The 144,179-nt window shown below is 37.7% G+C and overlaps 2 protein-coding genes across 7 annotated transcripts; both read right to left on the reverse strand.

Annotated features, from left to right (window-relative positions):
- Window positions 1-8,776: 8,776 nt before the first annotated feature.
- Window positions 8,777-94,082, reverse strand: SRFBP1 (serum response factor binding protein 1). Of its 6 annotated transcripts, none has more exons than XR_007127657.1 (11): window positions 93,863-94,082; window positions 81,965-82,053; window positions 80,878-80,950; window positions 42,061-42,132; window positions 26,506-26,587; window positions 24,781-25,489; window positions 22,997-23,034; window positions 15,704-19,365; window positions 10,939-10,998; window positions 8,986-9,055; window positions 8,777-8,905 (listed from the first exon to the last, which is right to left on the reverse strand). XR_007127657.1 is itself a non-coding variant. In XM_047731229.1 (8 exons), exons 1-8 carry the CDS (start codon window positions 93,896-93,898, stop codon window positions 19,181-19,183), a joined length of 1,284 nt encoding a protein of 427 aa, XP_047587185.1. In that variant the 5' UTR covers window positions 93,899-94,082; the 3' UTR covers window positions 15,227-19,180. The 6 variants fall into 6 exon arrangements, 1 of the variants encoding a protein (XP_047587185.1); XR_007127654.1 differs by having other exon boundaries at window positions 8,777-8,908; XR_007127655.1 differs by lacking the exon at window positions 10,939-10,998.
- A 1,852-nt stretch (window positions 94,083-95,934) lies between these two features.
- On the reverse strand, window positions 95,935-96,718 carry LOC125100792 (rRNA-processing protein FCF1 homolog). The gene has a single exon (XM_047731232.1). The coding sequence runs from the start codon at window positions 96,690-96,692 to the stop codon at window positions 96,096-96,098; it is 597 nt and encodes a 198-aa protein (XP_047587188.1). The 5' UTR covers window positions 96,693-96,718; the 3' UTR covers window positions 95,935-96,095.
- Window positions 96,719-144,179: the final 47,461 nt, after the last annotated feature.

Here is a 144,179-nt window from a genome sequence, read left to right on the forward strand (position 1 = left end):
TTTCTCTGTTTGACATAGAGTTTCCCTTATTTGATGTTGAAATGCCCAGTGGATTACAGATGAGATGTAATCATAGGGGCCCCTTTAGGAATTATGGGCACAATTCGGGGCCAAGACCCCTGTTCCTGCTGGGACACCACAGTCTGAACCCAGACAGGACATGGCTGTTTCCTCCTGTGGCCCACACAGAAAGCAGGGAAATGCAGAAAGTTGGAAGACACACCACAGAGGGCAAAAGCATCGCTCACAACCAAGACCAGAGAATGGTTTCCCATGGTTCTGCTCCAATCCATGTTCCAAGTCACTGGGTCCCACAGGGACAGAGACCAAACATGTGCAAGTTCAAGGTGGGGGGATAGGCACACAGGGAGTATGTGTCAGGAGATGCAGGAGCTCCTAGGGAAGGACTCAGGCAGTGCTGGTCACCCTCAGACTGGCGGGTATCTGGTCTGGGGACCAGCAGCCCTGAGGAGAACGTGAGGAAGCAGGGACCTGCATTGGTCCCCTGGAGAGAAGGGTGACAGGCACCTCTGTCTGGGAGAACAATGAGGAGAACCCATCCCAGGCCACAGGTACACCCATCACCTAGCAGTGCTCAGCCTGGGACTTACCCCCAGAAACTCTGGCTCGGTTTTTCACAGATGTATTTTCAGTAGTATTTGGCACAGCAGTGGTGGAGACAGCAGGGAATGGAACAATGTTAATGACCAAGGAGATGGATGGGATCCTCGGTCCCAGTCCTCATGACAGAATGTCCTGTAGCTACTATCTCAGTGTTGTCTGGGGCACATGATCGGGGAGCCCCTCCTGAGACCCCACTTCTGCCATCCTGCTCCCGGGAACATTCAGAATTGTTTGAGGAGGAGGTGGAGAGGATCCAGGATGACAGAGGGCCAAGGAGAAGGAAGTCAGCACTGGGAGGACAGATGGATGTGCCCCGAGCCACCATCCAGGGCCTGAGCTGTGATTCCCTCAGACCTCACCCAAAATAATGGCTCCTAATGTATAGACTAGCTTCTGCAGTTTCACTCCCTCCCTCCCTACCTCATTTATTCACTCCATATCATTCCTTTCCCCCTCTCTCCTTCCCTTCTACCCCTCACTTCCCTCCCTGACTCCATTCCCCTCCCTCCCTGCCTCCCTCTCTTCCTCTCTCCCTCCCCTCTCATCCTCCTACTTCCCTCTCTCTCATCCTCCCTCCTCCCTGCCATCCTCCCTCCCTCCCATCCTCCCTTTCCTCCTCCCACTCTCCCCTCCTCCCTCCCTCTCTCTTTCTCTCACTCCCATCCTCCTCACGCCCTCCCTCATTCAGCAGAGGATCTGGGATCCCTGCTCTGTACTGAGCACTGGGGCTTCATCAGTGAGCACCCCCTCAACCCATGTGGTCACATCCACTGTGGGAGGTGACAGGGGGTAATCCTCAGGGCTTGCAGTGGTGATGGGAACCAGGAATCTGCTCCTGAAAACAGAGGCCCATTTCACAAAGAAAAGAATGGAAAGACACATGCTTAGCATTTCCTCAAGAAAAATCTAGTCCTGAAAAATGATGAAAAGTAAATATATCCTAGACTTCATGCAATGTGAGTTCTAATGGCCCATACACACTGATTCCTAGAAGCAACAAAGAGTAAATCATTCAGTGTTGACTGGGGGTTTGTGACACAACATTTCTGACCAAATGACAGCATTTGAGCCAATATCTCCATGACCTCCGAGTTTACCCAAAGGTCTCTGTGGTCCTCTGACTCTTCCATGGACTTCCCCGGGGAAGCTCAGTCCTGTTGCCTTGTCTCCTGCCTCTTCTGGGACATTTCCATGGACTCCTACCCGCCACCAGGGCCTCCCCTACCAGGACTCCGCATGCCCTGTGGCCTGGTGTCGAGATCCTGTGCTGGGACCCTTGAGCCCAGTGCTTTGTGAAAGGCATGTGTGCTCCCTCTGGAATCACTTGGCATCTCCCATGTAGTGGCCTGCATCTTCCTACACTGGGTCCTCTCTGACGAGTCTGTGAGGCCAGCCTATGCCCATGCCATGGGCATGGAAGCACAAGTCCAGAAGGTCCAGATGACCTGCTCCCAATCCCAGTGTGTGGAGCCTGGGCAAAGAATGGTCCCCAAGCAGAGGACAACTAGAGCCTAGGGAGCCTGAGGGAGGATGTAGCAGAGTGAGCACCATGGGGGCCTGGCGCTCATGCCAACTGGAAGACCACACCCCACCCGCATTTGCTCTGTCCCCAGGGCTGGAGGTCATTGGGGTATCTACCCTCCCATGCTGCAGGCTGGCAGTGACTGGCAGGGGAGGAGGCACCACTGGAGCAGGAGAGAGCCCTCTGCAGAGAGGAGGGGGCAGAGGCTCTCCCAGCAGCAGGTGCACTGGGGTGGACTGAGGGGGCATCAGGAGACAGCAGTGTCAGCAGCTGGGGTCTCCAAACAGACCCTCTCCTCAGGTTCAGCACAAGCTTGTCTGGATGGCCTTTGTTCCCCCAAACACAAAGGCTGACTCACGACCTCCCCTCAAGCTCCTACTCCCAATCCTTTGTATTCAGCTCAAGTGACAAGAAAGGGTCAATAGTTTAGGTGGTATTGGGTGCACAGAGACATGTGATTTTCTGGCCCATACTGTAACACTGCTGGCATTTTGAAGATCTCAGGGCTTTGATTCAAAAACTGAAAATGGAAAGCTTTCTGAAACATGCTCTCAGCAGTACTCTCACTTTCTGCAGCTCTTCAAAGCTGCAGATTGGTTGGGATCATCTTCAGGCTGAGAAGGAAGATGAGGGGGGCGGAGGGGACTGAGGAGGCTCGGCTTAGACAGGAAAGGGCTGAGCCACTCCTTTGGGGGAAAAGTATGTCAACTCCAGGCTCATGGGTACAGACCTTGAGACCACTATGCTACATGAAATAAGCCACTCCCCAAAGGACTGATACTGAAGGACCTCACTTGTGAGGGACAGAGGGCACTGATTCATAGAGGTGGAAGGACCTAGTGGGTACCAGGGCTGGGGAGGGGAAACGGAGGGTTAGGGTTAGGGTGAGTAGAGTTCAGTTTGGGGTGATGACAAAGTTGTTGCAATGGATGGAGGTGGCAGGTCCAGAAGGGTGAATGTACTTATTGCCACTGAACTGACCCTAAAACATGCTTAACAGTGTCAGTTATATGTCTGCTACACCACAATAGGAAAGAAGTGAGTCAGGAGGTCAGGGCCATCGTGAGTCCCAGGAGGGCCCTGGAGCGGGACTCCTGTATCTTAGTTCTTGCTCTCATGCTCTGCCTCTTGTTGGTGACTGAGCTCACAGCAGGCACTCAGTGAATGCCCGCTAAGACACAGTGCAGGCAGATGGGGCACAAGTGCAAACCCACTGGTGGGCACTGAGGAATCCCAATAGGACCTGCATCTAGACGGAGCCAGTGCCCACATTTTACAAACACCAGCACAGAAATAGCCATTTAAAACCAAGGCAGGAACCACATATAACCCAGAGGGTTCCATTCTCCTGGAGGCTGAGCTAGCGGCCACAGCCAAGGCCTCTGGCAGTCAGGGGACTGGGGGTCTGACAGGTGGCTCGGCACACCCTTGACCCTGAAGCCCCATGGGACTGGGAGGGAAGACCCAACCAGGGCCCATTCTAGCTCCACGGCAGCTGCAGGGCCACTCCCAGTCCCACCAAGATGTGTCTGTTTAGAACCAAGGAGGAAAGCTTTTCTCTCGATTGTTCTTTTTAAAGATGCTTGCTAGCATAAACTTAGGTTTATTATGAAGACGAGCTAAGCTTCAGAAAAAACATAGCAGCATGACACAGTTGTCGACAATATGGCCATCTAAGTTCACTGTCAATGAGTTTACGGAGTATCCCGGCTTCAACCACTTACTTGCTGTGTGACCTTCAACATGTCACCTGATCGACAAAGATTAGGGTGACAAAACAGAATGCAATTGTTCTAAACCTTCTTAAGGTTAAAATGGCACAATTAAGTAACATTGAGAAGGGATGGAAAAGAAAAGGCAAGTTTGCTTGCCTTTATATTTTTATAGCTTGGGTCAAAATACATAATTTAAAGTTGATAAATACATCCATATGCCTATTCTTAGATTTATTAATATAAAGATAAACCCTAAACTCATATTTAGCAGTTGAGGAAAGGATACTGAAAGGAAGATGAAATAGATTAATTTAATCATTTTTCCAAACAGACTTATATTTTCTGACATATAAGAATCACTGGCTAAATCAGGCCTTTTGGCAGATAAAGGTTAATGAAATACGGCCATTTTTTAACACATTATCTATGGCTGATTTTATGCTACAACACTGAAGTCTAGCAGCTGCCAGAGCTAAGCTGGAAAACCTAGAATATTTGCTGCCTCTTCTGCTGCAGAAAATGTTTGCAGACACTTGCTCTAAAGCAACAGAGTATCAAGTATAGCATATACAATTACAAGGATAAATATAGCTTCGATTAAAAAATAGAAACATTTCATTTTATAAAAAATCACGGACACATAAAAATTGCCTAAAAAGAATGACAATGTAACTGACAATTGTCTTTTCAAAAGAAACTAAGTCAGAGAACAAATGATATATTTTCACAGTAATGAAAGAAAATAATTAGCAAGATTAGTTACTCTACTAGACTATCCTTGTAGAATGAGATTAAAATAAAGACATTACTCTGACAGATAAAAAATAAGAAAGCACACCACCTAAAAGGTCTTCAATATTTAAAAATACGTACTTAAGAAAACAGGCAAAGAATAGGAGAAATGAGGTCAGAGACCAGGAAAAATTGATGAACAAAGAAATTGGTAAGCATGTGAGGAGATCAACATAAACACTATAAAAACCAATAATGATATTGTCTAATTTGGAGATAAAATTAAAAGAACTAAAATATTTGATACAAAGGCATGCAAGAAAGAAAAGTGAACTAAGAGCCATGAAACCTATGTGTTGGCAGATAGGCTTACTCAAATTAATTTAGATTTTAAGGAAACAATCAGTTTAAAATTTAAAGGATAACTGCCAAAAGAAATTCTAAAATAGCTGAGAAGGAAAATGAGAGAGGGAAAAAAAGTGAAATGCACCTGAAAAAAGAAAGCGAAAATCAGTAGCATAGAAATCATAATGTATCAGAATCCATGGGATATGGTTGAAAGAGAACACAAAGAAAAAACTGTGTGTCTTACTTACTTCGGCACACCATTAACTATCTAATCTAGAAAAAAAGTGTAAAACACAGACATGCAAAATAAGACAGAAGACTTGCGAAACGGAATAAAAGAATCCTCATTTAAGATACAAGTTGGAGGACAGAAGGGGGAGCTCTCATGCCCTACCACTCCTCCTCAATCATAAACTCCAACCTTCAACAGTAGAGAGCTACGTTACCTTCCCCCACAGGAAGAAGCCTACTTTATGCTCCCCAGGAGGAAAGAAGGATCTCTCCTCCACTAGCAACAATTTCAGACAGCAACTAAGTAAGTGGAAAGCCATCACCACACTGAATTCTCACTTCTTTCCAATGGACTTGAGTATAAAACAGCCCCTCTCAATTTTCTCCTTTTCTCTATAAAATAATGTCCCTCTCCTTTGATCTCTGGACTTGCCTATAGCTTGCGATAGCTTAATTGCGTGTCTGGATGTGCAATTCTTCTGTCACTCCCAAATAAACCCATTTCACGGGTAAAATAACTGGCTGTTCTACTTTTGAAGGTTGATGATGAAGTACCCCAAACTTGAAGAGGGAATTTTAAAAACCAAGAGATTATATTGTTTTGCTCTGCAAATAAAATATATCATGAATGAAATACTTTCAATATATATATTTTATATTTCTATATTTTTTATTCATTTATAAATATATTTAATTATATTCTTAATTTATATACATATAAATTGAGTTCAGGGGAAAATCTAAACAAATTTACATAGAAAAAATAGACAAAGTTGTCAAAATGCACCAGCTTGAAATATTTTTTTCAGAGTTATTCTCCACTAAGTCTTCAAAAAACAAAAGAGAGAAATCACACAGACCATTTTCATAAATGTTTAAAAGGTATTTGATAAAATTCACATCCATTCTTGATTTATAAAAATACACCAAATAAGAGGAATAGATCTTAATATCATAAAATGTATCTATCTACATCTACAAGTCAACTTCATACTTAAGATGAAGCACCAGAAGTATTACTATTAATGTCGGGAATTGACAGGAGGTCTACTTTCAGTGCTGTTATTTTATGTTATACTGGAGGTAGTAGCCATTCTAATTAGGTAAGAGAAATGGAGTTATAAGGGGCATCTGGATGGCTCAGTCGGTTAAGCGTCTGCCTTCGGTTCAGGTCATGATCTTAGGGTCCTGGGACCTCTGCTCAGCCTAGAGCCTGCTTCTCCCTCTCCCTCTGCCCCTCCCCCTCTTGTGCTACAGTGTGCGCACTCTCTCTGTCAAATAAATAAATAAAATCTTAAAAAAAATAAAAACAAATGAGAGTTTGATAACTGTGGCTGAGGAAACTGATGATATACAGAAGTTCACAGTCTTCACATACCATAACCAGTTAGAAGGTGCAAAGTACATCATTTCTAACATGAATAAAATCAAATACTATGTTTAGAAAAAAAATTAAAGTCAAAAGACAAATGATAAAACGAAAATTTTTGTAAATCATGATAGGCAAAGGGCTTATTGCCCTACAAATCAGTAACAAAATACTAAGAGTCCCAAATAAATAAGACCAAAAAACAGGTCCCAGAAAAGAAAACTAAAACTGTGCTGACTGCTCTCACTTTAAATTAGTGGCAGTGAACTTTGAGTGGGCTCCTAATGCCGCCCAGGACTCATGTCAGTTTATTCTTTCAATTATTCTCAAACTTTTTGTAGAAAATTAATTCATACCTTCTCCTCTAAAATCAGACATTATCTCCTCTCCCATTCTTATTCTCCCCTGCTACTGCCCAAGTCCAAGCTGTCCTCTCTCTTACTCGGATTACTCTGATAGATTTCTAACTGGGAGCTGCAGCTACTCAATTATAGGAGTCATTAATAAACAAAGGAAACCTGTATATATCCATGACTATTTATTCAAGCTAACATTTATTCAAATATTTACAGCATATGTATTTGAAAGGCAAATATTTACCTGAGAACCTACTATATACAAGTTTGGGACATGGCAGAGAAGGAAACAGAGTCTTTGCGCTCACAAAGCTTATATTCTAGATGGAGAGGCTGACAGCTATATAAATATATATGTATGTCAGGTAGTGAATGTCAAAGAAGAAAAATCAAGCAAGGAGGGAGGAATAACCAGTTGATGTTTTTGAAGGGAGGTCAAAGAAGCTCTCCCTGACAGGATGACATTTGAGCAGAGAGACCTGGGAAACAGGGAAGGAACAATGCAGATATCAATGAGAAGAACATTAATTCAAGCACTAAATAAATTCTATGCATTGATAGTGCAATTGTAGTGCTTACAAAATCTCTAAAAATTTGATTGGGCCTAAAAAACTTCTCCTTGACCACAAGCAGTGCCAATGACTAAAAAAAAAGAAAATTCAGAACAAGTCCACACCTATATCAGACATAAAACAAATTGGTCGTTGTTGGTATATGTGAGGACTACGAACTTTTGTCCATAATAGGGAAAGAGAGGCAAACACTGAATTTTTTTATACCATGCTTAGTTTAAAAATAAACACAAATAACCCTCCTTCCTTCACTCACCCTCTAAGTTTTGGCTGTCTTTACTAAAAAACATCCTTTTAATTTAATCCTGAAAACAACATGGAGAATGACTTTCTTTCAAAACAAGTTTTCCCTTGAAGAGAAACACATGTTCAAAGTACAAACAACATTCCAGAGTCTGACTTAAGGCTACTTAGTTTCTCCATGATGACGTCATACTTAGGCTACTGAACGTGTTCGTGTACATATCATTTCTACTACAATTATTCTAAAACTTAGGCCCATTCACAGAAGCGGATCTATCATTCTATGCAACCCTGTGGGAGAAACAAGGACTTCCCAGGTCACAGATAATTTCTCAGAGTAATCAAAATGGATACTGCAACATAATTTTTGAAAATAAAATTTACTAGCTAATTTTAAAATGTCTATAAGGAAAAGACCTAAGGATAGCCAAGAAAATGTTGAGGAAAAAAACAACTTATGAGTAAACCAGGCTAGTGGGTATCTAAGGAAATTATAAAGCTATAATAAGTTATTTGCTTGTTTGTTTTATTTTTAGGGTTTATTTAAATTCCAGTTGGTTAACATGCAGTGTAATATTAGTTTCATGTTTAGAATTTAGTGATCCATCATTTACGTACAACACCTAGTGCTCATCATGGCAAAAGTCCTCCATAACACCCCTCACCTATTTCTCTCATCCCCCTACCTGCCTCACCTCTTGTAACCACTGGCAGGGTTTCATTCTTTTTTTTGTGGCTCAGTAACATTCTACTGCGTACATACCACATCTTTTTTATCCATTCAGCTATAATATTTAGCGTATTTATCATCAGCTATAATAATTTAGCATGTAATACTAGGTCAGAGAAATAGAGGAGAAGAGAGCCTAGGAACATTGCTGTGATTGTATGGTGACAGTAGAGAAGGGATGACCCAATGACTCAAAAGCAGCATTAGCACCATTATAGGTACCAGAAAAAACAGAACAGTTAGAACATCACCACTTATCATATATGTATTAAAATAATCCCAGCTCAGTAATGGATAACCACCCTAAAACCCAATGACTTAACCAATTACTTACTTGTTGCTCATGGAAAGCCCAACAGGTGGCAGGATCGGGTTGAGGGGATCTGCTCCATGCAAGGACCCTGGCTGGCAGAAACTTCGTCTTCAAAAGCTATGTTGCAAGGGAGTCCAGGTTGCCAACATCCTGCTGGAAAACAAGGGAAGAAATGTGGAGAATTGCCTGGAACATTTTGTGGGGAGGTGAACATCATGTAGTCATTTTACCTAATGTAGGTAGCATTAGTCAGCATTTGCCTAATTGCGAGAGGCTGGGAAATATAAGTTAGCCAGGTACCTGAGGGAAAGAAGAAATAGATGAAGTGAGCACTTGGTCAGTGTCTCTAATACAGTATGTCTTTCTGGTTACCGAGTATCTTACCGCAAGTAGAGCATGCTTCCTCGCTCCCCAAGTGAGACAACCCCAAATTCCATCCAGTTATTGCAACAGCTTCAAGTCCAAGATCTCTGAATGATGACATGGTTCATATATGGATACAGCTCCTTGATATTCAGTGATATTTGCACAAACAACACCAGTTACAGAAATCTCCTTCCTGCCACCTGGCCCAACATATGACAGTCAAGTAAGGATAAATTTGTTTTAAAAACTGCACCTGGGAAAAGGTACATCAGAGGAATGCAGAAGGCATTGGTCTATTGCAGTTATGATAAACTTCTGGCAGGAATTTTGAGGTCCTTTCAACCTGGCAGTAAGAATATATCCTTGATTTCAATTTTGCTATCTGGAACGAACTACTTATTCAATGTTCTTCATAGCTCTAATCTACTCTTTAGCAGGTTTTTTGTCTATAAGCACATTTGAAATAAATGATGGGGACTGACCCTCCTCAGAAACCTCTAAAGTTTTGCAACCCATTTCCTCCCTGAGCAAGTTTGGGAGCCCACAAATACTTCTAATGACAGAGCATCCAAAAGCTGTTAAAGAAGAGGCCTGCCTTTTTTTTTTTTTTTTTTTTTTTGCATTATAAATAAGTGAACTCTATTTTTGAGAGAGAGAGGTATCTATTCAGCTACACATGCTAGTAGCATCTCCCAAAGTTCTTTCCTAAATATAATTCTCAAGGTTGCCTTTTCCCAAACTCTGTCTCCTGTCTTAAAGCTATCATGTTTAGGAGGAAATACCACAATTCTATTCAGATCTGTACTGGAGCCAAAAGACTTAACAGACCTCTGTGCACAATCTCTTATCATTTGGAACTAGAAGCAATGATTTTCTCACCCTTTTTGATTTTTTTTTTTTTTTTACTACTTGCAAGGTAACAAATTCTTGTCACATCCCATCTCTTTTCTTCTATCAACTTGATAAACACAGGTAGTAAAAGTCAACACTCACTACCAACATTACATTTTCTAGCCTTTCCTTGGAACCACAGGCCACGGGTTCACATTCCAAGTAATTACAAATGAACTTTTAAAAATTGTTTCATTGTTGTATTACACAAATCTCGTTTTCTAATACCAGATATTAGTTCTCATCTTGATTGACTGCTGGACCAATGAATGTCATGTACTTTGGATTTATTTTTACAGTAGCATCCTCCTTCCACCACCAATTTCTGAGAGTAACAGTACATGTCTATCAAAAAATAATCCCTAATTTCATTGGTTTAACAATGGTAGGTGTTTGTTTTGATAACTTAGATCCAATTGGTTTAAGTGGAGGAATAAGTAGATGACTATGATTCTGTTACTTAGGTTTCCAGGCTGATCATTGTTGTTACATCTTAAATGGGGGGGGGGGTGTCTTCTAATATCTTGCTGTGAATTGACATCCAGCAGAGATTCAAGAAGAGTGGAGGATACAAGAGGATTTTATAGGCTAGAACTGGAAGTGGTTAACACAATTTTGGCCCATATTCCACTAAGCAATTCTTAAGTCAGAGGACCTCAACCTAACTTCAAGAGATGTTGAGAAATATAGAGATTGGCTGTGTAGTAATTGATTTGATTAGGCATGCCAATCTGTCAGAATAGATAGGGTTAATTTCCAAATAGATTAAAGGCTAAACATAACATAAACCTATAAAGAGTGCTAAAGGAAAAAAAAGAGTACAACTGTTATGTCAAGAACTTCGCAGGATATTGGGGTTTCATGGGACTACGCTGGGCACTCAAATGGAGGACAGAGCAGGGAAAATTTTCACTGATGGTACACACCTGAAAAGACATGTTACTACTTCAGGAGACACAAATACCCATGAGGACTCTTGTTCCTTACTGAAGAAAAAGCCTATCACTGTAGGTCACCAAACACCATCAAGAGAGCACAGGTGAAAACTCATTGTGGCTTGGGAAAGGGTAAATATGAAAAAAACAAAACAGAAATTGGATCCCTGGGGAGGGTAAGGAAGCTATCCTGTGCCCAGACTATGAGCTAGATCTCCTAACTTGGGACGGGGCAAGAAAGTCTTCCAAACAAGATTCACCGAAGATGCAGAGAAGAGTTTAGCTGTCACAAAGAAGAGCAGCAGAATTATGGGATCTATCTGCAGTTCTTTAAGTACAATAACCACAAAAGATTTTGAACATCAAGAACTCAAAGAATTCTTCCCATGAGTCCTTTCTTTGAGGACTCTACCAGAGAATAAAACTCAACCAAACAAAGAAAATGACTGGGAAAGCTTCAGCAATTCAGCTCTAATATATATTTCTTTAAAAAATCTGAGATGAAAACGAAGGTGCAGCAAGGGGGACATGCTCTGTATTCTATATTCTCAAGGTTGACTTTTTCCATCCTTCACCTCGTCTTAAAGCTATCAGGAGGAAATACCACAATTTTATTCAGATCTGTGCTGGAGCCAGAAGTTTTAATGGACCTTTGTGCATGATCTCTTATCATTTGGAAATAGAAGCAATGATTTTCCCATCCTTTTTTTTTTTTTTTTTTTTTTTGGTATTTGCAAGGTAACAAATTCTTGTCACATCCCATCTTTTTTCTTCTATCACCTTGATAGAAGTTCCAATGAAGTAAAAGTAATGCAACCAAATATGGGAGGAGAATAAACTCAATGAAATGAGAGGAGTAGAATAAACTCATTAAATATAATTTAGGTGAGGAGCACCTGGGTGGCTCAGTTGGTTGAGCTGACTCTTGACTTCAGCTCAGGTTGTGATCTCATAGGTTGTGGGATTGAGTCCCATGTTGGGCTCCATGATCAGTTGGGGGGGTTCTGCTTGAAGTTTCTTTTCCTCCACCCCTCACCCCACTTTTGCACATATGCTCTAATAGATGAATAAATCTGTTAAAAAATGTAAGTTAGGTGAAAGAGAATGTCATTAAAAATGGACAATATTGATTGTGATTAAAAGAATTAGGGACAATAGGCATTAAAAATGGTATAAGCATTAGAACAGAAATATTAATCTTCCCACACAACAAATATAATTTGTTGAGACAGCATGGCAAATACAGTTTGAAGAGAAATAGTAAATATAATAAATACAATAATTATAGCATAAGATATTCTGACAGAATTGGAAGCAAACATATTCACTTATCAACAAATGTGCAAGGGTTGAATTTGCCCATTAAATGGAAAGATTTTCAGGTTGGCTCATAAAGACATAACTGATACTCTATTCAAGAAACATCTACAAGAGACTGATTCAGAAGGGCATGAGGGTCAAATGTATTCCAGGCAAATGGGAGCACTAAAAAAGCAGGGAGAGCAACACTGATGCTAGATCAAGTAGAAAGCAAACAATACAGTAGGGAAAGATTTTTCTAACTATGATTTCAAATTCACATGCAAGAATGAAATAAAAGGAAACTAAAAAAAAGGAAGCATCTAACGATATACAATAAGTGACAGAAAAACATGATGAAAAAGTGAATAACAGAAATAAAATCAAAAGACAGCTGACAAATTGATAAATATTTGTAATACACATAACAGATAAAGGTCTAATATATGTAATATATAAATAAATCTTAAAATTATAAGAAAAGGTAAAAAACAACTCACTGAGAGAAAAATGGGCGAGACATGAAAAAATTCACAAAAATAGATATAAAAAAGACAAATATTTTTAATGAGTATTCTACTATACCTGTAATTAGAAAAGTGCATTGTAAAACTACCCCAAGGTAACATTTCTCAACTATCCAATGGAGAGAATTTAAAATGTAGAACACCTTACTCTATTGCAGAGGCTGTGGGATCAGAGGACTCTCTCTTGTATGGCTGGTGTTAAGCTGAACCTTCACAGTGGAAAATTTAGCAGTAACAAAACTACACATGCACTCACCTTCTGACTTAACATTTCTACTCTAGCAACTTACCCCAAAGACCTAACTCCAATAATATGAAAACACATTTTCTTTGCTATATTTTTTGTAACTACAAGATATGGAAAATAACTCGTATGCCCAGACACAGATGAGCTGCTGAATAAAACTGACAGGTCTACCTAGTGAGGTACTAGAAAGTTGTTTTTTTTTTGTGTTTTTTTTTTTTTGTTGTTGTTGTTTTAAATAAGGAAAATCCTTATGGACATATGTGCAGTGGTTCCAGGATATATTTTTAAATGGAAAAATAAAGTTTGGTTTGGTTTGGTTTTGACAGACAGAGTGAGTGAGTGCACAGTAGGAGTGGGGTGCTGAGGGAAAGGGAAACAGAATATTAAGCAGGCTCCATGCTCAATGTGGAGCATGATGCAGGGCTCCGATCCCATGACCCTGAGATCATGACCTGACCTGAAATCAAGAGTCAGACACTCAACCAACTGAGCCATACAGGTGCCGCCCCCCACAAAAAGTTTATAAAATGGCCAGGAATATTAGTTTTTGTATTAAGAGCTGGAAATAATATATATACATGTTTTCACCTATGCAAACAGAAACAAAGAAAGCATATATCAGGGACTAATGAGATGGATTATCTACGGGGTATGGGGGGGTAAATGAGTAAAAAGAAAAACAATTTGAAGCAGGAGTTGCCACCTCTTAAACTATACCATTTTGTGCAGTTCTGATTCATGGAATAATGTACAAGTTTCACACGTGTAAAGAAAAAATATAAATAAAATTACCAGGGATGGAAGAAAAATTAAGTAAAACACATCAGAAATGTGAATTAAAGTGCATTTTAAATGAAGTACTACATGGAAGGAAGGCAGGGAAAATGCACTAACCGAGGTCACTTTTTGTTATTATTACTCTAAAAATTGAGACATAATTCACATACCATAATATTCACTCTTCCAAAGTACAAAATTCAGTGGATTTTTGTATATTTACAAAGTTCTGCCACCAACACCACCATCCAATTTCACAACATTCATCAATCCAAAAAAAAAAAAAAAAAAAAAAAAGCCATCCATACCTATTAGCAGGCACTCATTATTCCTCCCTCCCCTACCTAGACTTTAGCAATCACTAATTTACTAATTGATCTCTATGGATTCACCTATTTTGGGTATTTCATATAAGTTGAACCATATTTTGTGTTTGGCTTCTTTCTTAACCTAATGCTTTCAAAGTTTTTTCATGTCATAATACATACCAATACTCCATTTTTATTGCTAAATAATATTCCATTGTATGTATATACCATTATTGCTTATTCATTCACCAATGCATGGATATTTGGCTTCTTCTTGGATATTATGAATAATGCTACTATGAACATTCACGATCAAGTTTCTGTTGGAACATCTTTAAGGGTCTACAGCTACTAGTGAAAAGGCAGGTCATATGAGACTCTCTATGTGTTGACACTGGTACACTTGATGGTATCCCATGAGTCTTTGAGAATCTGTTGGTTGTTCATTCCCCCCCGCCTAAGATTGGTTAATCTCAATTGAACTATCTTTAGTTTCACCAAATCTTTCTTCTGCCTGCTTCAATCTGCTGTTGATCACTTATGTTGAATTTTCTCTATCATTTAACTTTTCAATTCCTAAATTTTTTTTGTCTCTTCTTTATAATTTCTATTTCATTATTGATATTCTCTATATGGTGAGGCATTATTCTCAGACTTTTAGTTCTTTAAATATTGTTTCCATTAGTTCTTTGCACATATTCTCAAAATGGCTTATTTAATGTCTTCATTGAGTAAATCCAAAGTCTGGAATTCTTTGGGGATGGTTTGCTTTTCTTCCCCTCTGTGTATGAGACATACTTTGCTTCTGGATATGTCTTACAGCATATTCTTGAAAACTGGTCTTCTTTTTAAAAAAAATTTTATTTATTTAACAGACAGATCACAAGTAGGCAGAGAGACAGGCAGCGAGAGAGGAGGAAGCAGGCTCCCCGCTGACTAGAGAGCCTGAAGTGGGGCTCGATCCCAGGAGCCTGGGATCATGACCTGAGCCAAAGGCAGAGGCTTAACCCACTGAGCCATGCAGGCACCCCGAAAACTGGTCATTATAAGTAATATAATTATATATCTAGGGCATATCTAAAAATCAGATACTCCCCCTCCCTAGGGCTTGTTGTTTTTTGTTTTTGTTTAGTGCACTGTTTTGAACTTTGAAGTCTTTATTCTTTATTGTGTGTGGCCATTAAAGTTTCTGCTTCATTAGTTTAGTGCACACTAATAACAAGACAGATTTCCTTAAATGCCTAGAGCACTTCTGTGATTTTGCTGAGAGACTGCGTGCACGCGCATGCACGTGCACGCGCTATGGTACACCTTCAACATAGCCAGGAAGTTGACAATTCCACCTGAGCATTCATTTCCTGCTGGAGCAGAACCTCAAGGTCAGCTGAAGTGACATTTAAGGGCTTTCTCAGCTCTTCCTTGAACATACACACAGCACTATGCAAGCATACATGACTTGCTTAATTCCAATATATATCAGAACTTATTAAAATCCATAAAGATACCAAATTCCCCAGATTTCCTTTTACGCTTTTTGACAAATGTTTGCCTCAACTGTTATTCACTGTCCCAAGCAACTGTGATGCCAAAAAAATTACCTCTGATTGTTTTTGAAAAGTGGTATCAGGAAAAAGGCTTTCACACTGAGCCAGTTCTCAGTCAAGTGGGGTCTTTCAGTGAACTACCACTTTGGTCACATAATGATAATTCTCAGTGAATATATTGTTGAAGAAGATCCAACCCTGTTCTGCTTCTCCTAGTGACTGCCAGGCTGCTGGTTTTCACTGTAATTATGAGCTGTTGGTTTTCAAAACTACCATGGATCTGAGGAGTGAAAGATACAAGTAGGGAAAGTTAAAACGTCACAAAGATCACTGTTCTTATCAAGATTCATTCCCTTTTCTTGAAAAATACTCCCTGGATTGCAGTAAACCTGTGCTTAACTCCATAGTTCCAAAAAAGTTGATTGTGATAATATAGACAGTTTCCTCACTGCTTTTTATGGGGAAAATAATTTCTGTACATCTTCACTCCACCATTTTTGCTGACATCACCCCAGGTAACTTTCCAAACTTAGTTTTGAGACCATATGTCCTCAAGCGAAAGAAAAAAGAATTCTTAAACATATACTGAACTTTGGCTAGTAGACTTGTATGCTGCATCAGTCAGAAACTCTGAAACTAACTTCTGTGGTATTCTAGGGTAAAAAAACAAGTAAACATACTGTGGATAATGGGAACCATCTTTCTCACTGTTAGATGGCAAAAGGACACAAGACACAGCCTGAGTTGGCCTCCACTGGCCAAATTAAGGACAATCTGAGCATCAAAATAAATAATAGATTTCTACTTCTGTAGTGATAGGAATTAGATTTCCCATTCTAGATTAAATAACTAGAACAAAGGATTAAATAAAATATGACTTAGGTTTTCAGACAATGGACAAAAAGCAGTAGAGCACAGTAATACCTGAGAGAGTGAAAACCAGTTGAGTGTTTTAGTTCACTGCATGAAGTTTCCAAACTATGCTACAGAGGGAAGGAATCCCAGGTAACTCCGTGGCTTTCCTGAAGAGACAGAGTTTAGGGTTTGCATAGGCTACTGTGCCTAGAATTTGTGAGGCAAAATGTAAGAGAGGATGAGAGGAACAGAAAGAAAAGCTGGAGATCTGGCGATCTTTGGAAGGATCCCCTTAAGTCTATGGCGTAAGACTGATCTGTGCAATGTGTGTGAGGAATCTACCAAGGCCAGGGGAAAAAATTCACTAGAAAGGAGTTTGTGAAGCAACTGACACTGGGCCAGGGATAGTTTGTATTCTCATCGCACTGGATATAACAGAAAGATTTGCTATTAGAAAAAGCATTAGGCAGAGTGCTTAAAATGGTAATGCCTCTGGATTCAAATGAGCCCTGGGCTAAGCTTTCCCAATCTCAGCATTGCAGACCCTTTGTACTTGATAATTCTTTGTTGTATATAATGTAGAATGTTTAGTAGCACCCCTGGCCTATATCCACTAGATAGGACACACAATGTCTGCAGACATTGCCAAATGTACCCTAAGGGTAAAACTGCCCCAACAGAAAACGGTTGCAGACAAGATCATTAAAATAGCTACTAATATTCCGTATGTTCAAGGAAGTAAAGAAAAACCTCAACATGATAAAAAGACATACGCAATATTACAACAGGAACAACAGCAAAGAGAGAGGGGGAAAAAGAGAATAGTAGGAGAATGAAGATGAGGAGGAGGAAGGTAGAGGTAGGAGGATGAGAGCTGAGGATAAAGCAAATGTGATAAAATGTTATCGACTGGAGAACCTGGGTGAAGGACTTCGTGTGATCAAGAATTTGGCTTTGCCCAAAGAGAGAACTGCCTTTGCCTTTGGTTTCTTGAAGGCATCTATGTAATACCTGATAGAAGTACGTTTGTTTAGGACAGCAGCTGGCTGCACTAAAAAAGACAAACCATGTAACTGAGGATTGGGGATTTGAGGTCATGTGTTAGCAGTCATCTGGAACAATCATTTGAGCAATCCAATGTATGCTGATGCTTACATACTGCAGCCACCACAAAAAATCTGCACACCAAAACTTCAGCGAGCTTCTGAGACTGGCAATACCCACTGCACATCAATGCCAGGATGGTAAGGCGTCCTGAGGACAACGGAGGCTTTGTGTTAGAACCCTCCATGGTCTATGCATCTCTTCTGACAGGTTTTAATTTGTACCCTTTCCCTGTAATAAATAATGACTTCCAAGTAGGTGTCAGTGTGTGTATAAGTAGGTTTCAGTAAGTTCCGGGGGTTTTCTAGCAAACTTGAGAACCTGAGGGTGTTTGGGTAACCCACCCCTGACCAACTCCATCTCCAAACCTGCAGCTGCTGTCAGAAGTGACAGTGGTCTTGTGGGGGCTCTTCTAACTCTGTAGCTGGACCCTAACTCCGTGCAACAGGGTAAGAAGCCTTGGCCAGACTTGGTAGTCTGGAGGACACTGCTCTCAACCTCGCAGTCTGGCTATATCTGGATAGCCATGCAGCCATTTTTCTTTCACTTTTCCTGTAATAATTTTTCATAATTAAAATTTCATTACAATTAATTTTGCATAATTTAAAAGACAAAAGTAGAAAAAAAATTCTGTTTTCAACACAGTAAAAATAATTTCTTCTGTATAATCTCTTGAATTCCATTGCTCTGCTTATCTAAATTCTTAAGCTCTTGAAAATGACAGAAATGACTCTCCACAGCTTATGAATTCCTGCAAACAAGGGGGATTTCCCTGCCATTAACAGTAAGATGGAATTTAGTTATCTTTGTTTAGTTAACCAAGAACACTTAATTTCTTCCAGAGAAGTGAAAGCGAAACATCTGCAAGGATTTTTAAAATCCCGTTTTCCTTTGAAATAACAGTACTCCATAGAGGGTAGTTCCTTCCTCAGTGAGTCATCTCATCACAGCATTCAGTTATCTGGAAATGCTGCTTCAATCATACCTCCTTCAGAGTTTACCCTTTTGAATTCTAATCCATGATTCCACAAAAAAATGTTTCTATAAAAGTACATGGTCAAGTAACTGCATGTTATACATTCTTGATATAAACAAATATTTATATGCAGTGACATTTATAACAAATTACTGGTTGTGTTGCTCCATTTAAACATGCATGTTGCCTAAAAGACCGAGACATAATTCTGAAATCAAAAACTGCCTGGCATCTATTTTAAGATAGACAAAAAGTAGACCATAAATAACTACAAATAAAATTAAAATATTTGTTAATTTATTATCTCTATACCCATAAAAAAGTTACTATCTTAGCTTTGCTAAGAATAACTTTCAGCAAAGGTGATCTCTTTTAAATTACTACAATTTCCTCATATTTTCCATTATTATTTTAATGAGTTAAACCTATGAAATACCCTTCATGTTAAACACAAATGAGGAAGTCTGAGATAGCTATAATCTAAAAATTCTTTCATAGAGGTAACAGCATGGGTATATTAAAACTTGATTTGAAGTAGGCTTATTGAAACATAACTTTAATAATGGGCTGGTTCACAAAATGAGGTACGAGACTAATCAATCATCAAATGTAATTTTTTTCCCCTGAAACACAGCAATTTTAGATTGCTGTTCTTTTCGCCTCCTGCTTGCTTCCCACGAAGGATGAAGAGGCAGCTGTGATTGCTGTTTTGTATTTTGAAATCCTTTTTGTGCACTCCTATTAAACAGATTCTTGAGCTGAGGTTCATTCTGCTGAAAACCTGGTAGGAGAAAGCAAAAACAGTGAGAAAGATCCATATACCTACATAGCATATAAGAGAAACAGACTTCATTTTCTCACATCAGTATTTAAGGAAGGAATTTAGTTTTACTTTAACGGAATACATCACAGTTTAAAAATCTAAGTCCAACAGGGAACACTGTGAAATTGAAATATACATATCAATAGACAATTCTGGGACACGTGCTTTCTACTCTATCATCTTCTCAATCTTTTAAATAGATGTTTGTTGTCTGTCTCCTAATATATGTTGTGCTATCTTATTTACATTTGCAGTAAGAAAAGAAAGAATGTAGACGACATGGAAGGCCAAAAAAGTCCCAAAAGGGCATCTTATATTTTCAAAGGAATATCATCATTAGCTTACGATAACTGTATATGGAGCAGATGTAGCCAGAAAATTCACATGTATTTACTAAGATATTGGATTTGACGACACTGATGGGAGAGATGTATTTTTAAAGGGCTACTAATTAAGTCCACTGCCTTCTATTACTAAACATAAAATTATCATAAATTACCAAATTTATTCAAATAGAAGACAAAATTCTTTTCCAATCACAAAATTATCTACCACATAAGAGGTGGATGTTATAAGATACTTCATGTTATAAGATACTTTACACTACGTTATTTTGAACAATGAAGTAGTGTTTGGGAGAGACACACCAGCCAGAAAACACATGAAACAATACATATTTATAGAATCAGGGGGGAAAAAAGGGGAGACAAAAATATAGATTTTTTTTTTTGAAGTAGTCCCAGGGATGCATACGTTCTCCACTGCAGGTTAGTGACACTCACTGTCAAAAGTCTTTCGACAATCTTCTTAAAAAGCCAATGTCATAATGTTATACAGACAAATGCACATGGTTTGGGATAAAATTTCCAAAATATTATTGTACAAGGAATTCAAAATGTCCTGAATCTTGTATAAATCACATGTGGTCTAAAAACCTCATATAATACTCAGGACGGCTCTAGTAATGAAGAACCAAGAATTTAAATGTTAAATGACTCTGTCACATAAAAGAATGGGATTCAAATAAGGCAGGATTCTAAATTAATATATTTTATATAATTATGGAAAGTAAACTGATATGTGTAAATAAACTGATAAATACTATAAATATATAAGCTAAGCAAAAAACAAAATCCCTTTCATCACTTGGGTCTCCTTACGGGAAAAACGGGAATGCCTGAAGTTTAGTTTTCCGCTGATGAATATAGGTCAGTGAAGCAGATTGCCATGTGTCTGCCAGACCTAGTTTTCTTTTCCTACTAGGTGCACAACCTGAATGCATTGCCCATCCTGACTGCAGTTAGATGAGGCCACGTAACTGAGTTCCAGCTAATGGCATAAGAACAAAAGGCCTGGTTATAAACACCTCAGGCTTGATCCTTTAATCCTCACTCTCTGCTGGTAGGGAGCAAAGCAAACTCCTGGAGGCAAAAGAAGGAAGAAGTACAAGCAGCTGACAGACGGTGAGGAATGAGAAATGAATCAGCAGGATATGGTAGTTACTTGTTAAAGCACGCAGTCTACTACAAAGAATACCAAAGTGGTACTTGGAAGGAGGATACAGCCATAAAAACAGCATACAAATTTGGCAGTGCCTTCACAGTTCAGTGGTAGGTGGTAAGGAAATGGACACTTCAGGCTGCAAAGTGTACATGCCTCTTATGCTAAGGAACTGGGTAAAACTGCGGCCAGTGAGAACTTGGGGAGCAGGCTATGGGCCTGTGGAGTTTGCAGCACCAGAATAAGCAGGTGGAAAGAATAAAAAAAATTAGTATACTGATGGCTCTTTGGCAATGGACTAAAAACAGAGAAAGAACTGGCCAGTGCACAGGCAAAACTGAAGGGAACAGAGTGTCCCGATATTTGGGAACTAAGGTTCAGAAAAGCCTCTGGACTTCAAACAGTAAGAGATAAGACTGAGAAAGATTTTAAGCAGGAAAGGTCTATGGAGATCCAGCCCCTGAGCAGAGTTACAAGTCAAGTATAGTCTTCTCAACCAAACCTGAGAATCTTAATACAGCAGATACTGAATGATGGTGGGGATGGGTAAGAAATACCCTCAAACACAATGAAGGCAAGTTTGAGAACAGCTCTAGGGGAAAATTGTTGGTGTGGTCACTAGCTCATGGATGGACTAAATGGAAACCAAGAAGTCAGAAATCCATTACATTTCTGAGAGACCTGTGTTGTGGAAGAAATCCTGTATCTGGGCTGAAAAACTCTCTCTTGAATATTAAAGACTTCGAACTATCTTTAGGACCATGTGTTTTTACCAGTCACTTGGGGAAACTCCCAAGGAAATTATACCAAATGTCCACTTCAGATGTGCCCATGGAACACAGACCTCCCCAGACCACAGTCTGAAAACACAAAGAACAAGGGATAAAGAAGTTCCTCCAGATTGTTCACACTTTCGTTCACGTAGCAGACATGTTATGTACCTCCCAATTTTCCCTTAACTGAATGGGAGTTTGTATTATGGTTACCTTGTCTCTGATCTGCCACTAAATAAATATTTGGTATGAGCTGGGGACAGGCAGTCTGTCTTAGTGAACAGGTCATCAAATTTTGAGCAGTCACATCTGGGAGACTGGATTTAAGTTTAATTTAATTTAATTAATTTAAGTTTAAGTATCACATCATTGGTGGATGATGCTGGGCTTTGGGCTTGGATGCAGGGACCCGGTGGGACTATGAGCTGGCTTCCTTGGGAAGGAGATAAAAATGTGCTCTGTGTGGGAGGGACAGTGAAATGAGCACCTGGTGAGAGAAAGGATAGTCACTGGCAGAGAGTTATGTGTTTAAGAAATTCAACTTCCTTTTTCCTCCTAACCACACACTTAGATTGCATTCTTAGCTCCCTTGTGGCTAGATGATGTCATACAACTGAATTTTGGCTAATGAAATATGAGTGGGCAGAACTGATTCCTGCCACATTCAGACCTGGCCCATGAAAACCTCCTACAAAATTGTCCATGTACTCTTCCCTTCTGGAGGACTATCTGGAAACTGCAGGAGGAAGGAGCTAAAAGATGAAAGGAGCCTGACTCCTGAATTACTATATGAAACACAGCCCCTTTGTCATCTCACAGTGGACTGTGATGCGCATGAAAACTATATTTTTATTATTTTAAGCCAGCGAGAGTTTGGAATTCTGTACAGAAGTCAGCCTACCCAAATATATGTAATGTCATTTGTTATGAATTAATGTGAAAATCCTTTGATTTTACCCTGAACCTAGAAAGTAACATACTTGTTACTGAATGCTTAATGGCATGATGCTAAGATATAACTTAAAGTTGTATTTAAAATGTAAGGAATGTACTAGTTTAGTTAAAGATAAATAAAAAAGACCCAATATTTCCTGGTAAGTCTTGCTTATGTCTTTCATACTAGTAGTAGACAGGTAAAAACAAATACGCGAGCAATTGAAATTTAAAAATTATACTGATAATCGAAAGCTCTTCTTGTCCCCTTCCTGTGGGTACATATTTCATCCAGGCTATTGAGCAACCAAGACTTTTCATCCTTCTACTCCGGCAAAGCATCAGTCAATTTCTTATCAAGGTCAGGCAGTATTAATACATACCTGGGGTGCTGTTTTTTGGAGCCTGTTCTCTGTAATTTCTAAAAAAAGGAAAAAGATCATTAGAACTTGAAAAAGGTAATTGACCTTAAGAAGATAACGTATAAAACAAACAAACAAACAAAAAACTAGCGATAAAACTCAAAGGACTAATGAACTCCCTCATCCCACCAGCAAGCAATAAAAAAATGATAAAACCCGAGGTTTTAGTTGTATCAAAGTTTGTGAGACCCCAACAATACCGCAGACACATGGGACTTTCCTTCTCACTGCCCTTACAGGGACTTCTGGTCATAAAATATCCTATCTTGGTTACTTGTGTCTACTCTTGAGGACTATCCAGACAAAGAATTTCAAAAGTCTTCTTAAAGGAGGAATGAGTCACATATTACACAAATTCATTTTGTGGGAGATGGAAAGCAAAATGGTGTGTTATTCTCAAGTGAGGAAAAAAAAATGGAGCCTTCTGAAGCATGTTTGGGAGATATAAAATTTTTTTAAATTAATTTTAAGGTTTCAGATATGGTTTGTGTCTTTTCCATACTCTTCTTTTTTTTTTTAAAGACTTTATTTATTTATTTGACAGACAGAGATCACAAGCAGGCAGAGAGGCAGGCAGAGAGAGAGGAGGAAGCAGGCTCCCTGCTGAGCAGAGAGCCCGATGCGGGGCTCGATCCCAGGACCCTGAGATCATGACCCGAGCCGAAGGCAGCGGCTTAACCCACTGAGCCACCCAGGCGCCCCATTTCCATACTCTTCTTTGGAAAATGTATACATCATGTGTTTCTATTCTATCAAAAATTATCCTGACTTACACATAAATAGAAAAAAGTTTTCTGAAGAAGGTAGCTATTACTGAAGAAATTAGCTAACCATGATATTTATCCTAAAATGTGAAAATATTCCCTCCCAGATTAGAGCTACAAATGAAATGAAACCTATTGGTTTTTAACAGAAGAGCTGAGAAAGGTGGTGGTTAGGGACGCCTCATTGGCTCAGTCGGTTGAGCTGCTGCCTTCAGCTCAGGTCATGATCCCAGGGTCCTAGGATCGAGTCCTGTATTGGGCTCCTTGCCCGGTGAGGAGCCTGCTTCTCTTTCCGCCTCTGCCTGCTTGTGCGCGTACTCTCTCTGACAAATAAATAAATAAAATCTTAAAAAAAAAAAAAAAAAAGGTGGTGGTTAACAGCAGGGACAGAGACAGCAACATTACCAGATATAAAGGAGTCTGGAGAAACTTGCGGTTAGAGCAAACTGTATATACTGTTTATATACAGTATATACTGAATATACTGTATATATTGTATATATACTGTATATACTGAATATATGCATTCAGTATTTACTGAAACAGCAATGCACAAGGAAATGACTGATGTTTACAATAATGGCCATCAGTTATCAAGAAAAGGAAAAAAAAAAAAAGAACCACCATTCTTTTCAGAAAGTTCTGTTTAAAGAGTAAGATACGAGATGTTTTCAAAAGGTTTTCACCAAAAGCAAACTCAAAGTTTGAAAAAATTGACAATCAGAGGGATAAACTGAAATTTGCTAGACAAATTATTTAACTACAGGACTGATGTGGCACCGCTATATGTGTATTTGCATATACTATCCGAGTATAAAGTTTGAAAGGACCAAGTCTAAACACAGGATGTGTTGTATAAACTACATGTACATATGGGAGAGATTCTCTTCTGCTATTGCTAGGATGTGCAGATATTTCTTATCTTCAAAAAAAAGTTTAAAAACAAACAATTATTTCAGGATAGAAAAAAACAACTCTTACCTTCTAGAATTTTTAGATCCCGATAAAGAATGGAAAAACACAGACTCAAACTTCCTTGATTCTGTACTTGGCTTGTTTATGTCATTTCTTATACTCTGATGGGTTTCGAGTATATCTTCCTCAGGTACCACTTTTTGCGGAGGCTTTTGTTCCTTAACTGAAGAATGGCGACTACTTTCCTTCTTTCGTGTCCGTCTGACTTTCCCAATGAAGAAGTCATCACCACTGTCACTATCCTCAGACATGGAGGACTGTTTGTAAAACCTTTCCTCTGTGCTATCATCAAAATACTCCTTTTCTTCTTCTTGTAATTCTTCTCCATCACTGTTATCATCAAGGGAGCTACTGGACTCTTTCCCTTTTTTGGTTTTACTTGAGGTTTTCATTTTTGGATCAGCAGGTATCTTCCAGGGCTCAGAAGAAACTATACCAGCCCTTTCAGAAGGCTTTGATGGAGAATTTGGAATGTCTACAGCAGTGGGTCCATGTTCCATCTTGGTTCTTTTTTCTTTTGAATTTATTGGTTTCTTTGCCAATATTTTGGCTTCTTTCTCTTTTTGCTCACTGATAATAGTTCCTTCATGCTGTAACTTACTGGCATCATCATTTGAACACAAAGTGTCCTTGGAATGATTTTCTTCTAAAGCAGTCTCTAATGATTTAACTTCAATAACATTTTGTCTTGCATCTTTAAAGGCTTTGACAGCAGCTACAACAGAAAAGCACATGATTTGTTTCATCACTAAAACAAATAATACAAAACATCACCACTTCAGTACAGTATTTATTAGATTATTTGCAAACACTTAAAAGGATAACTGCAATTAGATTAAATATATATCACAGGTCTGAACTCACAAAAGAATGTTACTGACTTCAAAAACCGAACTTGGAAGAAATGCTCAGAAGTATTCATCTAAAACTCTTAAAATTAACCACCCTTTCAGGCCTTGAAGCTATGAAAAATAGTAAAAATGTCACTTGATGGGCGCCTGGGTGGCTCAGTGGGTTAAAGGCTTTGCCTTCAGCTCAGGTCATGATCCCATGGTCCTGGGATCGAGTCCCACGTTGGGCTCTCTGCTAGGCAGGGAGCCTGCTTCCCCCTCTCTCTCTCCGCCTGCCTCTCTGCCTACTTGTGATCTCTGTCTGTCAAATAAATAAATAAAAGTCTTAAAAAAAAAAAAAGAAAGAAAAATGGACACATCTACAAAAAAAAACCCCTTCACTTGAACACAAATAAATAAAATTAAATGGCAACTTTAATTTCTTTAGCAATAACGTATTGGTATGATTATGGTGCATTAAGCTATGTTTTCAGACATAAAAATATATTGTAATCTGTGACAGTAACATTTAATTCTTTCAACACAGATTATTTGCACACATGAAAATTACGTGACTAAGTGGCAATATCAAAAGCAATACATACATTACATCAATATTTAGCAAATCAATTATATTCAATATTATCATGAATATGTTATATATAATATAAATGTATTCAGATATTAGAACTTAGGAAAGAACACAGATTTAATTAGACTTCAGATAACTTCCATATTTTTAGGCACCTTCCCACATTTAAAAATATTTGAAGGAGGTATTTATAAAAGGTTCTCAAAACAAACATAAAAACTCCCAAAGAAATAAAAGAATAGCCATGTATTCAAAGTCATATACACAAGTGCATTTAAGTACATGGCTTAAAAGTCATTTAATACATACCTTTTAGCACATCTATTTTTTTCTTCAGAAGAGGATGCATTGCTAGTCTGGCAACTGCTCTTTCAGCTGCAGTAGAATCAGGCTGCAAATTGAAACAACAAACATGGGAATAAAAACAAAAGAGTGCTATTAAGTGAATAAAAGAAAATGTATCATAACTTTTAAAAATGAGAGTTAGGAAACATGAGTTTGATACTGTTCTCATTAGATAAGTCACTTGTATAATCTATGATAAAGAAAAAGAAAACTCATAATGCAAAATACAACTGCCCCTGAAATAAATGAATTTGTCATGAAATCAACTGACAAATATTCTTCGGGGACTTAGTATCTTTCCAGAACTCTGGAAGGTGTCCTGTGAGATATATAAAAAATGCAATATAGCTCGTGTTTTCAGACTAAATTAATATGAATCAAAAAACATGAGAGTGCTCAGCTGGGTGATATAATTGGTAACTATTGTAATGTTCGAAATTCCAGTTAATAGAGATGTAAATTATCTGGTGTTAAATATTTGTATTTTGAAAGTCTAGTATCTCTACTGTATTTTCAGAATCTTCTACCACCGCTTGGCTAAGAGCAAACACTTCATAAATATTTGATGATGACTGAATTGGGACTGATTATGTATTTAATATATTTATGAATACAGAAAATTCTTGATTTGGGATAATTTCTTTAAATATCTTCTGTGGGCGGACAACTTCTAAATTTCTAATTGCTACTCTAATTTGAGCTCAAAGCTCGTATATGAACCTCCTATTTGACATACTAAAAACGAATTTTTTTTTTAAGTAGGCTTCATGCCCAGTGTGAGCCCAACAAGGGACTTTAACCCATGACCCAGAGATGGAGAGCTGAGCTGAGATCAAGAGTTGGATGCTTAACCCACTGAGCCACTCACCAGGCACCCCGAGAATGCTCTGATATCCTCTCAAACTTACTTCTTTAGTCTTTCCTTGATTACTATGTATAATTTCACATTTGTTGGTTGCTGAGGACTAAAACTTTTAAGAATTCTTCTATCACATTTCTCCTCTTCATGGCTCACAATCAGTCCTTTAACAAATCTTGTGGATCTAAATGCAAAACTATGTTCAGGACCACTCATTTCTTACCACTTCTACTCTTAGAACTTTTGACCAATTCACTAAACATGTCTCACCCGCAGCACCTATGTATTACATTCAAACTTGGTCACTTGCTCCCCCACTCCTGATTTTCCATAGAGCATCACAATGAGTTTTTAAAAAGGTAGCCAGATCAAAATATGCCATTCTCTGTTCTTCTTTAAGCTTTATTGCTTTCTGATGCTTAGGCTATTTCACGGTAAGCTCTTCTTTTCCTGCTACACTGTACTCCCCAATATACACATGATCGATCATCTCTTATTATTCACATATCTGCTCACATGGTATCTGAACAACACTTCCCGTAACTCTTTATCTACTTATCACTTAACATTGCATGCCAGCACAGATACTTTCCCATCTATGAGGCAGGGGCTCTGTTTTCCTCATTCCTATAGACCTAGGGCTTGGAACAATAAATGGTTAACAATCTGCATTCAATAAATATCCCATAAAACAAATGAATACATGTCGGTGTGTGTCAAAATAGAGCTGTCAGCTTCAAGTGTCTTTATTTTAAATTTCTCTTCACTGTTAATAGCCCACTATAAAACTTTTTTCCCTACTAGTAATACAAAGGTATGAGGACATTAGTAAATGCAAGATGATAGTTGTCTGAAGTTTACTGTGTTTGGAGGGCTTATCTAGGCAATGTTACTCAGAGAATAACTTCTTTAAATTTTATCTGTGGTCTAATTACCTTGTATATTGAAGAATATCCCTCTAAAATTTATGTCCAACTACAAACTCAGAATGTAACCTTACATGGAAACAGGGTCTTTGCAGAGATAATTAAAAAGCAGATATGCTGGATTAGTGTGGCTATCAGTCTAATATGACCGATGTCCTCATCAGGGGGACACTTGGATACAGGCACAGGGAGGGAAGAAGGCTGAGGCAGAGACTGCAGTTATCTTGCCAAAGGCCATGGTTCACCACAAGTTGGAAGAAGCAAGGAAGGGTTCTTCCCTAGAAACTTTTGAGGATCTTAGTCCTATTGTCATCTTGATTTCAGATTTCTAGCCTCCTGAAACATGACAGAATACATTTTGTTGTTTTAAAGCACCTAGGTTTGTGGTACTTTGCTAGAGCTGCCTTAGGGTAACTATAAACTCTGATTTTCTAGGCTCTTAGATATTTTTTTATAAAGGTTTTATTTATTTATTTAACATAGAGAAAGAGATCACAAGTAGGCAGAGAGGCAGGCAGAGAGAGAGAGGGGGAAGCACGCTCCTCACTGAGCAGAGAGACCGATGCAGTGCTCAATCCCAGGACCCTGAGATCATGACCTGAGCCCAAGGAATATATTTGACCCACTAAGCCACCCAGGAACCCCAATTAGGCTCTTAGATATTGCCTCTGTTCAATCTTGTCCAAGAAACGTAGGCCATCTGGAGACTATTCATTATGCACAGGGTTAAGATAAGCCTTTGCTTCTTCAATACCTTGCGGGGTTTCCTGAAGTCCAATACGGGACTTCTTACCTATTTTATCTCCCTTGGAGATACATGAGAGAATATGGGAAGAAAACCTAGTGCTGGTATCCTAAGTCACTTAGTAACAAGATGGGCTGCTGAACGTATAAGTCAAATATGTACGATTTAGTTTTATAGGGTGTATGTTAAAAGCTGTAACAGAATCCCTGATGAGGGACATTACTTTTCGTGCTGGAAAGGCCAACATGATAAGGAAAATCAAGGATCAGGAGCGCCTGGGTGGCTCAGTGGGTTAAACCTCTGCCTTTGGCTCAGGTCATGATCCCAGGGTCCTGTGATCCAGCTGGTATCGGGCTCTCTGCTCAGCGGGGAGCCTGCTCCCCACCCCCCCCACCCCTGCCTGTCTCTCTGCCTACTTGTGACCTTTCTCTCTGTCAAATAAATAAGTAAAATCTTATAAAAAAAAAAAAGAAAGAAAATTGAGAATCACATCAGAATACTAGAGTCTACATGCTTCCAGAGAGAGAAAAAAATTTATTAAAAATAAATAAATAAATAAAATCAGGAATCAAAATTGGAGGTCAAAGATAATTGAATAAAAATTCTGTAGGAAAATGATTCCTAAATTACGGAAGAATAAAAAATACTTCCCGACATGCAAGGTTTAAAAAAGCTTACATCTGTTGAGCCTTTCTCCTTAGAAGGTACTAGCTCCATAAAGTAAAGAAGGATACAAAGGACAAGGAATGTATGGGATATAAGAAATGGGAGATGCAGGCAGAAGGCATTCTCAGGATGATGACAAGGAGATTTAGAATACCTGGTGTATTAAACAACTTTTTTTAAAGATTTTATTTTATTTTATTATTTTTTTAAAGATTTTATTTATTTGACAGAGATCACAGGTAGGCAGAGAGGCAGGCAGGGAGAGAGGAAGGGAAGCAGGCTCCCTGCTGAGCAGAGAGCCTGATACGGGGCTCCATCCAGGACCCTGGGATCATGACCTGAGCTGAAGGCAGAGGCTTTAAGCCACTGAGCCTCCCAGGTGCCCCAAGATTTTATTTATTTGAGAGAGAGAGCACACACGTGCACGAGTGGGGTGGGGGGCAAAGAGAGAGGGAAAAGTGGGCTCTTCCCTGAGCAGAGAGCCCCATGTGGGGCTTGATCCCAGGACCCTGAGATCATGACCTGAGCTGAAGTCAGACCCTTAACCAACTGAGCCATCCAAGCATCCATGGTGTATTAAACATCTTGAGAGATTTCAGTAACTTAAGAGCAGTTTGGTATTACACGAGAGAGAAGACAGGAAACTACCAAGGGAAAATAAACTATAGGAAACAAATATTGTGCAGAAAAGGAAAAATAATCATCACTCACGACATGACTCATAGTCAAAATGACAAAATCACTAAATGCTCATCTAATCTAAATTTGACCCAAGTGCCTTAGGAGGATGGAAGGGATAAGAAAGGTACATATATGACAGAAGGTCTGGAAGAGGAAAGAGATCTAAATTCTTATAAACCATCATAGGAAGTCAATAGCTAATACTTAAAATATACTAATACTGACATATTAATGTGTGCGGTAAATCCCCTGAAAACCAACTGAAGTTCAAAGTCAGGAAGTACTAATGGAGAACTGTCATTTTCACAAAAAAGTCTTGTAGAAATACTTCTCAAAACTGGTGGTTCGCAAACTGGCTAATGGGCCAGTTCTCACCTGCTGCCTGTTTTTTAGAATAAGGTTTCAAGGAAACAGCAAAATTCATCCATTTACATACTGTCTACAGCTCTACTATGTCACACAGCAGAGTTGAGTAGAGGTGACAGAGAATATATGGCCTGTAAAGCCTAAAATACTTTATACAGAATTACTTTACAGAAAAAGTGTGACACCTGCTCTAATAATATGCAAATAGAATCCTTGGTGGGGGTAGACTAAAAAATTAGGAAAAAATACAAAGTAAATTTCTGGCAGGTTCATGATGTTCTAAAGTTAAATTTAAAACAAACACATGGGAAGCTGGAGAGGAGAAGGGAGTTGGGGGAGACTGGAGGGGGAGATGAACCATGAGAGACTTTGGGCTCTGAGAAACAATCAGGGTCTTGGAGGGGAGGGGAGTGGGAGGCTGGGTGAGCCCGGTGGTGGGTATTAAGGAGGGTACATACTGCATGGAGCACTGGGTGTGGTGCACAAACAATGAATTCTGGAACAGTGAAAAGAAATTTTAAAAAACACTCAAAAAAACACAAAAAACAAAAAACAAACAAACAAACAAAAAAACCAGGGGCACCTGGGTGGCTCAGTCAGTTGAGCCTCCAACTCTTGGTTTTGGCTCAGGTCATGGTATGGGGTTATGAGACTGAGTCCCTTGTCAGGCTCTGTGCTTCACATGAAGTCTGCTTGAGATTCCCTCTCCCACTCCCTCTGCCCCTACCCTTCCTCAGATGTGCTCTCTAAATAAATAAATAAAATCTTAAGAAGAAAAAAGAAATAAAACAAAACACTATCACAACAGACTTTTGTTGCCATATCAAAGCAACAAGTTATAGTCTTAAAGCATTAACTGTTTTTCCTAAATGGTGACACAACTTGAGATGTTGGCTTAGTAGAGAAAATTTGATATTCAGTGAAAAAGCAGAATGTTTTAATTGCCAGGACTTACTTATCTCAGTAGACTTAAATGTAAAAACAATGACAACAATACCAATTAGTTCTGAGAAATATACAAGCCCCAAGAGCCTGCCCACCCCCCACCTTACAAGGGAAAAGAAGACCCTCCAGCAGCAGCCATTACTCCGTAACGGCTTCTTTCACTGACTGTATTTCCGAAACCTTGTGGTACTGATAACTCACTTCAGAGATAATCCCCAATATATGAACAACTATACTTGTAAAACAGATAAACTAGAAAACAACTGTTCTAATCACGAGCTGATTTCACATCTTTTGGATAAGAAGTTATGGGAATCCTAAATATTTTGACTGTGTTCATAAAAAATTGTTTGAAAACATAGCTACTATTGTTCCAAACCTCTGCTTTGACAACTTATTTTTTTTAATTTTTTTAAGGATTTTCTTTATTTATTTGAGAGAGAGACAGCATGAGAGGGGAGGTCAGAGGGAGGAGCAGACTCCCCATGGAGCTGGGAGCCTGGTGCAGGACTTGATCCTGGGACTCCAGGATCATTACCTGAGCTGAAGGCAGTCGCCGAACCAACTGAGCCATCCAGGAGCCCCTTCTTCGACAACATATTAAAAGTTCTGATGAACTGTGTATTCTTTTTTCCAGAGCTAATTACATCCCATCATCCTAGATGTAACAAGGTTTAGAAGACCATTGATAATACTTGCATGTTTAGTGCTGACTCTAAGTAAAAACTATTTTGTTAAGAATCATTTTATCATCAAGTTTACTTAGCAATGCCCTGGAAGATATCCCAGAGTAACCGTGACTCAGGGATCTGACTTCAATAAATTCTATTTTTTAAAAAAAGGCCCTAGAATAGGATTTATAATTCTAAAATTATATTACTCTAATAAATGAAGACATCATTATCCTTGGATGTTGTATGCCTTCCCTTATGACTGTGCTTTCATACTGCAACCTTCATGGAGGACTTACTTGAAGAGAATAGCAGGTTAACAAGAAGTTAAGATTGATTTTTAAAAAAAGGATGTTGCGGGGCGCCTGGGTGGCTCAGTGGGTTAAACCCTCTGCCTTCGGCTCAGGTCATGGTCCCAGGATCCTGGGATCGAGCCCCACATCAGGCTCTCTGCTCAGCAGGGAGCCTGCTTCCTCCTCTCTCTCTGCCTGCCTCTCTGCCTACTTGTGATCTCTGTCAAATAAATAAATAAAATCTTACAAAAAAAAAAAAAAAAAGGTTGTTGCATTGCATAACACCAGGGGTGCCATCACAATGGGAGTGTGTGGTATAGAGCTTATGCATCCATATGTAACAGTACCGAGTTCAAAGAACATAAAAGGCCTGAATTTACAAGGTATACAGATATATACAATTAAGCAGTTACTAATCATGTACAATTACTTAATAATTTAATATCAAGAATTATATAAACCCCAGCTTTACTTCTGTAATTAAATGCAATTTGTGTGTGTTTTTTAAAGAAAAAAACAGCAGTAAATGTCATCAGTAAATAAAAATTATATTATTCTGTTCAATGTGTTTTATTGCTAAGAGTACTTCCCCTCCCCCAACAAAGCCCCCCCCCTTTTTTTAAAGATTATTTATTTATTTATTTGAGAGAGAGAACAGAGTGAGCAAGAACAAGAATGGTAGGGAGAGGCAGAGGGAGATGGAGAAGCAATATCATCAAAACCAATAAAATGCTTAGGGATAAATACAACAGAGAGATCTGTACATTGAAAACTGTAATAGTTTAATGACAGAAATCGAAGAGGGCACAAAAATCAAAAAGGTATCTCATGATTATGGATTGGAAAAACTGATATAGTTAAAATATCCATAGTACCCAAAGTTATCTATAAATTCAAAGTTATCCCTATCAAAATCACAATGGCATTTTTCACACATATAAAAAAACATTCCTCACATTTGTATGGAACTACAAAAGACTCCAAATAGCCACACCAATCCTGAGAAGGAACAAAGCTGGAGGCATTACACTTCCTAATTTCAAATGATAGTACAAAGCTATAGTAATAAAAATAGTATGGCACTGACATTAAAACAGACATACAGAGCAATGGAATAGAACTGAGAGCCCAGGAATAAACAAATGCATATACAGTAAACTGCTATTTGATAAGAGGGCCAAGAATCCTCGAAAGGGAAAAGAGAATCTTTTCAATAAATGGTATTGGAAAAACTGGATACTGGTATGTCAAAGAATGAAACTAGATCCATATCTTACACGACTCAGAGAAATCAACTTGAACTGGACTAAAAAACTTAAATGTGAGAGAAAACTCCTAGAACACTTAGGGAAGAAAATTCCCTGACACTGGTCTTGGGAATGTTTTTTTGGATGTGACACTGACAGCACAAGCAACAAAAACAAAAGTAAAGAAGTGAGGCTACATCAAACTACAACTTTATTGCAAAACAAAAGAAACAACAACAAAGTGAAAAGGCAATCTATATCAGAGAAAATAGTTGGAAACCATATCTCAGATAAGGGGCTAATATCCACAATATGGAAGGAACTCATACAAGTCAACAGCAAATAAATAAAACAAAATAAATATAAAATCTCAATGGTGACTCTGTAGAAGAGACTTCCTCTCTTTCTTATCATTAATAAAGTTACCATTTATTATCTACTACAAAAAATATAAAATCTGATTAAAAATGGATGGCGGTCTCGAGCAGATATTTTTCAAAAGAAGAAATGGCCAAAAGATACATGAAAATAAGTGCAACATTACTAATCACAGGGAAATGTAAATCAAAACCACAGTGAGACACTATTTACACTTGTTAAAATGGTTACTCTCAAACAAGAACTAACAAGTGTTGATGTATGTGGAGAAAAGGGAGCCCTGCAGCACTGCTGGTGAGAATGCAGACAAGTACAGACACTAGGGAAAGAAGATGAGGTTCCTCAACAAATTATAACTAGAGCTACCATATGATCTAGCAATCTCACTTCCAGGTATACACCTGAAGCAAATGAAATCACTATCTCAAAGAGATACCATGCTCATTGCAGTATTATTCATGATAGCCAAGACCCAGAAACAACCAAGAGCCCACTGACAGATGAAATGAAAAAAGAAAACATGGTGTATACACATATACTTTTGTGTAAAAGAATATTATTTAGCCACGAGAAAGAAAAAAATCCTTCCATCCTCAACATGGATGAATCTGGTAGGCATTACTACGAGTGAAAGAAACAGAGAGAGAAAGACAAATACTGCTTAGTATGACTTATACGTGGAATCTAAAAAAGCCAAACTCACAGAGGCAAGAGCAGAATGGTGGTTGCCAGAGACTTGAGGTAGTAGTGGAGGAAATACAAAGATTTTGGCCAAAGGGTACAAATTTTCAGTTAAAAGATGAGTAAATTCTAGAGATCTAACATTCAGTCTGGTGATTATAGGCAGCAATACTTCATTAAATACTTGAAAGCATCTAAGACAATACATCTCAAAGGTACTCACCACAAAAAATTGTAATTTTACATATGGTGATAGATGTGATAATTAAGATTATGGTAATTTTTCATAATATATATGTGTATCAATCCATAAAGTTGTATAATAACTTAAACTCACACAATGTTTGTTATATGTCAATTATATTTCAATAAAACTAGAAACAAAAAATACAAAAATTTTTACCAAAATACTTAATATTAATATATCAGCATCATTAGGGCCAAAAAGCAAAGAAATAGCTTCTCAAATTATCATTCATTCAGCTGGCAATCTATTTAACAATAATGTGGTCTTACAGATATGTGACAAACCTACTTTGTAGCATTATGATATTTGCGAATACATGCATGTCCTTATTGCTTCTAATTTTTATAAACTGGAAATTTTGTTAAAAGTTGGCTACTCAACACCATCACCAAAGTCTTAGAGAACAACTATTCTTGTTATACTGAAACATGAAAAATGTCATAGTCTTTTAAGAAAACTTAAACATCAACAGATAATACAGCAAATAAATGCCATAAAACTTGAGTATGTGAGGGCGCACAAAACAATTTTTTTGGCAAAATGAAACTGAACACGGAAAGGATAAGCCCTGTTATTTTTACATCTGCTACAATAAGGCCTTTGAAGGGGGTCAAAAATACATTACCAGAATGTTTGATCTTCAAGAGTTTATTAGAGAAACGGAAAAAAAAAAAAAAAAAAAAAAGCAAGAGCCAGAGACAGTAGGTGAACTGCTTGAAGTCAGGCAGCTAATGGCAAAGCAACACTAATTTGAATGCAGAAACTCCTAGAAATTTAAGCCTCTTGCCTTTGCTAACCAGCAATCTTTGCAAATAGAATGCATTGTACAGATCTTCTTAAGATACATCTAGTCCTTCAAACTTATGTTTGATGCTTAATTGCTAGTTTTTTAAGTTAATTTTTATCTGTTCTTGATGGTCAGTTACTAATTTGCAAATCTGAGTAACTTATGATTTGTGGCCTAGAAAAAATATTCTAATGGGGAAAAGCTGCAAATGGAAAAACTGTTAATGGCATGCTTTACAAATACTAAGGATTTCAGTTTTCATTCTTCAAAAAGACCAAAAAAAAGTACACATGTATTTCTTAAAATGTGTGATTTAATGGAAGTTTTAGTTTAAAATATCATGTTTTATAAACAACAACAATCATTTAAAATAACCCTTATTTCTCCTAAGTAAACAATGTCAAATATAATATTTTCAACTTGCTTGATTTTATTCTTGACAAAGCAATTTGAAATCATTCAATGCCTTTTTTTTACTTCAAATTTTAACAAGAGGTAAAGGGGAATACAGACCAACGATTTTATCTAATAATTAGACTAATAGTCTTATTTCCAGATTACCTTGCCATCTGGGAACAGAAGTGACAAATGACAGACAGGTTTCTGAATTCAGTCTTTCTCAAGCAGTTTTCTTCTAAATTATTTGAGATAACTTTCTCTCATTCTGTGACTCATCTCCAAGGCCCCCTCTCAAATCTCTTTGGAGAGAAATGAAATATAAGCATAAAAGAGAGCCTTGTAAAGTAAGTGGGAGGAGGTCTGAAGCTTTGGCTGTGCTTTGGGTTTCGGCAGCTGTCTGCTATGTCTACAGTTTAAGTCTTTGGGCAGAGGGTAAGAACACACAAGAGTAAGCAGAGCAGAACCTGTAAAGAGACCTTTCAAATTCTTTACTCCTCCTTATTTCACTACTGCCCACCTTCCTGCCTCACTCACTTTTCCCCACTTTGTATTCACTGATGTTTATACTTATATAAACATGCCTCAATAAATGGTCTTACACATAAGGACACACATGGTCTTCACATAAGGACACGAACATCATCTTTTGAGGTTCACAATCTTGCTCTAATTTAAAAGGTTGACAAATGAACAATGAATTCATCCATGACAGAATGTGATAAACTTCACTGGAAAGATGAAAAATGGGGGCACCTGGGTGGCTCAGTGGGTTAAAGCCTCTGCCTTCAGCTCGGGTCACGATCTCAGGGTCCCGCCCGGGACTGAGCCCCAGATCAGGCTCTCTGCTCAGCAGGGAGCCTGCTTCCCCCTTTCTCTCTGCCTGACTCTCTGCCTACTTGTGATCTCTCTCTGTGTGTCAAATAAATATATAAAATCTTAAAAAAAAAAAAAAGAAAGATGAAAAATGTTACAGAGGTTTACAGAAATCTGAATACAGTCATATACCTGAAATTCACAAAAACTGACTAAAGGCTAAGCATTCTCTATGAACATTTTTTACACCTGCATGAAAAAAGTCTTCATAATATTAGAGGGTATGAGGGAACCACAGCTTTCCTTATTTAACATTGACACAACATTTGCCATGGAAAATTCTCAGGAAATTGTGGTTTTCACACACCTCGTTTCTTCCATTTCAAATAAATTAAGTAAAAAAGAGGAAAACATCTCATCTTTTTATGGAAAAATTTTATTTTGGTATACGGGTATTTTTTATGAACACAAGCATTAGGTGTTCAATTCTGAAAAGAATCTTGAGAATGTACATGTGAATACAAACAACTGTCTAAAAATGAAAAAGTTCTCTTACATGCAGTGTTCCTTCCTGTGAAAAGCTGCCTACAACAACCTGACTCAGAGTGAACTGGTAGAGGCAGAAAGCTGGGAGCAGTATTCTTAATATTTATACTTAATTTCAATTCTAGTTTCACCTAAAGATATATGCGTCCTTTTACTAAAAATAAGTAGGCAGGTAATAAGAAACAGTCCATTCAGCTGGATTAGAAGAACTCTGGCTTAGAGTCCACACTGAAGGCAACAGGAGACCTTTTTGCATTGGTTGGGCTCTTATAATCCCTGGGACACCAGGATTCTAAAATGGAGTCTTACAAATTAGGGACCCACTTGAGCCTTTTCTCCTAAACCTTTGTTTTGTAGGCTGAGACCAGGGTTTAGACCTTGGATCTGTTATCTGCTAATGTCTGCCTATAGGTATATTTTTTACCTTTCTGGGCCAGTATGTCCTTTCGTTAAATGGAGTTATCATCTTCCCTGAGAAAGCTAACATATATAAAGCACCTAATTGAGTCAGCAACTGTTAACAGATGTTCACAAATATTAATTTGCTTCCCCTTATCCAGCAGTTGTTTAATATACCTGTCTTATACTCCCTACTAGATTATATATTCCTCTGGAAAATATTGAGTTTCCTATTCCCTGTGTCATCGTCCACACCACCTAGCTGATTGCTTCGTGTGCAACACATGTTTTGAATTGCCAAGTTTCTGAAATCCTGGCCCCAGCTGTCTGGAAACGTCAACATTCTCGTGCTTCCACTCTTTAGCTTTCAACTTTCATCATATACATATTAGCTGCCTACTTAACCTTTCTACCCCTTTTCTGCATTTGAAAAATGAAGACTTTACTATTACTACACACACACACATATGTGCAAATGAATGCTTTCTACATGAGATCACTGTTGTAAGATAAACTGAGATAAGAACGTGTATGGAAGAACTGTGCAAGCTGTAAGATATTACATAAATTAGTTTGCTCTGCTCTGATCTGATCAACAGACAGCTCAAATGTATAGAGCTCTATGTAACAGGCTTCATTCCTGTGAGGTTACCTTTCACTGAGCTCACTTCCTATGACACACTGAAGAGCAATCAATCCTTTCTCCACAACAACACTGTTGCCTGCATCATTTTTTAGAGGTTTAATTTATTAACAGGTTTTCAAACAGAAGAACCTGAATCCAATGGGAGAATATCCCAAATGAAATAAAACACTAACAAAATAGGTGAAATCAAATAGCTTGGGAGGAATCTGAAATGATTTTTTAATCAGGGCAGTTTCCTTTGGCTTTAAATTCCTCCAGGGTTCCATCAAGAACTTGGATGAAACAGAACTGTTTCTCCTTCCTCCCTCTCCAGCTTCCCTTCCGTCCTTGCTTTTGTTTAGAGGAAGGTATAAACAGCAGAAATGTAGCCAGGTTTCACTTGACCCTTGACAGTGAGATCCTAAATTTCCTTTTTTTAAAAAAGATTTTTATTTATTTATTTTCCGAGAGCAAGAGCACACCAGCATGTGAGAAAGCATGAGCATGGGGAGAGGCAGGGAGAGAGGCAGAGGGAGAAGCAGGCTCCCTGCTGAGCAAGGAGCCCAACATGGGGCTGGATCCCAGAACCCTGGGTTCATGACCTGAGCCCAAGGCAGCTGAGTAACTGGATGAGCTACCAAGGTGCTCCAAGATCCTAAACTTTTTATCTGAATTAGTATTAAAAATTTCATCACTACAGGGGCGCTTCAGTGGCTCGAAGCCAGTTAAGTGTTCAACTGGATTTCAGCTCAGATCGCAGGGTTCTGAGATCTAGCCCTCTAGGTTCTGTGCTTAGCAGGGAGTCTGCTTGTCCCTCTTCTCCGCCCCTCACTGCCTCTCAGGCCCTGCTCAGGCACCTGAGCACTGTTTCTCTAAAATAAATTAATTAAAAAAATTTTCATGACTACAAATCCTGTCATATGCAAATGAATTTATTAATATAAAATAACAATGATAAGCTAATATAGATGTTTGTTGCCCATTTTTTTTGGATAAATGACATTCCACACACTGGAAAGTTGAAGGAAGCGTTGTAAATGGAAGAAGATACCCTAAAAAATTGATTTTATAAATATTACACATACACTAATGTTAATCTTCCAAAGTGAAAACAATCTGGCAGAGAAGATGCTTTTTACTTGAACCATAAATTAAACATTAATGAATACTTTTAAAATTTAGCAACCTTTAGGGGCGCCTGGGTGGCTCAGTAGGCTTAGCTGCTGCCTTCGGCTCAGGTCATGATCTCGGGGTCCCGGGATCGAGTCCCGCATCGGGCTCTCTGCTCAGCAGGGAGCCTGTTTCCCTCTCTCTCTCTCTCTGCCTGCCTGTCTATTTGTGATCTCTCTCTCTGTCAAATAAATAAATAAATAAATCTTTAAAAAAAAATTTAGCAACCTTTAGAAAGCTCAAAAAATTTATTCTGGAAAACTGATTTTTTTTTTTTTAATTATTTTATTTATTTATTTTGACAGGCAGAGATCACAAGTAGGTAGAGAGACGGGCAGAGAGAGAGGGGGTAGTAGGTTCCCTGCTGAGCAGAGACCCCCAATGCGGGGCTCGAGCCCAGGACCCTGAGATCATGACCTGAGCTGAAAGCAGAGGCTTTAACCCACTGAGCCACCCAAGCGCCCCTGATTTTTTAACTCTCAAGAGAAAAAAAAAATTCTATAACATTTTTATTCCATTACTACTATTATATTTAACATGTCATTATTTTGTCTGAGATACAGACCAAACCACAGTTTAGTTTCAGTTTAGTTTTTCCTCTCTTTATGAAAAAATCCCATGAAGTAAGAATATTTACTGTAGAATTATTCTAGTACAAAATAAAGAAACTGTTGTAAAATCATGTTCAGGGATTTAGTGTGGCTTTTCTCATCAGGACAATGGCACCAACAAGTTCTCCCTCCTCTCAAGCAAATAAAAACCTTTCATATTCTGGCGTTCTTAAAATGTTTTAAAATCTAACATGTCTCATATCACTTGCAGAAAAGTCAGTGCTAGTCTATAAAAACAAAGAATCAGAGCATTCTTTCCTCAGGGCGGGAATAGGCAAACTGACATCCATAGTTGGATATTCTAACATAAGGCTCTGGATAATCAATAAAATAAATAGGCAGAAAATCAGTAAAGACATAAATCACCTGAACAACACCAAAAACCAAGAGACCTACTTGTCATTTTTAGGACACTGATGCCAAGAGAAAACATACTGTTTTCAAGTGCATATGAAATAGTCACCAATATAAGCCATTCTGGATCACAACACAAATAAAAATCATAAAAAGTCTGCTCATGGATCACAAAGGAAACAGTCATGAAAACATACCTAGAAGATTCCTTAACTGTTCAGAAATTAAACAACATACTTCTAACTACACCATGGTGAAACAGAAAGTTTCAAGGGAAATTTAAAATACTGTGAACTCAAAGAAAATGAGAATACAACCTATCAAATTTAAGGGTGCAGCTAAAGGAGTGCTTACATAAAGCAACTTTGCAACACTAAATGCTTGTTAGAAAAGAAGCAATCTCTAAAATCAGTAACTGAAGTTTCCACATTAAGAAACTAGAAAAAAGAGCAAAGTGGACATAAATGCAGGAAACATGAAATAATATACATTAGAGCAAATGCCAATGAATGCGAAAACAGAGAAGCAACACAGAAATATCCATTAATCCAAAATCCGCTCTTAGCCTGGAACTGTCCTATGTAGACATTAGCAGAGCAGGCAGAAATGAAAAAGGCGAAATAGTAGGAGCAGGAGAACTGGGTAAAAGTCCCAACTGCCATTTGGTACACCTTTACTCAGCTCACTTCATTCTTTCTGAACTATAGTTCCCTCATTTGTAAAAAGAGGGTAAAAATAATCTTTCACAAGTACTAAATACAGAGATTAAATGAAATAGTCATAAAAATTACTTGGAAAAAATAAAAATATTCTTTGCTATGATTATTAAAATTAATGACTTGTTACTAACACACAAATGCCACAATAAGTTCAACATACATTTACGGACCTTGAAGGTGTGCTATCATAAGCAAAGCAAAATTCATAAATTACCATAAAAATATTTTTTTGATGGCAATAATAGAGCTGAAGTGGGGAAAATCATCATATTCTAATAGTAACTGGGTTGTTAAGTTTTTTTCTTCAAGGAAAAAGGTGATAAGAAAAAGTTGGTCAACCATATAAAGCAGTAACTTTTTTTAAAAGAAAGACAATCCATTGCAGACATACCTTTTTGCAGATTTTTTCAAAGCTGATATCATCAGTGAGCGCAGATTTAGTTACTACATCAGGTTTCAATTCCTGTAAAAAAAAGGGGGGGGATTTTAGTTATGAGTTTAATCTTAGTTACCTATTTATTTTTGTGGGGGAGGAGCAGAGGGAGAGGTAAGAGAGAATCTTAAGCAGGTTTCATGCCCAGCATGGAGCCCTAAGAGGGGCTCTATCTCACGACCTTGAGGATCATGACCTCAACCGGAATCAAGAGTAGGATGCTTAACCAACTGAGCCACCCAGGCATCCAGTTATGAGTCTAATTTTAATGCACCATTCAGTATTTAATGCATCATTCATTATTTTAATACTTGCCATGTTTTGCTTTTATGAAATCTGATATTAAATAAGTTCTTAATTTTAGATGAGAACTTCAATCACATAGTATGAAATTATCATACTATGAAAAACCACAGCAAAATGAATTCAAGAGCTAATCCTCCTAGGACAAGTACACTCAGATTCCATGGAAGCCAGCAAATTTCATGCACCATAGAATTTCCAGCTTAGTAACAGTTCTTTAATGGAAATAAGATTAATATTACTCAAAATATTAATTTAAGACTTCTACATTTCAAAGAAATTATTACTTTATTTTAATGACATTTCAGGACATTAGCAATTATATAATTTTATAGAGAAATGTAAAGATTTATAGAGAAATGCATACTTTTATTTTTTTTTTGACAGAGATCACAAGTAGGCAGAGAGGCAGGCAGAGAGAGAGGGAGGAAGCAGGCACCCCGCTAAGCAGAGAGCCTGATGCAGGGCTTGATCCCAGGACCCTGGGATCATGACCTGAGCCGAAGGCAGAAGCTTTAACCCATGGAGCCACCCAGGCACCCCGAGAAATGAATACTTTTAATTAATGATTAAATAATCTAACCTACAAAAGACTTTTTACATTGTGCAAGGAATTAATCCAAATTTATTTTAGAAAATTAAAACCAGAAAAGCAGAGAAAAATAAGTAAAATTTCTAACAGTGTTTACATGGTTGTAATTTCATTATACACCCTTCTATATGCTTCTTTAAGAGAATTAAGTTTGGTAATATAGTTCACTAAAGAATGAGAGCTTTAGATCTCACAAAAATGAAATTTCTCTCTCTCTTTTTTTTTAAAGATTTTATTTATTTATTTGACAGAGAGAAATCACAAGTAGGCAGAGAGGCAGGCAGAGAGAGAGGAGGAAGCAGGCCTCCTGCTGAGCAGAAAGCCCGATGTGGGGCTCGAACCCAGGACCTGGGATCATGACCTGAGCCGAAGGCAGCAGCTTTACCCACTGAGCCACCCAGGCGCCCGAAATTTCTCTTAACAGTTATCAAGTTATGCTACCATGCATGAAAAACTACAATAAACATTTGTGTATTTTTTTTCAAGATACTATTTGGAAGAAAGGTAAATAAAATCAGATAGTTGGTTTTAAAATAACACTGAGTGACAGTAAGTTAGATAAATGTGTGATATGGTAAAAAAAAATACAGAAACAATTCTGTGAAAATTATTTAAATTATATATAGTTTTAAGATTTATTTATTTATTTAGAGAGAGAGAGACAGAGACAGAGAAAAAAGGAGAGAGAGTATGAAGCCGACTCCACACTGAGCATGAAGCTCACCACAGGGCTCGAACTCACAACACTGGGATCACAACCTGAGCCAAAACAAGGGCTGGAGGCTTAACTGACCGTGTCACCAAGGTGACCCCAAATTATATTTTAAACAAAAATAGGATCAGGTCACCTGGGTGGCTCAGTTGGTTGAGCCTCCAACTCTTGGTTTTGGCTCAGTCCCTGATAAGGGGTGATGAGATCAAGCCCTGTCTGGGTCTCCCTCTCAGTGGGGAGTCTGCTCTCTTTCTTTCTACCTCTGTCTCTCTCCCCACTCACATATGTGCAGTCGTACTCTCTCTCTCTCCTTCTCAAATAAACAAATGCATCTTAAAAAAACAACAACAAAAAAACACCAGGACCATAGCATTTTGTAAACTAGTTTTATCATTTAATGGCAGAGCAAATATCTATCCATCTTCTTTTTATTCTCTTACATAGCTGTCCTTATTTATTTAACCAATCTATTATTGGACATTAGTATGTTTTCTGATTTTTTAAATCTTTTTATAAATAAGAATGGAGTAACTATCCTTGTATATGCTGATTTGTATAACTCCTGAAAAATTACCACATGTTCTGTAGTAAAGAGCTATACTATGCTTTTAGAAAATGAACTGAATGAAAAAAAAAAAAAAAAAAGAAATACTGATATTAACGGTCCAATGTCAGAAAGATCAGAAAGCACAGTTTCTGATAATACAGAATATTTTGTATACAGGAATACAACTGGGAAAAAATGTGTATGTAAAACAAATCTATATAAAGAGCATGAAAATAATAGACTATTTTAAGTTTGTGTGTGTGTATGTGTGTGTGGGTAATATCTCTTTAGGAACTAATGAGCTAATTTGAAAGATGGCCTCCCTGTCAGTTTAAAGTCACTAAAACTATTTATAATTAAAAATATCCAAATTTGGGGGCACCTGGGTGGCTCAGTGGGTTAAAGCCTCTGCCTTCGGCTCAGGTCATGATCCCAGGGTCCTGGGATCAAGTCCCGCATTGGGCTCTCTGCTCAGCAGGGAGCCTGCTCCCCCCACCCCCGCCCCACCGCCACCTCTCTGCCTGCCTCTCTGCCTACTTGTGATCTCTGTCTGTCAAATAAATAAATGAAGAAAAAAAAATCTTTAAAATCCATTTTTTTTTGTTGGCTGGCTATAAGTATCTTTTTCTACTCTGTAAGTAAAAAAAAAATAATTCTAAGAGTAAATCAGTTAATTGTTATTGCAAACATGAAATTAATATGTACAGAAGATAATGCTGCTTAAATTTCAACCAATCCTCATACTCCCTCCAGATGAATAAACTCAACAAGGACTATGTGAACCATGCCTTCATCATTATTAGGGGATAGAGGATACAATAAACTTCAAAGTATCTCCAAGATGAGAAACTAACACCAAATTCAACCTAGCACTCACTGCATTACACACTTGCACAGAGAAACAGGGAGTAGAAAATTAAGATACTGGGGAAGTTGATACTAGAAAAAGACCTCCAGATTGGATCTAAAAGCAAAACTTAAGTCTACACTATATATATGAGGTACACAAAAAACACAGCAATTCAAAAAGGCTAAAAATAAAGGAATTCACCAAGATAGGAACAGTAAGAAATAGGAAATAGGAACAGTAAGAAAGCAGGAGTTGAGATCATGTATCAGATGAAGAATAATTAAAGAAAAAAATGAAATGAGACACAGGAGATTTCCAAGATATGGAAAAACGGAAACATATTATTAACAGAAGACTTTTATACAACAGTTCAGCTGAAAATAGGGGGGAAAGCATTAGAAAATCTTAACATAATAAGTTGTTTCTATCTTACAGATTTATTTTGAACATTTTATCTGTCTTATATTTATTTTGAACATTAAAAAATTTATCGTATATTAAGTCAAAGTAGGTATTAGTAAGTTCATCAAGTAAAATGCTAAAAACAACACTCCCTGATCCCAATGAAAAAGCAGGAATTAAAGAAAACCAACGGACAAAAAGGCTTATCTACCCAGAATTTTTAAAACAAAACAACAAAAACTTCAATCAACTCTTGGGAAAGGAAAAATATAAACAGAAATTTCAGGGTTTCTGAAAATTAATAAGGCAACACTGCATTTCACAATCTATGGGACACATTGAAAGTGGTTTCTATTTTTGAGACAAGTATATAAATAAGGAAACAAAAATAAATGAATAGTCAACTAAAAGGAACCTAAATTATCTTTATTCTTCACTTATCAAATGGAAAGGAAGACTCAATTAAATCATGTGATTTGTCCAAGGTCCTATTGTTAGTTGGTGGTAAGACTGACCTAATTAATTAATGATTAATTAATTAATAACTGACCTAATTAATGATCTACTGGATCATAATCTATTTTATTGCCACTTTGATATAATCCAAAAGATTTCCACCATATTTAAAGCACTGATGTAAAAACTGACACAAAAGTTAAACTCTATCTCATGGTTCACAATGTCATGTGCACTGAACATGGTCAGAATCTTCTAGGTCTAAGAACCTTCTAGTTTTAAAGTAGGTAGGAATGATTTATAGAAGCTTTTTTATTATACCTTTCAAAACACAAAAAATAGGTGTTTTTTAACAAGTGTGAGGCGCTAAGCAACCCCAGCACCTAATTCTGGCAACTTACGTGGTCTTTCAGAAATACCATTGGGAAAATGTTATAAAGGTTCAAAATATAGAATACGCTTAACAGGGAAACTGAAATTGATCTGAACTTAATGAGGTTGAGAATATTTAAAGAAACATGAGTGCCACTAAAAAAGGCTGGGCATTTCTTGGGTAAATTACAAGCAAGAGGCACTGTCAAGATATGTGAAGGGTTAGAAAGTTAGTAAGTAAGCCTGACATGTGGTTTACTTACTGTAAGTAAGTAAGTAAGGATGCAAGCAGAAGACATAAAACTCTTGGGCCTGAGATAAAGAGTGGTTTATTACTCAAGTGCCAGAGTACCTGCTCTCTATCTCATCTGTTCTTTCTGAAAACAAAACAAAACAAAACAAACAAACAAACAAAAAAACAAACAAAAAAACAAAAAACAAACAAAAAACAAACAACAAAAAAAAACCAAAACCTCAAAAACCCCAGACACACAGTAGACAATAAACTTAAATTATCCACACAATCAAAACTAAAGGAGCCTTTAAGGAATATAATACCTCTGAAAAATGGCTACTAAGCAGAGAACATATTCTTAGACTGAAGAAGGGAAAAGCATCTGTTTACATTCTTACTTTGGCAGTATAACCAGCAACACAAATTAGGATTATAATAACCTCTACTTTTACAACATAAGTAACTATTATTTGCACATTATGTACTAGGTTGAATGGCTTTCCAAATATGTCCATGTCCCAATTCCCAGAGCCTGTCAGCGTGCTACCTAACAGGGCCAAAGGGATCTTGCAGATTTAACTAAATTAAGGATTTTAAGATGTGTGTATTATCCTAGATTATCCAGATGGTCCTAAAGTAACCAAGAGTCTTCATGGGAGAGCAGCAGAGAATAGGAGTTAGATAAAGAGAACGGGGTGGCAGTGGGGGAGGGAGAAAGGAAATGAGCAAGAGCAGGAGACTGAAACCTGAAGATGCTACCCTGGTGGACTTGAAGATAGAAGGAGGGGCCATGAGCAAAGGAATCCCAGTGGCCTCTAAAAGCTGAAGATGGCAGGAGACTGATTCTCCTCTAGACACTCCAGAAGGTATACAAGCCTGATGACACTCTGATTTTAAGGCTTTTGACTGCTAGAACTCTAAGATACTATATCCTTGTTGCTTTAAGCCATTAAATTTATGATAATTTGTTAGAGCAGCACTAAGAAGCTAACATACTTTCTATCTCCTACCAAACTTCATATTATCATACCGTATTATTTGGACAAGCACTTTGTACCATAAATAATAATGCCCAGAGTCAAATATTTACCTTAAATTATCAAAGTAAGATTTAGATGCAGATGAATGACTTAAACATTCCTTATGACAACACTTATTCTTGGGTATTTTGGAACCAGGTTGTTTATTGCCTTTGTTTTAAATATAAGCACATGACAGCACAGGGGATGCTATCTCCTCTAAGTTTAGTTTGTACAATACTTTTAAATAGTATTTAAGTAGTAAAACTGTATAGCTAGGAATGCTATACCAAACCTAGAATTTTTGTTTAGTGCTAACATAAGTAGACACTGAGAAGCTAATAAATCAAATGTCTTTTTAGACAATGCAAAAATGGCGATAAACAGTATATTATGAAGTTATTCCTCCTTCCCTGTATGTTTACTCATAAGGGATCAGGTACTGCTTTCAGAATAAGACTCTGATGTATTGTCACAAGTGGATCGAAAGCACCTCAAATGTTAGTATTCCCTTCAGGAGGCAAGAGGAAATTTAACCCACAGCCTTTTTGAATCCTTCTAAGAGTCCACTGTGGAGTCCACCTGGGAAGTTCATGCTGAACTTTCAGAATTCACAAACTGTCTCTTACTTCTCTACATTCTAGATTTATGTACATTCTGACTCAGGATATCTAATATACTTTCAAAGGAAGAAGTTTTAAAAAACATTTTCATTTTTCTTGGATTGAGTGAAAAACTAAACAATGGGTTATAATTTGGCTGTACAATTTTAGTCATATTTTAAGAATAAATTACCCTGCAAATGGATTATGAAAGCTAGCTGCTATATCAAGATTCATTAAGGTCCACTAGGGATACTGGGAATGGATTTTTTTTTTTTTTAAACATGAAGTAATTCACAATTTTCAACGAATACTTGGGATGATGGATAGTTCATAGGATTTCCAGCTGTGGAATCCAGGATTTACCTGAATGCATCTATTATTTTTGTTATAAATGAATGGTTCCCTACAAGAGTTCCAAAAGCAAGTAAAATTGGAAGGTTTGTGGATAAAACTCCAAAAAGCCTTAATTTAGGTAAAAAAGAAAACTCTGAAAGACAAATGGTACAGAGAGGCTTGAACCACAAAGAGTTCCAACAATTTCAGTTTTCTGCCTAACGATTCGGAAGTGGAAGTGCACTATTAACCAACCAGCTTGTTGGGGACAGTTTTGTTTCAAGTGCATGGGAAGGAAACAAACCTGAACATGGTCAGGCAGTAAGCTATCTAGTCAAACTGAAATGGCCTAAGGTACAATATAAAACAGTCTCAGAATAATTTGATTATACTAACGTTTGCCTTCCACTTTCTTGATATAGAAATGGAATGAAAAGCCTAGAGTGTAGGTTCTTCAAGGGTAAGAAAGGTGTTTTATTCACCTCGGCCTATTAGACCCCAGTACAAAACATTTACTGAACAGAATTGGATCAGACTAAAGAAATTTAAAATGACTATTTCTTAGTGAGAAAAGAGAAAACCTAAAACAGATCAGTAAAGTCTCTTATCAATAGAAAAGTCAAATTCAGGATTTGCCAACAAATATTTAGCTGCAAATGTGGGCTTTTTCTTTATGAAGAAAAGCTTTGCTTCTTTATGAAGAAAAGCTTTGCTTCTTTATGAAGCAAAGCTGAAGAGAACAAATTCTGGAAAGGATGGCAAGGAGGACTCCTAGGGTATTGCAAGGTGGAGCATTTACTGCTCAAAAGTATTGTACGTTAATATACTTCTTTTTTTAAAAAAAAAAAGGAACCAGAGAAGGTAAAATACTACTACTTAAGGAGTCACTGAAACATACATTTTATGTTGTGAATGGGTAGGAACCACATTAGCTAATAAGTTAGGCAGGTAGCAGCTAAAAGGTAAGACTTTGTTCTCTCTCAGAAAAGATTTTAAGCCAAATGGAAAACTAAGGTCCATTTCTAGACCCCGCAGCAGACATTTTACATAGCAGCTATTTATTCATTCCAAGGTCATTTTACAAATACCTAGTTTTGAAAGGTTATCTGCTCCCCTCATGCACCTGGTTAGGAAAATATCCATTAAAAATGTTGAGAGAAAAGACACTAGTTCAGGGCTTGTGGGATAATCATGCATTATGCAATTTCTAGTGTATGGAGTTAATTCTAAATAAAATGACTAACCAGATAGGAACACTTAGTTTTCTTTTATATAAAAATTCTAAAGCCTTTTTCCAGATAAAAGTAGTTCTCTTAAATCTTAGAAAGGTTTTTCTCTATTTTAAATTGAATATGTCAAATATTCAACAATTTCAAATGTAGAACAATAAACATTCTTCCATGTGGTAATTTGCAAATTTTATACCAAAGTTGTACATTATGGATGTAGGGAAAAAACTACCTAGATACATTTCAATTTAGGAAGAGAAATTTTTTAACATTTTAAAATCCAATAAATATGAGCAAACACATTAAGTGACAACAAAAAAAAGATAAGTAGCAAAAACACAAAGCCATTCGCAACTAGAAAACCATGGATCAAGGATAAACCATAGGAAAACGAAAATACCAGAGTTAAATTACAGATGCAAAATATGGAATACTGCACTAAACAACTCTAAAAAAGATTCATGCTAAATTAGACAAGTAAAACCTGAGCAATTTTATCCAAATGTAGAGAAATCCTATAGTGTTTTCACTTAAAAAAAAAGTTATCACCAATGCAAGGGAAATAGAAAAATATCAGTAATTTACTAATCAAACGCTGACTTAGCTTCTGAAACTGGGCTTAAGTAGTTTCTTTTCCTTTGACTTCCTTACGACTCAAGTCTGAAAATCCTAATCTTGGTATTTTATTCACTTGGGAGTTTACTCATCAGTGAGCAGGGCTGTGTGTTGACTTGTATAAAACACAACTTCTTTCGTTAGAGATTCAATCCAGCTTTACTTTCTAACATCAGTATAATTTATTTTTTATTTAAGCTTTCAAATAATTAGAATTATCCAATCCATCACAAAGATGAAATAAAGCATTAAATTCCTTATAATTTATATGAGAGGAATTAGCACTCCATTCACTAAAACATTAAAATTGCAAGACACTTATGCTATTATGTAATTCTATACCCATGCAGAAAAGGGTTAACTCAGCAGGCCTGGGTTGCTCAAACTCTGTACATAACTGAAAAAGGTGTATCTTTAGAACTGGCCATTGGCCAGCTTCTGGAGATGAGTTCTGAGCCCTTGGAACACAGGATACCAATTTGATCAGAGAGTTGAGCTAATAATGTTGGGCTAATAACCCTCTGGAAGGGTTAAGTCTGAGTCATTGATGAGGGCAGCCATGCAGGTAATTCACATCTACATGACTGGCTTTAGGTTAAAACCCCGGGCACGGAAGGCTCAAGTCAGCTTTCCTGGTTGGAAACACTTTGCAAGTGTTGTCATATATGACTGCTGGGGGTATGTCCATGTGTCTATATTGGAAGAGGAAGCAAGATTCAAGCTTATGCCTGGTATCTTCTGGACTTTCCCCTCACTTGCCATTTCCTATTGCTGATTTTTTTTTTAAGATTTTATTTATTTATTTGACAGAGAGAGAAAGAGATCACAAGTAGGCAGAGAGGCAGGCAGAGGGAAAAGGGGAAGCAGGCTCCCTGCTGAGCAGAGAGCCCAATGCGGGGCTCAATCCCAGGACTCTGAGACCATGACCTGAGCTGAAGGGAGAGGCTTAACCCACTGAGCCACCCAGGTCCCTCTCCTTTTGCTGATTTTTATCTGTATCCTTGAACAATAATAAAATATTACTGTGAGAATATAAGCTTTTTTTGAGTATTGTGAATCCTTCCAGTGAACCAATGAGCCTAAAAGGAAATGTTAACCCAAGAAAGTTTAAGAGATCCATTCAAGGTATCAACAACAAGGCTGGGCCTGGAAACACCACATTGTGCTTTTTGCCATATTCTGTTGTCAGTCGTGATAAATCAGAAATGGTTTTCATTCTTTCCTCATCACAATCAAGTAAAGTTGTTCAAGTTTCCTACATTAAAAGTAGTCATCCACTAATAACAAGACTCATCAGAATATTCCAGTTCCTTTATTCCACATTATGCTGGATACTACTGCTTTGCTTACATTCAAAATGGCAAATTTAACTGGAATGAGGTAATCCCAATTTTGATTATTGGTCTATCTCCCTTTCCTTCTTTTTTCCAGAGGCTTTTGAGACCCGTATCTTCTGACTCATAACTAGATAACCACTGTAGTGTTGTCTCTGAGTCAGTGGGCGAAGTAAGTTTGCAATCAAACTGTTCCAAATCACACTATGGGCAGGGAGACTGAGTCAAGACAAAAAGTAACTTGGAGGCAGTAACCATGTTGATTTTTTTAATTCCAAGAGGCTCTCATTAAGGTAGAGCTTTTAACTTCATAAAATAGAAGACAAAATGTGACTCAAATTGGAGTATGTTTAGGTTATGAGGGGTAAAACCAGATACAAAGAATTAAAGGGTGACAAGAGAAGTCTGAATTCTTAGAGATTTTTTGGGGGGAGTCTACTTGGAAATGAGGCAAGAAATGTATTTCTCTGAAATACAGAATCTGAAATAGCTCGTGAGAGAGCTACTGACATCCAAATCTTCATGCCTTTCCACAGATGGAAATCTCATTATGGTTACCCTTCAGTGACAACAAAACTGTTCTTAAATGTTGTTCTACTGTTTCCTAAATACAGTTCTACCAGATGGAACTTCAATAAGGTATACTCTGCTTTATTGCCAAGGGATTTTTTTTTCCCCAAATAAAATATCTGTCTTCCTCCTTTACCTATTCCTGTGTTCCCTATTGCAACTAATGGCATCTCCAGCCTCTGCTGCTTAGAGGAGACAGCTCAGAGTCATCCGACACTATGGGCCTCTTCGTCATGCTTCTGTTATGTTCTTATCCCCATTTTGCTTTTTCTCCTGTACTGTCTGTTGAATTTGGTTCCTTCCTGTGGACAACCATTACCCTACCCGTAGGTTCAGGATTCCATTATGGATATAATCCCCACAGCAAGGAGGTCAAATAGGAAATATTTCCAGTTTTAAGATAAAGGAACAGACTAAAAAACACACAATTAGACATTAAGTACAAAAAAGGTATCAACCCGACTTGTAAACCTTAGGATGTGACACAAGTAGCTTTATTCTTCTTTGCTTTTTTAATTGCATTCTTCTATATCTTAAAATATATCAACACACTGAACTTATTTTGAAATTCAAATTCTTAAACCTGAAATGAAAAATGAACAACAGTCTCAAACATTGTTAGACAAATGATTAAAAAAAGTAAACTAAAAAATTCACCAGTAACTATGATAAAGATTAATCTTCAATCTGATTAGAAAAATCTAATGGTTCTTTACTATATAACCTCTTAAAAACCTATTTATTTAGATGTGTATATTAATATTTGAAACATGTTACTGAGAGCTTTCCACTGTGCAGAACACCAGGCACTGTGTAAAAAGACAAATATCCCAATAAAAAGTTATTGATGGTACATACCTACGAATAATTATTTTAAATGTAAATAGACTAAATACACCAATGAACAGATAGAGGATGAATGAATGGATAAAAAAAAATAAGACCCCCCTATAAGCTGCATAGGAGACTCACTTCAGACCTATAGATGGAGTGAAGGGATAGCAAAGGATAGTCCATGCAAAGAGAAATGAAAGGAAATCTGGGGTAGCAAAACTTGGATAAAACAGACTTTAAAACACAAGCTAGAGGCTTTAGGATTTTCTACATAGAGTATCATAACAACAATAATCAGTGACAATTTTACTTCTTCCTTTGCAATCTGGATGCCTTTCTTTCCTTTTTCTCGTGTAGTACCATGTTGAATGTTGTTGAAAGTGGTGAGAGTGGGCATCCTTGTCTTGTTCTGATCTTAGAGGGAAAAGTTTTAAATTTTCACCAATGAGTATGATGTTAGTTGTGGATTTATCATATATGGTTCTCATTATGTTGAGGTACATTTCCCTCTTTACCCACCTGATAGTTTTTGTCATAGGTGGATGCTGAATTTTGTCAAATGCTTTTTGGGCATCTCTTGAGCATTTTTATTCTTCATTTTACTTATGTGGTATATCATACTGAATGATTTGCAGATATTGAACCACCCTTTCATCCCTTGAATAAGCCCCACTTGACCATGATGTATAATTCTTTCACTGTACTGTTAAATTCAGTTCCCTAATATATTTTTTTAAGATTTTATTTATTTGACAGACAGAGATCACAACTAGGCAGAGAGATAGGCAGAGAGAGAAGGGGAAGCAGGCTCCCCGCTGAGCAGAGAGCCCGATGTGGGCTCGATCACAGGACCCTGGGATCATGACCTGAGCTGAAGGCAGAGGTTTAACCCACTGAGCCACACAGGTGCCCCTGGTTCCCTAATATTTTGAATCAACTATTTCTTCATCAGGGATATTGGCCTGTATGTTTTTATACAGTGTCTTTGTTTTAGGCAAAAGAGTAAGGTCGGTCCTATAGAATGACTTTGGAAGAGTTCCTTTCTCTTCAATTTTTTAGAGTAGTTTGAGGAGGACAGGAATTAACTCTACTTTAAATGTTTAGAACTCAACTGTGAAGCCATGTGATCCTGGACTTTGTGTGTTGGGAGTTTTTTGATTACTGATTCAATGTCACTATTAGCAATTAGTCTGTTCAGATATTCTATTTCTTCCTCAGTCTTGAAAGATTTTATGTTTCTAGGAATTTATCCATTTCCTATAGGCTGTCAAATTTGTTGGCATAGAAATGTTCACAGTAGTCTTATGATTGTTGCATTTTATACTTCTCTTATACTTCTGATTTTATTTATTTGGGTGTTGTCTTTTTGGTGATGCGTCTTGGTAATGACTTATCTATTTTATTTATCTTTCGAAAGAACCACCTCTTAGTTTCATTAATCTTTTCTACTGTGTCTCCGTTTTGTTTTATTTCCACTATGATCCCTATTATTTCCTCCTTTCTACAAACTCTAGGCTTTGTTTTTTTTCTAGGTACTTTAGGTGTTAAGGTTAGCTTTTCTGAGATTTTCCTTGTTTCCTGAGGTAGGAATGTACTGTTATCAACTTGCCTCTTAAAGCTGCATTCCTTGTATCCTATAGATTTTGGAGCACTGTGTTTCAATTTTCATTTGTTTAAAGGTATTTTTTTGATTTCCTCTTTATTTCTTGCTTTACCCATTGGTTGTTCAATAGCATGTTATCTAGTCTCCACATATATATATATATTTTTTTTTTTTTCTGGTTTTCTTCTCATAGTTATTTATAATTTCAAACCACTATAGTTGAAAAAGATGCCTGGTGTGATTTCATTCTCATAAATTAATTGGGACTTGTTATGTGGCCTAACATACAATCTGTCCTGGAGAATGTTCCATGTGAACTTGAGAAGAATGTGAACTCTATTGTTTTGGATAGAATGTTCTGATTTATCTAGTAAGTCCATCTGCTCTGATGTGTCACTCTAGGCCAATGTTTCCTTATTAATTTTCTGTCTAGATGATCTATTCATTGGTGTAAGTGGTATATTAAAGTCCCCTACTGTTATCATATTATTGTCAATTTTTCCATTTGTGTGAGTTAATATTTGCTTTATAGATTTAGGTGCTCCTATGTTAGGTGCGTACATATTAACAAGTGTTCTATCTTCTTGTTGGGATGACTCCTTTATCACTATGTAATACCCTTTTCTTTTTACTTTTCTTAACTTCTTTTCAGTGTACCAGAATTCATTGTTTATGTACCACACCCATGTTCCATGTAATATCTGCCCTCCATAATACCCACCACCAGGCTCACCTAACCTCCCACCCCCCACCCCTTCAAAATCCTCGGATTGTTTCTCAGAGTCCACAGTCTCTCATGGTTTGTCTCCCCCTCCAATTTCCCCCAACTCAACTTCTCCTATCTCCCCATGTCCTCCGTGTTATTTCTTATGCTCCACAAGTAAGTGAAACCATATGATAATTGACTCTCTCTGCTTGACTTATTTCACTCAGCATACTCTCTTCCAGTCCCATTCATGTTGATACAAAAGTTGGGTATTCATCCTTTCTAATGGAGGCATAATACTCCATAGTGTACATGGACCACATCTTCTTTATCCATTCGTCCGTTGAAGGGCATCTTGGTTCTTTCCACAGTTTGGTGACTGTGGCCATTGCTGCTATGAACACTGGGGTACAGATGGCCCTTCTTTTCACTATATCTGTAACTTTGGGGTAAATTCCCAGTAGTGCAATTGCAGGGTCATAGGGAAGCTCTATTTTTAATCCTTAAAAAATTAATCCTTAAATTTTTAATTTTTAATTAAATTTTTAATTTTTAACCCTTAAAAAATTAAAAATAGAGCTTCCCTATGACCCTGCAATCACCTTGCATTCCCACCAACAGTGTAAGAGGGTTCCCCTTTCTCCACATCCTCTCCAACACACGTTATTTACTGTCTTGTTAATTTTGGCCATTCTAACTGGTGTAAGGTGGTATCTCAATGTGGTTTTGATTTGAATCTTACTGATGGCCAGCGATGATGAACATTTTTTCATGGGTCTGTTAGCCATTTGTATGTCTTCTTTGGAGAACTCTCTGTTCATGTCTTCTGCCCATTTTTCGACATGAGTATCTGTTTTGAGTGTGTTGAGTTTGAAGAGTTCTTTATAGATCCTGGATATCAGCCTTTTGTCTGTACTGTCATTTGCAAATATCTTCTCCTATTCTGCGGCTTGCCTCTTTATTTTGTTGACTGTTTCCTTTCAAGTGGAGAAGCTTTTGATCTTGATGAAGTCCCCAAAATTCATTTTTGCTTTTGTTTCCTTTGCCTTTGGAGACATATCTTGAAAGAAGTTGTTGTGGTCGATATCAAAGAGGTTACTGCCTCTTCTCCTCTAGGATTCTGATGGATTCCTACCTCACGTTGAGGTGTTTTATCCATTTCGAGTTTATCTTTGTGTATGGTATAAGAGAATGGTCGAGTTTCATTCTTCTACATATAGCTGTCCCATTTTCCCAGCACCATTTATTGAAGAAACTGTCCTTTTTTCTACCGTGTATTTTTTCCTGCTTTGTTGAAGTTTATTTGACCATAGAGTTGAGGGTCCATATCTGGGCTCTCTACTCTGTTCCACTAGTCTCTGTGTCTGTTTTTATGCCAGTACAATGCTGTCTTGGTGATCACAGATTTGTAGTAAAGCTCGAAATTAGGCAATGTGACGCTCCCAGTTTTGCTTTTCTTTTTCAACATCTCCTTAGCAATTCGGGGTCTCTTCTGATTCTATATAAATTTTAGGATTGTTTACTCCAGCTCTTTAAAAAATGCCTGTGGAATTTTGGTCAGAATGGCATTGAAAGTATAGATTGCTCCAGGTAGTATAGACATTTTATTTTTATTTTTAGATTTTATTTATTTATTTGACAGAAAGAAAGATCACAAGTAGGCAGAGAGGCCACAAGCAGGCAGAGAGGCAGGCAGAGAGAGAGGGGGAAGCAGGCTCCCCACTGAGCAGAGAGCCCGAAGGGGGGCTCGATCCCAGGACCCTGAGATCATGACCTGAGCTGAAGGCAGAGGCTTTAAACCACTGAGCCACCCAGGCGCCCCGTAGTATAGACATTTTAACGATGTTTATTTTTCCAATCCATGAGCATGGAATGGTCTTCCATCTTTTTGTGTCTTCTTCAGTTTCTTTCATGAGTGTTCTGTAGTTCCTCGAGTACAGATCCTTTAACTCTTTAGTTAGGTTTATTACCAGGTATCTTAAGGTTCTTGGTTCTATAGTAAATGGAATCGATTCTCTAATTTCGCTTTCTGTATTTTCATTGTTAGTTGTAATATCCTTTTTTTTCTTCTTACAGCTATTGTTTTAAAGTCTGATATAAATATTGATACTGAATGAAATCTTTAAGTTGCAGGATACAAAATCAATATAGACTTACCTCAGAAATATTGTGGATTTGGTTCCAGACTACTGAAATAAAATGATTATCTCAATAAAGGGAATCAAATAAATAGTTTAGTTTTCCAGCACATATAAAAGTTATCTTTATACTAAACTGTGATCTACTAAGTGTGCAATAGGATTATATCTAAAATACAATGTACATAGCTTAATTTAGAAAAGCCATTGCTAAAAATTGCTAACCATTATCTAAGCTTTCAGCAAGTTGTATTCACTGAATGCAGATCATCATAACAAATATAATAATGAAAAAGTCTGAAATCTCAAAAGTATTATCAACATGTGGCATAGAGACATGAAGTGAGAAAATGTTACTGGAAAATGGTGCCAATAGGCTTGCTTAACACAGGTTTACCACAAACCTTCAATTTGTAAAAAATGCAGTATCTATGAAATGCAATAAAGAGAAGCACAATAAAACAAGGTATGCCTATATAAAAAATCTGTTCCATTTCTCCATGCTAATAACAACAATCAGAAAGAAAAATTAAGAAAACAATGCCATTTGCAATCGTACCAAAAAGAAGAAAATAACTAAGAATAAATTTAATCAAGGAAGTGAAAGATCTTCTCTGAAAAACTATGACATTGATGAAAAAATGGAAGATGGAACAAATAAAAGGAAAGTTAGAGCATCATCATGGATTGGAAGAATCTGTTAAAATGTCTATGCTACCCAATGCAATCCAAGATTCAACGTAATCCTTATCCAAATACAGATAGCACGTTTTACAGAATTAGAACAAATAATTCTAAAATCTGTATGGAACTACAAAAGACCCCAATAAGCCAAAGCAATCTTGAGTAAAAAAGAAAAGACAGGAGGTATCACACTCCAAGATTTTAAACAATACTAAAGAGCTATAGTAATCAAGATAGTATGGTCTTCGTACAAAAATCAATATGTAGATCAATGGGAAAAAAAAATAGAGCCCAGAAATAAACCCACACTTGGATTTATTCCTGGGTGGCAAGGTTGGTTCAACATCCGCAAATCAATCAATGTGATACAATATATTAATAAAAGAAAGCACAAGAACCATATGATACTCTCAATAGATGCTTAAAAAAGCATGTGACAAAGGACAGCATCCTTTCTTGATCAAAACTCTTTAAAGTGTAGGGACAGAGGGTACATACCTCAGTATCATCAAAGCCATCTATGAAAAACCCACAGTGAATATCATCCTCGGGATGTCTGGGTGGCTCAGTTGGTTAAGCGGCTGCCTTTGGCTCAGCCTGGGATGGAGTACCACATCGGGCTCCTTGCTCGGCAGGGAGCCTGCTTCTCCCTCTGTCTCTGCCTGCCACTCTGACTGCCTCTGCTCACTCGCTCTCTCTCCCTCTCTCTGACAAATAAATAAATCTTAAAAAAAAAAAAAAATCATCCTCAATGGGAAAAAACTGAGAGCTTTCCCCCTAAGGTACCAATAGGTACATAAAAAGATGCTCAAAATCATTAACCATCAGGAAAATGACAATCAAACCACCATGAGATACCATCTCATACCTGTCAGATTGTCTATTATCAAGATAAAAAATGAGTGTGGTAAGGAGGATCTGGAGAAAAGGGAACCCTCGTGCACTCTTGGTGAAAATATAAACTGGTACAGCAACTGTGAAAAACAGTATGGATGCTTCTCAAAAAATTAAAAATAGAACTACCATATGATCCAGCAATTCCACTTCTAGGTATTTACGCTCAGAAAATGAAAACCTAATTTGAAAAGCCACGTGCACCCTATGTTCATCAGAGCATTATTTACAATAACCAAGACCAACAGTGTAGGTGTCCACTGACAGATGAATGGATAAAGGAGATGTGGAGGGACATAAAGAGGCATAAATTTCCAGTCATACAATAAAGAAGTCACAGGGAAGAAAAGTATAACATAGGAAATATAGCCAATAAACTTGTCATAATTTTGTATGCTGAGAGATGGTAACCAGATTTACCATGGTGATTGTGTCATAATATGTACAAATGTTGAATCTCTCTGTTGTATACCTGAAACTAATATAAGGTACATCAAGTATACTTCTATCAAAAAAATTAAAAAAAAAAACAAAAACAAAAACAAAAAGAGTAGAGTTTAATTTTCAAAATAATCCTCCTAATAACACAAAGGAAGATACAATGCAACAGACTGTTAAAAATTCATTAGCTAAGTATATATATTTGAAGATGGAAGTAATAAGCAAGGCAACTTCTATTTAGTGCTGTACTTCTCAATGGTGGGAACAATAAAAAAGATACAAATTACCACGGGACTTTTCTCAAATTGCACATATACCTCCCATCCATTATGATCTATGTCCCCAGGCATGAATCTTCATGCACTTACCCCCGTGCCTCCCCCAACAAAACCACTGTTTTAGAGGTTCATGAAGGCTAGAACAATGATTCACTCTAGTTTTCTAAGAGTATACATGAAGTGGTGGTGACTGCTGCCTAATCAGATAGAGCTAGAGGATCATAAAAATAGGAATCCATATTTACATGCAAGAAATATAATGCTGCCTGTAGTATTCAGACAGAAATAGGGATGAAAGAGAAAGCTGCTCAGTATGAGAGATGCCAAGTGACAAAAAAGCTTTTAATATGCATGAAGAATTAGACTGGGTGTAGGAGACAATAGGAAGCGAATTTAGGTTCTTGAGCAGGAGAGTGATACAATCAAGCAAAGTAGTTTTACTACTAGGAAATTTTACTAGTGTCAGGTTTTTGCTGGCAGCCAGTTAGGCAATTACTAAATGTCTACAAAGAGCACTGTCTCACTTCAGTTCCAAGTTGACTTTCATGTTTAAAATTACATCTTCATATTCTAACAACTAAACTGTGAACATTTTTCTACTATAAATTATTTTCATATCCAATCTTGGTGAAAATAATTACTGATATGAAAATGATTACAATCTCAATGGGCAAATACTGAAAACAACTTACATATTTCAAAGTCTGGATTTCACCTCACAGGAGATTTCAAATAATTCAGCCAAATGAAGCTCCAAAACCATTGTGTCATTATATAGCCCCACCTTTCACAGTAAAAATACCCTCAGAAAACAAGACAAAATTGCTTGTTTAGCCCAACTGATTAAACTGAATTACATTTTTTCATTACTTAAAAAAAAGAAATCTACACTGTTCCTGGCACCTCTATTAACTCTAAGGAGGTAGGCAGAGATAAGGTCCAGCATTTACTTCAACCTGAAGATTCTGAGAAGTTAGTGGGGACAGATTTCTTCATTCTAGAGAATCTCTTTTAAAGAAATGGCTGGCCTTGGGGAGAAAAGTTTACTGTATCTGATGCAGAATCTAAGCAGTTGTTTAAAAGAACTTACTGTGGCGAATTTATAAGGAGTAAATGAAAGGCTTGAAACCACTTAATTTTTATGTTTTTTCAGGATAACAAGTTAAGAACAAAAAAAATTAGTGGAGGTGGCAGGTATAGAGGTATTAGTTTATTACCGAGTACATCAAATAAAAAGAGGACAAATTTTTTTTTTTTAAGATTTTATTTATTTATTTGACAGACAGAGATCACAAGTAGGCAGAGAGGCAGGCAGAGAGAGAGAGAGAGGAGGAAGCAGGCTCCCTGCGGAGCAGAGAGCCCGATGCAGGGCTCGATCCCAGGACGCTGGGATCATGACCTGAGCCGAAGGCAGAGGCTTTAACCCACTGAACCACCCAGGCGCCCCAAAAGAGGACAAAATTACAGCGCGGTCTGAATACTATATTTGCATTTTTATTCCTAAAATATTTCATCTACATATATTTACTAGTTTTCCCTGCCCAACCAGAAACAAAACCTCAAAATTAATGGACAATTACCTAAGTCCATAGCACATTTTTTTCCCCTCACAGTGAATCAACTTGGGAATACATCAAAAAGCCTTAGGGAAATTACACTACGTGACTGAGCCAGTTTTTTCCTGTAATTCTGGAAATATGACTAAGATATAGAGATGTGCTAAGAGGAATATAGGAATGTGCTGAGAGTGGTCTTTAACTAAAAAATATAAAGGAAAATATTCCAAAGTCCCAAGGAAGTCAAAATGTTATTCCTTCAAAGTATTTTCTCTACAATCTTCAAGTTTCTGTAATCTTTTTTAAGGGCATATAAAAAAATCCATATTTGTTTCTTGATCATATCTCCGTGTGTTAACAATTTAAAAAGCCTTTATAATTAATATTAGAGTCACATTACATTCAAATGTGTTTAAAATATAATACCAAATTTTCCAAGAAGTGGAAATTTTTTGAAACCTAATCACTGCTCGTAATTCATGGTCCCAAGGCAATTATTTTGGTGTTTAGTTTAATACTTCTAAATACTAAAATCACACACAAAATCTATAGATAATAAGGCACTCTATCTTTTAGAAAGACCCAACTACTCTAATTACGTCAAATTATGAACAGATCCTACTTTTTTCCCCAAGAAGCAATGGTGATATATTATTTGATCATTGTTTTCGCTTTTCTATTAATAGTGATCATTAAAATTATAATGCAAAAGCACAGTTCTTCATAATACCCAGTTATTCTTGATAAAATTATACACTTAATACTTAAAGGGGTTAAGGTTAGTAAAGAACATGGACCACTGATTCAGATAGATTTGCACTAAATTCTGGTTTTATCGATCAAGGGTATGTGACTTTAAGCAAAGCCATTATCCCTTAAACCCCCAGTTTACACATCAGTAAAACGGAGCTAAAGAGGAACCTTGGAGAGCTCCTATGCAGATTAGGAAGAATAAGAGTAGGCTGCAGCAAAGTGTCTGGCACAGAGGAGGCGCTCAACAACCACTAAGATTATTATTAAGTTGTTTATGAGCAGCAGTGTTCTAAGATACGAGGTTGAATTTCCTTGGGCTAGAAATAATATGTAAGTCTGGGATGTGAAGTTGTTGCATTGTATCCTGCTATCTAACTGGAATACAACTAGAAAATAACAAGGAAATACTCAATTCGCTAAATAACATTAATATTTTTTATTAAACTGGCCACTCTTCCCAGGAAACCTTCCCTGATTACTAGCTAAAACCAATTTCTTTTTAAAACTGTGTGCACCAGCTTCTTTCTCTGATAGTGTCAGATTTTTGCAGAGCAGGAACAACGAAACATATGGCATACGACCTTCCATCGAGACAAGCTTAATAAACGTGCAGGAAAAAATTAAGTCAGTCACTGCTTCCTATCTAGTTATCTTGCCTCCGATCCCTTTTCCCCTCTAAATCAATCTTCCACGGTCCTTCAGATTTACCTTGCCAGAAAACAAATATGATGACTCAAAAACCTTTGACCATCTACATTTTTTCCTAAAAGGCTTTCAACTCTAATTTCATTTACCATTTTGGTCACTATCGTCAGCTGTTTGTGATTCCATTCATACCATAATCCACCCAGGCTATTAATTCACCAAGGAAATATTAGCTGAATGTCTGCTTTTTGCCAATTAATGCACTAGCACTGGGTAATACCGTATTCTCAAAAAAGGTGACATATAAAGAAATAATCACAGTTCAATGTGCTATATACCATAAAAGAAAAGAGAATTGAGCCCTCCTTCCCAATCACACTACGTACTTTCAGACCTGTATGCTTTGTTCTTGGTGTGCTCTCTTTACGGAGACTGCCTTTTCCAAAGCAGAATCATACCTATTCCTAGAGCCGCAATTCAGTATCCCCCATTCACTAAGGTCTTCCTTAAGTCTTATAAGTAATTATACTAACTGATCCCGTCCTGGGTTTCTACCACTATGTGGTTATAATACTGGTATAGTATGTATCCTAAATAGATTCATATGCTTGTTGTTTGTTTCCCACAGAACAGTATGTTCCCCGACAGGAGAAACTGATTTATCTATATACATAGCAGTAGGTTCTAAATTAAAATGTATTTAACTAACCTGAGCATATAATAATTTATAATAGCTGTTCTGGAAATTCCTAATTTTTTTTTCACTTGTAACTTCTTGTTTTTCTTTTCTGGTTGAAAAGTTTATGGATTTTAAGAAGACCACTGATAAACTAGGATGCTATTGTAGATTTTGATGAACAGTAGAATAATTTTTATTGGTTAACTAAACCCAAACCCACAAGTTCTATTTTAATATACTGAGTCTTAACAGAAATTGTTAAGCTTTGTTATCACGAAATAATTCTTTGAGTAGCCTAAACACTAATTCTAGCTACTCCAACATACAGGAAAGAACAGAAAGCATACATGGATTCCATTACAATTAGATTAATTAGGAATCTAACAATGTAGGGTATGTGTTCAAGTTAATAACTGTAAATGTTTCAATGTAATTTGTCTCCATTTAACCAAAATTCAGGTGACATTTGGTTAAATAAAAAAGAAAATCCTACTTTGCAAGACCAGTTATTTACTGTTGTTATTGCTGCTTTTCCCTAGGGCCTGTTCTCTCCCATTGTGGATTTCCAACAAAGTATGTTGTAATATTTGCCTCTTTTCTAAAACACCACATTATTTTGTACTGGAATTATGATAGTGGTACTGGCTGTCCAAATTTCTAAAATTAATAGTTGAAAAGGGCTTTGGGTACTTTCACAGTTAGTAGGAATGTTCTGCCAAGGTTTAAGTTCAAATTTCCAGAATTACAAAACTTAAAAAATTAAATAAAAACAATACAAAAAGAAATACAAAATATTTTTTAAAAGGCCATGTGATACTCTTTTTTTACTTCCTACCCCTCAATCCTGTTTACACATTCACTTCTCTTTGAACTAGGCTGATCTCAACTGAAGCAATTCCAAAGTCAGTTTTTTATTTTAAAATTAGGTGTATGTAATGACTCAGTAAATGCTAATCACATTTTCATCACTTGGGCCAACCAGGACCTCTAACTTATCCTTTGTTTTCACATAGAAGCACACAGGTTCAAAGCAAGGATGGGTACTACTTTCATCTGCCACAAATGCTCTTACTGAAAAGATGAAAGTATTTTAAGGCTACCAGAGACTTGATAAAATATCTTCATATCAACACAGCTTAATAATGCAATACACTTAAGGGCTTCAGGAATATAACTTATTCAGAATGCTGGCTTAAAGCCACAGAAACCACATGCCAGGAAGCAAACTGAAATTCCTATGTGATGATCTGTTTCTAAATGCTGCTTCATGAGTGGGAGGAGAGCAATATATACTGATCTTCTAAAATACTGCTAGGACTTCCTGTTTATCATTTCAAATGTCACAAGTTGAGTACAGAAGGCTATTAAATCTGGGCATCCTACTCTGCTTTAGAAGCAGTAAGAGTTCTGCCTTTAAAAAAACTAAATTAGAAGGCAAATGGTCTAAGAGCAATGGCTAAGGTGAGTGTGAAATGAAGAGCCTATTCATTTTCAGTTGCTGACATTTAACATTAAAAACGATGACTGGTTTTAGACTCTTCTCAGTCAGTCACGGGTCAGTAGTCTACTTATCTGTGGAGATGCAGAGCAACCTCGACATTCTTTTTTTTTTTTTTTTTTTTAAGATTTTATTTATTTATGTGAGAGAAAGAGAGGGAGCACACAAGCAGGAGGAGCAGCAGGCAGAGAGAGAGGGAGAAGCAGGCTTTGCCGATGCGGGGCTCAATCCCAGGTCCCTGGGATCATGACCTGAGCTGAAGGCAGAAGTTTGACTGACTGAGCCACCCAGGTGCCCCACAACCTTGACCTTCTAAATAAGGCCAATAAAAGTAAAAAATAAAATAAAATAAAAATTGCTTAAAATTCACTCAGCTAGCTAGACAACATCCACTATGTACCTGACACATTACTAAGTGCCGGGGACAGAGACTTGAGTAAAACCACCAATTTTCTAAAGAAGGTCTAAATAGTAGGAAGGAATGGCATGAAAAGAGACTGCTATATGACAGAAGAAATTGATACAAGGTAAGGGACTGCTCAGAGGAGGTGGAGAACAAGTCTGGGCTCAGAGTGATGGTATGAGGGAAAGTTTCTAAAAGCAAGTAACTTATAAGGGTTGAAGTAAAGAGTAAGTCTTTGTTCAGGTGATAGATATATATAAAAAGCCTGATCAACAGCAAGGAGGCAGGAAATAGGTTGATATGTCTGGGGTTCAGTAGAGCTGGCACAGAAAGTATGTGGTTGATGGAAGAGAGAAGTGGAGGGGAGGAGCCAGAGTACAGATCACACAGGGCTTTGTATGCCATGCCAGAGGGACTCCTGATCAGATCCATTTTAGAAAGAAACAGCACCTAAACTATACGTGGTTACATATTTAGAAGAGAGAATTAACAGATGTGGCAAACAAGATTTGGGAGTAGCAGGTAGCTAAGGAAGAAGGGAATGCAAAGTGATTCCTAGTTTTCTGGGTTAGGAAACTAGATGAATAGTGTCAAAACCAAAACCAGGAAGAGAAGACCATGTGAAAAAGAGGGTCGTGGTGAGTTACAAAATGTTAGGGCCAATACTCAGACACTGGTATCTTTCAGAATAACTGCTCGTTCACTGTCTCTTCTCTATTGTACCATACAGCCAGCGCCCCAGGTGGTAGACTGGTGATGGACATTAATTCAGGACGGGCTGAGGACTTCAACCAGAACAGGTTCTTCCCTTGAACAGAAGATGCAAGAATTATGGAGTCAAGGCTGCCACTGTAAGGTGACCCTGGTCACATCTAGGGAGTGAAAGCTGTCTGGGGAGCTGGAGAGAAAGAGAGGGAGAAGAGGGGCTGGGGTGGAAACTGAGGAAAAGCAGAGAGGAGCACAAAATGAAGAGAAAAGGAGCAAGAAGGAAACACCTACACAAACCAGCTAAGTTTCTGAGAGCTCTCTACATCCCGACTATCCCCAGGCAAGGTTAAACTGAGTTCTTGCACTTAGACTTAAGAAACCTATAGTCCTCTGCAGCTTAGCTCAGTAAGTCAGGTAAAAATGTTCAGTTTCAGGTGCACATGCAAACACGTAAGTGGAGCTAAATCTAAGAGCGCACATCTTATGGGAAAGATCTGCCTCAGAGAGAGATTACAGTGTCCAGAATAGTGATTAGTAGTTAAACTTGTGAGTGGCCAGAATGGAGAGTATAGTGTGAGAAGCTAAAGAACTAACTGAAGGGGAACACCAGCATACAGGTCAGAGTTAATCCTATTCAAGGATATTGATGAACAGATAGGGAGAAGCTAAACTCAGCCTTGCGAAGGGAATGGCAAATGAGGAGGTCAAGATCACAGTGGCTATACTATTAGGAACAAAGAAGCTATTCCAGTAAGGAAAAGACAGTGAGAGTCAGTTAAAGGAGATGATGGGTGTTCAGGCACAAACTAAACAAGTTTATTAGCTGAGGAACACCCAGATTAAGAAAAAGTCTGAAGCTATCAGTGAGATAAGGCATAAGTAATAAAAGGGGCAAAAGAAAGGAACATGGCAAATCAAGAGGGATTGGCCTTGAATAGAAGGGGAAAGGAAAAACCAGCCCCGTCCCCCACAACTCCCAGTCGACCAGTAAGAATAAAAATATCAGTCTAGGGTTAGTTTCTGAAGAAACAAAGACTTAAACCTTAGAGAGTTTCACCACATCTCACTCTTAAAATACCAAAATACAAGGAAGATCGTATTGAAAACAATTATTAGCATTACTAAATGTTAGATGCTAAAGGGGTAAATGTCTAGAAGGGCCTTACTCTACCAAAAATACAAAATAAATAAGTAACTGGCAATTTAGTAAAGTAAGAATTTAGAAAGTGTAAGTAGTATTATAATAATATATAAAAACTTGTCAACTGTAGCTTTGCAATTAAAAGACAGAATAAACACATTAGCCATTTTGCCAAATATCTGTGTCAAAGGGCATATGACCTTTTATGCCCACCAACAGTGAGTAAGACTGCCTGTCCATGTCATGACGTCCTCTCCAACAAGAGATATTTTTCAGATTCATCTTAGTCTAAGGGCCACTGATTTTTACATTGCTCAGTCTATCCCTTCACCTATTGTATGAGCTATTAATTTAATAATTATTTAATATATAATTAATAATTATTTAATAAATAAATAATTTAATTTAATTTAATAAAGTATCCACCAAAATAGGTATTACCAGTAACTATAGTAGAGAAAAGTGAACAGGGATAGAAAAGAGAAGAGAAAATGTGATGGGACAAGTAGAAATAAAGAAGAAAAATTCAATAGTCATGCAGGTGGTACCACCCTCCTGGGTACCTCGATGACTCCACTCTTCCAGAGAAGGGCATTACTTGTCTCCCTCTTGGTAAAAATACCATGCTGAGTTTCTACTGGGCATCTTTAAAGATAACTTAAAGGTTTCAATTAATTATTTACTACCTGGGGCACCTGGGTGGCTCAGTGGGTTAAAGCCTCTGCCTTCAGCTCAGGTCATGATCCCAGGGTCCTGGGATCGAGCCCCGCATCGGGCTCTCTGCTCAGCGGGAAGCCTGCTTCCCTTCCTCTCTCTCTGCTTGCCTCTCTGCCTACTTGTGATCTCTGTCTGTCAAATAAATAAATAAAAATCTTAAAAAAAAATAATTATTTACTACCTGATTTCTTGAATGCACTAGAGAAAAATAATCTATATAAAGAGTACAGATTTATGAAAGGGACTTGTAAGTCATAGTATGGATTCTTGAGGATCCTACAGCCATAAAAGAACACAATGCACCTATGCTCATGGAATCTGGGAAGTAGACGAGTAAGAGAAATATTACACCTCTTCTGTACTTGGACCACTGTCTGCAGCTTCTAGGTTTTAGAGATGAAGAAAGAAAACGGGACTCTGAAACAAATTGAGCCTTCAGCGTTTGTCAGACACCTTCTCAGTGATAAGAAACAGGATGGGGATGGGGAGGAGGGAAGGCATGCTTAGGTTCAAATGCATAAGAACAAAAACCATTTACGTCCTTTCGGCACAGTTTTGCAAATGAGGCAAGGCCACAGAGGAACTACAACTTTAAACAGCCATCAATCATTATGATCAAAGAAAGGGGTTTACCCATTGAAAATAATACTGCTGGGGGGGAGGAGTCAAGATGGCGGAGAAGTAGCAGGCTGAGACTACTTCAGGTAGTGGGAGATCAGCTAGATAGCTCATCTAAAGATTGCAAACACCTACAAATCCAACGGGAGATTGAAGAGAAGAAGAACAGCAACTCTAGAAACAGAAAATCAACCACTTTCTGAAAGGTAGGACTGGCGGAGAAGTGAATCCAAAGTGACGGGAAGATAGACCGTGGGGGGAGGGGCCGGCTCCCGGCCCGAGCAACGGAGCACAAAATCGGGACTTTTAAAAGTCTGTTCCGCTGAGGGACATCGCTCCAGAGGCTTAACCGGGGTGAAGCCCATGCAGGGTCAGCGTGGCCTCAGGTCCCGCAGGGTCACAGAAGGATCGGGGGTGTCTGAGTGTCACAGAGCTTACAGGTATTAGAACGGGAAAGCCAGCTACAGAGACAGAGCCGAGGAGTGAGCTCTAAGCTCGGGGTTACCTTAAACCATCACAGGCTCGGTCAGCTCCGAGCGCGGCTGGAGGCCAGGGTGACGGGAGTAATTGGGCGCTGTTCTCTGAGGGCGCACTGAGGAGTGGGGCCCCGGGCTCATCCGGCCGGACACAGGGAGGCCGCCATCTTCATTCCCGCCCTACGGACTCTACGGAAAGCCCTGAGGGAACAAAAGCTCCCGAAAGCAAACCCGATCAGATTACTCAACCCGGCCCCGGGTAAGGGTGGTGCAACTCCTCCTGGGGCAAAGACACTTGAGAATCACTACAACAGGCCCCTCCCCCAGAAGATCAACAAGAAACCCAGCCAGGACCAAGTTCACCTACCAAGGAGTACAGTTTCAATACCAAGGAGAGCAGCGGAATTCCAGAGAAGGAGAAAGGAAAGGACGGAACTCATGGCTTTCTCCCCATGATTCTTTAGCCTTGCAGTTAATTTAATTTTTTTTTCCTTTTCTTTTTCAATTTTTTTTTCTTCTTCTGCTAAATTTTTTTAACTTTTACCCTTTTCTTTTTTAACGTTTTTTAACTAGTTTATCTAATATACATATATATATTTTTTCCTTTTTATATTTTTTCTTTATTGGTTTTTTTTTCTAATTGTTTCTTTTCTTTTTTTTTTTCTTTCTGAACCTCTTTTTATCCACTTTCTCCCCCCTCACAATTTGGGATCTCTTCTGATTTGGCTAAAGCATATTTTCCTGGGGTTGTTGCCACCCTTTTAGTATTTTACTTGCTCCTTCATATACTCTTATCTGGACAAAATGACAAGGCGGAAAAATTCACCACAAAAAAAAGAACAAGAGGCAGTACCAAAGGCTCGGGACCTAATCAATTCAGACATTGGTAATATGTCAGATCTAGAGTTCTGAATGATGATTCTCAAGGTTCTAGCCGGGCTCGAAAAAGGCATGGAAGATATTAGAGAAACCCTCTCGGGAGATATAAAACCCTCTCTGGAGAAATAAAAGAACTAAAATCTAACCAAGTTGAAATCAAAAAAGCTATTAATGAGGTGCAATCAAAAATGGAAGCTCTCACTGCTAGGATAAATGAGGCAGAAGAAAGAATTAGCGATATAGAAGACCAAATGACAGAGAATAAAGAAGCTGAGCAAAAGAGGGACAAACAGCTACTGGGCCATGAGGGGAGAATTCGAGAGATAAGTGACACCATAAGACGAAACAACATTAGAATAATTGGGATTCCAGATGAAGAGGAAACAGAGAGGGGAGCAGAAGGTATATTGGAGAGAATTATTGGAGAGAATTTCCCCAATATGGCAAAGGGAGCAAGCATCAAAATCCAGGAGGTTCAGAGAATCCCCCTCAAGATCAATAAGAATAGGTCCACACCCCATCACCTAATAATAAAATTTACAAGTCTTAGTGACAAAGAGAAGATCCTGAAAGCAGCCCGGGAAAAGAAGTCTGTAACATACAATGGTAAAAATATTAGATTGGCAGCAGACTTATCCACAGAGACCTGGCAGGCCAGAATGAGCTGGCATGATATATTCAGAGTACTAAACGAGAAAAACATGCAGCCAAGAATACTATACCCAGCTAGGCTATCATTGAAAATAGAAGGAGAGATTAAAAGCTTCCAGGACAAACAAAAATTGAAAGAATTTGCAAACACCAAACCATCTCTACAGGAAATATTGAAAGGGGTCCTCTAAGCAAAGAGAGACCCTAAAACTAGTAGATCAGAAAGAAACAGAGACAATATACCATAACAGTCACCTTACAGGCAATACAATGGCACTAAATTCATATCTCTCAATACTTACCCTGAATGTTAATGGGCTAAATGCCCCAATCAAAAGACACAGGGTATCAGAATGGATAAAAAAAAAAAAACCCATCTATATGTTGCCTACAAGAAACTCATCTTAAACCCGAAGACACCTCCAGGTTTAAAGTGATGGGGTGGAAAAGAATTTACCATGCTAATGGACATCAGAAGAAAGCAGGAGTGGCAATCCTTATATCAGATCAATTAGATTTTAAGCCAAAGACTATAATAAGAGATGAGGAAGGACACTATATCATACTCAAAGGAACTGTCCAACAAGAAGATGTAACAATTTTAAATATCTATGCCCCTAATGTAGGAGCAGCCAACTATATAAACCAATTAATAACAAAATCAAAGAAACACATCAACAGTAATACAATAATAGTAGGGGACTTTAACACTCCCCTCACTGAAATGGACAGATCATCCAAGCAAAAGATCAACAAGGAAATAAAGGCCTTAAATGACACACTGGACCAGATGGACATCACAGATATATTCAGAACATTTCATCCCAAAGCAACAGAATACACATTCTTCTCTAGTGCACATGGAACATTCTCCAGAGTAGATCACATCCTCGGTCCTAAATCAGATCTCAACCGGTATCAAAAGACTGCATATTTTCAGACCACAATACTCTGAAGCTAGAACTCAATCACAAGAGGAAATTTGGAAAGAACCCAAATACATGGAAGCTAAACAGCATCCTTCTAAAGAATGAATGGGTCAATCAGGAAATTAAAGAAGAATTGAAAAAACTCATGGAAACAAATGATAACAAAAACACAACGGTTCAAAATCTGTGGGACACAACAAAGGCAGTCCTGAGAGGAAAATATATAGCGGTACAAGCCTTTCTCAAGAAACAAGAAAGGTCTCAGGTACACAACCTAACCCTACACCTAAAAGAGCTGGAGAAAGAACAAGAAAGCCTAAACCCAGCAGGAGAAGAGAAATCATAAAGATCAGAGCAGAAATCAATGAAATAGAAACCAAAAAAACAATAGAACAAATCAACGAAACTAGGAGCTGGTTCTTTGAAAGAATTAATAAGATTGATAAACCCCTGGACAGACTTATCAAAAAGAAAAGAGAAAGGACCCAAATAAATAAAATCATGAATAAAAGAGGAGAGATCACTAACACCAAAGAAATACAGACAATTATAAGAACATACTATGAGCAACTCTACGCCAACAAATTTGACAATCAGGAAGAAATGGATGCATTCCTAGAGACATATAAACTACCACAACTGAACCAGGAAGAAATAGAAAGCCTCAACAGACCCATCACCAGTAAGGAGATTGAAACTGTCATCAAAAATCTCCAAACAAACAAAAGCCCAGGGCCAGATGGCTTCCCAGGGGAATTGTACCAAACATTTAAAGAAGAACTAATTCCTATTCTCCTGAAACTGTTCCAAAAAATAGAAATGGAAGGAAAACTTCCAAACTCATTTTATGAGGCCAGCATCACCTTGACCCCAAAACCAGACAAGGATCCCATCAAAAAAGGAACTACAGACCAATATCCTTGATGAACACAGATGCAAAAATTCTCGCCAAAATACTAGCCAATAGGATTCAACAGTAAATTAAAAGGATTATTCACCACGATCAAGTGGGATTTATTCCAGGGCTGCAAGGTTGTTTCAACATCCGCAAATCAATCAATGTGATACAACACATTAATAAAAGAAAGAACAAGAACCATAATATACTCTCCATAGATGCTGAAAAAGCATTTGACAAAGTACAGCATCCCTTCCTGATCAAAACTCTTCAAAGTGTAGGGATAGACGGCACATACCTCAATATTATCAAAGCCATCTATGAAAAACCCACCACAAATATCATTCTCAATGGAGAAAAACTGAAAGCTTTTCCACTAAGGTGAGGAACATAGCAGGGATGTCCATTATCACCACTGCTATTCAACATAGTACTAGAAGTCCTAGCCTCAGCAATCAGACAACAAAAGGAAATTAAAGGCATCCAAATCGGCAGCAAAGAAGTCAAACTATCACTCTTTGCAGATGATATGATACTATATGTGGAAAACCCAAAAGACTCCACTCCAAAACTGCTAGAACTTGTACAGGAATTCAGTCAAGTGTCAGGATATAAAATCAATGCACAGAAATCAGTTGCATTTCTCTACACCAACAACAAGACAGAAGAAAGAGAAATTCAGGAGTCCATCCCATTTACAAGTGCACCCAAAACTATAAGATACCTAGGAATAAACCTAACCAAAGAGACTAAGAATCTATACACAGAAAACTCTAAAGTACTCATGAAAGAAATTGAGGAAGACACAAAGAAATGGAAAAATGTTCCATGCTCCTGGATTGGAAGAATAAATATTGTGAAAATGTCTATGCTACCTAAAGCAATCTACACATTTAATGCAATTCCTATCAAAGTACCATCCATTTTTTTCAAAGAAATGGAACAAATAATCCTAAAATTTATATGGAACCAGAAAAGACCTCGAATAGCCAAAGGAATATTGAAAAAGAAAGCCAAAGTTGGTGGCATCACAATTCCAGACTTCAAGCTCTATTACAAAGCTGTCATCATCAAGACAGCATGGTACTGGCACAAAAACAGACACACAGATCAATGGAACAGAATAGAGAGCCCAGAAATAGACCCTCAACTCTATGGTCAACTAATCTTCGACAAAGCAGGAAAGAATGTCCAATGGAAAAAAGACAGCCTCTTCAATAAATGGTGTTGGGAGAATTGGACAGCCCCATGCAGAAAAATGAAATGGATCATTTCCTTATACCACACATGAAAATAGACTCAAAATGGATGAAGGATCTCAATGTGAGAAAGGAATCCATCAAAATCCTTGAGGAGAACACAGGCAGCAACCTCTTCGACCTCAGCCGCAGCAACATCTTCCTAGGAACTTCGCCAAAGGCAAGGGAAGCAAGGGCAAAAATGAACTATTGGGATTTTATCAAGATCAAAAGCTTTTGCACAGAAAAGGAAACAGTTAACAAAACCAAAAGACAACTGACAGAATGGGCGAAGATATTTGCAAATGACATATCAGATAAAGGGCTAGTGTCCAAAATCTATAAAGAACTTAGCAAACTCAACACCCAAAGAACAAATAATCCAATCAAGAAATGGGCAGAGGACATGAACAGACATTTCTGCAAAGGAGACATCCAGATGGCCAACAGACACATGAAAAAGTGCTCCACATCACTCGGCATCAGGGAAGTACAAATCAAAACCACAATGAGATATCACCTCACACCAGTCAGAATGGCTAAAATGAACAAGTCAGGAAAAGACAGATGCTGGCGAGGATGCGGAGAAAGGGGAACCCTCCTACACTGTTGGTGGGAATGCAAGCTGGTGCAACCACTCTGGAAAACAGCATGGAGGTTCCTCAAAATGTTGAAAATAGAACTACCCTATGACCCAGCAATTGCACTGCTGGGTATTTACCCTAAAGATACAAACGTAGTGATCCGAAGGGGCACGTGCACCCTAATGTTTATAGCAACAATGTCTACAATAGCCAAACTATGGAAAGAACCTAGATGTCCATCAACAGACGAATGGATAAAGAAGATGTGGTATATATACACAATGGAATACTATGCAGCCATCAAAAGAAATGAAATCTTGCCATTTGCGACAACGTGGATGGAACTAGAGGGTAACATGCTTAGCGAAATAAGTCAATCGGAGAAAGACAACTATCATATGATCTCCCTGATATGAGGGAGAGGAGATGCAACATGGGGGGTTAAGGGGGTAGGAGAAGAGTAAATGAAACAAGATGAAATTGGGAGGGAGACAATCCATAAGTGACTCTTAATCTCAGAAAAAAAACTGAGAGTTGATGAGGGGAGGGGGGTTGGGGGGGTGGGATTATGGACATTGGGGAGGGTATGTGCTATGGTGAGTGCTGTGAAGTGTGTAAACCTGGCGATTCACAGACCTGTACCCCTGGGGATTAAAAATATATTATATGTTTATAAAAAATAAAATTAAAAAAAAAAAAAAAAGAAAAAATACTGCTACCTTTGAAAACACTACCACCACCAAAGCCACCTAGTTCGTCACTCCCTTCTTGAAACAGTCTCTTGGTTTCCTAGACATTACACTTTCTTGGCTCTTTTTCTTCTTCTGGCTACACTTTTTCAATCTCTTTGACTTATTCTTCCTCATCTTGCTAAGATCTAAATCTACAGTGTCTTGGGGTGGTCAGGCCTCTTTCCTCGGCTATATGCAGTTAATTCCAACTTTGCACACTTCGTTTTCTGGGTATGAGACTAAGATACTAACAGATCATACAATTAACCCCGTTGTCCCTCACTTCCCCCAGCAACAACCATAAAACTTGGACACAAGAGAAAAAGCCCTACCTGAAGGTAATGGAGAGTAAACGGAAGCAGAAAGACTCTGATAGGGAGTCTAAGCTGACTAAGCCGTATGTAAAGATGGGAAGCTCTACAAATAGGCTACCATCTCTTCAGAGCGGCGGCTAAGTGCAGTCCTCAGGGTTCAAGAGCAGTGGCAGAAATAATTATGGAAGAGTACGGCCAGAAGACACTACTACTGAGAGAGCAGGGGAAAGAAACCCAGAAGGAAAAGAACCACCTAAGAGACTCTTAAACCTGACCTACTCATGTGAAGAACCAATTCAAAGCACGTCCGAGAACTGAGGCTACAGCTGCTGCCTACAAAAGAAAGTTTGCGGATAATGCCTAAACCCAAATGTTAACTGCTAAGACAAACACTCTTTATAGAAAAATAATCAAACCCAGAATCTCTACTACTTAACTTAGGTACTATGTCGAGGGTAATATCCAAAAGGACACAGCATAGGAAGAGACCAGAAACAGAAACGCTGTCATTCTCCACAGGCAAAATGGCTAGTATCAATATCCTCCGTGATGCATACATGTATGTATCTGTAAAAAGTCCCCTTAATGAGTTACCAACTTCTCAGAGAAACAAAAAACATTCTAGTAGAGAAAGAGAATAAAAACCTGTTAAACGGGGGTGCCTTGGTGGCTCAGTGGGTTAAAGCCTCTGCCTTCAGCTCAGGTCTTGATCCCAGGGTCCTGGGATTGAGCCCCACATCGGGCTCTCTGCTCAGCGGGGAGCCTGCTCTCTCCTCTCTCTCTGCCTGCCTCTCTGCCTACTTGTGATCTCTGTCTGTCAAATAAATAAATAAAATCTTTAAACAAAACAAAACCTGTTAAATGATTCAGCCACAGAACATTTATCACTGGATGAAAGACTGCAGGATATTCACAAAGTTTCAAAGTTTATCATCTCACAAATTACTTAATAATTGCAAACAGAAAAAGGTGCCTTTAAAATGGAGAAAGCTGGCAGAAAACATTCAAACCAAATGACTAGAACTCAACATCACTACTAAAGGGGCAAGCATGGATGTGACACACTGTAGTATTATTATTATATTGCACAATTACAATTTTTCTAAGGTTTGAAATATTTTCCAAACAGTTGGAGGGAAACACCAACAAACAAACACAAAAAAGCCAAAAGACACTTATAAATCAGGGTAGAATGAATGCAGTTTTCCTGTATTCCATTCACTTTATCAGGAAGAAATGCCAGGAAAAGTAGGTGAAGGAGTTTAACCTTACTTGTTAATAATATGTTGTTGGGGTGCCTGGGTGGCTCAGTGGGTTAAACCCTCTGCCTTCCGCTCAGGTCATGATCTCAGGGTCCTGGGGTCAAGCCCCGCATCGGGCTCTCTGCTCAGCAGGGAGCCTGCTTCCCCCTCCCTCTCTGCCTGCCTCTCTGCCTACTTGTGATCTCTCTCTGTGTCAAATAAATAAATGAAATCTTTAAAAAAAAAATATGTTGTTAACTGGTCCTCCTGGTGAACCGACTAATGATTTTTATTAGGAGGAAAGTCCTTACCTGAAAAATGCTCTTAGGAAGCTGTCCCTTGTAAGGACGCCTACAGTAAACAAACTTAAAAATCTACAGACTTATGAGGCATGACCCACCGGAGAAAATAATTTAAGCCATCTAACCCTGGGGAACAGAATGGAGAAGTTTCAAAACCTAAATGCTCTTTGCTATGAAAATAACTACACTTCCTCATTTAGAGACCTAATCATTTACTCTTGCCCAGAAAGTGCCTGTCTGATGTAGAAAGGACATGCGGAATCACCCAGATTCCCAGATCTCTCTCCTTCACGTGCATTTCACAGCAGAGCCCTGAAACTATCAGCAAAGCTGGACTGTAGGTAAGATCTCTAAAATGTGTCTGATTTGATTTTTTGTATTGGCGTACAGGCAAAAGATGAAACTGTCAAAAACAATTATGATCTAGGACAAACTTAATACTATTACTTTAGTAGGATTAAGTGAACTGTTAATTTGATACAACTAACCAGCACAGTATCCTTCCAGGAAAAATAAGGCATCTTTTACCCTATGGCATTCATAGGAGAAAACAACCAAAAGTATATGAAATTACAGAGAAATTTCTCAGCAAATTTTTAAAAAGCAAATACAACCAGAAATGTACAAACTGTTAATATATGAAAATATATGATGATAAACATATAATCCAGTGGGTGTATGCAGCCCAGAACTTTTCTAAACATGTCCTGTGAAATAAGAATCTGTGTAATTTACAGAGTTGGGGTGAAATTCAAATGACGGGATATAAATATCATAACCTAAACTGTTTTTCCTATTTGTACTCCACTAATGCCAACTACTTAGAAATAGGTTATGAAGGGGCATGAGAGCAGACAATCCTAACATCTGACGCAAGCTCAAAGTTCACTTTGAGTAGGAGATCTGAGCACATCAAAAGAAAGGAAGATGGAAACAAAATTAGGAAGTTTTAAAATAGAGATGTAAAGGTAGCAGGCAGAGCAAGATCTCATAGAACCCATACACTCTCAGTGCACAGGAAAACCAACATATGGAAGAGTAATAGCCTCGGTGAGGAATAAGTAAGGAATAGTAAGCAGAGAGAGGTAACTGAATATACTTAGTTGCAAGGAATTAAAGAATTTGAAAACATGTTGTAAATCTCTAGGCCTTTGTCCCCTATAGGACAAGTATCCTGTTTATTATTATATTCTCTCATCCAATCTCTAGGACACTAGAATCTAGGTACATTTCAGGAAATTCTTGCCTTACTGAAGCAGCATAATTAAGCAGTTAGTAACATTCACTTCATAATCTATTTGGAAGCCCACCACCCAGTAACTATTTGACCTTGGGCAAGCTGTTTGACTTCTCTAAGAAGTTTCATATTTTGTATTTGTATTTTGTATTTCTATTTTTGTAATTTCGTATTTTGTAAGATTGGGACAAGAATGATACCAACTTCCCAAGATAGTGAATATAAAACACACAATATACTACCTGGCACATAGTAAATGCTTAGTAAAAGCCAGTCATTTTATTTACTATTTAAGAAGGAATTTCTTGAACATTTTGATTGACTTCAGTGTATGTCTCAATTTTACTATCTCCTTCTCTAGCTAAAAGGAATCAGTAAAAGTTGATAAGCTATGTTAATTTCCAAAGAAAAAAGAACTGTTTAGGAAGACAGTATTTACACTAACATCAAAGTAAAAAGCATGAATACTATTAGAAAAGGCAGCAAAGACTTGGTATTCATACATTACAGTCTATAAAATTAGAACCTATGATTTTATAGTATCGTAAAGATCAGGGCATTTTTTTTCTTGGTCAGAAAACACCAATTCCCATTTCTAAAAATATCTCAGGTTTTCTTCTTGAGGAAGTCAGCTTGCAACAAACTACCCTATTATCTTAGAAAACAAGTATAGGACAATATGTCATGAACAACTCTGTAAAAATGTAGTGGTATATGAGCCAAAGAAAAAAATCATCTGGAAAAACAAATAAGTAGAGGTTCTTCTCCAAATTTATTTGAGACTGTAAGTTTTCTGTTTGTGACTATTTCTTTGATACTCCCATGTAGATGAACACTTCATTAAGAAATCACAAATGATCTTTTTAAAAATCTTTTTTAAAAATCCTCTATGCCTTTGATTCTTCTAGAAAAGTAGCTTAATTTCGTAAAAGAATCATGAATGAGAAATAAAATTTCAAATGTAAGAAAAGTGTACAGTCTTTTTCGTATACTTTTTATTCTGGCTTTTACATTTAAATGTAATCCAGTTTTTAAATAGCACTATGAAAGAAGTTGATATAAAAGTATACAATCTACACCACTACTAAAAAGAATTCAAAGTATATATACACATATATATACTATTAATTTTACTATTGCAAGGAATATACAAGTTACAAATTTTAGCTTTCTATGAGGCAATAATCCCATAGTGGTCTTAAATAATCATAGTAAACTAGGAAAACAAACAAACAAACAAGGTCACAACAGTGCAATCTTGTGAACCTATAAACTTTAATTATCATTCAGCCTCTTTCCTGTTGCTGATGAGGTTTAAGAATAAGAGAAAACAACTTTCACATATAGATCAAACAGGACTTTCTTTCGAATTAAATTAAATTCACTATCAAGAGCTATAGAAAGGAAGATTAACAAATATATTTTAACCTCAAACTCTTCATACATTGTATATAGGTTTATTGTATATAATATATCCTTTCTAGGGTAAGAGAAAATCAGCAGTTACACAGTAGTTCAAAGCATATGAATAATTTAAGACTGCAAAAATGACTATTCAGAAGAAATTATAGGGAAAAATTTAGGTAAGGAATGTAATTAAGTAAGGACCTTGGTTAAGAGAAAGTGAAAGAAAAAATGGGATAAATCGTAATTTTCTATCTCAGTGCTACACTCAAAACAGAAATCTCTATAAAGGTTGTATTTCTCAGAGGAATTTCACAGAAAAAAAGGTACATGAAAAAGCCCACATCATGTGTGATCCATACTGACACAAACAATAATGACTCACAAACAAATATTTTGACTGAATGACTAGATAAAAGGGGGATTAAATCTTTGAGAAAGAAAAGATACAGCAAATGGATTCTGCGAATTTTGCAGACCTGTGAACATAAAATAAAAATATGCAACAAAAAAAACTCACACAAAGAATGTCCACCTCTATTTCTACTCAGATTAACTGTGATAACTTTGTCCTATAAAACACTGTATCATCCCTTCCAAAGGAAAAAAATGGTGAGAAGCTTTGATGATCTAACTCAATTAAAATATTGTTAGGGAATTCTCTTGCCCTTTTATCTATCTCAAAACTTGGAAGTTATACCAAAATGTAATAGTTAAACATACATGCAAGATGACCCTGCAATTAAGGTAATTGCTGGTACCAAATGTTGTTTTTAAGTTCTGCAATAAAACAGTCTCCCAGACATTTAATAGTATGTCATTTGGTAAATGAAAGTTTCCACAAAGTAACAGCAGTGAGAAGACCTAAAAATTATGCTAGTGAAGAGTCTGGCTGAAAGAAACAAAAATATGGATCATTTTGGTCCAGCACTAATTTTATTTCAAGTTACTACAGAGCTGAATAAAACTCTGACACCACCACACAAAAATTTATTGAGTTGGCAATAGGAAAGCATGATGTCAGCCACCGATATCACCGTCCACATTACCAAATAGCAAGAACGCTTTCATTCTCGAACTTAACGTAGACTTTTTATGTGTGAAGTTAGAGTAAAAATAAAAATCTCAAGTGTGAGGCATTATTAAACACAGATGAGTTTAGTTTGGCATAGTTTCCATGTAAATTACTCTAGAACTTCAACAAATTCAGTAAAAAAACATGAAAAAAATGCAAGCTTAAACATATTACAATTTTCTAAATGTGCTTCATTCTTCACCAAACAGATCCATAAAATTAAATCTTAGTCAACTGGCAATAATATTCAAATAACTAACACCACACACACACACACACACACACACACACAGCTGAGAGGAGACACAGAAACACACCTATGTATACACACCCACACAAAGCCTACCTTCATAGCATGAATTTCTTCAAGCAGTCGTTGTGCCCGCCTCTGGTTTTTTAACAGTGCATCTTCGGTACCCCTGTAAAAAATACATGAAAATATACAGCCAGGAAAATATGTATTTTCAAGTCCAATCATAATTAAAAGTCTCTTCATTTCTTTTAGAAAAGCATAACGTGTAAATAACAAACACTGTCATCCTGCACTGCCTTGAACAACCCCACTGTCCAATACCAATTCCATCAACAAACCCAAGTTTTTGGCACACAGAAGCATTACCTGGCATTATATTAATGATGATTACTATTGAGACACAGCAGGCCTTCTAATTCCTTAATGGATAGCCAAATAATAGATTTTAATCAACTGCTTAATGGCACACTGCATTTAATGTAACCTCATAAACTATAGTTAAAGGTCAGATGTAATTTTATTACATAAAATTTTGTTCTCTGGAACTAAAGGAATACCTAAAAAGAAATATCTGATTACATCAGAGGGAAAGGTTATTTACGATAGAACAAGAAATTAATCAGGAACAAAATATATGTGAAACTAAGTATGCTGAAAGTGTAGAAGCTACAACATGCTTACTCTAATCCTAGTGATAAGGAAATTACAAAATATTATTAAAAATAGAACATAATGTTTTCATAAACACTTCCACAAGGTAATGAAGATTTCCAATTATTTAGCAATTTAAGGAATAAACTGATACAAAATCTTTGTAACTTATTCAAGGTATTACTAGATTTATTACAGTATATCAACATCTTAAAATAACTTCCAATAACATAAAATACACAAATAAGTCTGAAGGACTTTCATTCTGAAAAGGCCGGAAGGAGAGTTCTGAAAAAAACAGCAGAATTCATTGTGATTTTTAAGCAAATGTGGCCCAAACTATGCAAGGACATGCTGACACAGCACACTGTAACCCACTCAGATCCTCTCTCCATATAAAAAAAAAAGTATTATATGAGTAAGATACTTAATTATTCCTCCTGGTCCCACCCTCAAATTTTGTAAATATTGAATAAAAACAACTTCTGACATTCTATTAGTCACAGGACCATGACTTCAAGTGACTAACTTTTTTGACTTCAGTCTGCCAACACTTCTGACAAGTTTTCGGATAACCAACACCCGGATTCTCTTCACTTCTTTTCTCATCTTCACAACCTTTGAGGAATAAAACCAAAATTAGAAAGGTTCTCTCTTAATTTGAGATGAAAATCACTTTATTTTGAGTCTTAATATTACAGGTTAAGTCTAATAACTTTAACCAAATTTTCAACCATATTCAGTTTGATGAAACCAAACTTCTTCTGTAAGAGAGTAAATCAACATTCTAAAAATGTGTCTGAAGACTTAAGAGAAACAAGCTATGATTTTTTAAAAGGTCACAGCATTCTCAGTGATTAGTATTTTAATAGTGCACTTATATTTTGTGCCTGAACATAATAAACGATTGCGTTCCCTGCGATCAGAGAGCATCACATTCATCTTTGCACCCTTGCAATTTAAAACAGAGCTTTAGCCATAATGGCAGGAATTTACTGAATGTTTATGTTACCAAAAGCAAATGTGTGAAAGTGATAATATTTTACTTATTTATACCGCAACCCTTCCATTTGTTTCTAGTAATAAATTTCAAACCTAACTTTAAAAGAAATGTGAAAAACACCAGGGTGCATGCGTACATGCACCCACACTGACAGATGCTTTAAATCATCCCGTTAGACAACAGTGCTGAACTCTGAGACAAAAAACCCCAGAAAGACTGTCCAAAAAATGGAAATATTCAGATGATGAAGAACTACATGTTACAACAGTACTTAGTACATCAGGATGCTATCATTTTGAGTTTATATTTTGTCTGTTGTTATTACTAGTCAAATATCTTATCCTTCCTCCTAGAATGTTCTTCTTCCCTTTCTCCACTTTAAGGACCATATAAAATTCAGATAAGATATTCCTAAGAAGTCTTCCAATGACTTCTTCAGATGGAGAGAACTCCTCCAACCTTCACGCTCCCACTATACTTTATAGGCAGCATCTATCTTACTGTAGTCTCCCTGACTGCTCACGTAGCGAACTTCTTTTATAGTCTGGGCACTCCTAGAGGACGGGACCTTGTGGTACCGAAATCATTTTTTCTGAGCATTGCTAGAGTATCTGGCACATATGATCCCTCAAATTCTCCTTGCCAAAATAGCAACATCATCCTGTTTCTTCAAGGCTCTTGCATTTGGCTATAACCCTGTCTCTTAGCCTCAGTCTATTTCACCCCCTTATTCAGTGAAGATACTGTCAATCAGTTTACAATTTATCTCCGACCTAACTTTCCCCACCATTCTGGGTGACGTAGATGTCCATGCAATAAAACCTATCCATTATCATACCCTCACTTGTTGACTTCCTGTCTTCATGACCTTATCTATTCAGTCTCAGCACCCACGTCCAAGGTAGTAACACTGTAGTCCCTGTTATCACTCATAAGGGATCCATTTTTATAACCATTAATATAAAGAGTCTATATTGAGATCAAAATGCCTATTTCCTTGTTCAACTTAACACACCACCACCATCTTTGACTTTACTGGGACCAATAGTTCACTGACCCCTATACTTTCTCTCAAATGATTGGTCCTGTTCTTTTCAATTTTCCATTTATTCAGTTTATGTACATGATCAATACTTGCTAATACCTTAAACTGTCCTATCCTTCCTGTTAGCAATTACTCTAGCTAATCCTGGATGAAATAATCATCCTGAGATGTTTTTTTTTTGACCCCCGCCCCAAGATTCGTTTATTTATTTTAGGGAGAAAGTCAGTAGGGGGAAGGGAAGAAGGAGGAGAGAGAGGATCCTCAAGCACACTCTGTGCTAAGCACAGAGCCAGATGAGGGGCTCAATCCCAGGATCCTGACATCATGACCTGAGCTAAAACCAAGAATCAGCCACCCAACCAACTGAGCCACCCAGGACCCCTCATCCTGAGTTCTTTATCACAGCCCCTGCAAGAGCTGGGGAATACTTGAGACATTCTATCTACATTAAATTCATTATAACTAACACGAAATGGGCTCCTATACACTCTTAGGAAACCTATTTTATTTTTTTGTTCAATCCCTTCTACAATGACTATTTTAAACCTGTGCCTGCCTTCTAAAACACCTGACCTTCCTCTATTCTCTTTCCCAATTTTATGGAGAAAATGAACATCAAAGGGGAACCATCATCTTTCCACTACAATGAAGGCAAATTTACTTGTATCACCTACTCTCCTCTATTAACCTATTCTCCTACCCAATACGTGACATTCATCTTCCGGTTGTATTTTGGATCTCATTTTTTCTGCTTTCTTAGAACCCGTACTACACACTACCCCTTTACTCTTGCACTGCCGATCTCTTACATGATTGTTTCTATTGATTTTTAATCGTGCTTGACTCATTTTCAGTAGAGACAAGACAAACAAAACATTCTCACTATGAAGATCACTAGGAGTACCCTCTCTCTACAACTGCTTCAGAGCCAAGCTTTCAGAGAGGCTCAAAGTCCCTAACTCCATTTCTACTTACCACATAATCCTGCTGTATTTCCATTCTCATCAGTCCACCCTAAGCTATTACAAGAGACATCAATGATTTCTAAAAGTCCCTCAAATCCAACAGGAATTTTTCAGGCTTCACTTTATTTGCAATCTCGGCAGCATCTGACACTGTTGACCACTTTCTCCTTCGAAGGGACACTTAGAATTCTCTCCAGGATTCCCTCCATCCTCTCTCGTCACTCGACCTTGCTCTTCTTTGAAGACTCCTCCATCCCAACCAGTTTTAAGTTCAAAGGGCAGTCCTGAGCCAACTCTTCTTTTCACAACTTTTTAGACCTAAATGGTCTTACCTGTGTACACTGTCATTTCCCACCTAAACAAGATGACTCGGTAATTTCTTGCCTTCAGCTAAGACTCTCTTTTAGCTCCAGACCTAAATGTACAACTGTCTACTTGGTATTTCCTGTTCAGCAGGCTTAAAATTATCTACAACACACACTTGAACCCATGTTCTTCATTCCCAAATGGATTGCTTTTTTGTTGTTTTATATTTCAGGGAAAAGAACAATCCTTTTGTTCAATGATAAACCTAGGGCTCATTTTAAGTAGCTTTCTTTTCTAAATCCCTCACAATCAATCTGTTACCAAGTTGTGTCAATTTTATCTCCAATTATATCCCAAACTGTACCACTTTTCCCCATATCTTGACCTTCTCGTTCTCTTGGGTGAGTTACTGGTAATTGGTTTGTCTACATCCATTCCTGCCCCTCTCCAACCAGTTATTCACAACTCAGAATACTTTTTTTCTAAGATTTTATTTATTTGACAGAAAGAGAGAGAAAGAGAGTGAGTGTGCACACACGAACCAGAGGGAGAGAGCGAAGCAGAGTCCCCAGTAGGCACGGAGTCCAATTCAGGACTCAATCCCAGTACTTCAGGATTATGAGCTGCGCCAAAAGCAGACGCTTTTGGTAACTGAACCACAAGGCACCCTAGAATACATTTTTTAATACACAGATCTGATGATAGACCTTTACTTAATTCTCTTTGCTTGCAGTTTGTCTTAGGATGGCCACATGGGCCTACTTTTAATCCTTTATCTCCACCATGCTTCCACCTACCACCAAGTCTTTACACTTGCTGTTCTCTCTGGTAGGAATGCTCTTTACCACTCTTTCAACTCATCCTTCTGATTTTGGATCAACTGCCATTTCTCAGTGAAATCTTTTCTGTCTTCAGACAGTGTTAAAATTCCCCTTTATAAGTACTTAGGAGTACTTCTAGAACTTGTCATGACAATTATTTTAAGTTAAATACTTTATTGTAATCTGAATACAATCTGATATGTCTTCTTCCCAGCAGGTTATAAATTCCATGAAGGTCAAGTGTCTGGTTTTACTAAACATTACATCGTAATACCTAACATAGTGATGGTACAGTATGAGTTTTCAATAAGCATTTGTTAAATAAATGACCAGAAAGATCGTAATACTCACTTGTTCATTCACTTTTTCAAATGTCTAATATATTAACAAAGTGCAGAGTGATCAGGTTTCTTTCCTACCAGATATACTAACCTGTTTGGAATTTATTTTGAAGTTTGGTTTAGAAAAAAAATTCATACTTGCATAATAAAAAGCCATTCAGACTAGATTTTAACTGAAAAAAAAAAACTGTAACATTTTAAAAAATTTATTTATTTGACAGAGAGAGAGCGAGAGCGAGCGAGCACACAAGCAGGGGGAGAAGCAGGATCTCTGCTGAGCAGGGAGCCAGACATAGGGCTCAATCATAGGACACCGAGATCATGACCAGAGCCGAAGGCAGACCTTAACTGACTGAGCCACCCACGTGCCAAAATTGCTACATTTCATATGCAGCAAAATGGGGATTTATAACACATTTTTCTTGAAGGTCACTTATGAGATAAATTAATAGTGAGTTATAAAGTATGCACTAAAATATATTAGCAACTGTTTCTAATTGCTGTAGCCCACAGGTATATAAGATGATGATATGATATTTGTTAACTGCTGTCAACTGAACTGAACTAATAAACTGCAGCCAGCAGAGTTGTTCCTCAGTTACATTCCAATCATGGGAAAGCTAAACTCCAATTTTAAAATTCCAATTTAAGAAGTACTATGTTTGTCATTACTGCATAAGGGAATTCTAAAAGAAAAGGGAATGCTTTATGTATGTAGTTCCATGCCAAAACCAAAAAAAATCCTTTTCAACTTTTTGACTTTTCCAGTATTTGTGTGCAGGCAGTAGGAAAATTTGATTAAGTTTAATATATTAGAAAAATAAGTACATTCATTTTATGTAACAATGGAAATATTTTACTTTTCTCACAACTGCTCACCCCAAGCACTTACCTTTCTTCAAGCATTTAACTTTATTTTTGCAAAACTGACAAACAGGTATCAAGAGCCTCTCAGTTAGGATTCAAAATTCATTTGCACTTAGGAATTAGGAAGTTGGTTGACAGAAAACCCACAAGTCAACAAACAGGCCTAAAACATTCAATACTGTCAGAAGGCCAATGTACTACTTCAGGGCAATGTGCTTTGGTTTCCCAACCAAAAGCAAAGAGAACTACCATTGTTAGAAATGTGAAAAGGGTAGGATACTGTCTGGGAAGGAAGGAAGGAGGGAAAGAGAAAGCAAGGAGAAAACAGAGGTATAATAATGGAATGAAATGTGCTGACAAAGGAACAAAATGAAAAAGTGAAAGGGAAGAGTTTGAAGAAAGAAAATGAAGGACAAATCTCTAGTCATCAGTAAGACTGCCAAACCCAAGCTGAGGGCTTCCAAGTAGTAAATAATGCATTTAATCTGTAAGAGCAGAAGAAAAAGACACACACACACGGACACAGACACACAACACATGTGCTGAAAGTGAGGGGTCACTGAGAACCTACACAAGCAGATGCCCTCTGTAAGGGTAAAATCTCAACCCAGGAATGTAACCTGGATCACTCTTGGGTAGACAGTACAAAAATATGATCATAACTAAATTAAGTGGAAAGCTAATATATCTGTTTGGGAAAAGACCATGTGGGCATCTGGGAAAGGGTCAACATAAACACAGGAATGGGAGTCACAAAGAGCAAAAGCTGGCAGTGTCTGATTCAAGCCTTTTGAGTAAGACGTGTTCCCCAGTTCAGAGATGAGAAATCCAGTTTGTACTGGAGTAACTCAATTATGAGGACAAATGTATCACAGCCTGACAACAAACTATAATAACTAAAACCCCTTTCTATGGTTCTACATTTCAAGTAGTCAAGGTAGATCAGTATTCAGTAAAAGAATATTCTACAATGTGAGCATTACTGTGTTGCATTAGATATATTTAATAAACTAGCTTCCTCATTTTTATAGTCTCTTATAAGCTATGGTTAATATGAATTTGACTTTGAAAGAATGAGCTATGTTTTGGGGGTGACAAGGTTGGCAAGTTTCTGATCTATAAAGCTGAGAGCAAACTATGGTCCAATGACAAAAGTAAATACTACTTTGAACTGACAGTTAACTATCTAAGAGCCAGTCAACTAGACAGCCACTTTTGGTAATTCATTGACTCTAGCATGCATTTACATTAATTTCTAACAAAAACCCATAGTTGTTAGAAAACAATTCTTCCAAGACCTAATATTGTTTTGAGAGAGCTTAGAGTGCTAAAAAAAAATCTGACTGTACCTAAGTTTCTTAGAGTACATTAAAAACTTCTAGTTGCTTATTACTCATCAATACGATTGAATTAAAAAAAAAAAGACAACATTCTGTCTATGAGGCTGTTATAAAACAGGCACTCTTCACATACTGCTGATAGAAATACAAATTGGTATACTCCTCCTGGGAAACTCTGGCAACATCTAACAAAATTCCTACTTCTACGAATCCACCCAGAAGCTACACCTCCAGCAACAGGGAAGGACTATGCATAAAACTGTTCACTGCGGAGTTCCTATAAAACGCTGCATAAGAGATACAATAATGCATATAAATAAAGCACAAGCAATGTGGTATTCTAGAATCAATGCAGGAGATATGCATGTATTATCATGAGTAAACCTTAAAATTGTGTGGTGAAAAGTAACTTTTAAGGAATTTTTTAAAGCTTTCATTTATTTACTTACTTGAGAGAGAGAGAAAGAGAGAGAGCATGCACACATGCAGGAGGAGAAGGGGTGCAGAGGGACAAGGAGACTCCCCACTGAAGGTGGAGCACAATGTGGGGCTCAATTGCGGTACCCTAAGATCATGACCTGAGTCAATGTCTGAAGCTTAATGGACTGAGCCACCCCGATGCCCTGAAAAGTAACTTTTATAATGATACTTGTGGTGTAACACTGCATTAATACAGTAACATATGCACATTTTAAAATATTCAGAATAATACTATGGGCATATATAACATAATAAATGCTGATATATGTTACTAAATTACATATATTTGTAATTTGTGGATGAGAAAATTACACTGAATGAGTAAGAATTACTTCTGAGACAGAGAAGGTGGGTGGAATTAAGCATTACAATATAGCAAAATATTGACACTTGATAAATACAAGAAGTAGATCATAAGGACATTTGTTATATTATTTTTGATATGATTGAACTACATCATAGTTGACAAAATTAATTATTATATAATTACTTATTATTAATTATTGTGGTAGTAATTATAGAGAAGGATTCTAATTTGGCCATTTGGATGATAACTTACTGTTGACTTATTTTTACTTTTGATGAGCAGCAATTTAAAAATGCTAGAATGCGGGGCACCTGGGTGGTTCAGTGGATTAAGCCTCTGCCTTGGGCTCAGGTCATGATCTCAGGGTCCTGGGATCAAGCCCCACACTGGGCTCCCTGCTTGGCGAGAAGCCTGCTTCTCTCTCTCTCTCTCTCTGCCTGCCTCTCTGCCTACTTGTGATCTCTGTCAACTAAATAAATAAAATCTTTTTTAAAAAATGCTAGAATGCTTGGTGATTAACTACCACTGAATCATTATTGAGCATATGCTGCCACCTAGCAAAACTTCCCAGAATAATTTAACAACCAAAGAGAAAATGGTTCTCTTCTTACGGACAGACCCTGATTTATTACTTTGGGGAAAAAAATATTAGAAAGTATTAAACATTCAACTATGAAATAGGAGCTATGTAACTTCAAAAGCACACACAAATATAGTTCTTGACATTCTTATCTTTTACAGTATGTGGAGGCAAATCATTTTGTTCTCCAGCACTTTATTTATTTTTAAGATTTTATTTATTTATTTTACAGAGATCACAAGTAGTCAGAGAGGCAGGCAGAGAGAGAGAGGAGGAAGCAGGCTCCCTGCTGAGCAGAGAGCCCGACGCGGGGCTCGATCCCAGGACCCTGAGATCATGACCTGAGCCGAAGGGAGAGGCTTAACCACTGAGTCACCCAGGTGCCCCTCGCTCGCACTCTAGATTCTACCTTTACTATCTTATAGAAAGTGGAAAGCGAGTGGGCTTCTTCGTAATTTGCTATTAGCAATGTCTGTTTCATATAAAGGTCCTTGGCCCTCCTACAGAATTAAAGTACATGTTTAGACTGGTTCACTCCCCAGTGCTGATCTTGCCTTTCACTGCTGCCCAAAGCAACATGACTGGAGCAAATTCAGCTCTGGTTTAACAAATTCTTTATTTACTAGATGCTAGGGTGCTGTTGTTTCCAATTCTGCGTCCTTTCTCTAGCTCTAACGGAAAGGGAGAAGAAGAAAGTGTACAGTTAGGAGATTTCCCTCCATCATGTGAACATAAAGTGACTCAAGTTGAGCTGTCCATAGTTTCATCTGCCCAATGCTATTTACTCATTATTACCTATAAACAAGATCCCATGCTTGAGACTAGGGAACATGCTATAAGTCAGTTAAATATTCTCACTTCAAAGTCCTTGTAAAGTACTGGTCAAAATAAGAAAATGCAATAAATAATCATAAGGTGAAGTAAAACATGATCTTTTTGTTTTTTTTTTTTTAAAGAAAAATAAAGGCAAAATTAGAAAGGTAAGATTTTATATACTCAAGAATAAATGTTACTTTAAGAACTTAGAATCAGGAAGTCATCTATAAATGTCAGGTTTTCTCCTTGGAAATTTTTCGAGAAGAATAAAAACATTAAAGGTAAAAGATACTGAAAATTAGCATAATGTAATAATAGGTACCTGTGCAGGCAAGCTTTTTATGTTCAAAACAGACATTTTGGGAAATTAAATATGCTATAAAGTAGATGGCCACAGAACTTTAAAAGAAAAAGCCGTAATTAAAAATCAGCACAGATAATGAGTACCAATATTCCAAAGGTAATATCAGAGGTTTATAAATGTCTGAGGATCTGATGAAACCTATGGACTCTTTTCCCCCAAGAGGCACACACACAAACACCAATTTACACATAATATCAGGTAGTTACAGGATCCCAGAATTCCTAAATCCCAGTTAAGGAGAGCTAATTTAAGTTATTAAGGATCATAAAAATGATGGCTGAAGTTTCTCAAGTTTCTCATTGAACACATCAGTATTGAGGATATGATACTGAGCAAAAGTTTACAGACAGGTGGAGGAAAGACGAAATCTCTCACATCCACACACACACACTCTCAGCAACTCTTTGAAGTGCTAAAAAGAAGTAAAAGGTGTTACAGAAGCTTATAGAAGGGGTAAAATGAAAGCCAAACCCAGTTTCCCTGAGAAAATAACAAGGAGATAAAATAAAAGGAGAAATATGAAATGGACTGAAAGAAAAGGGGTTTCTGGGTAGAAGGAAGAACTTGTGCAAAGGAGGTCTAACAGTCCTATGCTACCTAGTGGAGAAGGCCAGTGAGGCTCAAAAGGGGGGAGGGAGGGCGGGAAGCAGTAGTATACTGTAAGGGGGAGACGAGACTGGCCTTGTTTAGACTGATCTTTACCAAAAGCAACAGGAAACCATCAAAAAGGCTGTAAGCAAGGGAGTCGTGAGATTAGATTTCTCTTTTGAAGACAGAACTCCAGTTGCACAGTGGACACCACGCTGGAGAGATAGAGGAGTCAGGACAGTAGTTGGAAGACTAGCGCCGTAGTGCTGGTGAGCAGCATAACCTGGACTAGGATGGGACAATAATGAAAAAGTAATGGATCCATTAAAATAGTGAATGTGAACTTTTTTGCAGATACATTTCTTCCTTGGAGAAGTTGTTAATTCATTTCTTTTACCAATGTTCTAAGAGGCAGTTTCTCTTAATTACTATTTTACAGTAATGACATTTGCCACTTGTCATATTTGCTCTACATTTTTTTCTAACTGGTTGTCTTTTTTAAATTTGGGGACGTTTCGCCGTTTTTATGTAGACAAATCTGTATTTGTTTTTCCCTTTGTAGATATTTTTCTCCCATTATAACACCTTCCATCATTTCCACTTTTGCTGTCCTTTCCCCCCCACCTTCATATGAGAACGTGTAAGATTTACTTTAACATGGGATATATACACTTCCTAATTTGATAAGCTCATCTAGTCGCCAGAAAACATTATCATAGAGCACATACATTGGTAGAGAGATACGTAAAAACAGAGAAAGAGGTAGACAAATGTTTCAAGAGTAGAAAGTGGGGCACCTGGGTGGCTCAGTGGTTAAGATTCTGCCTTCAGCTCTAGTCATGATCTCAGGGTCCTTGGATCAAGGCCTGCATCAGGCTGAGCAGAGAGCCTGCCCCCCCCCCTTGTGATTTCTCTGTCAAATAAATAAATAAATAAAATCTTTAAAAACAAAAGAGTAGAAAGTGGTAGCACAAAGTACAGACAACCCACCCAGACTGAGGTGAATTTGTGAGGAATTCCTAAAGATCAAATTTTAACTGCTTTAAAAAGAGGACTGAGAATTAGTGGAAAAAGAAAACACTTTAAGTGACGAGGCCTAAATGATTTTCATTAGTACTCTCATGGCAATTTCAAAATTGAATGGGACGCTCACTAGTATTTCAAAGAATGCCCAAGGAGTCACTCCAAAGAAGCTGTATTTTACGTCCTAGGCAAACTAATGAGAAAAAGCCCACCAAATGTTTTCTGGAAGTAGCACCCACTTAATCTGTGTTTACGCACGTATGTTAAACAACTTCAGAATTTCCCCATTCTCTATATTCTGTACTCCACTTTCAAGTGAAATTCAGACTAATTAACTTGGCACTGAGGCAGTAACATCATTTAGTTTCATTTTCTACTGAATCCCAGAAGTTCTCATCAATGGAGAGTTATCTAGCCCTATACCACCCAAGGGGTTTCTTCCTACCGTCTCTTCCTGCCTTATACCAGTCCCTGTCTGGAATGCTTTCTATTCCTCCGCTGAATCACTGACTGCAATTAAGTGTAAGATCCTTAAAGACAGAACGATCACTTCATTTTGCCTTCTTTGGCAACCTTTCTTCATTCCTTGTTTTTCCCGGCGTGATGCTGTACCATCGGTGGGTTTGCCTACCCTTTCCCATCCCAGCCTAGGTTGCTTGGAAACAGAAAGTAGGTCTACATACAACTGTACAACATGAACACTATGTCTTGGCCATGGCAAACACTTGAAAAGCCACTGAATAAAGAAGATAAAGAACTTCCTTTGCAGTAGCTGCGAGGTCCTCATTTGATTCTTGCTTTTTCAGCTTACTTTAAGTCTTCAGGTGTCTGATGACTTCCGTAAATAGAACCACAAAGTGGAAAGGGGACAGAGGCAGAAATGGTACCCGAGTGACACCGACCTTTTGTTAGCAGGGATAAGGGGAAACACCTGATTTCAGACTGAATTTAAGAAAGAAGGAGAGAAGAGGAATTAGGGAGGGAAAGTATAAACAACTCTTCCTAAAAACTTTGCGTCCATGGAAGAAAGAAATGGGAGAGTAGCTGGAGTAAGAAACGCGGGCGTACATCCTTAGAAGCGACATGATCGCACTGAAGACGAGCAGTCCCTTAGCAAAGAGCTCTCAAGCCCTCCGCTTCACCTCCCGCAACCAACGAAAGGCAGGAAATGCGTAGAGGGTGGATTAGCGGTCTGGCACTGTGCAAACGCTTCCCATATTCCAATTAACTTAAATCTCACAACAACCTTGCAAAGAAGCTACTCTCAGGAGCTTCGTTCTACAGACGAGGGCACTGAATATTAAATTACATGATCTTCCCAACATCCCACACATAAAAATTCCTGCGGCCCGAGGACCAGAAACAGGTGTTTTGCTGCAGCCGCCTGGGAACCGTGAGGCCAAGTTACTGTGGCCAGGCTCCGAGTTCCGAGAAAGCGGCCAGGGCCCACCCTGAAGCTGCCCCTGCCGCACTCGCACCCTGGTCCTCAGGACACCACGGGCTTGTCAGAAAGACCCAGAGAAGCCATTGTGGCGGTCCTGAAGGGCAGCCCCACAGGTCCCCCCGGGCCTCGGCTCCTACCTCGTTATTGAGATTGAGAGTCCCCGGCTGAGCCATGGTACGTCTGAGAAGACCCCGCGGCAGCCGGCACGTGAACCGGGAAATCGTGGCTCCGTCACCACGCCCCTCTACGGCAGCCTTTGCGGCCCAAAACTCGTCCGCGGCGCGTTCGGGCCGACGCTTGAGCAACAGGGAGATCGAGAACGGAAGTGAGTGAGAACAACTTCCGGAGGGGCGTGTTACGGGCTGGAACCGCGCGTTCCTGCGGAAACCGGGCGCGGGCGGGTGGCTCGGCGGGCGCCCCGTAGCTGTTGCCAAGATTAGAAGTTCTTTAAGATGCTGATTTTATTATATTCGTTTGTAGACGTGGCCCGGCTCTGTAAGGATCGTGTTTTTGTGTGCCAGTGGGGAGGTGAAAGCCCTTTTACGAAAGTAGAGTGACCAGATTTTGCTCTGAATTTTTAATCTAGCGTTTGTGAAGATTCCTGTGCTTGTAACAAGCAGTCCTTGTTGGATACAGCTTTTTCTCTCCAGGCTCCCGTTGTAGCTGAAGCACGAACATATTTTTTTCTGCACAACGTAATAAGGTTTAAATTTAGGTAATCAATGTTTAAATTTAAAGAAAAACCAAGGGGGCATCTGGGTGGCTCAGTGGGGGTAAGCCTCTGCCTTTTGCTCAGGTCATGATCTAAGAGTCCTGGGATCCAGTCCAGCGTGAGGCCTTCTGCTGGTCAGGGTGCCTGCTCCCCTCTCTGCCTACTTGTGATCCCTGTCAAATAAATAAATAAAATCTTAAAAAGATAAGGGAAAACAAAGATGAAAAAGTAGAACCTTTAAAGCAAAAACGTTTAAAGCACATTTGCAACTGCCTATGGGAATAGCTGTTTTGAAGTATTAGCCTGTAGGCAGAGGAGACATTCGGGAGTAAATCTGCATTAGGTAATCTTTTAATTAATAGTTAACACCAGGTAGTGTTGATCGTTAAAATGGATCAAAGTCTGGGGCAGAAGCTCTGCATGAATTATCTCCAAAATAGTCACAGAAAAGTAAGGACATAGGAACTATTCTTATTTTACAGATGGGGAAACTGACTTGCCAGGAGCCAGGTGTCTCACCAGTAATTGTCCACTGCCACAGGACTGCGGGATGGGTGACACAAATCTGCAGAGCCCAGTGCAAAGTGAAATTGCAAGATCCCTCACTCAAAAAGTAGGAAAGAGTTTTTTGTTTTGTTTTGTTTTGTTTTGTTTCTTCCATGGTGTCCCTTGACATGCCACATGTTTTTATTTGGTATTTAATGTGTTCTCTCAAGCACAGGGATATGGGTGGGTCTACTGCAGACCTTTACAGGTGCTGGGGACCTGCACCCCAGGACTCAGTGTGGATGCGTGTTTTGGAACAAGATGTCAGCAGTTGCTGGGCAAAGACAAGAAAATAAGAAGGCAGAGTACTCAAGTGGAGGATGTAGGAGGCAGGGCCAAAGATGACCCGAGACTGAACCCTTGAAATAAGTTTCATTGTCTCTCTGGACTTCACATTACAAAATTCAGATTCACAGATAAAATGAATAATTTCAGGACCTATGAAAGAACATTTAAGCTAGGCCTCATTATGAGTCTCTATCAGTCATACCCATTTTCATAAGTCATGATTCTGTAGTCAAATTACTTAAAATCATACCTGCATTTGGGTTGGTATTCTTATAGTCTAATGTGTGATTTGGGCACAAATGCCTTGATAGTTGACTTCCTATTTGAATAATGTTGCACAAAAGTAGTTTTGCCACTAACAAGCCATACACTGAATTGTAATTGTCTTCTTATTCATTTACCTCTCCTTCTTAAAGCTGAGCTTCTGAACTGTAATGGCTTCTTCAACTCAGGCAGGTGGTAGACATTCCATTCATAGACACATGGGAAAGGGCACCTTAAAGATAAGTTTAGAGCTTTATGGAAAATGTGTCCTCTCACTGGGGAGAAAGCTGTTGTTATGATTGCATAATACTTAAGTAAATGTGTTCTTTTTTTTTTTTTATATGAGCAATCATCTGATTTATAAAAAAAATGCAACAATATTTAAAATGATACAAATTATCAATTTCAAAACAATACCAAAAAGTGAGTGTATTTAACCATACTCAGCTCATAACAGGAAAAGGGTAAGAAGAATAATTCATGCTATAGCATGTTGCTAATATGAACCAGCAATAGAAAAAGTTGGTAAAGGAAGGCAGAGGAACTCTATCTTTTAAGAATTAGAACCGAGGGGCTCCGTAATCATCTGGCATCCGCTCAATGTTGTACCTATGGTTAGAAATGTACATGATGGGAACTCCAGGAATCTTCCGGATCCTTCGTTTAAGGTCTCGGTCAACTGTGGCCACAATGTAACACTTGTGCTGAGTTACTCTCTGCACTAAGCAGTCATCTGCGTAGGTTCCTCTGTGTGTGCATGGTAATCGTTCAAATCTTGGATCCTTGGCAATCCTTAGAGCCACTCGATACTTCTGCCCCAGTTTCTCAATTTCAGCCATTACACAGTCAGTTATACAAGGGATACACTTGGCATAAAGACAGTCCATCATTGACTGTACTAAGTCAAGTTTGGCTTTAATGGAAAAGTTGATAAAGTTGGTATCAACCAGGATGTGGTAAGGTGGGCCCAGCTGTGTGTTATATTGGAAGAATAAGCAGGAAGGATGTTGGGGGACTTCTCTTTCCTTGAGTGCACTGGGATCTTTCTTTTCTTTTTTTTTAGGTTTTAATCTATCCTTTTCTTTAAGCCTCTGATCTCGGAGACTAAGCATTCGCTTCATTGTCGCATACTTCCTTGCTTTCTTTTGCTTCCCCATGTTCACGTCGTGCTCTCGTTTCTTCCGGAATCCAGTAAATGTGTTCTTAATATGAAATTTATCTGTGGCTCTTAAAGGCTCTGTAGTGTTTTCTGTGGACCACCCCTATTATCCAATACCTCACTTCTCCAGCCAGCACAGTCTTCTCAGGTCAATGTTTGTGTTCTATCTTTTCTTAGCCCAGGCTCTCTCCTTGGCCTTTCCCTCTGCCAGCTCTGCTTTCTCAATGGCTACTTTTTAAGATTAGGTTAAGTTCCATCCATCCTTTTAAAGAATCCTTTCTGTAGCTCCCAACAGAAGTTGATTTCTCATCAGCAGGTCATTTTTATGTGATTTAAAATAGCTTAACTTTAAATTTTTTTCTGTAAAGACTGTTCTTTTATAATATAAGCTCTTGGCAAACTTAGATGCTTATTTTAAAAGTGAAGAGTAATTTTCCATTGTCCCTGATATCTTGTTATCTTGATTCTTTGCAAAGATGATTCTATTAACCTGTTCTTATTAAGCTATTCACATTTCCTCTAGTAATAACAATGTTTTTGTATTAAAGAAACTATAGGGGGTGCCTGGGTGGCTCAGTGGGTTAAAGCCTCTGCCTTCAGCTCAGGTCATGATCTCAGGGTCCTGGGATGGAGCCCGCATCCGGGTTCTCTGCTCAGCAGGGAGCCTGCTTCCCCCTCTCTCTGCCTGCCTCTCTGCCTACTTGTGATCTCTGTATGTCAAATAAATAAATAAATAAATAAATAAAATCTTAAAAAAAAAAGAAACTATAGGTTTCTCTCAAAAGCAATGCATCAAACCACCTTTACCTTTTCCTTCTTAAGGGTTAACCTGGATCAGTTAAATGGTATCAGATATATGAAACAACAAGTTTATTATCGTTAAAAGTAACACCTCTTTCCTCCTTATTACAGTGTTCTTTTAATGAAAATAAGGATCCAGCATATTGAATGGGAATCCAGTTTTCCAGTTTCAGGTTTGTCATGAGTTTGTCAGATCCCACTCTATTTGGCTACTCGGTGCCAAAACAAAATACCACATACTGGGTGGCTCAAACAACAGAAATTATTTTCTTACAGTTCTGAAGGGTAGAAGTCCAAGTTCAAGGTACCATCATGTTTGCTTCTGGTGAAGGTTCTCATCCTAGTGTGCAGACACAGCTTTCTTCTTGTGTCCTCAGATGGCCTTTATAGTGTATGCACCTAAAGAGAGAATTCTCTGGTCTCTCTCTCTCTCTCTCTCTCTCTCTCTGATGTCCATTGATTTTCATTTAAAAATAATGATTCTGTTGGATTCAGGCCCTACCTTTATGACTTCATTTCATCTTAATTACCTCCCTAAGACTTTATCTCCAAATACCATCACATTGGGGATTTTAGCTTCAGTATATGGATTGAGGGGAGGACCCACAATTCAGGACACTTTCTTTGAGAAAAGAAAATTATCTTAAAAATAATCTTTTCTTTATCTAACATTCATGATGACTGCCATTTCTATTGATAGATATGAAGATATCAATTGATATTAGGACCTTACACTAAGTGAAATAATGAGACACAGAAGGACAAATACTACCTTAAACACTTACATGAATCTAAGGCAGTCAAATTCAGAGAAGGAAGGAGTAGAATGGTGGTTGCCAGTGAGGGACAAATGGGGAGGTATTAGTCAAAGGGTAAGGAGTTTCAGCTATTTGGTTGAGTAAGTCCTAGAGATCTACTGCACAGCATAGTGCTTATAGTTAACAATATTGTGTACTTAAAAATTTGCCAAGAGGATAGCTCTTATGTTGAGTGTGGTTTTTTCCTAAGATTTTATTTATTTATTTAACAGAGAGAGAGAGAGAGAGAGAGAGAGAGAGAGAGAGAACACAAGCAGGGGGAGTGGGAGAGTGAGAAGCTGACTTCCCGTGGAGCAGGGAGCCCGACACGAGGCTAGATCCCAGGACCCTGGGTTCATGACCTGAGCCAAAGGCAGACGCTTAAGGACTGAGCCACCTTGGAGCCCCTTATGTTGAGTGTTTTTATCCTCAAGAGAGAGAGAGAAAAAAAAAGGGCAGTATGCAATAAGAAAGAGCAGGAAAAAATTGGGAGGTGATGGATATACTAATGGCCTAGATTGTGGTTATGGTTTCCTGATATATAGTTACCTCCAAAGTTATTAGATTGAGCATATTAATTGTGGATAGCTTTTTGTATATGATTCTTACCTCAGTAAAGTGCTTTTAAAAGGCAAGTTATGGGCTGGTATTAACAAAGTGATTATAGTTCTACACCTTTCTATTAACTGAATGAGTCGGTGAAAGAGAAGCTTTGGGGAGTCCTGTCATTTTTTTAAGCCTGTGGTGTCATTTGTAATCTTTTGTACTTGAACAGTTATTAGTAATTCCCTCACAACAGATAGCTATACAGCTGAGTGTTTCAGTACTGAGAACCACTGTGTTGTTTCGTTTTCCGGCTCTGCACCTTCAGTTATCTATCCCTGGATGGCAGTGTTGTTCTCCAAATTTCACATTACAGTTGAAATTTGGAAGGTTCAAGAAAGCAGTCCAAGTAAATGGCTTATGATAGCATGAAAATCGTTGGATCTATCAGATTTTTGTATTTCTTAAATGCCTAAGACTAACCCCTCAGTTTTTAATTTTTGATTTGGAGTGAATTACTATCTAGTAATCAACCCTCTAGGTGAACTACTAGTGGATTTATTTAAGAATTGAATCTGTATCTTAAATAAATCTATATATAAATAAATATACACACACACACACACACATATATATATATAAAGGTATATATAACGTACTGACGAATGTAACTAGTTACTGTGTAGAAGACAGTAATAGGCAAGTCACTAGGCTAAGATGTTTACTAAATTAATCCTCTGACAGATTATTTTTTGCCTAAATTTCATTTGAATTTTTGTGGAGAGTTTTGGTTAGATTTGTTATTATATCTTTAGGAAAGCTAAAGAAAAATTTCCATTCTAGGAATTTTGGATATTTAAAATTTGAAAAAGATAGTTAATGTTATATAGCCAAGTTTTACAAAATCTGAAGGAATGGAGCTGACAGTTAGCAATGTAGTATTTTGGCTAAGAGGTTTGGCTCTGGAGTCAGACTATCTGGTAAATTTTAATTTACCTCTTAATAACTATGTACCCTTGGGCAAATTATGTAAGCTCTCTGTGACAAGTTTTCTTTATAAAAATGGGAATGGTAATCAACCTCATAGGATTGTTGTGATGATTAAACAAAAACACAGTGTAGGTTCTTAATGAATATTTACCTCTCAATAATTTAAACTGCTATTATTTTCCATTACCTCATTTGATCTTAACAGTAACTTTGTGAGATAGGCATAGTACATAAGACGGAGTCATATCTTAGGAATAACAAATATGCCTGAGGTCATAGAGGTAATAAGAGGGCAATCCAAGTCTCTTGACATAAAATCACTGGTGGCAGTTTTATAACAACTTCATGATATGAAAGTATAAATTACATTAATAATTTATGATTACTGTGCTATTCTTTCCCAGTCACCTAATTATTTATTGATCAGTAACTAATGAATGAATGCACTTTATAAAACATATATCTCTTCTTATATATGATTTGTTTCTTTTAGTTATTCTCCAGTTAACCCAAGATCAGCTCAAGATTATGCAACAAAGCCTATACTAATTTAAGTCCAGAAAATGTTATTAAAGCCCAATATATTAATTTTCAATGTATGGCTTTGATTCATTTTAATCAACATTTTTGAACATTACTTTGCAAAGCATTATAGTGGTTTCATAGGAGATAAATGATTAAGATGTTGTCCTGTCCATGTTCACCGTGGATTTACAGGGTACTGACTTTAATAATTCTAACACCAAGGCCAACTGTATTAAGTGCTGTGGAAAGAATATCATAGGGAAGAAGAAGACTTCCTAGAGGAGATAAGTTTTGTGTTCTTTTTTTGAAAGAAGGCTGATGCTTAAAAAAGCAATAGAGGATCGGGAGAAAATTCTCAGCAAAGGAAATTTGTCATATAACAGCAAGATAATAAAAGACATTTTATTTCATAAAGTAATATAAAGGATTTTTCACATATTCTTGAAGTTTTTAAAAACATTGTTACATGTGGAAGTTAAAAGCCTTTAAATGTCTTTTTTTTTTAAGGTTTTATTTATTCGTCAGACAGGGAGAGAAAGAGAATGTGTATACAAGCAGGTTGGGAACCGCAGGCAGAGGGAGAAGCAGGCTCCCTACTGAGCAGGGACTCTATCCTAGGACCCTGGGATCATGACCTGAGCTGAAGGCAGATGCTTAATTGATGGAGCCACCCAGGTATGCCAAAGCTTTTAAGTTTCATAAATATATTTCCCACTGACACACCCCAAAAATGATAGTTCCCTTAAGTTACTAAAATTTTTAAAAAGTGAAGCAAAATCTTTTAAGGCAAAAATCTAACATTCTGGAACTTAATAGACGGGAAGAAGTGGGTCTCAAAACATCTGAGGATTTATGCCTTTAAAGGAAAATTTACAGCAGTTATATTTAAACAATGAGGTGGAAATTTGGGACAGGATCAAGCGAATGATGTAAAAGCCTGTTCAGAGAAAATATATTTAGTATGATCATGACCATCAAGGAACAAGGGATTTGTAGCAAATGTTTTGGGTCACGTGTCCATTGGGGCTGAGAGAGATGAGGTATATATTGTGGGGAGTTAGATTTGGCTGCTCGTTTAGCTTCTCTTTGAAGGAAATCAGTGCTGTTTTACTGGTAAAGATTAGGGTTAGAGAAGGAAGCGCTGTTATTTTCCCCAACTCGTAGTTGAGATTTTGAAAGTGCTATCTCTGCTTCTTCACTTTTCACCTATTCCTCAATGCACTGCTCTTTGAATTCCTGTTACCCCTCCACTGAAACTATCTTTGTCAAGGTCATCAGTGACCTCCCAGGTACTCAGCTATACCTTAGAGTGTTCAGGGTATGAGATATCACCCCTTTCTGTTGCCAGGATTGACTCGCCTGAATATGTTGGCTGAGCCACTGACCCCCTTCCTCCTTTGTCTCCTCACATTTCTGTTTGTGTGATCTAGAAGCCTTACCAGATAGGTTTATTCTGTAGTGTTGCTTCCTACCAGACATTTTCATACCTGACCTTAGCTGTATGGACACTGTTGACTCAACTGAAAATTATCCAGCCCAAATGCTGATAGTGCTGGGGTTGAGAACTGCTCTATGCTCATTTCTGTAACAACTGCCTGAGAGCACAGGAAGTACCAAGCAAAGACCAGGTTATGGGAGAGGCCACCTCTGGATGCAAGAAATGAGGGAGGGGGCAGAGATTTTTCTGGAGAGAATTTAAAATCAGTTGCAATCCTGACTAAAAGTTAACCTGCTTCCGTTATCATCATGCATTAGAAATTCTGAAAAAAAAAAAAATTGGTGATAAAATTCTCCTCACCAAATGAATATTTTGTCAGCTTAAATTCCAAATAATTACCTCAGTTTTACTACTGAGTCATAAAAATAGAGATGTAAGCTCCAAAATTAGCGTTATTAACATTAATAAACATTCTATTTTATATGGAGGTAAATTGGAGGTCTGCTCATTACATAATTGGCCTGTGATACACATAGACTCAGAGACCCTCTTCAGTGGTAAGTTTGTGATTGTTTGGAATCCATGGAGCTCACTTTTCAACTGAGTTGATTTGCTACTCTGTGAGAGTTCATATTCCTGCATTTACAGCTATTCAAAATAAATAATGATGGCTGTATGTGATTTTTGTAGTTATCTTTTTTTTCTGGTGTGAAGTTTTTGATGAAGTTTATCAGATAAAAAATTTACAGACAGTTAGAATCATCCTTGAACATTGTACAGTGAAACTCTAAGCTTTAAAATCATTTCTTGAAGGGAGGGATGTAGGAAATGTGGAAAAGATACTATGTAACATCAACAATGAAAAAAATAAGAAAATGGACATTCACATAGAAAAAAAAAGTTTCAAAGAAGAATGCCAAAAGAAACAACAACAGGACGCCAGTATTATGTTGCCACTACCCCCCCCAAAAAAACTATAGTAACTATAGATGATTGTCTTTGTGGTTTTCAGTAAGAATCGATGCTTGTTCTAAAGCAGTGATTTAAATAATGCCCAATTTGTTATCATTCAGCCATTTTCTCTGAACTTTAAAAATATTTATTTATTTGAGAGAGAGAAAGAGAAAGTGGTGGGAGCAGCAGTGGGAGAGGGTAGAAGAATCCCAAGCAAACTCTAAACTGAGCACAGAGCCTGAAGAGTGTCTTGATCTCAGGACACTGAGATCACGACCTGAGCTGAAACCAACATCTTATGCTTAACTGACTCTGCCACCCACATGCCCCTATTTTCTCTGATTTTTGCAGAAGAAAAAAAATTGTGTAGTCATAACCAGTATTAGAGGAATGATGAATTGAAACATGAAAATATTCTAGTGAAAATATTTTTGACTGAAGCCACTGGCATACATCCTGGAGAAAAAAGGACATGGATAGTATTACAGTTTCTAAAATTTATTGTGAATGGGAATCACCGCCATATATTTTCTAATGTTTAAGGTTTTTTTTCCAGTGGTAGCATGTATGTTGCTTCATATGTAAGAAAGATGATAAAATTATTTAGAGGCATTCTTGAGCTAGAAGTGAAGAGAAGTTGACAAATCTGGCTATGTTATCTAGTGAACATGAATATATGAAGGTAGATTTTTTATGATGTTTTTGACAAATATGCAGAGGTCCAGTCTTGAAAATACAAATAGTAATGTTACCATTGGATGCCATGACAGACCAATATTCTAGTAATAAGTTTTCCCTTTGTAATACATTAACATAATTAAAAAGAATTATGGTTTCAGTTGATGAATGTGTATAATTTTGACATGAATTTTGATTGGTATTTTAATTTACATTAATGAGTAGATGAAAGTGAAAACCACAAAGACAAATGCTGAAACTTCATTTGCTCAGAAATGACCAGAGCACTTCTTTGTGGAATCGGATATGGTTTTTGAATACCAGAAGAACATTGTGCTATCCACAATGAATGGTTGTAGACACAGCAAACTTCTAATCTGCATTTCTTCCTCCTTCATTGTCATAAAGTTAGAGTCAATCAATAGAACAGTCAAGCCCTGATTTGTGATATTTGCTGTTACTCACAGTGTTACTCCACTGTTACCTACTTTAAGCCACTAAGGAGATATCACTGAGTGGGGGGAGTCAAAAAGGATATGCAATAGCACACTGTTTTGAATCTTTGAATCTGCCATAAAGATCAGACAGTCATAATCTCAGAAGCATAGATGATAGTGTGGTGTGGTAAAAAAAAAAAAATTAGGAAGGGTATGTATTTTTTATTTTGAGTATCTGTTACCTTTGTTTCTAATATAGTTTGCTTAATGATAACTTTATTTTAATTAACTGTTAACAGTGGCTATGTTTTATAGAAGATTAAGATATTAAGATATTAAACTAAGATATTCTTAGTTTTTTTTTCTCCTTTTGGTGTATTTTTACTTATTGAGGGAGCTCATCTACCCTTAATGTTTTAACTTTCTTTTTTTTTTTTAAATTCAATTAGCCAACACATAGTACATCATTAGTTTAGCCAAAAATATCAATAGATACAGTGTTCAACAATTCATCAGTTGTGTATAACACCCAGTGGTCATCACATCCTGTGCCCTCCTTAATGGCCATCACCCAGTTACCCCATCCCCTACTCACCTTCCCTTCAACCCTCAGTTTGTTTCCCATAGTTAACAGTCTCTCATGGTTTGTCTCCCTCTCTGATTTCTTCTCATCCAGTTTTCTGCCCCTTCCCTTATGGTCTTCTGCACTGTTTCTTATGTTCCACCTGTGAATGAAACCATATGATAATTGTCTTTCACCAACTGACTTATTTCCATTAACATAATATCCTTCAGTTCCATCTACCTGGATGTAAATGGTAAGTATTCAATCTTTCTGATGGCTGAGTAATATTCCATTGTATAGATACACCACATCTTCTTTATCCGTTCATCTGTCAAAGGACATCTCAGCTTTTTCTACAGTTTGGCTATTGTGGACATTGCTGCTATGAACATTGGGGTGCAGATGCCCGTTTGTTTTGCTACATCTGTATCTTTGGCGTAAATACCTAGTAATATAATTGCTGGGTTGTAGGATAGCTCTATTTTTAACTTCTTGAGGAACCACCATACTCTTTCCCACTGTGGCTGTACTAGTTTGCATTCCTACCAACAGTGTAAGAGGGTTCCCCTTTCTCTTCATCCTTACCAACATCTCTTATTTCCTGTCTTGTTAATTTTAGTCATTTTGTCTGGTATAAGGTGATATCTCAGTGTGGTTTTGATTTGTATTTCCCTGACGACAAGTGATGTTAAGCATCTTTTTATGTGTTGGTTCGCCATTTGTATGTCTTCTTTGGAGAAGTGTCTGTTCATGTCTTCTGCCCATTTCTTGACTGGATTATTTGTTTTTTGAGGGTTGAGTTTAATAAGTTCTTTATAGATTTTGGATACTAGCCCTTTGTCTGACATATCATTTGCAAATACTGTCTCCCACTTCATAGGTAGTCTTTTAGTTTTGTTGAATGTTTCCTTTGCTGTGCAGAAGCTTTTTATCTTGATGAAGTCCCAATAGTTCAGTTTTGCTTTTTCAACTTTCTTTTGAAACATTTTCCAAATTGTATTCTGTGTAAAACATTATAGTAATCGGTCTGGCTAGAAAAATGGTTCTATATTGAAATACAATAGAAATTTTGTATGATTCACAATGTAAAGTAACATTTATAATATAAAGTAAATCCTATGATAATTCTAAATTAAAAGACCCTTGCAATCATGTTTAAACTAGTTTTCTCCAACCTCTTTGGAGCACAAGTCATATCATGTTACATTTATTAAAGCTACTGAAACTGTATATACTATTTGGGAAATATTGGCCAAAAAGTTGGTAACTCCCCAGTATATATTTATGTATATTGGCTCCTTCCTTTTATGTGAACTCCAAAACTGAATTTCCAACTCTCTCTTATATCCCTAGAATTTCTTCTCTATTGTTCTGTGTTAGGCCCATCACTGTGTCAGGGATCTCAAGTCAAAGGGCACTGAAGTACACTTAATTGTTTAAAAATTTGGGCCTATTACTGGTTTCAGTGAGGGACAATGTGCAACATAGTGAAATGCAGTATGTCTCACTAAGAGGATGTTAGAAGTAACTTATTGCACTTGGGTTTAGTTTTAGTAATTTTGGAAAGGATCTATGGAAGCAAGGACAAAGCTATAGATTGGGTACTTTCAGAAAGCAGGGAAAAATCTGTGATTGGGTAGCTCAGTAAATTTGAATTATGTAGAGGAAGGCCAATTAGAGTGAGGATAAACTGTTATTTGTAAATAATAGTAGCTGAGGGAGGGAACTATTTGGTATTTTGTGGGTTTCACAGTGGTTATTTTTTTATCTTCATCATAGTCTCAGGGTTGCCTTGTTCGATGTTGATATTTGGTGAGATCCTTAGTGTCCATGAGCAGATCATAGTTAAGCTGTGAGCAACAGATGGACTTTTAGTAACAGTCAGGCCAACCTGTGTGTTTCAGACCAGGTCTTCTATATCAGGAGCTACTTTTTTCTTCCTTTGATCTTTTTATAGTACCTCTCTTTGTTCTCCCTTATTTAATGCCATCGCCTTAGTCATCCAACCAAGAAACATTTGGTTAACTCTAATCTCTTATCTCTCTTATCCCTGACATTTTAGTAGAGTATTAGTCACTAGTATGTTCTAAGTATCCATGAAATGTCTTTCAAATTCATTCCTGCCCCTCTTGTCTCACTATTAAATTGAGGCCTTCAATACCTCTTACCTGAATTCTTGAAATCACTAGCAAACCTATCTTCCTGATCTAGTTTTAGGTAAGCATGTCATCATCTCACTATTATCATAGTCTTCCTCCCAAAATGTAGATAGAATAAGGTTGTTCCTCTACTTTACAATCTTTAATGGCTCACTTTACTTACACATTTTGTTACGAAAAGTGTAAGCACCTAGCCTGCTATTTAAGATCCATGACAATGTGGTACAGCTTAACTTTACCATCTCTTTCTACCAGTCCTCACGGTCAAATTTATTCTATAAACATTTGTTGCAAGTCTTTATTGTGTGCTTTCACTAGACTTGATATTTCCCTTAAATAAGTTTATTTTACTTTTTTTAATTTTTTATAAACATATAATATATTTTTATCCCCAGGGGTACAGGTCTGTGAATCGCCAGGTTTACACACTTCACAGCACTCACCATAGCACATACCCTCCCCAATGTCCATAACCCCACACCCCCTCCCAACCCCCCCCCCCCCCATCAACCCTCAGTTTGTTTTGTGAGATTGAGAGTCACTTATGGTTTGTCTCCCTCCCAATCCCATCTTGTTTCATTTATTCTTCTCCTACCCCCTTAAGCCCCATGTTGCATCTCCTCTCCCTCATATCAGGGAGATCATATGATAGTTGTCTTCCTCTGATTGACTTATTTCGCTAAGCATGATACCCTCTAGTTCCATCCATGTCATCACAAATGGCAAGATTTCATTTCTTTTGATGGCTGCATAGTATTCCATTGTGTATTTATACCACATCTTCTTTATCCATTCGTCTGTTGATGGACATCTAGGTTCTTTCCATAGTTTGGCTATTGTAGACATTGCTGCTATAAACATTCGGGTGCACGTGCCCCTTCGGATCACTACGTTAGTATCTTTAGGGTAAATACCCAGCAGTACAATTGCTGAGTCATAGGGTAGTTCTATTTTCAACATTTTGAGGAACCTCCATGCTGTTTTCCAGAGTGGTTGCACCAGCTTGCATTCCCACCAACAGTGTAGGAGGGCTCCCCTTTCTCAGCATCCTCGCCAGCATCTGTCATTTCCTGACTTGTTCATTTTAGCCATTCTGACTGGTGTGAGGTGATATCTCATGGTGGTTTTGATTTGTATTTCCCTGATGCCGAGTGATATGGACCACTTTTTCATGTGTCTGTTGGCCATCTGGATGTCTCCTTTGCAGAAATGTCTGTTCATGTCCTCTGCCCTTTTCTTGATTGGATTATTTGTTCTTTGGGTGTGGAGTTTGCTAAGTTCTTTATAGATTTTGGAAACTAGCCCTTTATCTGTATGTCATTTGCAAATATCTTCTCCCATTCTGTCAGTTGTCTTTTGGTTTTGTTAACTGTTTCCTTTGCTGTGCAAAAGCTTTTGATCTTGATAAAATCCCAATAGTTCATTTTTGCCCTTGCTTCCCTTGCCTTTGGCAATGTTCCTAAGAAGATGTTGCTGCGGCTGAGGTCGAAGAGGTTGCTGCCTGTGTTCTCCTCAAGGATTTTGATGGATTCCTTTCTCACATTGAGGTCCTTCATCCATTTTGAGTCTATTTTCGTGTGTGGTGTAAGGAAATGATCCAATTTCATTTTTCTGCATGTGGCTGTCCAATTTTCCCAACACCATTTATTGAAGAGACTGTCTTTTTTCCATTGGACATTCTTTCCTGCTTTATCGAAGATGAGTTGACCACAGAGTTGAGGGTCTATTTCTGGGCTCTCTATTCTGTTCCGTTGATCTGTGTGTCTGTTTTTGTGCCAGTACCATGCTGTCTTGATGATGACAGCTTTGTAATAGAGCTTGAAGTCCGGAATTGTGATGCCACCAACTTTGGCTTTCTTTTTCAATATTCCTTTGGCTATTCGAGGTCTTTTCTGGTTCCATATAAATTTTAGGATTATTTGTTCCATTTCTTTGAAAAAAATGGATGGTACTTTGATAGGAATTGCATTAAATGTGTAGATTGCTTTAGGTAGCATAGACATTTTCACAATATTTATTCTTCCAATTCAGGAGCATGGAACATTTTTCCATTTCTTTGTGTCTTCCTCAATTTCTTTCATGAGTACTTTAGAGTTTTCTGTGTATAGATTCTTAGTCTCTTTGGTTAGGTTTATTCCTAGGTATCTTATAGTTTTGGGTGCACTTGTAAATGGGATGGACTCCTGAATTTCTCTTTCTTCTGTCTTGTTGTTGGTGTAGAGAAATGCTACTGATTTCTGTGCATTGATTTTATATCCTGACACTTGACTGAATTCCTGTACAAGTTCTAGCAGTTTTGGAGTGGAGTCTTTTGGGTTTTCCACATATAGTATCATATCATCTGCGAAGAGTGATAGTCTGACTTCTTCTTTGCCGATTTGGATGCCTTTAATTTCCTTTTGTTGTCTGATTGCTGAGGCTAGGACTTCTAGTACTATGTTGAATAGCAGTGGTGATAACGGACATCCCTGCCGTGTTCCTGACCTTAGCGGAAAAGCTTTCAGTTTTTCTCCATTGAGAATGATATTTGCGGTGGGTTTTTCATAGATGGCTTTGATAATATTGAGGTATGTGCCGTCTATCCCTACACTTTGAAGAGTTTTGATCAGGAAGGGATGCTGTACTTTGTCAAATGCTTTTTCAGCATCTATGGAGAGTATCATATGGTTCTTGTTCTTTCTTTTATTAATGTGTTGTATCACATTGATTGATTTGCGGATGTTGAAACAACCTTGCAGCCCTGGAATAAATTCCACTTGATCGTGGTGAATAATCCTTTTAATGTACTGTTGAATCCTATTAGCTAGTATTTTGGCGAGAATTTTTGCATCTGTGTTCATCAAGGATATTGGTCTGTAGTTCTCTTTTTTGATGGGATCCTTGTCTGGTTTTGGGATCAAGGTGATGCTGGCCTCATAAAATGAGTTTGGAAGTTTTCCTTCTATTTCTATTTTTTGGAACAGTTTCAGGAGAATAGGAATTAGTTCTTTAAATGTTTGGTAGAATTCCCCTGGGAAGCCATCTGGCCCTGGGCTTTTGTTTGTTTGGAGATTTTTGATGACTGTTTCAATCTCCTTACTGGTTATGGGTCTGTTGAGGCTTTCTATTTCTTCCTGGTTCAGTTGTGGTAGTTTATATGTCTCTAGGAATGCATCCATTCCTTCCAGATTGTCAAATTTGTTGGCATAGAGTTGCTCATAGTATGTTCTTATAATTGTCTGTATTTCTTTGGTGTTGGTTGTGATCTCTCCTCTTTTATTCATGATTTTATTTATTTGGGTCCTTTCTCTTTTCTTTTTGATAAGTCTGGCCAGGGGTTTGTCAATCTTATTAATTCTTTCAAAGAACCAGTTCCTATTTTTGTTGATTTGTTCTGGGTTTTTTTTTTTTTTTTTTTTTTAGTTTCTATTTCATTGATTTCTGCTCTGATCTTTATGATTTCTCTTGTCCTGCTGGGTTTAGGCTTTCTTTGTTGTTCTTTCTCCAGCTCCTTTAGGTGTAGGATTATGTTGTGTATTTGAGACCTTTCTTGTGTCTTGAGAAAGGCTTGTACCACTATATATTTTCCTCTCAGGACTGCCTTTGTTGTGTCCCACAGATTTTGAACCGTTGTGTTTTCATTATCATTTGTTTCCATGAATTTTTTCAATTCTTCTTTAATTTCCTGGTTGACCCATTCATTCTTAGAAGGATGCTGTTTAGTCTCCATGTATTTGGGTTCTTTCCAAATTTCCTCTTGTGATTGAGTTCTAGCTTTAGAGCATTGTGGTCTGAAAATATGCAGGGAATGATCCCAATCTTTTGATACTGGTTGAGACCTGATTTAGGACCGAAGGATGTGATCTATTCTGGAGAATGTTCCATGTGCACTAGAGAAGAATGTGTATCTGTTGCTTTGGGATGAAATGTTCTGAATATATCTGTGATGTTCATCTGGTCCAGTGTGTCCTTTAAGGCCTTTATTTCCTTGTTGATCTTTTGCTTGGATGATCTGTCCATTTCAGTGAGGGGAGTGTTAAAATCCCCTACTATTATTGTATTCTTGTCGATGTGTTTCTTTGATTTTGTTATTAATTGGTTTATATAGTTGACTGCTCCCACGTTAGGGGCATAGATATTTAAAATTGTTAGATCTTCTTGTGGGACAGATTCTTTGAGTATGATATAGTGTCCTTCCTCATCTCTTATTATAGTCTTTGGCTTAAATCTAATTGATCTGATATAAGGATTGCCACTCCTACTTTCCTCTGAGGTTCCATTAGCATGGTAATTTCTTTTCCACCCCCTCACTTTAAATCTGGAGGTGTCTTTGGGTTTAAAATGAGTTTCTTATAGGCAATATATAGATGGTTTTTTTTTTATCCATTCTGATACCCTGTGTCTTTTGATTGGGGCATTTATCCCATTAACATTCAGGGTAACTATTGAGAGATATGAATTTAGTGCCATTGTATTGCCTGTAAGGTGACTGTTATGGTATATTGGTTCTGTTCCTTTCTGATCTACTACTTTTAGGGTCTCTCTTTGCTTAGAGGACCCCTTTCAATATTTCCTGTAGAGCTGGTTTGGTGTTTGCAAATTCTTTCAGTTTTTGTTTGTCCTGGAAGCTTTTAATCTCTCCTTCTATTTTCAATGATAGCCTAGCTGGATATAGTATTCTTGGCTGCATGTTTTTCTCGTTTAGTACTCTGAATATATCATGCCAGCTCATTCTGGCCTGCCAGTTCTCCGTGGATAAGTCTGCTGCCAATCTAATATTTTTACCATTGTATGTTACAGACTTCTTTTCCCGGGCTGCTTTCAGGATCTTCTCTTTGTCACTAAGACTTGTAAATTTTATTATTAGGTGATGGGGTGTGGACCTATTCTTATTGATCTTGAGGGGGGTTCTCTGAACCTCCTGGATTTTGATGCTTGCTCCCTTTGCCATATTGGGGAAATTCTCTCCAATAATTCTCTCCAATATACCTTCTGCTCCCCTCTCTGTTTCCTCTTCATCTGGAATCCCAATTATTCTAATGTTGTTTCGTCTTATGGTGTCACTTATCTCTCGAATTCTCCCCTCATGGCCCAGTAGCTGTTTGTCCCTCTTTTGCTCAGCTTCTTTATTCTCTGTCATTTGGTCTTGTATATCGCTAATTCTTTCTTCTGCCTCATTTATCCTAGCAGTGAGAGCCTCCATTTTTTATTGCACCTCATTAATAGCTTTTTTGATTTCAACTTGGTTAGATTTTAGTTCTTTTATTTCTCCAGAAAGGGCTTTTATATCTCCTGAGAGGGTTTCTCTAATATCTTCCATGTCTTTTTCGAGCCCAGCTAGAACCTTGAGAATCATCATTCTGAACTCTAGATCTGACATATTACCAATGTCTGTATTGATTAGGTCCCTAGCCTTTGGTACTGCCTCTTGTTCTTTTTCTTGTGATGAATTTTTCCGCCTTGTCATTTTGTCCAGATAAGAGTATATGAAGGAGCTAGTAAAATACTAAAAGGGTGGCAACAACCCCAGGAAAATATGCTTTAGCCAAATCAGAAGAGATCCCAAATCGTGAGGGGGGAGAAAGGGGATAAAAAAGTTCAGAAAGAAAAAAAAGAAAGAAAGAAAGAAAAAAGAGAAACAATTAGAAAAAGAAAACCAATAAAGAAAAAATGTGAAAAGGAAAAAAAAATATATATATTAGATAAACTAGTTAAAAATATTAAAAAAGAAAAGGGTAAAAGTTAAAAAAATTTAGCAGAAGAAGAGAAAAAAAATTGAAAAAGAAAAAAAAAATTAAATTAACTGCAAGGCTAAAGAATCATGGGGCGAAAGCCATGAGTTCCGTGCTTTGCTTCTCCTCCTCTGTAATTCCGCTGCTCTCCTTGGTATTGAACCTGCACTCCTTGGTAGGTGAACTTGGTCCTGGCTGGGTTTTTTGTTGATCTTCTGGGGGAGGGGCCTGTTGTAGTGATTCTCAAGTGTCTTTGCCCCCAGCGGAGTTGCACCGCCCTTACCTGGCCCGGCTGAGTAATCTGCTCGGGTTTGCTTTTGGGAGCTTTTGTTCCCTGAGCATTTTCCGTAGAGTTCCGGAGGACGGGAATGAAGATGGCGGCCTCCCTGTCTCCGGCCCGGAGGATCCGAGAGCCCGGGGCCCCACTCTTCAGTGCGCTCTCAGAGAACAGCGCCCAATTACTCCCGTCACCCTACCTCCGGCCGCGCTCCGAGCTGACTGACCCTCGACGGGTTCAAGCTAACCCCGAGCTTAGAGCTCACTCCTTGGCTCTGTCTCTGTAGCCAGATTCCCCGTTCTAATACCTGTAAGCTCTGCGACACTCAGACACCCCCGATCCTTCTGTGACCCTGCGGGACCCGAGGCCACACTGACCCCGCGTGGGCTTCACCCCGGTTAAGCCTCTGGAGCAATGTCCCTCAGCAGAACAGACTTTTAAAAGTCCTGATTTTGCGCTCCATTGCTCCACCGATTTCTGGGAGCCGGCCCCTCCCCCCGCGGTCTATTTTCGGTCGCTTTTAATTCACTTCTCCTCCAGTCCTGCCTTTCAGAAAGTGGTTGATTTTCTGTTTCTAGAATTGCTGTTCTTCTTCTCTTCGATCTCCCGTTGGATTTGTAGGTGTTTGCAATCTTTAGATAAGCTATCTAGCTGATCTCCCGCTACCAGAAGTAGTCTCAGTCTGCTACTTCTCCGCCATCTTGACTCCTCCCTAAATAGTAATTTTTTTAAATAGCCATATTTTTTTGACATAAAATTCATTGTCTGTTTTTATCCTTTCATGATCTACTAATGGCCCTTTGCAATTTTCAGATTTGGTGAATACTCTTTCACCAAAGCGTGTTTTCACATTTTACATTTTCTAGGTCAGACTTTAGTTGAAGGGAATTCAGACACTCAAATACTTCAGAGAGCAAACTGTTCCTCTTTTACTATAAAACTCCATATCAAAAATTTTGGAAGTTGTGATTTATAGTTTTTAAAATTTTAAAGGGAACAGTCATTCTGTCAGTAAGTCCAACAAATTGTGCGTATGTGTGTGTTTGTGCCTGCGCACGTTAAGAAGAAAGATGAAAAAGAAAGTATGAAGGCTCTGACAGACTGATCCATTTGAGAATAAACATCAGATGGATTACCATGCTTTTTGCAAAAGGTTTTCATAATTATGATGTACTTCAGCAATTCCTAACCTGAATAGTTGTGTGAACAGTACAGAGTTTGCTATTGTAAGAGTCGTGCAGGTGTTGGTTCCAGCCTTTTACACAAGTGTTTCTCAAAGTATGCCTTCCCAACGACCAGCAACTCCAAGACACTAAAAGCAAATTCTTGGATCCATTCCCACATCTGCTGAATTTAAATTTCTCAGGGTAAAACCTAGAAAACTATCCTTGTGCCAGCTCTCTAGAGGTGTCTTAGCCTCCGAAGCTTGATACCTACTTTTTTGGATTAACCCCTTGCTGTTAGTTGAGTCAACTGATTTTACCTAAAGTTCAGAGCTAGGTAAACATATAGCCAATATGCTTGTTGTACAGAGAAAGGAGAGTATTTTAGCAGAAGGCTACCTATCTCTAGAAATAGGTGAGTGCTTCATCACCTGTGCAGATATCTGTACAACTAAGATTGTAAGAGTGAGACCTTTTCCGACATATCATTACTCTAATTTAAAATTGAAATTGCTTATCTAAATTGAGAACGGTTGATTCAGATGACTCAAACCTCATTTTGTATCTTTCTCTTTTCAGATAAAGGAGGAGATGAATTTAGCTAGGTGTGCTGAACTTAGCGGTAATGAACCAAACCTGGATGTGATAAATGTCCAGATGTTCCAAACCAAACAATTGCCATTTGTCATTTCCCAGTCTGTACTAAAACCTTGCCCATTTGGAATGCGGGAATATAATCACACATAAACATTTGGCATATCTCTTTTTAGTAACTAACCAGGGTGCTAGTGAGTTGTTTACCAGTCTTTCAGTATTTTAAACTCAATAATGTACCTGTTAATAGGAGAGCACAACCATTCTTCCTGTTTTGTTTTTGATATTAAAAAAAAAATCAATTCCCTTAGTAGGTATTAAAATTTCTGATGATAGTTTCTGATGATAGTTTTTGATGATGAGGAACCAACACCTATTAAACCTGGGTGCTGTATGATATTAATAAGCTTCTCTTTCTTCCTATGTCACCACATTATCTGGGTCCCTCTCAGCTGTGCCATGTTCTGTACTAGGACATCATTCTTCAGGACAAAACACTAATAAACCCATTCTATCTGTGTATACTGCTAATCTTGTTAGTTTGTAGACCACCTGGCTTTAACTGTCCTTGAAACACTGGATGGTATGAAGATGAGAAAGAAAATCTTTAGGCCTGGATTGAGCTTAGTTTATACATGAGGATACATTTGCTAGGCTGTGTGGTTAGATGAATATGAATGCCTTGACCTGCAGTTTACAGCATGCTCTAAAGTTTTGTTTGGGTTTTGGTTTTTATTACATTTGGTCTCGTAATCCTTTCATTTGGTCTCTGAATTGGGTGAAAAAAACCTTGAAGTAACTTCATAAAAATAATTTATTTCAACCATTCATGGAAAAATTTTAAGCCCTAGATTTAAAACCCACTCAGGGAAAAAAGACTTTCAAGCACTAGACTGTGGTCATTCATATAACAAATGGATACTGAATATCCTTACTGTTATAATTGCTATGGAGAACTGTAGAAAGTCTTTCCTTCAAGCGGTTTTATGAGAAATTTGTACATTAATCACTTTTGATTTCATAAAAAGGTAATAAAGTTATGTTTGGAAGTTTTATCTCATTGAGAGTATTGACTAAAAATGTATTACTGTTATGACAAAATCAGACAGTCCGCTTTAAAAAATAAAGGAAATGACAAAGAATACTTGAGACATTTTCATTAAAATATCTGAATTTATCTGCTTTTGTCTCAGATCATGTTCCTCAGGTCTTGGGATCAAGCCCCGTATTGGACTCCCCACTGAGCAGGGAGCCTGCTTCTCCCTCTGCCCTTCCCTTTGGCTCCTGCTCTCTCTCTCTCAAGCTCCCTCTCTCTCTCAAATAAATAAATAAAATCTTTTAAAAAATATTCTTGTAGACAATTTCTTCTTATTTTCATGTGAATTCATTTTATATTAAATTAGCATCTAAAAGCAGAAATCATGTTTTCTGTTAAAATGTTTATAAATTTATGATAAATGGCTTTTATCATACTTTTATATACATGATCTTATATATGATTTTATATCATATATATGATTTTATATGATTTTATATATATCATATATATGATTTTATATATATCATACTTTTAATATATGATCTGTTTTAACTACTGTTTTGACTATTGAGGTTTAAACCTCAATAAAAAATAGAATATGTTAGAAACTGCTATGATCTACTAAAACATGAAAGTGAGCATTATAAATTGCTCTCATTGCAGAAAACTTTGAAACATTGCCCAGGTATGTTTAAATTTGCTCAAAGAAAACAGTTTGGCCTAGAATTGAAATTATTTTGATTTTATTTAGTAGTTGCCTATTAGAAGAATGTTAGAAGAATGATCTTGATGTTATTTAAATAGATTAAATATTTAATGATGAAATAAATATATAGGTATTTAATAAATCAATGAAATAATTTAACCTAGAGAAGGGTGAAAAATTATTTCCCCTTTTATTTTCATCTTCCCATAAACTCATTATATATTCTGCATCTTTTTGAACTATATGAAGGGAAAGAATCTCTTAAAATATCGTGAAAATTTAATCAGATCCCTTGCAGGAACATTTAGAGACAATCACTTTATGCTGTAATCACTTCTTCAGTCCTGATCCTTGAGGTGTGTATGAGGTAACATTATTAATGTTCTTTGTCTTTTGGGAGGTATGTGTAATTATTCTGTGCCTCATCGGTCTATGACTATATGCTCAACACTTTAATGAGAATTGCCCTTGCCTTGTCTGCACAATGCACTAAAAGAGAGTCAAATCCCCTTTCTGAACTTCAGGGACCCATTTTTTGCCATGTATTATTCATTTTAAGTAAGTTAATGTCATTGGGAGACAGTTTCTGCCTTGTATGATAAAAGATTTTAAGTGAGGAGCAGTTAATTACTTACTGCCCATGCCCTGATGTGCTTTTCCATATGGCCTTTCTCTGGCATATGAGTGACAAGAAGTCATCAGGGCACAGTCATAAGCAGAACTTTTTATATTAAAACTTTAATGTACCAGTACCCAAGGCACTAGCTAATTCCAGTTTTCTAGGTACAGAACCTGAGCGAATAATTTAGCATCTAGTGCTTCTCAATATGCTTACTTTAGTTCAACTTCTCTTAAATCAAACATAGAATTATCTGCCAAGTGCTTCAATTGCATGTGTCAGTGACCTTAAAAGGAAAGTTTTATTAGCAGACCTCCTATGTCCTCATGGGAAACATACCAAAACTTTTAAACTGCTGCTGTGGGTCTAGTTTTGGTGTGACGAAAATTCCAAATATGCCTAGTGGAAAGAACATTATAACATTTCTCTTAGTTGTCTTGGATTATAGAAAACAAAATGCTCCTTTACTGTTTCTAATTATGAAGATGTGCTTTAAAATGTTCCTTGATTGACAAATACATGTTCTGGTTCAAGCCTTGTCAATCAGTACAGGTAGTAATTACTGTCCATCAGTCAATCCGTACAGATAATAATTACTGGAAGTAAAGAATGAAGAGTATGAGCCATTCAGCTCTAGAATGTCTATATCAAAGAGGGTTGAGACCGGCAGTGTCCCTGGGTGGGCGTGTTGTGAGCTGGCATCAAACTGTGCTTGTTACAGTAACTTGCTACAGTTTATTGCATTGCTCTGTTCATTTGGGAGTGGCCTTGAGTGCTATTGGAAATGTGGTCTAAAAGTTCTCCTATACTGAGCTCTTGGTACTGACACTTCATATTAAACTATTAGAATTAGGAAGGACTTCAAAAATAATTTAAGATCAGCTTTTTCATTTTATGGTTGTGAAAACTGAAGGCTACAAGTTGGAGTGATTTAGTCAAGCACACAGTTTAATTCTTAATCCTTTAATGTTGTTAAAATCTCTCTTTTTTTAAAAAAAAGATTTTATTTGTCAGAGAGAGAGCACAAGCAGGGGGATCAGCAGGCAGAGGGGAAACAGGCTCCCCTCTGAGCAAGGAGCCCTTTGTGGGACTAGATCCCAGGACCCTGGGACCACGACCTGAGCCAAAAGCAGCCCCTTAACCAACTGAGCCACCCAGGCATCCCTAAAATACCACTTAATTTTAAAATAAACTGTTGTTGGGGCATCGGGGTGGCTCCCTGCTCAGTGTGGAGTCTGTTTGTTCCTTCCCGCTTCTCTTCCCCCCACTCAAGCACATACTTTCTCTCTCTCTCATAAATAAATAAATAAACAAGATCTTAAATAAATTGTTGTCATATGCATATCATTCAGCATTCCTAACTAGGTATCAAAAAAGCACGATCAAGGGGTGCCTGGGTGGCTCAGTGGGTTAAGCCTCTGCCTTCAGCTCAGGTCATGATCTCGGGGTCCTGGGATAGAGCCCCCGCATCGGGCTCTCTGCTCAGCGGGGAGCCTGCTTCCTCCTCTCTCTCCGCCTGCTGCTCTGCCTACTTATGATCTCTCTCACTCTGTGTCAAATAAGTAAATAAAATTGTTAAAAAAAAACACAATCAAAACACAATTTTCATTTTTCTTTATTAGACTATTGGAAATGCTTTCTCTAAACTGGCTTTAAGAATATGATAAAGCTGGTAGCAATGTAGTGTGTTTTTAGGGCAGAAATTTGAAATAATTTAAACACAAATTTGAAATAATTTAAACACAAATGTGAGATGTATTTTTGTTTCATCATTTATATATTGTGTATTAGTGAAGTTGATCTGCGATGCACGAGGGAATTTGAGCTTGGGGTAGAGATTTTCTGGGTTTGTCATATTTTTGTGATGCTGAATGATAGCATTCTTTTTTTAATGGAAAAAGATACTGAACTATAATCTTATTTGCCTTACACTGTGGTTATAATTTTATTTTTAAAATGATACTTTGCATATTATTGTTTTAGAAAGAGATGTTTGGCAAGAAGATAGGGAAAAGTAGAGAAAGAAAAGCAATATATTACTAATGAAATAAACTTGCCAAGACATCAAGGCCAAGCCTGATTTAGTAGTGATTAAATAGTCATTATAATTTTAGAGCTATTAAGACAGTGTGAACTGATTTAGTTTCAGTTCAGTCCCAAGGAGGGACAGATGCACATTGTATCAACAGATGCAGTCACTCCACTGAAGAATGCTCTGGAGTGTAAATCAGAAGACGGCGTCTGTGCTCAGCCCTGTCAATACTTTGGTGGGGCCTCTATTTTGAATCACAAAATTTAAAGTCTAGCTGTGATTGCAATTTTTGCCTTTTTCTTGTAGAGAGATTTGGATAGTTAATGAATTCTGTAAGAGGGCGCTTATTAAATTTAGACAGTGCTTTGCATGCTTTTAATGCATTCAACTGCATTTTAATGCATTTGACAAGAACTGGAAAAGTTATGTCATTAATACCTGTGATAAAACTTTGGTAGTTTGGCAAAATGGAGTAACTATTACATGGATTAAAGTTACTGATTTTCCCAGGACTAAAGATTTAATCCAGTATCATAAACAAAAGATCTTCCTTCTCTTTTTCTTATTCCTTTACATGTTTCCATTGTACGAACCTCTCTCTTTTTTTTATTATCAACTATCACCCAGTACTTAATATTTCATGAATTTCTCAGCAGTCTTACCCCTGTAAGAAGCTTCAAGCTCTGTTTCTACGCGACCTGGATCTGAGTGAATGTCTCACAGACACTTCAAACCCACAGATCTTTAAACTAACTGTCACTTTTCTCATCAAATATCCTTCCTTTACTCAGAGGCTGATTATACCTGCTAGGAAATCTAGAATTACTTTTACCATCTTCCCTTTTCATAGCTCCTGGTCAAGACATTGGGAGGCAACCATCCCTGTTGATCTGCATTGCTGATGCCTTTGTATGGATCCCCATTGTTGACTGTGTTAGATTAATGCCGTTGAACAGATTGGGAGGGGAGCTAGGTGTTGTGGAAAGAAAGGGGGCTTTGGCACCCAGGAGACCTGAATGTTTGAAGACTCAGTTCTGCTTCTTAGAAGCTGTGTTTGGCTAGATTATTTAAACTTGTTGATCTTTAGTTTATTCAACGTACGATGGCAAGTAGTTATTTCACAAGGTTTCATTAAAGAGTAGACAATAACATAAACACACACACACACACACACACACACACACATTTCCTACTAGAGGACTAATGCATCATAGGATTTAAATAGTTAGCAGTGATAACCTTACAGTATACTCAATCTCTTTCAGTGAGTCTGACTACTACAGTTATCTAACTTTTCGGTCATGTTGCCTTTGTATTGCTGCCTAAGCTCTTTCTAAATCTCATGTCTAGGCAAGTCTTTCTTAAGCTTAAAAAGTTTTAGAACCTCCTTACTTGGAGGTTTTCGCAACCTCCGAGACTTTGGCTTCACTTCCTACCACTTCCAGAAGACAGGTCTGCTCCCCATCATTGGAGTCCACCAGGTACCCCCAAGTCCCTCAATCTTGTTCTTTTCCTGAATTGTCTTTTCTCCATTTTCCTTCATAACAAAACTTTAGGCCTAACTAGTATCTTTCCTTTGAAGACCTCCTTGACTCCCACCACTTATCATATACAGAAGTAATTGCTTCCTGCTCTGGAAATATTTTATCATTTGTTTACACAGCTAATTGTTGGTTAACCTATGCTGACTTTTATCATGTTCTTGATACTTTTACAAGTATTTTTTATGTATGGACTTATGTAAATCATGGGATAGCACGGTTATTGCCTGTATTTTAAAGATGAGGAACTCAGACACAGAGTCGTTAAGGCTTTGACCCAGGCAGTCTGGCTCCTGTACTATATGATTACCCACTTATTCCTTATTGCCTCTCAGTGGTTTTTAACACTGGGTGGTCTGTCATGTGCCCCAGTCATATCATTGACATTAAGGGAAGACCCCAGTCCTACAGTGTACATGCATTAGTTCAGCAGTAACAAGTGCAGTAAGGGACAATTAGGTTGTGAGCCCTTTAGGACTATGCAAACTGATAGCTGTTTGTAAATGATTTTCATTGTTAAAGTGCTTTTGAAAGGGTAATTATCCATAGTACTGCATAATCAACTTTATATTACTTAGGGAGTGATTATTCATTTTTGTGACTTGCTTTTTGTCGTTTACTGACTTCACCTCTGGCCCATCATTCCCGCTTTTTGCTGTTTCTCTGCTCATTAGCATGTCCAGCAGTAGAAGAGAGGAGATGAATTCTAATCACTCACGTTTTCCTCCTTGTCAGCTGCTAGAGTGGGGAAAGGTTAAACTATTGGACAATGTAATGCTTGACATTATAAGGTGGAATTTTATGCACACATCCTTTTTTTCCCATTATCAATAACAATATTCAGTTACTTACTATGTGCTAAGTTTTGTGGAACGCATCAGTTGCTCTCTTAGGAGCCAGGAAAAATAAGCTTAAACTTATGTTTTTGCCTTTTTAGATATAGACGCAATCTGAGAAATCTCAGAAGGTAATTTTTGACAATGTACTTTAATCAACTTGGTGGTGTATATGAATACATCCCTGTAAAAATCCAGGCTTTAGGAAAATGTGTTCACTTCTCATTAGCTGAATATATCTAAACTCCGTGCTTCGGTATTTCTGTCTTCTCTAGTCTTATTTCTGTGTTACATTTCAATTGCAGTTTCCAAATCCTCCCCAAGAGCATCTTCCCAGCTACACTGTGGTGGTTCCTAACATACGCGTGCGCCTCCGGACCTTCATCCTGCCTGGTGTATTCTGTGTCCCTTGTCTCTTTTGTGAACTTCTGCCTTTGAAGCCACCCCAAGCAGCAAGATCTCAAGGAAGGCACCTCGGGGAAACCACCTTGTTTCTGACTTGTCTCCCTACTATGAGCTCCTGCAGTGCTTCTTCCCTCTATCTCTGACAAGTATGATACATTGTATTTTATCTCATTTTCTGCCTCTCTTATCTCACTTACTGGTTTTATAGCATAATGGTAATACAAACTGTGACTTATTGAGCACTTTTGGAAATTCAGACACTGCACTACAGTTTTTTTAAATTAATATATGATATATTATTTGTTTCAGGGGTAAGGATCTGTGATTCTTCAGTCTTACACAATTGACAGCACTCACCATAGCACGTACCCAGCCACCCCATCCCTCCCATACTCCTCCCCTCAGCAACCCCTCAGTTTGTTTTGTGAGATTAAGAGTCTCTTATGGTTTGTCTCCCTCTCCAGTGCCATCTTATTTCATTTTTTCTTTCCCTACCCCCCAAACCCCCCACTCTGCCTCTCAACTTCCTCATATCAGGGAGATCATATGATAATTGTCTTTCTCTGATTGACTTATTTTGCTAAGCATAATACCCTCTAGTTCCATCCACGTCATTGCAAATGGCAAGATTTCGGGTTTTTTGATGGCTGCATAGTATTCCATTGTATATATATACCACATCTTCTTTATCCATTCATCTGTTGACAGGCATCTAGGTTCTTTCATAGTTTGGCTATTGTGGACATTGCTGCTATAAACATTCAGGTGCAAGTGCCCCTTCGGGTCACTACATTTGTATATTTAGGTTAAATATCCAGTAGACTGCACTACAGTTTTGACACATTTTATCTCACTTATCGCTTACAGCTTTAGGAGGTAGGTATTAGAAAAGAAGGAACAGCAGCTCAGAGTTTAAGACACTTGCCCTCCGTTTCCCTGCTTATGAGTGGTGGAGGCATTTCTTTTTTATCATGATTTTTTTTTTGAGATCGGCACTCATGTCTCATGTCTTTTTTCTAAGGGTTATTGTGAAGCATTAGTGAGGTATATCTCATAGCACCAGCATGCACAAAGGGGACATTATTCATCTGGGGGTAATTATGCTATCTCTTAAGATAGAAATAAAATGTGCATGGGTGGAGAGGAATAAAAACGCCAAGTTGATACTTATTTATTTGCAGAATTGAAAAGATCCTTGTAAATATATAGCACCCTAAATAGCAATTTATTGATGGAGAAATGATAGGAGAATACTATAATTTTTAAACTTATTGATAACTATGTAATGGTAAGCAGGAAGAGCACATTTTGTAACATGAGGTGGTCACCTAGAGCTTCGCCCTTTTACAGAAAAATTAGTTTTGAAAATTTTAAGCCATCAAATTGATTTTATTGTTTGATTTTCCATTTTCTTAAATCCTCAGTGAACTGTTTTGTAATGCCTTTCTCCCCCATTGCCTTTCAGATTTTGAGAACGTTCAGCTTGAAAGCTATGTTATTTTCCAGTTTTCATTAGTATGTGCAACACTTGACCATGATTCAGTTAATGGGGAGTAACTTGTAAAAGGTTGGTTGATTATTTAGGAACTGTCTCTGAATTTGAATATACGTCACGAAATCTAGATTTTTAAAACATAATTGCTAGGCTTTCTGATTTTTCAGTTGATACTTTTCACTTTTTAAGGTGGAGACCAACAATTGTAGGAGTAAAATTGGTCACCATGTACTGGTTGTGACATTGATTTTAAAGGTGTAGCCACTTTTAAGGTGTCTACTGAATAACATTTTTCTCTCTTGTAACATAATGGCTTATGACACCTTTTTTTTTTCTTTGACAGATAACCTAGACTATTTTCAGTGTATCTAATATATGTCTAATAAATATCTGTTCGTGTCTCTGTGGGTAGGCACAGCCAAAGCAGGAAGCAGTGCTAAGCGTCAGTCTAGTAATAAAGTTCCTGGGAAAATCTTGACTCCAACAGCAGGGGCTGGGGTTCTCATCTCTCTTTTGGATTCTGCCCAGGCATTTTTGCTGCTACACTTTAAATCTTGTCAGAAAGGTAAATGCTTAGCTGACTTAACATGGGTTACAAGTGATCTTTTCACTCTGGAAGTTTTACATGGTTACAATTAAACTTAAAATCTCTCCTCGTTGTGTTTTTGGTCCAGAAGAGGTGCCTTTCTTGAGTGTTTGTTTGCTTAGACATTCATTTTTTAATCAACTACAAAAATGCTGATAAATTCAGTGGTTACTTCTTTGAGGAATTGTTTTTAATGTTAATTATCGTAAGCTCTATTTTATTTCAAGGGATGAAGTTGGATATATTTAATTTGATTTTAGGTTGTTTAGTGAGCCGGGGCCCAGGTCATCTACTTATATATGGTTTATATGCCTTTTCAGTGATCTCTTCTTCCCCCATAGAAGACTCCTCCATCTTGAGGAAAAATCTGGGCAGTGAAGACAAGGTTTTCCTTTTCATTCCATCCTCTGCCTTCACTTGGCTGATTTGATCTGTATGAGCTTTTCAGAACCCTAGCCTCATGGTCCTTTGAACATCTCCATTTAAACGATCTTAGAAATCTGTTTATTTTCAGAAGTTTCTGCTCAATATTTGAAATTTGTCATCTTAACATGGATTACAGAACTGTTGAACTTCACAGATTTCATGTCTTTGATCTTTATTTCTGCAACAAAACCTGTTACTTTCCTTCTTTTGGCTGTCGGTTGCTTCCCAGCCTTACTGTTGTTCTCCTGTCTTCCAGCCATTTTTAGATTTCACCAGTTTCTATTCAGCCTAGACTCTTCTAGTGACCATATCATGTGCTCTCACTCTTATAAACTTCTCCTATTCCTACTTTGTCAGTACCTGGCCCTGGAGACATAAAAATATCTGATTTACTTATATTTGCATTCTAGTCTTATTTTGTGGCACAAAGTTGTATATCCTTTTTTTTTAAAGATTTTATTTATTTGAGAGAGAGAATGAGTGAGCGAGTACACGTGAGTGGGAGGAGAGGCAGAGGGTGAGGAGAAGCAGACTCCCCGTTGAGCAGGGAGCGCAACTCGGGGTTTGATCCAATGCGCCTGGGATTATGACCTGAGCCAGGGGCTGACGCTTAACTGACTGAGCCACCCAGGGACCCCCAGTCACATATCTTGATAAATTATCTACAGCCCTTGATTTCAAAATAGAGAGGATTATTGGAAAAGGAATGGAGACCTGAAGAAATGGAGAAGGGTGAGTAGTTCAGTTTGATGGGCTTAGGAAGAAATGAAGGTTACTAGAAAGGTGAATTAGACCTAGGTCATATCAGAGTCTAAAGGTACCATGCTACAGAGCTTAAACTCTTCCTATAGGTAGTAAGGAGTTGGAAAAATTCCAAGTTGATGAACAATATTCCTAGAACTACACTTTCAGAAATAAGATGTTGCCGACAGTGTGGGAGAGTATTGGCGTGTGACGAAGAGTTGAAGGATATCAGACTGGTTTGGAGACTGTTGCGATCGTGCAGTCGTGAAGCATTATGGCTTGGACTGGTGCGCTGGAATAGGAATGAAGAAGTGCTTCTCCTTTACCTGTTTTTCAGTGAACTAGTATCCTGTGTAATGTTTATAATGGTCTGCAACTCTGTAGGAGACCTTCAGAAAAATCATGATGACATGTCATTTCATCTTTCTCATGGGAGACAGATGAGTTTGCCAACTGGTCTTTCTCATTAAAGCGTGTATCTTTCCATGGATGGTCTTATTCTGCATACTGTGAAAAGGGGATGTAATATGTGATGCTTGCACAATTTCTTTGAGAAGTATTTCTTTGTGTAGAAATGATGGCAGCTTGCTCTTCAGTTTCTATCAGAGAACGGAAATCATATTTCCCCTCAGTGCTCCAAATAAGGCAAGACCTTTGAACCTACATGAAATTAAAAGGATTATAATAATAAATTAAAAGGATTATAATTGAACTGTCACCAGGATCATACAGTCTTCTCAGGGAGGTAATAAAAACATTTGGAAGTATTTTCTGTATTTAAGGCAGCCACTGATCTTGACTACAGAGTCTGGCTAGGAGTTGTTAGTGCACCTCTCTGTTGTCCTTATGACCCCAGTGAGCTAGGCCTGTTAATGGTCCTAGAAAACACTGACTGAGAACTCACAACTTTGAAGGTGGATGGAAGCAGCAAGGATAGAATCAGAATATCCCTTGGCATTGTCTTGGATAGGAAATAAAACTATAGTATAAGTTCTTTTGGCTGTCTCCTTTCTGTCTTTTGGCATCCTGAAATTTACAACTTATTGTGAAAAAAATATTCTAAAATCTGGACTGAGGAGAAATTTTTAATTTTGTCAGATACCATAATATTTTTGAGAGTCAAGTGTTTTTTTCCCCAATTTAAGATAATCTGTTGTTTACACCAGTAGACTAAAAGTAGCTAGAACCTTTCAAATGGCAGCCTTGAAAAAGAAAAACAAATTGAAATTATATCCTGACTACTCTGTCTCAAGTTCTTTCCTTCATGACCTTACTTTTACGTTTTTTATCATGTTGAAAATTTTAGGAGGGGGCATAAGTAAGTTTTTGTGTTCAGTTAGTCATCATGGAGCAGAAGTCCAATCATTAATCTTTAACAAAGTCTATGAAGTAAATATTTGCTAATTCAACATGATCTAATTGGAATGAAGTTGATATTTTACAAATTTATTCCTTCTTCCTCTTTTGCTACATTCTGTTAAGATTTGTCTATAGTTGGGGCGCCTGGGTTGCTCAGTGGTTAAAGCCTCTGCCTTCGGCTCAGGTCATGATCTCGGGGTCCTGGGATCGAGTCCCGCATTGGGCTCTCTGCTCAGCAGGGAGCCTGCCTCCTCCTCCTGTCTCTCTCTGTCTGCCTCTCTGCCTACTTGTGATCTGTCTGTCAAATTAAAAAAAAAAAAAGAAGACCCAGGTCTTAATCCTTTAAAAAAAAAAATGATTTGTCTATAGTTGCTATATTCTTCCTAGCCTCTTGCCGTGTTAGCTTTTGGTTGGCTGGGAATGAGTTTCCTTTTTTTTTTTTTTTAAAGATTTTACTTATTATTTATTTGACAGACAGAGATCACAAGTAGGTAGAGAGGCAAGCAGAGAGAGAGGGGGAAGCAGGCTCCCTACTGAGCAGAGAGCCCGATGTGGGGCTCGATCCCAGGACCCTGGGATCATGACCTGAGCCAAAGGCAGAGGCTTTAACCCACTGAGCCACCCAGGCACCCCAGTGAGTTTCCATTTTGGATCACTACAGCTTCTACACAGTATTACTTCCTTTGCTTCATTTATTAGAATCAAAATAGATTAGTGTGAAATCTGTCTCAGTAGTGCAGCTGTTAGTCCACGTGAAAAAAAATTTTTATTAATATATGGAGTCACTTGAGCTTATATCAAGATAGTCATGTAAATACTGACAGGGCATCTTTTAAATTTTGTTTTTTCACTGGCACTGCCTTGGGTACTTATTCTTTCAACATTTTTTTAGGGACTTGAAATCAAAAAGAAATAAAATGACGTCCTGGTTGTCTACTGGGGGCGATAGTTAATTAGGAATTGGATTTCATTTTCCTAAAAAAGAATCTTTGAGTATCTCTCTTGATTAGGTCTGTATTGCGTGACATTAGGCACTTATTCTGCTGTGGAGTTTAGCATGAAAGAAATACAATTATTCTTGCCATGTGGGTTGTATGGAAATTAAGGTAGTCTATCTGAGTAGGGGAGGGAGAATGAGTTCTGATAGTTTTCAGTATTCCAGAGATTTCATTCTTGTCTCTCTCTCTCTCTCATACACACACACACACACACACAGTCTATCTATCTATCTATCTACTTTTGGCCAAAGCTCTTTCCATTCCACCATTATCATTGGGGTGGGAAGGAATATGAACAGGATGTATGTCTTTACTCCCAACAGCAAATTCAGTGTAGTAGATAGGAAATCTCTGGCACTAAAGAGTCAAGTTCTGGGAAAAAAGGAAATAGCTGTCAGACTTTGTAGATTTCAGTTAATGAGACAGCGGGAATCAGCATGGTTTAGTGGTTAAACTGATCCCAAAGAACACAACCCATAGTCATAGCTTACTTCCTGTGGGTTTTATATTTATATTTTTATATTTACTTCTAATTTGGTTCCTGTGATGTTTCATATTTTTTTATTTCAGCAATTCTCTGTAGGCCTTTTGCATTTCTACCTGTTTTAGGAAGAAACCACTCTCTGCCTTATCTTAAACTATCTATTTAAGGTTGTTTTTATAACAAACAGTCTAAGAAGAAAGTCAGGGCAATGTCTCACTCTGGGGAAAGGGCACACTGTTTTACCATTCACCATGATAAAGGCAATGGCTGCCTGTGAGGGCAAAGTTCAAGTGGGCTGCATGCCCATTATAAAAGATTTGGGTTTCCTAAACTCCAGGTCCTTTCTGGTTATGTACCCCACTCTCTGTACAGGTGTCACCTGCCCATTTGGCAGTGAGCCCTGGGAGTTGAGGCTTAACTGAAAGGAAAGTGAGGATGCTCTGGCTACAGGAAGCGCTGGAGTAACAAAGTGCTTTTCCTTCTGAGTTAGGAGGAGTGCGTTCAAACTGTGCACCTGGAGTTGTGGCACACTAACTTGTTAGCTTTCCAATAGAGTAAAAGAACCTCTCAGTCTTGGCAGATACAAGATATTAGAACTTTCCAAATATAGAACCAAATGACCCTGAAATGTGGATTCTCTGTAATTATTAATCAGTGACATAGTACTAAATTGTTTGTTTGTTTTTTCTCAAAATCATGCAGCATTTTTACTGTTAATATTATACATATGACAGACACAAGGACAATCATTTGAATGCTGCTGGTAGAAATACTCCCCCCAGGGAATATTACAATAGGGTAATTATGAATTGATTTTGTTCCTGTTGTCCTTTTAGTTAAGTTTTAAACCCTTCTTCCACAGAGCTCTATTTCTCATTTTCACGCCTTCAGAATGGTATTCCTTTTAAGATTCTTAGCAGACAAAGCAGGAGCATTACAGAAGCTAGGTAAGACTATAAATACAGGGTGTTAGCAGGCCAGGTCTCATTCACAACCCTGTGGGGACTCAAGCAAATGGCAGAAGTGTTCTAATTACAGTGCTTGTCATTTCACTTCTCTGTTCTGTCTTTTCTGTTGGGGCCAATATCCATCACCTCTTTCAGTGGAGTCCATACTAAAGTGACACTTTGCTTAGCATTTTACTGAACATCATGAAATTAAAAGAAAAACTCTGTGCTTTATTTTGTTGAGTGTATGTGAATCTGTGTGTGTATGTGCACATGTGTGTTTGAATTATAAATGCACAGAAACTTGGAATTAATTCTTCAAATCTATACTCAACATCTGTTTTCATGAAGAGAGCTCTTGACAGACAGGAGCATGGAAAATACAGTCCTTTTGCTCTTTGTTTTCTTGGCATTATCACTGACCATGGGCTGTCCACTAACATATTCAAGAAAGCCTGTGAATCAGGTAGCAGGCTAAAGCAATTTTTTGTGTTTTTTTGATTCTGTGCCAATTTCAGTTTTCCTTTAGATCATTAACTTATGGAGTGAAGAACCTCTGCCGTATTTGTCTTTGAAACTCCACACTAGATACCCATCTGTTCTTATGTCTACAACATAAGAGGGGCTCAGTGACTATTTAGTTATTTGAATTTGTGAAAAAATTGGATTTGAAAAGAAATAAATGGGAACTATTGTCCAGAAGGAATTAAGAGAATGGTTTCCTTCAGGCATAATAATGCCTCTCATTTCAAATATCCAGTTGTATTTTAAAATTAGGCTTTAATGACCTTCTCTTTTATAAACTTTTCATTTCTTATTATAATCGCTCAAATAAATAATTATGGCAAAAACTTACTGAGAGCTTATCAAGTGTCAGGTATTGTTCTCAGCTCTCCTCATATTATACATTGAGCCATAAAAAGCTAACAAAACCATTATTATTATCCATTATTATTATAATACCATTATTATTATTATTATCTTTGTTGTGCAAATGAGGAAATGGGAGACTAGATAACTTCCCAAGGTCACAATCCACAAGGTCAGGACAATACAGAGTCAGAGGAAGATTCTAGACTGATGTCTTAATAGGGCCTCTTAGAGAAGGGGGATATGCAAGTGCAAATGCTAAAGATGAGCCACAATTTGCCTAGAAGAGGTTGACAAGGAACTGAAAGGCATACTGACTGTTTTGAAACTTAATCTTCTGTTGCAGCAAGCAGAAATTGGGCATTAAAAGCAGTCTTGTTGGGGTGCCTGGGTGGCTCAGTGGGTTAAGCCTCTGCCTTTGGCTCAGGTTGTGACCTCAGGGTCCTGGGGTTGAGCCCTGCATCTGGCTCTCTGCTTGGTGGGGAGCCTGCTTCCCCCTCTCTCTCTCTGCTTGCCTCTCTGCCTACTTGTGATTTTTCTCTCTGTCAAATAAATAAATAAAATCTTTTTTAAAAAATAAAAATAAAATTAAAGCAGTCTTGTTTCTTTATCATTGGCAAGTATTTAGTTTCCAGGTATTCTGGCTGGAACCCATTAAACGTGGATACTGGTGGGGAGGAAAAACACACATTGTACCTGCCCCATGATTGAACTGTATAGAGACCATGCCACATAACAGGTGTTCAATAAATACTTTTTTGATGGACAAAAAGTGGTATTAGAATTCTATGAATTATATGCTATCTCATTTTAGAATGATCTATAATTCTAGTTTGCAAACTTTCTCATACCCATCATCCCTTGGTAGGAATGTATATCCAGATCTTATGTTATAATATAGTTTTGATTTGGCAGTAAATTTTATCTGTCTTTTTTTATGGTATTACGGTCAATTAATAGGTTAGCAAATATTTTTGTGGTGATTTAATTTAGTGACCTTCTAGAATAGCTCTACATGTGTATAAATAATCAGGCTAAAAAATAAATGGATCAGGATTCAGAAATCCTAGAGCCTGGAGGGAATTTTATAATATTACATGTGAAAATTAACTTTTTTAAAAAAATTATCTTTTAAAGATTTTGTTTATTTATTTGACACAGAGAGAGCAATTATAATCAGGAGTAGTGGTAGACAGAGGCAGAGGGGGAAGCAGGCTCCTCACTGAGCAAGGATCCTGATGTAAGACTCGATCCCAGGACCCTGGCATCATGACCTGAGCCAAATTCAGATGCTTAGCTGACTGAGCCACCCAGGCATCCTGAAAATTAACTTCTTTAAAATGGAAGTTCTAACTGAGTCTCTGGAGTTTTAGTTTTCATCAATCAGATGGAATTCAGAAATTTTTCAGAATAGAATTGCCTTTTGTTTTTAAAATTTTAAATAAAAATATAAAATTGATAGAAACGTATTTTACATCATCCATAGAGCCGCTTAAACTTCTTACTGAGAGAGGACTTAACAGTTGCCATTTGCCTTATCTGAGTTTCTCAGCCTCCACACTACTGACATTGTGGATACTATGCCAACTAAATGCTAGTCCTCCCTCTTCCCACTTGACAACCAAAACTGCCACCAGATGTTGCCAGGTATCCCCTGGGGGGCAAGATTGCCCTAGTGGAGATCCACCATTGGTGGATCCGCATTGGTGTCTAAGAACACGTTTAAGCGAACTGGTACTTAAAATGTGGGTGATATGAAAAGAATAGAGGTAGAACTTAATACATAAATGATGCATCACAGACCAGGTAAGGCCAAATGGCATCACGTGAGAACTTAAGGCTTCACAGTAGTTTTAACAGAAAAGGTCTTAGAACTCTTGAATTGTAAGAAATCAGAGGATAGTGTAGGCCTTCAGAATGAAGGTGACCATACCTGTATGGAGGCAGTTAAATACCATATTTACGTTTAGTTCCTACATACGAGCATCAGCTATCACACTAAATTAATGTTGTTAATTTGAATTTTATTACTTTTTAAATTTTGTTTGTAAACATTGGTAAATTTGTTTTGATTGTAGAATCAAAGCTCTAAGCATAAGCTCTGAGCATAAGGAGTTTATACTTAGTTTTGTGTTTATACATATTTAACAAACAATAATAAAAATAATTTGTCAACACCAGAAATCCTCAAAGAAGACTCTTTTTTTTTTTTTTTTTTTTTTTTACATTGAAAGGGATAGGTACATTTCTAAGTTTGAGGAATGGGATTTGGGGTGTCAGAAGCTGAGTGAGGGGAGGGGCCATGGGCCAATGGGAGGAATACATTGTTGAGAAAGATGGGGAAAACTCTAGACTTAGATGCTGGACTTGTGCTGCATCGTTTTAATGTGTGCCAAGTACACAGACCTAAAAATCAATGTTCTCTTTTTATAACTAGCTCACAAAATCACAAAGACTACCGAGTTATTTTATAGTCTTCCTTTTGACAAAATTAAAAAAGTTTATAAACACTCTTGTGCTGTATGTAAACTGCCATGTGGAAAGCATGCTTAGCCAAGTGAGTTAATTTCGGTTTCAGTCAGAACTGACAAAACCCCTACAATCAGGGTTGGAATCAGGAATGTTTTCAGGTGATTTTGACAACTTACTATGTCACACTGAACAAACAGTATATAATCCCGGTGATTTTACAGCAGTGGAATGGCCTCACGGGCTGCCAGAACATGCTCTCTTTACCTGATATGCTCCCATTCACGTCTTCTGTTGTTACCTTACTCCTCTGTCTGACCCCTCTGCTCAAAGAATCCTTGAGACTCCACTGCTCTATAAACCAAAGGAGCTGAAAACACTCCCCCTTCTAACCATGACCCTTTGCCTCTTTCTCCTTTTATTCTTGTCCCCTGAAGGGTGTTTTGGAGTGATGGTCAGTAAAGTAAAAGCATGAAATTGATCTTAACTAGTCATGGTTTCACTGGTTGAAGTGGAAGCACCTGACCCTTCCTGCTGTATCCATTTCTCTCCATTCCCAGAGTGGAAATATTCCTGGAATAATTGATTCCTCCAGCTCCAGGATGGCTGGAGATTATATTCTGCCCTGGATCCAGAGCAAGGAAATGGGGAAAAGTCATTAGGGATTGGAAGGCATTTCTTAGCTTTCTGGATGGAAGGTAATTCCTTTTAAACTACACACCATGGAAATAGGTGATTGCCCCTTTTCCCATCATCCAACAATGGCTTGGACATCTACCTTGCTATACATAGCCAGGCAAGAGACTCTCAGTGTTAATATAAGCTCTGATCAATCAACACTGGCTTGAAAATTAAAAAGAAAGACCCCTGGAAGAGAGAGGAAGGGCTTTCTGAGGAAAGAGTTTGAAGAGTATTTGCAGTGGGAACCTTGTTCTTTGCCATTTAGGGAGAAGTGGGTCTTCAAATGTATCATATGTCTCCATGGAATTTGGAGGCATTTGAAGATTTGTGGTTCTCTTGCATTTCTAAAAAGACACTGTGAAAATCCAAGCAGTAAATTAGATAAAAAAATTCACTACATCATTAGGATGACCCTCTGCTAATTAGGATAATTCCTTTCTTCAAAAGTTAGATAATTCAGATTACATTTTAGAGGAACATTTTGGAAATTAACATTCCTTTGTACTTCATACGACATAATTTTCACAGTCTTAATTTTAAAAAGACAGTTTATACAGGAAGTTTTATCTGTCACTGTGTAATTTCTAATTTGCAGCATTTATGCTTTGAGGTCCTGATATTTGGAAAGAGAAATCCTTCAAATTGTTATGATTTTGGAATCAAACTTCTGTTATAACTGAGCAATGTCATTTGATAGAAAAATGTAAGTGACTGTTTCATAATGTCATACTCGGTGAAGTAAGTAAAAATGTAGGCCTGTTTCTGGCAGCCACAGCTCTCTTATAAGCTGCCAATGCATTTGATGGGTGTAGCTTGTACTGAGCTTGTTCAAGATATAGGAAAGATCCCCAAAGAAACAGGAATAGAGATTTTTTTTTTCTTAAATAAGCAAGGCAAGCCATTCTTTTTTTTTTTTTTTAAGATTTTATTTTATTTATTTGTCAGAGAGAGAGAGGGAGAGAGAGCGAGCACAGGCAGACAGAATAGCAGGCAGAGGCAGAGGGAGAAGCAGGCTCCCTGATGAGCAAGGAGCCGATGTGGGACTCGATCCCAGGACGCTGGGATCATGACCTGAGCCGAAGGCAGCTGCTTAACCAACTGAGCCACCCAGGCGTCCCAGGAATAGAGATTTTAACCTTCTAAAGGTTCGTAAGCTCATTGAAAGCAGTTGTCTGGATGTCTTCTGGATTATCTTTGTAAAAGGAAACAAGGTTTAATTTCTTTTAAAAGGCCACTCTTGGGTCGCCGGTGTGGCTTCAGCTCAGGTCATGATCCCAGAGTCCTGAGTCCCACATCGGGCTCCTTGCTCGGCAGGGAGCCTGTTTCTCCCTCTGCCTCTGCCTGCCACTCTGTCTGCCTGTGCTCGTGTGCTCTCTCTCTCTCTTACAAATAAATAAATAAAATCTTTAAAAAAAAATAAATAAATAAAAGGCCACTCTTGGGATGTCTGGGTGACTCAGAGTGTTAAGCCTCTGACTTCAGCTCCCGTTATGGTCCAAGGGTCCTGGGATTGAGACCTGCATTGGGCTCTCTGCTCATCAGGGAGCCTGCTTTCCCATCTCTCTTTCTGCCTGCCTCTCGGCCTACTTGTGATCTCTGTCTGTCAAATAAATAAATAAAATCTAAAAAAATAAATAAAAGGCCACTCTCCTGGGAGTTGTACAAATATGCTTTATACCTTGACATATTTTTCAGGACTCTAAGTGTCTAAAACCAAGTATATCTGAAAGTTTATGAAACAAATGCTCTCACAATTATTTTATTTATTGTTTCTTGAACTTGCATATATATTATCAAGGAGTAGGCTGTCATGGTTTATTTTCAAATGGTATTTTTAAATTCACTTACATTATGAGTAAAACTGGTTCTATGTGGATTAGAAAAAGGTTAAATGATATACAAATCACTCCTTTGAAAATCATTATTTTGTATTTTGAAAAGAAAGAATTCCAAATGGAATACTTTCAGATATGTACTTTTATTATTATTCATTATTGAGAAAGAAGTCGTTCCTAAGAAGATGATGCTGGTGACTCTGGGCACTGGAAGCTGGTACGTCAGGAAATAGAGGGAAAAAAAATACTTTTCAAACCTTAAATCTGGACTAAAGAGCCATCGATCGAAGCAGAGGACAGTCATCAGTCACGGAGAATCTAGACTCCTCCTCCCCTGTCGTTGGTTCTGGAGCCCTTAAACACGTTTTCTTTTTTCACTGCTACTGATATTCTTATGCATATTTTCCAAATACAAACTAAAGTGCCTTGTTCTACTCCATCTATACACGAGAGAGGAATACCTAAGAAATGTGGTAGTATATTCCATAGCTGAGTTGTGAGACCTACACTTCCTTTTCCCTCTATTCCTCTGCACTGTTTGTTTGTTTGTTTGTTTGTTTCCCCTTTCTCCTTATTCTTTCTCCTATCAGTACCAGAATTAGTTTTGTGTGTAAAGGAGGGCAGACAGTGCCTCCGATGCTAATGGAGTTTAATTTCTAGCTGAAACATTTCTTACGAATGCTTAAAACATTAAAGAGAGATCTAAATAATTTCAGCCGGAGAGGGAGTTACATCTTTCCTGAACTTGGCATTCATTCATTCAACAACTATTTTCTGTATGCCTGTGATGTGCAGGGCACATTGCACAAATCCATATATTAATTGGAAATTGTCCATGCCTTCCTGTAGGAGGAATAAATAATTAATTCAGATTAGAATTATGTAAAAATATGAGCCTATTTGTAGTGCCAGGAATTCTCCCTGGAAGATACATGGTACTTGAGTTGGATCTAATAAACAAAAACAACAACAACAGAACATCTTACCCTGTAAGAATAAAAGAAAGGACATCCCAAGAAGAAAGAAGAGAGAGTTCAAATGCAGAGAGAGAATATTTTGGGAAATACCAAGAAGCGTGGTAGATGATATATTTAAACTTTTTCTTAGCTCAAAGCACAGCTTATCACTGACTTTCTCCACTCTTAGCAAACCATCTTCCTTTCTTAGGAAACCATCCCAGCTTTCTCTAGTCACCCCAGACTGAGGACCTGGTACAGCTTTGCCCAGACTCTGGTCCATTCCTGACTAGAGTAAAAAGCTTTATTGACTACTTGGGTGCCAGGAATGGGTAACCCTGGGATCAGTCCTGTTAATGTAGATCTAGGGCAGCTATGCCAAGATAAGCCCTGATGATCAGGAGGGCCCTGAGCTACAGAACACCTCTACCTTCTTCTTTGGTCCCTTGTGCTGAACTTCATTCAGTCCATGTGGTCACTAATATTCTGTGGTCCTCTGGCCACGAGGCCAGTTTGTAGCATCTTTGTTTCTGGCTGGCCTGCTATTATGAAGAGGTTGATTTTTCTGTAAGGGCAACACAACCGCTCACGTAAAAGTGTGATTCCTGCTAGCTGTTCTGCGCATGTGCGTTTTTCCCTGGAGTAAACTTTTTTGATGTTGAGCCTTGACATCACTTTGATGTCAAGGCTCAACATCAAATGCATCAAATGATGCAGCTTCATTTTGATACTGACATAGGCTGTCAACATCTCCTCCCTCTACTTGGAGACCAGTTCTGGACTCAGACAGCCTCTCAGTGAAACAATTAGGCTCTTTGGATAAAAATGACAGGAACTTATTTGAGCTAGTGTAAGAATGAGACGAAGACATATTTATCAGAAGAATACAGCTGTATCTCACACATAGACAAAAAGCTAAAGGACCAGGTCTGAGAAAAAGCAGTTTTGAGGCTAGATGCTGTAGAACTGATGGCTTGTTTGTTCAAGATATCACCATAATTGGAATGAATCAGGTACATATCTTTTTTATCCTTGCAGTCCTGAGCTCTATTCCTTAGAGAGTCAAATTCTTGAGAGTTGATTTGTGTGTTGATTGGTCTAGATTGGTCTGTGTCTTCCCCTTTAGCCAGATTAAGGCAGGTAACCCCACCCTGCTTTTTAAAAAAAAGATTATTTATTTTAGAGAGATAGAGTACATGAGCCAGGGGAGGGGAAGAAGGAAAAGGAAAGGGAGAAAGAGAATCTCAACCAAACTCAATCTCATGACCCTGAGATTGTGAGAGGAAATCAGGAGTCCAACACTCAACTGACTGAGCTACCCAGGCACCCTGAGGCCGGTCTCCCTAACTGGCATCCAACAAGGTCACACAGAGTGGGAAGAAAATAACCCTCCAAACTAAATAGTAGTGCTGCATACCAAAGAAGTTGGAATGGATACTGGCCAACCAAAACCAAGACTATCAACTATACTTGGCTTCTCTGTTTGAATCTGGTCCAAGTTATCATTTCCTCCTCACTGGCCAATGCTATTTGGGTGCATTATACATTGAGGTCAACCCCCCTGATTTATGTCAATACTGGAATCTCTAACATTACTTTTTATTTTATGAGGTCTATTCTTGGAGGACTCTCTTGGTCACACTTGGTTTTGTTGCCTAACATAATCAGAATCCAAAATTCTGTAGCCAAGGCACCACACTTTATTTTTTGGACTTGAGAGGAACAATAGATATATTTATCTATAGATACAAAACTGCAGTCACATTTTAAAAGTCTTAATATCTTAAACACAATAATAAGATTTCCTGAGTCTCTAAATTTAGATTGGGTTAAAATTAATTATAAATAATTTTGGTAATGCTTACTAAAGCCTGATAACTGAAGAGAGTAATTTCAATACAAGTTATATCTATGACTATTGTAGCTCAGTATTTTTTGTAATCATGAATTATTAATACGATTTGATATTTCTTATTGACTTTAAAATTCAATACAATTTTGGGACACCTGGGTGGCTCAGTCGTCTAAGGGTCCAACTCTGATTTTGGCTCAGGTTATGATCTAAGCGTTCTGAGATGGAGCCCCACTACAGGTCCTACACTCCCCAGAGAGTCTGCTTGAGATTCTCTTGAGATTCTCTTCCACACCTCTCCCTGCTCTCTCTCTCTCACTTTCTCAAAAAAAAAAAAAAAAAGGATCTTTAAAATTCTGTATATATTTTCAAAAATTCTCCTCAACAATGCTATTGTAACAGTTTCAATGAAGCAGTCCTTGTCAAAAAGAGAACTGCCCTAAACAGTTCTCATTCTTCTCAACCTGATCAGCCATGAATTTATTTATTCTTTTTTTTCACTTGAATAAAAGATGACTGGTTAATATATTAGGACAAGATGATATTTAAAGACATTTTCTTTTCTTTTTATTTTTTTAAAAGATTTTATTTATTTATTTGACAGATAGAGATCACAAGTAGGCAGAGAGGCAGGTGGAGAAAATGGGGGAAGCAGCCCAGGACCCTGGGATCATGACCTGAGCTGAAGGCAAAGGTTTTAACCCACTGAGCCACCCAGGCACCCCAAGACATTTTCAATTAAAATAGTCTAATGATTCTCTGACTTTTTAATATATTATTTGGCTATATTTTCACCCATTGTGAAGAGCATCTTGCTACACATATGAGAATACTTAACTAGATAAATTATAGCCAACTCTCTCACTCAATTTGGTTCAAATGTGATGCTGATTATGTCCAAATGATTGATTTTAACGTTATGTTAAACCAGGCATTTTTTCAGAGACCTTGTTTCTTCTTTGATCATTCTCCAATTATATATCTCCTCTCAACCACTTTCTAGGTTCTAATGTATGCTCCCTGATGCAAGAGAGAATGAGCATTAGGTGGTGAGCAGCTCAGTATAACCCACAACTGTAACTTGGAGCTGTTTTTTCCCCCCTCTAATAGTAGTCCTGCAGTGTCATCTCAGCTGTTGGACACAAGTAGGATGGTAGACATGCCAGATGATAAGAACCTTAACAAAAAGTCAAAGTAATAATAAAAAGACACTTTCAATTTCTTTTTTTATGTTAACTATTATTTGCAACAGTAATCATCTGGTTTTTTACCAGACCTCAGCTTCCTCTTCAATGTATTTCAGAAATACTCCATGAGAACAAGAAAAAATGTGGAACTGTCTTGGGTTAAAGGACAGTGCATGTACCATTGTAGGGAGGTAGGAGGTGAAAGAGGCCCCTGATTTTAAATATAATAATTTTTTTATGACTCTACTTCTTAGAAAGCAATGGAACATTCTTAATTTGGGCTCAGCTCCATTGCTTTCCATGAAGAATTCTTAATGTAAATGCACTGTAATGTAAATATCACTTTCAACTAAATCTGGATTTAGTTGAAAGTGATACACTAATATGCAGAATTTTTCTGTCAAATTTTTGCTGCCAATGAATCAGCTCAGAATAGAATACACTATTGATTTTAATAAAAAAGTTATTAAGTGCATAGTGAGAATATATGAAATATATGAAAATGTTTTGAAAAACATTAATGTAACCAAGCAACTGAAATACTAACATTTGAAATTATTGAAAGATATGTATTAGGAAGTACCTCAACATATGGTTTATTGAAAAAAAAATGACGCCCTTGCCAGTGAGGCATAGCATGGAGATGTGTTTTCACAGAAAGAAAGAAATCTGAGATTGCCACTAAAGCAATAGATTCAAGGAAAGTCCTTATGAAATCTACAAATCCATATTAAATGCATATTATAGGTGAACATTGTGTTAACAGACGTTTTATTTTTTAAAAGATTTTATTTATTTATTTGACACAGAGAGAGAGATCACAAGTAGGCAGAGAGGCAGGCAGAGAGAGAGAGGAGGAAGCAGGCTCCCTGCTGATCAGAGAGCCCGACGTGAGGCCCAATCCTGGGATCGTGACCTGAGCCGAAGGCAGAGGCTTTAACCCACTGAGCCACCCAGGCGCCCCTGTGTTAACAGACGTTTTAACAATAGGGATGGGACATAATAAAATATAGAGTTCTCAAATAACTCTCCTAGAGGATTCTATTATTCCTTGAGGGTAGGTGGCACCTAAGGATTTTGAAGCACCACCTTACACACCCACTTGTTATTTTGAGGTCCTTGAAGTCTTTAGGTGGATCAATTTATAAGCACAGTAGGACATAACAGGTTTTTTTTTTTTAACTTTTTTTTTTTAAGATTTTTTTTATTTATTTATTTGACAGAGAGAAATCACAAGTAGGCAGAGAGGCAGGCAGAGAGAGAGGAGGAAGCAGGCTCCCTGCTGAGCAGAAAGCCCGATGCGGGACTTGAACCCAGGACCTGGGATCATGACTTGAGCCGAAGGCAGCGGCTTAACCCACTGAGCCACCCAGGCGCCCTTTAACAGTTTTTTTTAAAGAGCTATAGCGAGGGGCTGGCTGTCCACGCAGCCAAACTATACATAACCTTGGAGTTCCATGTGTGACTCCTGCAACTCTTATTAGTGACACATTCAGCTTCTACAACTAAGCAATTCAAAATAAATGCTCTTACCCACCTAATGAAGTGATACATGAAGTTCAGAGGGCAACTGTAGGCCATGCTACCAAACCTGAGAAAATCAGTTGGCAGTCCCCTAAAACCAGTACTCACGGAAGCTGAAGTTTCATAAAATGAATGACAAATGGAAGAATACAACTTACTATAAAATAATATTTTCTTTTATTGAAAGTTTAACCCTTTAATATATCTTCCAAAGATTGCTTACTCAAGATACTACATTTAAAAACTCTAGCAAAAACTGTAGACAGTTTGGAAATGTTTTGCTAACACTAAGGAAAGGGGAAAAAAAAAACAACCCACATATTATGGAAAAAAATTTGGAACATATTCCCTTATGTTACTTTCAACATTTTGGAGTGTGAGTAATGTAATCCAGTTGTGATTAATGTGAAAAATGTAGAATGAAAGATAATCCAAATGAGCTCATATAGTATACATGTAATAAATACTCCACTCTGAAAATTAAAAAGGAAGTTTTTACATTTATTAACATTAAAAAAATTGGGATTCCTCCCTCCAAGGTAAATTCTAAATTCATATTTAAAGACTATGGACTTGAAATATAAGGTTTTTAGTTAGCTGGGAATGTCTTGATTTGCCCTCAATTTACAGAGGTGGAATAAAACCAAGTAAAAGATGGTCTAGTATAATCATTACTAACTCTGATGGTTATGGAGAGATTCAGGAAAATGTTGAAAATTGAGCTGAAGCTTCAAGAATTCAGACATTGAATTAGAAAAATAAAGGTGATGGGGGAGTATGTTGATTTATTTTCTGAAATTTTTTGTGTAAATTTGTGAAAAACTTTTGTTTTAGTTAACTGGGTTTTGAGTTGAGTGTATCTGTAGTCACAAGGGTGGCTGAAAATAATGTACTATCAAATTTCCCAAACAGGGTGTCTGGGTGGCTCAGTGGGTTAAGGCTCTGCCTTCGGCTCAGGTCATGATCTCAGGGTCCTGGGATTAAGCCCCCCATCACATCGGGCTCTCTGCTCAGCAGGAAGACTACTTGCCCCGTCTCTCTGCCTGCCTCTCGGTCAAGTAAATAAATAAAATCTTAAAAAAAAAATTCCCAAACAGCCAAATGTAATTTTTAAAATTCCAGTATAATTAACATGCAGTGTTATATTAGTTTCACATGTGCTATACAACAATTCAACAATTCTATACATTACTCAGTACTTATGAAGATGAGTGTACTCTTAATATCCTTCTCCTATTTCACCCATTTCCACATCTACCTCCCCTCTAACAATCACAAGTTTGTTCTTTATATTTAAGAGTTTATTTTATTTTTTGTTTTTCTTTTTTCCCTTGTTCACATTTCTTTTTTAGATATATTCATAAATTTTTACTTTAATTCCGATTAATTTGGCATACAGTGTTATATTAGTTTTAGGTGCCTTATAGTGACTCGGCACTTCCATACATGCCTGGTGTTCATCATGACAAATGCACTCCTGAATCTCCACCACATGTTTCATCCATCTCCCATCCACCTTCCCTCTGGGGACCGTCAGTTTGTTCTCTACAGTTAAGAATCTGTTTCTGGTTTCTATCTCTCTTTTCTTTTCCCTCTGCTCATTTGTTTTGTTCCTTAAGTTCCATATATGAGAGAAATCATATGGTATTTGTCTTTCTGTGACAGGCTTATTTTCTCAGCATTATACTCTCTAGCTCCATTCATGTTCTTCAAATGACAAGATCTCATTATTTTTTATGACTGAATAGTATTCCACTGTACACATATGCCATTTCTTTATCCATTCCCCTATGGATAGACAACCTGGGTTGCTTCCATGCCTTGGCTATTGTAAACAATGCTGCTATAAACATAACAGTGCATATATCTTTTTGCATTCATGTTTTCATTTTCTTTGGGTAAATACCAATAGTGGAATTACTGCATCACATGATAATTCTTTTTTTTAATTTTTTGAGGAAACTCCATACTGTTTTTCACAGTGACTAGACAACTTTGCATTTGCATCAAGAGTGCAAACCCCGGGGCTCCTGTGTGGCTCAGTTGGTTAAGCAGCTGCCTTCGGCTTAGGTCATGATCCCAGGGTCCTGGGATCGAGCCCCATGTTGGGCTCTTTGCTCAGTAGAGAGCCCGTTTCTCCCTCTCCTTCTGCCTGCCTCTCTGCCTACTTGTGTTCTGTCAAATAAATAAATAAAATCTTAAAAATAGAGTGCAAACCTAAAAAGAGAGTTCCTTTTTTCCCAAACCCTCACCAACACTTGTTTTTTGTGTTTTGAATTTAGCCATTCTGACAGGTGTGAGATGATACATCACTGTGGCATTATTTGTATTCCTCTGTTGATGAGTGATGCTGAGCATCTTTTCATATGTTTGTTGGCCGTCTGCATGTCTTCTTTGGAAAATATCTATTCAGATCCTCTGCTCATTTCTTAATTGGATTTTTTTGTGTTTTGGGCATGGAGTTATACAAGTTCTTTGTATATTTTGGATATTAACTCCTTATCAGATATATCACTTGCAAATATCTATTCTGTAGGTGGTCTTTTTGTTTTGTTGATGGTTTCCTTCTCTGTGCAGAAATGTTTTATTTTGGTGTGGTCCCAGTGATTTAGCTTTCCTTTTGTTTCCCTTGCCAAAAGGGACGTATCTAGAAAAATGTTTCTACTGCTGATGTCAAAGTAATTACTGCCTCTGTTTTCTTCTAGGAACTTTATGGTTTAAAGTCTCACATTTAGGTTTCTAATCCATCTTAAGAGTTTTTGGGGGGTATTGTATGAGAAAGTGCCCAGTTTCTTCTTCTTCTTCTTTTTATTTGCATATTGCTATCCAGTTTTCTTAACACCATTTGTGATTGTTCCCTACCCCTGTTGGATATTCATTCCTACTTTGTTGAGGATTAATTGATCATATAATTGTTTGCTTTGTTCTTCTTTCTCAAAATTGCTTTGGCTATTCAGGGCCTTCTGTGGTTCCATACAAATTTTAGTACCATTTATTCTACTTTTGTGAAAAATGCTGTTGGTATTTTGCTAATGATTGTATTGTTAACTGTGGATTGCTTTGGGTAGTATAGACTTTTTAATAATATCTATTCTCTCAGTCCATTGGCATGGACTATCTTTCCTTCTGTTTCTGTCATCTTAAGTTAACTTTCATCAGTGTTTTACAATTTTCAAAGTACATGTCTTTCACTTCCTTGATTAGATTTATTCTTAGGTATTTTACTCTTTTTGGTGTCCCATTGAAAATGGGACTGTTGGGGCGCCTGAGTGGCTCAGTGGGTTAAAGCCTCTGCCTTTGGCTTAGGTCATGATCCCAGGGTCCTGGGATCGAGCCCCGCATCGGGCTCTCTGCTTGGCCAGGAGCCTGCTTCCCTTCCTCTCTCTCTGCCTGTCTCTCTGCCTACTTTGATCTCTGTCAAATAAAAAAATAAAATAAAAAGAAAATGGGACTGTTTTCTTGATATCTCTTTTTGCTATTCCATTATTAGTATATAGAAATGAAATGCAGCAGATTTCTATGGATTAATTTTTTATTCTGTGACTTTACTTAATTCATTTGCCAGCTCTAGTAGTTTTTTGGTCGAGTCTTTAGGATTTTCTATATATAGTATAATATCATCTGCACATAGTGAAACTTTTAGTTCTTCCTTACCAGTTTGGATGCCTTTTATTTCTTTTTGTTGTCTGATTGCTATGACTAGGACTTCCAGTACTACATGGAATCAAAGTGGTGAGAGTGGACGTCCTTGTCTTGTTCCTGATGTTAGAGAAATAGCTGTCAGTTTTTCACAATTAAGTCTGATGTTAGCTGTGGGTTTTCATATAAGGCCCTTATATTGAAGTATGTTCTCTCTAAACCTACTTTATTGAGGGCTTTTATCTTGAGTGGATGTTGTATTTTGTCAAACGCTTTTTCTACATCTCTTAAAATGATCATATCGTTTTTATCCTTTCTCTTATAAATGTGATGTATAACATTGATTGATTTGTTAATATTGAACCATCCTTATGTCCCTGGAATAAATCCCACTTGATTGTTGTAAACAAGTTTTTAAAATGTATTGTTAGATTCAGTTTGCTAATATTTTGTCGAGGATTTTTGTATCTATGTTCATCAGAGATACTGTGCTGTATTCTCTCTCTCTCTCTCTCTTTCTTTCTTTTTTTGGTGTGTATCTGGTTTTGGTATCAGGATAATGCTGGCCTAATAGAGTGAATTTGGAATAGAGTGAATTTTCCTTTGTTTTCTATTTATTGAAG

The sequence above is a fragment of the Lutra lutra genome, chromosome 5 (assembly GCF_902655055.1).
Source record: "Lutra lutra chromosome 5, mLutLut1.2, whole genome shotgun sequence".
NCBI lineage: Eukaryota > Metazoa > Chordata > Mammalia > Carnivora > Mustelidae > Lutra > Lutra lutra.

What these genes read in the sequence shown, in the direction of transcription:
- SRFBP1 (XM_047731229.1), bottom strand. Translation starts at nt 93,898, where the DNA reads ATGGCTCAGCCGGGGACTCTCAATCTCAATAACGAG. An exon ending in GGCAGACTGAAGTCAAAAAA is followed by an intron (nt 80,951 to 81,964) that starts GTTAGTCACTTG and finishes TATTTTTTACAG; the next exon opens with GGGTACCGAAGATGCACTGT. An exon ending in GGATCTAAAAATTCTAGAAG is followed by an intron (nt 23,035 to 24,780) that starts GTAAGAGTTGTT and finishes TCCTTTTTTTAG; the next exon opens with AAATTACAGAGAACAGGCTC.
- LOC125100792 (XM_047731232.1), bottom strand. Translation starts at nt 96,692, where the DNA reads ATGGGGAAGCAAAAGAAAGCAAGGAAGTATGCGACAATGAAGCGAATG.